The sequence below is a fragment of the Quercus robur genome, chromosome 7, assembly GCF_932294415.1.
Source record: "Quercus robur chromosome 7, dhQueRobu3.1, whole genome shotgun sequence".
Lineage (NCBI taxonomy): Eukaryota > Viridiplantae > Streptophyta > Magnoliopsida > Fagales > Fagaceae > Quercus > Quercus robur.
In genome coordinates, this window is record NC_065540.1 from 21,806,057 (window position 1) to 21,926,373 (window position 120,317).

The following is a 120,317-nucleotide window of genomic DNA, read 5'->3' on the forward strand; positions in this document are numbered from 1 at the left end:
AAGGACAGAGTTAAACGAGCCGTGATAAAAGCTTAGCCTTACCAAAACCCTCCTCTCCAACCAAGAGGTCGGACAGCAGGATTTTGAGGGGCTATTGTGGGGCCTAATAATTTGAGGCCCTGGCCCATTTATTCACTGGGGCCCAAGGCCCGAGCCGAGGAAGGTTATAGCCCAGGCTCGGTAATACGAGTACAAAATAGTCTTGGGACACAGCCGAGGACGATTTAGTCCTCGGCATGTCCGAGGTCTCACTGAAAGGAAAGGCAAAAACGGTATAGGAGCAGCTTGGAAAAAAAATCTAAAAATATCTAGGTCAATAGAGAAGGATACGCTGGAAAGTGTAACGACCAGGGAAAGCTGCCCTTACTGCCATTCAATATTTTGCACTTGGCAGAGCCATACTCTCCAGCTTTTACAACCACCCCCAACCACTCTGGATATGGGCTGATGGGACAAGTATCAGTCTTGGAAAAGTCGATCCTACATGTGGACGAAGGATAAGGAACACATGCTAGTATAAAAGGAAAAGTGGGCAATCCAGAAGGAGGCTGGGAAAAATGGCCAAAAACCAGAGCCTCCTAACCCGCCTCCGGGAGAAAGACTCCTAGGGCGAACACGATTTAATTATGTATGACCACCACGGAAAACCACCGTCCTATGACTGAGGCCTAGCCTTTCAAACCCACGCTCTACAAATGATATTGTTTGGGCCTTTTTACATGCGAATCCAACACTGTCACGGGTCGTTACAAATCGAGTCCTTACAACATCCAACTAGAATAATTTCACAAAAGATGCAGGGTCTATTTGGGATCCGCTTATTTTGCTAAGTGTGTGTTTGGCAAAAATTAAAAAGCCAGTTTATTTTACTATTCAGCTTATTTTTACTACTATTCATGGGCTTCATTGCACTTTTTAGTACTATTCATGAGTTCTACTGTACTATTTCAGCTAACTTCTACATTTTATCTACAATACTTTCAATAACAAGTTTTCAGTTTCAGCAAAATAAGCGGATCCCAAATAGACCCTAAAACTGAAAACTTTTTGCTAAAAGTATTGTAGATAAATGTAAAAGTTAGCTGAAATTGTAGAGTGGGACCCATGAATAGTACCAAAAAGTGTAGTGGGACTCATGAATAGTAGTAAAAATAAACTGTTAGCAAGATTTTGTGAAAATCTGTAGATTCAAGTTTAGAGATATGAGGTGGATTGACAAATACATCCCTCCTCCTCCTCCTTTAAAGGGGAACAAAGTAGAGTACAAAATGAAGATTTTATTGGAGATGACAAAACCCTACCTAAGAGATGAGGATTGACAGACTAATGATCTTTCAACAACTATTTGTATCAATGAACATCAATATATGATCAAACTGACTGCAATATTAGGTAATAAAAATTGTTTGGCTTGAAGTTTATGATCCCTGAAAAATTAAATATCCCCAATTTTATTTTACAACTCACAAAGAACAAATTCTTGCAAATTTTTTTCTCACTCCATTCTTCTTTCACATTTCAGAGCTATATGATAAACTTGTAAAAATGTAAAATGTGATTAATTCATGTATTCATTATATATTCAAAATGCCTATTGAACAAAAAAAATTGATAAAATATTAAGAGTTTGAAGAAGGGAAGCATGGAAGAATATTTTTATTTAATACTATGAATGCCTTATAATTAGAGAAAGTTATACCATTTGATTAAGTTAATTCAGAATTACAATATAACAGTCTCCACTTGAAAAACTAAATTTAGACCCCTACGTGATTAACACTGCAGAATTATCAGATATAAAGGAAAAACACATTGGTTAAACCAACCCACACATTATATTCTCCCACATTTATGATAAACCAAATCAGTTAAAGCACTAAAGAATAACGAAGTAGAAAACCAAATGAGAAAAAGCTGAATTCCAAATTCCACACGTTGACAAAAAAGGAATATTAATCTCTCCAAACAGAACCCACATAAACCCCCATTAGGACATAATTTTGACATCTGTAAACAAGCCAAACAAATTGATTAGGTTTGGGTATAAACTGTTAGAGATATATATTAGACATATTAGCCCAATGTAATAGGCCCAAGCCCAGTCCTACTTGTACTAGTGGTTTAGGGTTTAGTCGCCTATATATACTCATGTTAGGGTTCATTGTAACACAGGTTATTGTACTACACTCTTACACAATAAAAATGTAACGCTTAAGGGATTCCTCCATGGATGTAGGCCAACAAGCCTGAACCACGTAACCCTCGTGTTATTTGTATTCCTATTCTATGCTTCTTCTTCCGCATCCACTCTAGCATATATAACATGGTATAACACATCACGTTGCTAATATTAATAATTTTATTTAACATGGTATCAAAGCCAAACTTCATTCTTGGCATCAAACAAACATCTCTACACAACAAAGAAGATTCTCACGTGCAACCCACCATCTGAAGTCACATAGGTTTTTATGCTAGATCTAGACTCCACAGCATCTCACAGCCACGATGGCTCTGTGCTGTGTCAAAATCCAACAAACCAAGCAAGCCGTGACTTAACTTATCAGATCTACGCAAATCCAAGCTTCACCTGACGAAACCAAAACCACAAACGTGCTCCACGACCTCTCGTGACCAAAACCCAGAAATCCGGTCACTTGAAGCCCTTCCACGCACCCCCACACGCCTCTAGGATTTCTGGCATCTCCTGCACGCGCCGGTGGACTACCTGCACACGCCATCCACGTGTGGAAGAACTACGTCAGCTTAATACGATGTCATCCATGACGTCATTTGATGACGTCATCAAAAAGCCACGCAGCCTTATACACGTCATCAGACACGTCATCTAGCCACGTCAGCACCACGTCACCTAGCTGACCATTGACCCGGCCGACCCAACCCGGACCACCCAAATCTAACTTGTGAGCACTGATTGTTGACTTGACTAGGATCCGTTGACTTTGACTTTTGCGTTAACCTTTGACCAAAAGTTAAAATTTCCGAAAGGGCCTATCTTGCTCAGTTTTTCACGTAGATTCCAATTTTGGACTCCATTTCTTCATTTGAAGCTCCAAAATTGGTCAATTGGCATATTCTTCATTGTGGTTTCTTCAAAAGGCATTATTCATGGCATCTCCAAGTGATTTTCTCATGCTTATCCAACCTCAAACCTTAATTGAGCTTCCACCTTGAGTTTGAGGGAAGGTGTTAGAGATATATATTAGACATATTAGCCCAATGTAATAGGCCCAAACTCAGTCATACTTGTACTAGTAGTCTAGGGTTTAATCGCCTATATATACTCATGTTAGAGTTCATTGTAACACAGGTTATTGTACTACACTCTTACAAAATAAAGATGTAACCCTTAAGGGATTCTTCCGTAGATGTAGGCCGACAAGGCTGAACTACGTAACCCTCGTGTTCTCAATGTTCCTATTCTATGCATCTTCTTCCGCATCCACTCTAGCATATACAACATGGTATATAACACATCACGTTGCTAATATTAATAATTTTATTTAACATAAACAATCCCACAAAGCCAAAGAAGAAACCAAGTATCTAAACTTAATATGAAGAGTTAAAAATGCTCCATCATAACAGAAAACACAATCAATAATATTATATATTAAAAAAAAAAAATCAAATATTGGGGGACCTTGGACTTGGATTGAATTGCTTCTCCAAATACAGTATCAAATTGGCATCTGAAACCACCATTGCCCGTTGCTATTACCAAATTGGCATACTCCACTATAACCACCAAACAATAATTTTGAAACCCATTCCCGCCAACACCAACCCTACATTCTGTTTTCGCAACTCTCTCTCTCTCTCTCGCTCTCTTCTCTGGTGTATTTTAATTGAAGTAAAAATAAATATTTGTATTAAAAAAAAAAAAAAAAAAGTGGCACGTATGAGTAATAAATGTTAAAGTGAGGGTAAAATGGGGAATAAGAAAAAAAAATGTTGTGGTTCGAAATGCCGATTTCAGGGATTGGGTTTTTTGAATTATAAAACCTTCATTCTCAGACTTAGAGAAACACTTGCCATTACAATTTCTTGAATTACTTTCCATTCACCTTTACAACAAGAAAAACCCTCTCTCGTAAAAGATAAAAGAATAAAAAGGTTCTCACGTATGAGAAATAAATATAAACTGACTTAAAAATCTCTCTGTTTATGGGTTGTGAATGATAAATAAAAATCCCTCTGTTTTGTTCACTCCGACTCAGAGTAAGATAGACTTGCATTCAATATTAACAAATGAGATACATTCAAACGTAACAAATTAAAATTGTAAAATTATCATCTTTCATTACTTCATGAACTAATTACAAAGAATTCAAAAAACATATACAAAAAGAATCATCATCAACATGTAGATCATCAATGACGGTGATGGAACTTGGATTTCTTGGAAAGATTAATCTCTGGCTCAGGCTTAGGGATGTCTCTCAAATCCACCAGTTGAATCTTTCTTTTGGCCTTTTGAACTTGTTGGTATCCAAGTTGTAGCTTTCTTTTTGATGCTTCAAGTTTCAACTCCAATGACTTCCTCTTCTCCTCTTCCTCCTTTTGCGCTTTCCTTTTCCGCCATGCAGCCAAATTAATCTTGACCACAATCCTCTCTTTCTTTTCACCATTCTCGGCACTATTACTAGCAGCAGAAGATAACGTTGAGATCGCTTCCTTCTCGTTGCCGGCACTATTACTGGCAGCAGAAGACAACGTTGAGATTGCTTCCTTCTTGTCGCCATCATCTTGCTGCTTTGAAGGAAACCCAGAAGCAGAAACAGAAGAGAGAGTCCTCTTCAAACCCATACGAGGGTTAGCATCTAAACCCATAGCCACACGAGTTCTTGCATCTAAACCCAAAAGCATAGCCATGGCCATGATTACTGAAATCTTCAAGAGAGAGTATTTTTGCGTACTGAAATCTTGAAGAGAAAGTATTTTTGCGTTTAGTTTTTTCTTGCCTAAGTGGGATATATATACACATCACTCTCCGACTCACACACGGAGACGGAGAGACTCTCACTCTCTGTTTTGTGATCACCGACTCATAGGAATACTTTCATCCCACGCAACCCCAACTAGCTGTTATTATTTCAATCTCTTTATTTAGTTTTTATTCTCCAACTACATAGAAAAGGATACTAAAAGAACTGAATTTAATTTCATTCAAGCATAGAAAAGGATTTCTTCTATACCCAGTAAAACTCTAGTAAAATTAAACTCCTTCAATAATTTACGCGGCCTAAGGCATCTATGACTATGATATTGTCACGTATATTAATGCCAAACTGCCACCATATCCTCCACCAGAAAAAGATTAAATTGAGCAATTGATTTCATAATAGGAATGAAAAGGCCTGGAAATATTACGCATTACAAGAATTAATAAAAGTTCTACACTTTTTGAATAACATGATAGTATTGTACGGTGTACCTGCTTGCTGCAAGGGCAATGCAGATTTGAATGAATTCACCAAAAAGAAAAACAGAGAGAAATTTCCAATTGAATAATCATCTTGAAATATTCCCATCTCTCAAATTGTTGGAGAGCTTCACATGGGCCGTGGGATCTTTCTTCTTCTTTTTCTTGAAATGTTTAGAGGCAGCTTTCAACGCCTTAGTCCAAGCCTGTAATGAACAGTGTAAAATATGATAAGAAAAATGCTTTTTTGTATTTTGTTTTTAATCAGATGATGAACCAAAAGTAAATTGCACTCAATAGAGACGAGGTTTTCCTACAATTTTTTCTCTCAAAAGGGCTTATTAATTTCAGGTTAATTATCTCAAAATTTCAGATTAAAAAAATATAGAAATAAAGAAAAGAAAATAATAGAAATTCTCTATAAAGAAATAGGAATAGAAATACCTTTGTATTATTCTTCATGAATTGTCAAAAAATATGTTTTTTTTCTTTAAAAAAATATGTTAATTTCAACTTCCAATCCAAAATTCCACTGCCTCTTTTTTTTTTTTTTTTTCACCACTTACTTTTTATCATCAGATTAAAACATTAATTAATTTTTGGTACAAGCAAAGAACTTTACTAGTTAAGCTAACTGAATCCACTAATACTTACTCTTTTAGTAAAAGAAGAAATTTTTTTTTTTTAATGGTTATTACTTATTTATTTTCCTTTGTACTAAACTAAGTACCCGCGGCCACCCCAACAGTTTAAGTTAAACGTAGATTTTGCGTGTTCTTCTTGTACAGTTGAACTGGTTGTTGTGGCCATGAATGCTAAGAGAGAGTTAAGTTAGATAGACGCTGCAGTGCAGTGGGTGAGTGATTCTAATCCAAGAAATCCTCCATGTTCATGTTTCTTCTCACACCACTTTCCTTCTCGTATTCCTTATTCCATCACTTCCCGCGTGCATTCAAATACCCAACCACTCTCAATCTCAATCTCAAACGCACTTCTTCAAAGTTCAATAAGGTAACACCTTGACTTCACCCCACATATATATATATATATATATATATATTGCTTCTAATCTATTTTATATCTCTCATTCCTGGTTTTGCTTTTTCTTTTTTATATATATACAAATTGTTGCAGTATGTTCGTGGGAATGTCAGTAAAAACAATTTAGCTAGTTTTAGCAGCACTGCCGTATCTCATGCGTTCGACGAATTCCCACAACAACAAACTTATGGGAGCTCGGAGGGAATTGATCTTCTTCATATCATGGAAATGCGTGGAATTCGTGCCAATGTTCAGACCTATCTATGGCTTTTAGATGGCTGTTACAATTCTGGGTCTTTATTAAGTGCTCAGAAGCTTCATGGAAAGATTTTGAAGTCGGGTTTTGATTCGGAAAACGTTTTGTGTGACCGAATTATTGATATTTACATGGGGTGCGGTGATTTAGATGGTGCAGTTAAGGTTTTTGATGAAATGTGTGACAGAAGTGTGTCTTCATGGAATAAAATTATTAATGGGTTTGTCGTGAACAAGTTGAGCGGTCGGGTATTGGGTCTCTTTCAGCGAATGACAGCCGAGAATGTGATTCCGGATGAAATGACATTTGCTGGAGTTTTAAGGGCATGTGGTGGCGGGAATGTTGTTTTCCAGTATGTGCATCAGATTCATGCTAGGATTACTTATCATGGTTTTGGTGCTAGTACGCGTGTATGTAATCCATTGATTGATTTGTATTCAAAAAATGGGTTTATAGATTCTGCTAAAAAGATCTTTGATAGATTATGTTTGAAGGATAGTGTTTCTTGGGTGGCAATAATGTCAGGCTTATCACAGAATGGACATGAGATAGAATGTATTTTCCTATTCTGCCAGATACAGACAACAGGAACTGCCCCTACTCCTTATATCTTTTCAAGTGTTCTAAGTGCCTGCACCAAGATAGAGTTATTTGAGGTGGGCAAGCAGCTTCATGGCCTTGTTTTTAAGGTGGGATTTTCATCAGAAACATATGTGTGCAACGCTCTTGTAACATTGTATTCACGCTCAGGAAACTTTATATCTGCGGAACAGATTTTCAGCACAATGCAAAACAGGGATGAGGTTTCATATAATTCACTCATCTCAGGGCTTGCTCAGCGTGGGTCTAGTGATAGATCTCTGGAATTGTTTAAGAAAATGCAGCTTGATTGCTTGAAACCAGATTGTGTGACGGTTGCAAGTTTGTTGAGTGCATGTGCATCTGTTGGATCTCTTTATATGGGAAGACAGCTCCACTCGTATGCAATTAAAGGTGGAATGTCTTCAGATATTATTCTTGAACGTTCTCTACTGGATCTTTATGTGAAATGCTCAGATATAGATACTGCCAGTGAATTTTTCCTTACAACAGAGACTGAAAATGTGGTCCTATGGAATGTGATGCTAGTCGCTTATGGGCAGTTAAATAATTTGAGTGATTCATTTGAGATATTTGGACAGATGCAGATTGAAGGCATGATACCCAATCAATTCACTTATCCTAGTATACTGAGGACTTGTACTGCTTTGGGAGCTCTTGATCTAGGAAAGCAGATTCATAGTCAAGTTATAAAGACTGGCTTTCAGCTCAATGTGTATGTCTGCAGTGTGCTTATTGATATGTATGCTAAGCATGGAAAACTTGATACTGCCCTGGGAATCCTCAGAAAACTCACTGAGGAAGATGTTGTCTCTTGGACAGCTATGATTGCAGGCTATGTGCAACATGATATGTTTGCCGAAGCTCTTAAACTTTTTGAAGAAATGCAAAATCGAGGGATCCAATCTGATAATATTGGATTTTCAAGTGCAATCAGTGCAAGTGCCGGTATTCAAGCACTCAATCAAGGACGACAGATTCATGCTCAATCTTGCGTCTGTGGTTACTCAGATGATCTTTCAATTGGTAATGCACTTGCTAGTCTTTATGCTAGATGTGGTAGAATAGAAGAAGCATACTTAGCATTCAAGAAAATTGATGATAAAGATAATATATCATGGAATGCATTGATATCAGGGTTTGCACAGAGTGGGTACTGTGAGGAAGCACTGCAGGTGTTTACTCAAATGAAAAAAGCTACAGTAGAATTTGATTTATTCACATTTATCTCTGCAGTTAGTGCAGCTGCCAATATAGCAAATACTAAACAAGGGAAGCAGATCCATGCTATGATTATCAAAACTGGTTATGATTCAGAAATTGAGGTTTCTAATGTTTTAGTCACGTTGTATGCCAAGTGTGGTATCATAGATGATGCCAAAAGAGAGTTTCATGCAATGGCTGAAAAAAATGAGGTTTCTTGGAATGCCATGATTACAGGATATTCTCAACATGGATTTGGTATTGAAGCACTCTATTTTTTCCAGGAGATGAAAAAGCTTGGGGTGATGCCAAACCATGTTACCTTTGTGGGAGTTTTGTCAGCCTGTAGCCATGCAGGTATGGTGAATGAGGGGCTTGGCTACTTTGACTCAATGAGAAAAGAGCATGGCTTAGTGCCTAAACCTGAGCATTATGTATGTGTTGTGGATCTTCTTGGTCGGGCTGGTTTTTTGATTCATGCAAGGAAATTTATAGAGGATATGCCAATTAAACCTGATGCTCTGGTTTGGAGGACCCTCTTAAGTGCTTGTGTCGTTCATAAAAACATGGAAATTGGAGAGTTTGCTGCCTGTCATCTACTAGAATTAGAACCTCAAGACTCAGCCACTTATGTTCTCTTATCAAATATATATGCAGTGACTGGAAAATGGGACTCTAGGGATAGGACAAGGCAAAGGATGAAAAATATGGGCGTGAAGAAAGAGCCTGGCCGTAGCTGGATTGAAATTAAGAACTCAGTTCATGCCTTTTTTGTTGGTGACCGTCTCCACCCACTAGCAGATAAGATATATGAATACTTAGGAGATTTGAATAAACAAGCAGCTAATATTGGTTATGTGCAGGACCGGTATGCCCTTTTGAATGATGTAGAGCAAGGCCATAAGGATCCAACAGTATATATTCATAGTGAGAAGTTAGCAATTACTTTTGGACTCCTTAGTTTGTCTAATTCAATTCCCATACGTGTGATTAAGAATCTTCGTATCTGTAATGATTGCCATAATTGGATTAAGTACGTGTCAAAGATTTCAAATCGAGCTATTGTAGTAAGGGATGCATATCGTTTTCATCATTTTGAAGGTGGTACTTGTTCATGTAGAGATTACTGGTAAGTGTGACATGAGAAAGTATATCAAGGGAAGAGGAGCTTCATTGGAGCCTACAAAATGCATCTATTGTCATTGTAGGATTTGTGCCCTCTACTTAGGTTTCCTTTACCTGAAGATTTTGGTATGACTCCAACCTCAACCTCTTTTACTATTGCTACTTTGTACATCAATACTTCCATAATTTTTCATCTAGACACCATTTGTTCCTTGCCTGTTTGATGCTAAGTTTCTTTTGTCCACTGCAGTCAGCCTTCTTTGGGCTGTCTGTCTTTCTTTTAAGTGTTTCATTGTGACAAATAAGATTTTAAAAATTATCAAATACCTTGAACAATCAAAATACCGGCATTGATTAAAAACTTGGGGTGCTGTGGAAGTTGTCGTGTTTGAGGAATTATAAGTACAGATGTCTAATTCAACTGCCTTGGAACAGAAAACACTGGGAAAGAAAAGAACTGGACTGATAAATTTATGCCACATATCTAGCTTTCATCTACAGGCTTATGTTCAACTACATTTTCCGTCAGCTATTAAACTTTTATGAGCTAAAAGTAGATGAAATGAAACTCCGTGTTTTTTTTTCAGTAGAGATGAATACTGTATACTCATATTTTATTTTTTTTCTAATTGATTGTTGCACATTTAGGGAAGTGAACTCTTCTTCAGGGTTATATGGATGGGTTTTGAAGACATTTATATACTTTATTTGCACAACCTCCATGTCAGAGAAAGATTGGAAGGACTACTTTATTTGCACTGGACCTGATTCAATTCTGGTACCAGTGATTGTGAAACCTGAAGAAGATTGGAGGTGGGCACACAATATTGAGCATGATATTTTGTAACGACTTCTCTCATCAAATTCTGTCTGCGTAGTTATGGGCCTGATTGGGATAGTTCTCAAATAACTGTTTTCCACTTTAAAAAAAGTTAAACCATTACCCAAAAAAAAAAAAAGTGTTTGCCAAGGGGTTTTAACAAAAACTGTTTTTGGAAGACTTACCTCAGAAAGAACTGTGGAAAAAAAGTTTTCAGAACCCCCATAATGGTGTTTTCAGATTGTTTTTGGAATTTATTCTCAAAATCACAGAGATACACCACCTCATTAATGGAAAACTTATAAATAAACGAAGGGAAAAATGTAAATTCAAAACACCTTCTTGTCAATCTAATGATCCGTTCATTTCAGACTAAGAAAGGCATTTGGGCACCCTTGCCTAGCACAGCATCATCCCCTAGCTTAACCAGCTGCATATTTGGTGGAAATATGCTAGAAAAATCAAAATTTAGCGAAGGTAATGACCTCCTAACCCTTTCCACAAGATTGTTTTGGTGCTTTTTTTTTTTTTTTTTTTTTTTTTTTTTTTTTTTTTCCTTCTTCTTCTACTTAATCTTTGGACATTACATGGTGTTGCCTCTGGTCTGAGCTTCTCTTTCCATCACTAGTCTCTCCTTTCCTTTGAGTAATCAATATTGCACTTCAGTTTTCTTTTTCTTTTGTTGTGATTTTTTTCTCTCCATGTTTGGATAATGTGAAAGATCTTTATTTTTAAGGCCATTTTTAAAGCAGGAATGAAGGTCTAATTTTGCCTATCAGTTTTGGTGGATGAAAGAGCATGCAAACCAAAAGGTCAGCTTGCACTTGCTCTCTTTGCTATTCTCAATAAGCAATTTCTAAATTTTCTCCACTATGAAGTTGTTTACACTGAAACTTTTTAGTTTTTGGTACATGTTTTATTTTAGGGTAATTATTACCTCTTGTGGTTTATCTCTATCACTATTCAGCTCACAAATTTACAAATTGAGCATGGTTTTGTTTTGCTTTGTTTTGTTTTTCCGATTAAATTTCTTTGTTTGTTTTGGTCGATTTGTGGCAAATGGGTTTGTTTGTTTTGCTTCATGGGTTGATTTGTTCTTAGATCACCATTTTGGGTTGCCTTACGATGCCGATTCTAGTGATGGGAACATGGTGGAGGTGGAATGATGTGGTGGGTCTATGGGTTTTGTGTTTTGCAGCGCTTTGACTGGTGAATTTTATTTTGTGTTTGGCTGGGAATTGTATTCTATTTGAATCTAAACTTGATCATATTTGCTGACATGACCTGTTATATTGCTCAGTTGTGATACTGATAAATTAAGGCTGGTGACTTGGCAGAGGACATGCTATGTCACTGAATAATTGTCACATGCATACACTGATACATGTGACAATTACCTTCCTCCCCATATTGAGTGAAAAGGGGTAGAGGCTGGCCTAAAATCCATAAATTCCATCGGGCAGTGAGAGAGAGAGAGAGAGAACTTCAATGAATAGCTAAAACCCAAATTCCAGCTGATTATGTTCTCCTTGACAAGTGATTATCAAAAAAAAATGTTCTCCTTGACAAGTGCGTCTATGAGATCAGCTCTCTTTGTCAACAGTAACTTCTTGAACAAAGAAGACTTTACTACTGTGGGAGAAGAGCTGTGCAAGTAATTTCATGGAATAATGATAATTCTTCATGGCAGTTTTTTGGATGCGCAAATTATTGGTTTAAGCACTAATTTTTTTTTTTTTTTAAAGGCTTCAAGATTTTTGTGTGTATGTAGCCACTTTATAAGCATTTCTATATGCCTCCTTTAAGGTAAGGCCTCTAAGGAAAAAAAAAAAAACAAAAAAACAAATGTGAACTACCTCACATCTTAAGTGAAAGTGACTATATTTGTAATGTGAATTTCCAGGTTTTAATATTTAGTTGACGGTGGTTATGACTTATGGTTCTTTATGTAGCACCACCGGGGGTTGGTTGGTCTAGTGGTCATAGGCTCACTCCTATGGGTTTGGGAGGTGGAGGTCCCAAGTTTGAATCCCAGGCTCATGCTTACTAGTGTCCTCGAGGGGGCTGGGTGCACAGCTATAGTTCATCCAGATCCCCTGCTCCTGTAGACCCGGGCATGCAGTAAGGGAAAAGGACTTATGTATCTAACTTAGGACTTTTTAGGATCTGCAGTTAGGGAATGTTTTCCTTGCCTCTGTTAATAGTTAATGGTTGTAAAATTATTATGGGCAGAAAATGAGTAAATGTAATGACAATGCTATGTAAAGACTATAACAAATTATGACAATGTTTGATAATGTTTAATAACTTGTGTGTTTGTTGGATTATGCAAATCATGATTATCATTGAAAATGTGTTACTTTTTGTACCAACAGCAACACCTGCCGTAGGCTTTACTGACTAACAAGTTATTTGATGGCACCTAAGCCTAGGTCCCGGATAGAGAGAGATTTTATTCATCTGCCCTCCACCTAGAGGCAAGTCCAAGATTAGAGAAAAAGAAAACTGTTCTCTTTCGGTCATTGAAAGAAGCACAGAAAATGGTCAACGTGATTACTAGCATCAAGGAGAGCCATCCCTCTCCGGCTCTCCCCATGTCCTTGTAACGCCATCACTTAGGCACGGGAAGAGGTTTGGAGCCCCTTTATCCATTAAAACTATGAACATTGAAGAGACACTTTCATGATGTTATGGTATGTGATTCTTGGATATCTGCAAAGTAGAGGCTTTATAATATACTCAGTTGTGATGAGTATGTGATTAGCCAGATACTGTGTACTATGATTATAATGAGAGGTTTTTGAGCCTCTAGCTTAGTGGACATGTCTGGCTCTCCCAACTGGGAGAGTCCAGGCTCGATCCACATGTATAGTCCTGCTCCTAAAGTAGCCAAAAAAAGAAAAAGAAAAAAGAAAACAAGATTGTAATGAGAGGAGCAGTGAGTAGGTTTAGCTACCATTGTATTTTGAAAAGTGATTCTAGTGAGAATGTCCACTTGTCATGAATTGAAAATTAACCGTTATACACAGAATGGAATGCTTTCATTATATATTTTTTAAAAGTAAAATGAATATTTATCCGAAGGAAGGATTGCTCAAATGCAAGCATCCTTAGGGTTCATTTGGTTGCGTGAGTGGAAAAATAAAAAGATAAAAAAATGTTGAGGGGATGGAAAATTAGGAGAATAGAAGAAATTTTAGTTTTCTCTCGTGGTATTTGGTTGGAGGATGGAAAAATGGAAGGATAAAAACTCTTTTGTTTAGTTGAGAAGAAAATTAAGAGAATGAAAAATGTAGTTTGTATAAATTTACTTTCATGCACTTACTAAATTAAAAAAAGTAATAAATTATAAATTTATTAAAAAATTGTGTATAGATGTGCACTTCATTAAAAAAAAAAAAAGTATAAAAATGCAAAAATAAAAAATAAAAATAAAAAAGAGGGAAAAAGCAGATTAAAGAATAAAAAACAACAAAACAAAACAAATGAGGAAAGAAAAACGGGTGAAAAAAAAATTATATATATATATATATATATATACACACAAAAATCCAAAACAAAAGAGGAAAAAATGGATGAAATAAAAAAGACAAACAAATGAAAGGTAACAAAAAAAAAAAAAAAAATGGAAAGAAGAAACATGTGGTAAAAACAAAAACGACAACAAATGGTTATTTTGGTCTTTTTAAGGCAAGACCGGTTTGTTCCCATTTTCTTGAGTTTTCTCCTTAAATTGGGGGGTAGCATTTTGGTGTGCCGGGGAGAAAATAAAACACTGAAACCCCACTAGCTTTCCTTTCCATTTTCTTCTCTAATTAAACACATCAAAATATTGCTTTCTTTCCACTTTTCTCTCCCCTTCTCCATCTCTCCTAAAATCATCCCAATCAAATGGCCTTTAAAGAATTTCAAATATTCACTACTGTGGTCTAAAAATTCAGCAATTGAATTACATTACAGCCCCCAATTGAAGTACAAAATTCAATAGAGAAATGAAATAACAAATTGATAACAAGTATTGCACCTGTCTACCTCTACCATACTCCTTTAAAAACCTGAAGCTTTGTCAAGTAGCACAGTACAGCTTTGTTGAAGCAATTTCAAAGCAAGTTTTACTTCAGGACATTGTAACAAGATGGTGTAACACAAAAAAGGAGCCAGAAAACAAGCATATCAACCTCAAGAAATAAAAGCTTTAAGCTTTAAGCTCACATGAGTTTGGCCACTAAATCCAAAGCTATACTACTTCTGAGATAAAGAGTAAAGACCTAGAACTGGTTATAACTTACAAGACTCTTTGTATGGAGCATAGCTTACTCCATTTACTCTAAGACAAACAATTATTACAAACATTTACTCAGGTTACTGTGACCCATGTTCAAATGGCATTGCCGATGTAGACATGGATGGCATTGACTAACTCTACTGCCTCTGGACCCAGGGCCGGCCCTAGGCCACTTAGGCAACCGCCTAGGGCCCCTATGCCCCAAATTTTGGGGCAAATTTTTATATATTTTAAAAAAATGGAGATATAGGGAAAAAAAATTAGTTTGATCATTTTTCTCTACTTTGAAGAACTCTCAAAATATTGAGGAATGTTAGAGACAATTCAACTTTAAATATATGGGTCTTACAAATAGAGTAATGCTATAGTTTTACAAACTATTTTACAATATTTTTACAAACGGTTGTTATAACCAACTTTTTACTGGTTCTCATCTGGGCCCACCAATAAAATCATTTTTTTTTTATTTATCTATAATCATTCTTCACATCATTAATTTGTAAAAGTTTTTGTAAAAGAATTTGTATCTCTATCATTTTCCCTTACAAATATATGTGTCACTAATCGCAAGAAATAATTCAGATAGAAAAATGCTAGAAATATTATTAATTTTACTTGAAAATTTTATAAATTGATGTGACAATTAAAATGATATGTGGGCGACAATAACCTATTAAATGCATCTTTGAATTATTTTTTGTGATTAATGATACATCTTTGCAAGCCTCATGTTGTAAAATTTATAATATCCCTAACATCATTCATTTAAATACTTGTTTATTATCTTCTTGAAATATCACTAATCGCATTCATTTCTACATCGTTTGAAAGCTTTTTTTAATAAAATTTGTTATATCTTTAGCATTTTTCCAAAAAAAAAAAAAGCATATTACAAAATAAAAGGATAGATTTTTGTTATAAAAAATTATGATATTAAATACTAGTTAAATATTATTTAAGTGATAACAAAAAGACCCCATTTAAATATATCGCCTTAGGCCTCCAAATTTGTTGAGCCGCCCCTGTCTGGACCAGGTTCTACTCTTGGTTTCAAGAATTCATGATGGTCACACAATGCTTGGAGTGCATCACAGGCTATTTCCTGTATCGCTTTCTGATCAGACAAGTGACATATACGTTCCAAATCAATCTCATGCAAGTCAACACGAGTGTCACAAGCAACAGGTATACCCTGCTGAAGATCAAACTGGCACAATACTAGATCCGGTTGATGGAGCTCCACCATGTGAAAGCATATCAAAGGAGACACCATGTCTTGCCCAGCTAAACAATACTTAGGCAGCCCTGCAATGACATTTTCTGAATATGGCTGCCACTGCCAGACCACCTATGTAAACATGGAACACCATATCAATATCATAATTTCAGAACAAAACTGCTATAATTATATGATACACAAGTATATTAACCTGATCTGGGGTCTGTGTATCAAGTACTATTTATTACTGCACTATTATTGTTCAAATTACTAGTATATTGGAATTTTTGGTACGAGAATTATTATCCTTGATTATTATTACTACTAGAAAGTAAAATCATATGTTGCCTCTCTAAACCTGTGGAGTGATGTGTATCCTGTCTAGTTAACACACTACAATCTGTAGGTCCTGGATCCATAGCTGATAAATCTTGCACCACCCACTTAATCAATATGTCACAACCCTTTTAACTTTTTTTTTTTTTTTATATAATCTTTATCATTATAAAAAATCACATAAACAAAACAGTACCTAAAATGAAAATGCATTAAATAATATTGACGACTGACTCCAAGCACTTGTCATGACAATTTACCAATAAATTTGTTATTATTATTTTTATCAGCATCATCCTCTTTTATGAGAATAATTATCCTCGATTATTAATTGCTATTGGAAAGCAAAATCACAATTTGACCCTCCACATATCTGTGAAGAGATATGTATTCTGTCTAGTTAACACACTGCAATCTACAGGACCTAAATCCATAACGGGTAAATCCTGTACCAACCACCAATCAATATGTCACAACTACAGCAACAAAATCAACAACAAAGCTTAGTCCCAAAATTTTGGGGTCAGCTATGGCTCCTCAATGTATTATATAAAATGTAGGAACCTTTGTTTGTTTTAGAGGTATTGAATGGTGTGCAATACCATAAAGAATTGGGGCCAACAACATGACAACTTGTTCTAGATGAAGGACACATGTATTTTCAATAAATCTAGTAGAAGTTGGAATAAAATAACCCTTCGGGACATGTTCATATTAAACTACACAATTTTTGTGTACTAGTAGGCTCAAAATTTTGAAGGGAGCAGCATTATAATCCTTTGATTTAAATCATTCTTTTCGCTAACAGAGAAATCCAAGACACAAAATCATTATCAAAATCTTAACAACTATAACCATACTATAATAATATTTATCCAATGAAACTTGCTCCCAAACCACGCACTAGCAAAAGATAGATTCATCATTCCATGCCCTACGAACTACCAAGCCAGCATATGCAAGACACTATTTCCACTTGGAAATGGACAAATCTGGTAGTAATGACTTACATATGATATGTGGTTTTACACCAAGTTCAAAACTACTAGGAAGCACGAACACTTCATTGGGGTGCATTGCCGTGTAATTTTTCAAAAATTACTTATGTCACCATGTCGTACCTATACCTATATTAGCGTCCATGCTTCCTAGTTCAAAATAGAAGAATTTCATCATTTTTCTATTGCATCTATAAAAATAAAAATAAAAACACATTGTAGTTTTATTTATTTATTTTAATTGATAAGGTACACCCACACTCCATGGGTCTTGAACCCAATCTTACTGTTCATTCCATTATTGAGGGAAAAGATCTCCACAGATAGAGTTTCGAAAAATTCTTGCAACTTAAAAGTTAAAACTGAAAAAACAAAAGGAGTTAATAGCATCCTAATTAGAATTATAACAAAAAATAATCTAAGATCTTAAATCAAATATTGGGGATTGGGTATAAACAATCCCACAAAGACAAAGAAGAAACCAAGTATCTAAACTTAACATGAAGAGCTAAAAATGCTCCATCACAATAGAAAACACATTCAGCACCAAATTGGCATCTGAACCACCATTGCCCGTTGCTTTTACCAAATTGGCATAGTCCACTATCACCACCAAACAATAATTTTGAAACCCATCATCCCCCATTCCTGCCTACACCAACCCTATATTCTGTTTTCGCAGCTCTCTCTCTCTCTCTCGCTCTCTTCTCTGGTGTATTGAAATTGAAGTAAAAATAAATAAAATAAATATTTGTATTAAAAAAATAAGTGACACGTATGAGTAATAAATGTAAAAGTGAGGGTAAAATGGGGAGAAAGAAAAAAAAATGTTGTGATTCGAAATACCGATTTCAGGGATTGGGGGTTTTTTGAATTATAAAACCTTCATTCTCAGACTTTTCTTGAATTGCTTTCCATTCTCCTTTAGAACAAGAAACCACCTCTCTCATAAAAAATAAAAAAGGGTTCTCAAATAAATAGGTTCAAATAAAAAGGAAAAGGCTTTCAAAAAAAAATAAAAAGGAAAAGGTTCTCACATATGTAAATGATAAATAAAAATCCCTCCGTATTGTTCACTCCGAGTCAGAGTCGGATAGACTTGCATTCAATACTAACAAATGATATACGTTCAAACCGTAACAAATTAAAATTGTAAAACTATCATCTTTCATTACTTCATGAACTAAGTACAAAGAATTCAAAAATCATATACAAAAAGAATCATCATCAAACATGTAGATCATCAATGTCGGTGATGGAACTTGGATTTCTTGGAAAGATTAACCTCTGGCTCAGGCTTAGGGATGTCTCTCAAATCCACCAACTGAATCTTTCTTTTGGCCTTTTGAACTTGTTGGTATCCAAGTTGTAGCTTTCTTTTTGATGCTTCAAGTTTCAACTCCAATGACTTCCTCTTCTCCTCTTCCTCCTTTTGCGCTTTCCTTTTCCGCCATGCAGCCAAATTAATCTTGACCACAATCCTCTCTTTCTTTTCACCATTCTCGGCAATATTACTGGCAGCAGAAGACAACGTTGAGATCGCTTCCTTCTTGTCGCCATCATCTTGCTGCTTTGAAGGAAACCCAGAAGAAGAAGCAGAAGAGAGAGTCCTCTTCAAACCCATTCGAGGGTTAGCATCTAACCCCATAGCCACACGAGTTCTTGCATCTAAACCCAAAAGCATAGCCATAGCCATGACTACTGAAATCTTCAAGAGAGAGTATTATTGCGTACTGAAATATTCAAGGGAAAGTATTTTTGCGTTTAGTTTTTTCTTGCCTAAGTGGGATATATATATACATCAGTACATCACTCTCCGACTCCCATACGGAGACGGAGAGACTCTCACTCTCTGTTTTGTTATCACCGACTCATAGGAATACTTTCATCCCACGCAACCCCAACTAGCCGTTACTATTTCAATCTTTTTATTTAGTTTCCATTCTCCTCTTCATAATAGGAATGAAAGGCCTTGAAATATTATGCATTACAAGAATTAATAAAAGTTTAACACTTTTTGAATAACATGATAGTATTGTACGGTGTACCTGCTTGCTGTAAGGGCAATACAGATTTGAATGAATTGACCAAAAAGAAAAACAGAGAGAAATTTCCATTTGAATAATCATCTTGAAATATTCGCATCTCTCAAATTGTTGGAGAGCTTCACATGGGCCGTGGGATCTTTCTTCTTCTTTTTCTTGAAATGTTTAGAGGCAGCTTTCAACGCCTTAGTCCAAGCCTGTAATGAACAGTGTAAAATATGATAAGAAAAATGCTTTTTTGTATTTTGTTTTTAATCAGATGATGAACCAAAAAGTAAATTGCACTCAATAGAGACAAAGTTTTCCAACAATTTTTTTCTCTAAAAAGGGCTTATTAATTTCAGGTTAATTATCTCAAAATTTCAGATTAAAAAAATATAGAAATAAAGAAAATAGAATAATAGAAATTCTCTAGAAAGAAATAGGAATAGAAATACCTTTGTGGTGTGTGGGAAACAGGTAAAAGTGGGCTTTAGAGGAGTTGGGGAGAACTCAGATGCCTTGGTTTTGTTCTTGTGCATGTGCTTCATCTTCAAAACATTAAGATTAAGATTGATGTTGAGCTTCTTCTTGATGTTGTAAGTGACTTTCCTCAACTTGGTTTCGTTGCTCAACACCATAGCACCACCACCAGATGAGATCTTTCTATTTGTGGGTGTCATGAAATCCAAATCTTCAAAATCAGAATCCAAGTCCATGGTACTGTAAGCCCGAGGGACCAAAGGGGACCATATTGAGCTCTGCGCGTAGTCGAAGTCGGAAGCCGATGACTTGTCAGGGGATTTGCAGAGAAGCTCTTTTGACATCAATGGTTCTAAGTAGTACACCACTTTTGTAGTGCCCATAACAAGCCTCTCTGTCTCTTCTTCTTCTACTTTGGACATAGCCATAACTAAGAGAGATCTTCTTCTGAATCTTCAATATAAGATACTACATAAACTGTTGTGATCTTTTTTGCCTTTTTTTTTTTTTTTTAGCTTTCAGTTTCCTTGGTGGAATTTGGACCGTTTGGGACTTGTGTTTAAAGCAAACGTGGGGAAGAAAGAACAAAGGAAGTTTTGGAAAGTTACCCTTACATTTTCAATTTTAAATGTGATGTGCCTGCTTTGTCCCTTGTTTCTTAACCTTATTCTCGATTTTGCCCTACATTTTTGCTTTTTTCTCATTTTGGTCCATGGAGTGAGTGATATAGGTGTCATGTCGCCATGCCCATCACAGTTTAGAACAATGAATAATCTAACAAAAAGTGACTATAAATAAAATAAAAAATAAAGCATTTACAATGATTTGCTGCTTGTGAATCTATATCAAATAATAACCCTTGAAAGAATAAGTTTTAGTTATAAAATTGATTGCAGTTTAAAATTAAAATTTTATTCAATATTTTTTTTTTATTGAAAGTGAATTTTGACAAATCCACAATTGAATTACATATTTTTCATATATTCTCCATTCTTGCAAATTTCTAGAAAATTAAAAGTTAATAGCTATGTCATCAATAAATTGTTTAAATTGCAAGTTTATATAATTTAAAATTATGCATAAAATATGAGATTATAGATTATATAATAAATTATATCCAAGTGATACAAAATTTGACATATGTATTAAGAGCGTAAAGAACATACAATTCAATGGTTAGATTTTCAAGATATGTAATAATGTTTATTTTATTGAGTAAGGTTGTAGCCTTAGGCAGTTAGGCAACAACTAATTTTGTAGTTAAATTTTGTCCTACTTAAAATATGTGATGAAATCATGAAAGTGTTTGTCTCTTTATATATAAAATAGTACTCGAAATTAAAATAAATAAATAAAAAAACTAGCACTTTCTATCCCAAAAATAAATAAAAAATACTAGTACTCAAAGTAAAGATCTTTTTTTTTTTAGAACTAAAAGTGGAGATTGATCAAGAAAGCTACTTACAGCTTGGAGGCTAGATCAAGTATCCAGATATTCAGATCCAAATTGTCTTATTTTCTTTAGATTTGAATATTGTGGGACTTAACAATCTAGAGCCCTAATTTGGAATTTGGATGAATAGTGAGTCCATGCTTAATGGCTTAGAACATAGTAGACCTACTACCAAGAAGATTGTACCTCAATGACCACCCCTAGCCATGGAGGTCGACTAAGTAAGCCTCTTTTATCGTATGGTTGTAGTAATCGCATTTTGTATTTATTATTTCATTCACCATCAATCTTATTCAATGCTACTTGATATATGATTAGTTCTCCAACCCACAATACAGAAAGGCCGGTAGAGGATGTTGTCCTCCACTCACTCCTATTTGGACTCTCTACGAGGCATAGGGTGACTAACTTGAGCCCCATATTCAAGGGATAGTAAAATTCCAATTTTACCTCAACAGAGGTCTTACAAATATCCAAACACAATTTTAGGTAAGTATATGAAATCATAAGCTTATAGTCAAAGTTTCAATAATTTGTTAAAATTTAAGAGTTTTTAAAATGACATCAGGCCTAAACCAATAAAAATAAGAAGACCATGTGACCACATTACTTGATATATTAATAAGACCATTGATCACATGACCTGATATATCAATAAGGCGACTTGATTTGATATATCAATGTGATGTTGGGTGGAGATACTCACACTAAATGACAAAATTTGAAAAGTTAAATCAATTTCTTTTAATTTATTTACATCATTCACACTAAACAACAAAAGTTTGAAAAGTTGCATTCACATCAAGTGGAAAAAACAATAAAAGTTTTATAATAATAATAAAAAAAATTAAAAAAAAAATAAAAACTTAATAAAAAGAAGACAGAGAAACATAGATGAGATATCAGTTCGATACTGATCTACCAGCTAAAATGGCCTATTTTCACCAGTAAGTTTGATATATAGAATGGTACTATTTGAATGTGTTTTTGTATTGGTGGAATGACTAGTAGGATGATTACTAATTGTATTGGATGATTTCAGTACTTTTATTAACTTCCTTGATTAGACCTTCGTGGCCGAATATAATTTATGAGTTTGATCTATATTATTTGTTTGTTTATGGGTTTGGTAATTGCAAATGGCAATGGTGTTGTCTTTTTGGCCAACAACTCTATTTTTAAGAATCATTTGGTGGTTTCAAGTGACAGTATGAATGGTAGTTTGGGTGGTTTGTGTGACAACGGTGTCTGTCTTTTTGGTTGAAATGAGTAGAGAAATGAAGTAGAGAAAAGAGAGAGAAAAATTATTATTAGAATTTAGTAGAGATAAAGATTAAAGCTAATTTAGGTGTTGTTGAGGACTCTTTTTTCGCCCCACGTGGCACTACTTCATTGGCAACCAATGCCACATCAACAAATTATTGATTTTTTGGATAAATCTATTTAAAGCCCAAAATAAGCTCATATTTCATTCAACTGCATGGATTGGGCTCACATGGCCCGTGAGATCCTTACTTCAAGAGGCGGATTCATGGTCGATATTTTCTTTTCATCAATTGGGATCATAACCTATGATATCATCAACATCAACATATGGATTGAGCTCACACAATGATTCAAAGCTCATGACCCATATTACCCTTCTCATATTCATGGAAAGCAGCTTTTTCAACAAAAGCCCATATTCACACAAAACAATAACAAAACCCAAGGTACGTCATCTTAGCTTTGGCTTATGATGAGGCTCTTCGGGGAAACTTTGGAAGTTGTGGTTTGGAGGGCCAAGAGATATGTTTAGTAAAGTTCTAGTGGTTCAAAGTTGATAAAAGAAACATATTGCCTGGCGTGTCTTCTTCAACACCCTGAACTCTGACGAGTTCGTGTGTAGCGGGTAAAATTTGGTAAGCATCTCTTATCACATAGCATTTAAAATAATAATACTCCCCATCAAGGTTTTGAAATCCGGACTGGACCGTACGGTCCGACCGGAAAAACCTCGAACCTCTCACTATTACGATTCTTTTATCCCTGTAAACCGTTCTAAGTAAGAAAAGTAGAGAACCATTCAAATCGCGATTGAACCGTTCAGGTTTGAGAACCGTGAGCGGTTTTCACGGTTCAAGTCAGAGCTATTTTTATTTAAAAAATAAAAATATTACAGACTCACAGCACCAAATCACCATTGTTGAAGCTTCAACCATAACATTCTGTCAAATGTTGAACTCGCATCAATGTTCTGGATAGTTTCAGGCGAAAATTTCTTTTTGGCAATGAGTGCTTCTGTGAAATTTTTTTTGACAAAAAAAAAAAAAAAAGAAAGAAAAGAAGAAGAAAGGAGCAGCCACTGCACGGTGACAACACAATGCTCTGCAAGAGTTTTTGACCAAAAAATCAAAACCCATGATTGTTTCCGTGAGTGAGACTGAGAAGGAGCAAAGAAAGAGTTTTGAGAGGACTGAGGAGATTTGTGAAGAAGAAAGAGAGAAGAGTGTTCATCAAAAAAGAGAAAGAGTTCCCTGAAGAAACGTGTAGGCAACTAGGCATTGGGAAAGTAAAAGAGGCATTGGGAAGGTAAAATTTTTAAATGGGTGGATGAGAAAAATTTAAGATACTAGTAAAAAAAAAAAAAAAGTGATAAAGATGTAGAATTATAAATGGTGGTGGAGATAAATCAATCAATTAAACAGTGGAGAAAAAATGAAGAAAAAAATAAAAGAAACAAAAAAAGGAAAAACGGAATGTACTTAGGCAATTTAAAAGTGCTACATCCACAATATTTTTACAATATTTTCATAACAAATTACAAGTGGTTAGTTGTTATTGGTTTAAATTTAATTTTAGCACTGAGATTACTTTTTTAACCCAACAATAACAACCAGTAATAACCTACCACTTAGAATTTGTTGTAAAAATGTTGTGGGCATATCATTTCTCTTTGAAAAGTATAAGAAATTTAAAAGAGAAATGAGATATCCACAGTATTTTCATAACTTATTATAACAAATTTTAAGTGGTAAATTGTTACTGATTGTTATTATTAAAGCAAAAAAATAATCTTGATGTTAAGTTCAAATTTGAACCAATATCAATTAATCACTTATAATTAGTAAAACACGCCTTCACTTTCTCGCCCATCGTGTACCACAAACGTCAGATCACATAAGTATTGATATATTTATTTATCCATTTCTTTTTGATGAGATTGATATAGCACTATTACCTATTACCACTGTAGCACTACTACCACAGTAACTTAAGCTTCATCAACTGTCCTCTTTAATATTTTAATAATATTTTATATTAGATTTAAAATTGATAGCAATGGTTTACTATTTGGTTTGGTTAGTGATTTAAATATATCAACTATGTTTTTTATAATCGGCAAATCAACCTTGACATTGTTATGCATTTAATTATATATTTGTTTGTTTATTATGTTTGCTTTGAATTTAATTTTTTTATTTATCTTATGAAAGTTATGATATAAAAAATACATTTGAAATATAGATTTTTATAATTATTTAGGGATTATTTTAGTCAAATTTTGTATTTATATTAATTTAGTATATTTAAAATAATTATTAAATTAATTATGACGTCATCATGATTCGACCCTGGTTTGACCTCAAAAATCTTGAACCTCTCTCTTTTACGGTTCAATGAACGGTCTGGGTTTCAAAACCATGCTCCCCATTGCTTTTTTTTTTCCCTAAAACTTAACATTCATCACATGACAAATACTCAATATCTTCAGCCATCTAAATGCTAAGAAAATAATTGTTCATTCAATCCTCAACTGTTGCTATACAAATTTAGAAACTTCATTATACTATTCTACATAAACTACATTACTACTTTCAGCTAAAATCCAACTCAAACACATGGCCTAATTTGATTGGTTATCTCCAAATATATAAAATATTCATGATATCTCTAATACCCAGCTGTTGCCTGCCACAATTAGACCATATATTTCTCTGCCAGCTGCCAGCTACCAGAGCAGAGCATTAAATGCTCTTCTTGTTCACCAAGATCAAGTTACAACACAATGAGACCTTAACTAGATCTCTAAAGCTTCATTAACTATCAACCAACCATTCTATTACTTACTAAAAACGTGTTGTAATGGAACCTTGGACCAAAAACACAAACACCCAAAAAGGAAACATTTCCAGCAGAACCCCAGCAATGTATTCAGGACTTGACACCTGGCTGGAAGTGATATCATCAGTCATTTAATGCTGAAATCCCAGCAACTAGCTACTATACCCAAAATAGCAAGATACCCTTGAAAGAGATCTTACCATTTTTAGCCAAATCCATGAAATAAATACTGCATGTCCTCTCCAACAGTTTGAAATCACCCAGCTAACCTCATCTACTTCTACCCAAAGTAACAGCTATCTTATGATAGCTGTCTCATGATAGCTGTCACAGCTTTTCCTGACAGTAGGGACAGTTTTTTCAGAACAGATGTAATAGCTGACCCAACAGCCTTAGCATTATTAATTTTCCACATTTGACTAAAACCAAAACCAACTAAAGTAACTATCTTTTTCTTGCCAAAATACCTTCATTTTCTACTGCTCTTTCCCCAGCAGCTCTTACCCAAAACAGCAAGAACACCTTAAACCAAAACGTACCATTTTTGGCCAAATCTTAGGATAGATTTTCTGAAGATTCATTGCTAGTTGAGACAGATTGTGGTTGATATTCTTTGCTAAAAATATCCCATTAAGCTTAGCTATATAAAGAACACCCCATCAACACCTTAAAAGGGGGGGGGGGGGGGGGGGGACACCAATAGAGAAGATCTCTCTCATAAACTTCTCTCTCCCTCTAATTATCTTCTTAAGCTCTTAATGAAGTACTGAGCTTCTGGGTTTTTAGTTCCCAAATTAGAAACTAAACTCTCTAGCCCTTAACCCATAAATGCCCTTTATAAGCCCTTATACATCCTCCAGCAAAAAATCCCAGCAGTTTTGCTAAATACACTACAATACTATTACTCTCTTATACTCATTATCTCACTCTCCATATTCTGAAAATACATATATCTTGCTGCCCATATCTCTAAACATCTCTTTCTTCACTTTTCTTACGCAATCTCATACACACTTACTACACCATTACATATAACACACCACAACCCTTCTAAACTCCACTCTCATACTCTCTCACTCTGAAATTCTACTATTTTGCTGCCCATAAACACATCTCAATACTTTTCTCCACCTATCTTATGAAAGCCCTTCTCATGGAAGGCACGAACTTCTAATATTAAAGCCCTTCTCCTAGAAGACATCAAGATCTCATATCAAAGCCCTTCTCATGGAAGGCACAAATCTATCTTACATAAAGCCCTTCTCTTAGAAGGCACAAATACTTCATATAAAAGTTCTTCTCATGGAAGGAAACACTATTCATAAATTTACAACAACCAAAAGAGCATTGTCAAGGAGGAAACTCATTCAAATGCATGATAAGAGGGGCAAGCTTAACCAGCCCCTACACATAGCTAGACATACTCTCTTTTCCACCAGTTGCACCCATTTTCCCCCTTCAATCTTGAAGTTATCATGGCAAACTGTCCCTCTACCACTGGAGTCATTCTGTTGGGATGCTGTCTACTCACTGATGCTACACCGCTGGGGCTACAAACCATCAGAGATAAGTGACTTTTCTTCCATATCTTTAAATTTACATCATTGAATATACGATTACTTCACCTTTAAATACATATTACTTTATTTCAACTACTATTACAACTATTAATCAAAGCCATTATATCAAACACATATAACATGTTTGTTCAACCATTATCATGATTCTTAGACTTTGGCTTTAATGGTTTTGTAGGCTTAAAAATACGCCGGTAGCCATTGGACCACGTGGCCCAATGTTAAGTTCTGGACACAACTCTCCAAACACAACCCGGGCCTAGCAAAGTCACTAATCCAGTGGATAACTCGTGGCCAAGCAACCGAAAAAGGCCCCCGAACAGGTGTTTATTTGTTAATACATCAAAAGTGGAGTTTTCTATGTTAATTTAGTTAAAATTGTGTGAATGCTTTAAACCAACAAATATGTAATAAATTATAAATCCCTGAATCACTTCCTCCTCTTGTACCTTAATTTCCAAACCATTAAAGCCTCAATTCCTCTCTCTCATCCCTACTATTCCCTTTTCCTACCCTTAATAGAATGTTGGAGTATTTGGCTATCATTTTAGTAAGTCTCACTAACAAAGAGGTGAGTATCAAGCTCAAAATCTTATTAGAATTAGAACAAAGTAAGACGTTTAAGATAATGGGGAAGTTTACTTCAAATAAATAGATGAATAAAAAGAAAGTAAAGGTGATCACACAAAAATATTGAAACCTCACAGCAAAAATGAAGGTCTCAACATTGGGTGGAAATTTATGCCTTCACCTTTGTCATCTCAACAAAGAAACAACTATCATTGCCATTATCTTCGTCTTCATCTTCTATCATGAGCTCATCTACAACTTGATTCGAGCAATCATGGTGGGGAAAAATCAACTATTGAAACCAAGCTTGAACGACTTGATTATGGCAATTGTGAGCTTGTCTCCCCCTAAACCGTATGCTTCTCAATCTATCAAAAACATCCTATCTTGATTTTACCTCCACTCTATCAAAAACCTTCTCAAGTTCATCTCCCCTAAATCAACCTTCTTGGCATATGTTTTTAAGAAATTCAAATTTGTAAGTTGGTTTTAAAGCAATATTAAGGGTAAATTATATACTTGATCCATAAAATTTTGTAAGTTGATTTTGGTCATTTAAATCTAAAAAAGGTTGGATTTGGTCTCTAAAATTTCAAAAAGAGATCAATTTCTTCCCTCCATAAATGGGGTTTCATTCAACTTTGTTTATTAATTAAGTGGTTGGTTCAATTTGGTTCCTAAAAAACGAGGTGCACCTTAACATATTTGCGGGTAATGTAAACTGAATAATTGATTGAGGGACCAAACTTTCCCTTTTGAAATTTTAAGGACTAAAGTTGAACTTAAAAAATTTGTGGTACTAAAATCAAGCATAAAAATATTTTAGGCATGTAAAGTATAATTTATTCTAATAATAACATATAAAAAATTAGAATGTGAAAGAATTATTAGGCCTCTTTAACATGCAAATTTTTTTTCATTCTATATATGGGGGTTAGGAAATTTTCTCAAAAATATTGATCAAACCTTATTTGGCAATTGGCCACACACACTAGGCTGTCAGCCACACGTACTTGATATTATTATGTACAGATTCACTTGAATATTATACATCCTGATTGTGCAAGCATTGGTTTTGGAAGAGCTTCATTAAAACTTTACCAAGAATAGTTTGCTGAATATTATTGGAAGAGCTTCATTAAAACTCCGCAATAAAAAGTTTGAATAAATATTAGTCTACCAATTAGAAATCTAGTGGACCCGAGAACTAAAGCATACAATTTCACTCATAGGCCTGTTTAACCCCCACTCATAGGCCTGTTTAAAAACCCATTAAATTGAACTTTATTAGAATAATAGATAGCCTTAGGCCTGTTCAGGTACTCTTGTAATACATAATGTGGGCTTCTATTATATGCCTGGTTTATTTTTGTAATACATAATGTGGGTTTCTATTCATCTATAATTGACGTGGTTCTACTATATGCCTAGTTTATATTCTCTTTCTTTCTTTGTTGAGCTTTATCTTTTATTTCAGATTTGAGTGGCATTATTAGTTTTAGAATAGGAATTATTGAGTTTTCTGTAATGGGTTTTTCTTCATTGTCTTTTTTTTTTCCCCCAGCTTCTTGAGATTAAACCAGAAACAATCATGGCATGTTTGTTTGTTTGTGTTGTGACTTCATGTACGTTCTATATTACCCTTTGTGTGATACAACCGTGAGGTTACTGATATTATGTGTGTAGAGTCCATATTTTTAGGTTGACAAACTGCGATTAAATATAATCCATTTATAGTGTTTTTGGTGAGTCTTGAGTATGTTAAAGGTGTATTTTATAGTCCAAAACAAAGACTCAAGTTCCGATCAAGAAAGAATCAAGTTCAGAGCAAGAAAACAAAGTTTTTGTCACTTCGATTGTTGGCTCAACACTTGGCTTGACCGATCAAGATTTTTTTATTGCAATATCAACACTTAGTTCGATTGATCAAGATTGCAATATCAGCAAAAATCTGAAACACGAAAAAGCCCATAACTTGCTCGTTTCCCAATTCATGGTCCTTTTTTTGTGGTATTTAAAGGATATCATAAGCTACTAAAGAGGTTTTTCAGAGAGAGAAATCATTGTTTGTGTAGCTAGGGTTTGTATAACCAAGTTTCTCTCAATCTCACTATAATAGAAACTTTCAAAGTATATTTGAGACTCCATCTATTCAACCCGTGAGAGTTCAATAGCACATATAGAAAGATCAACACCGTGTTGTTGCTGCCATACTATAGATCTGTATGAAGCCATAGATCAATCCAGTCTATAGCAGTTGCTAGTCAAAACCTTTAAGTGTATTTCCTAGAGTCACAAATAGAGAAGTTTGTGTGAAATTAGTTAACCACAATTGCTGATCTAAAAACCTTTGAGTGGAAATCTCAAAGTCACAAATAGGCAACAATCCAAGGTAGAAGAGTTCGTGGATTCGGAGTTATGTGTCATCATGCTAGTAAGTACTACATGAGAGTAGCAGTAGATTCAGGGTTAAGTCTATTGCATAAACTTCAATTCTATTTAATGGATATGTTTCCTTTAGGGCTAAGTCTGTTGATTTAATTGATGTCTGTGAAACTCTCTGTGGGGAATTATCTAATTCTTTGAAAATTGTTAAGAAATTCCAAGAAAAGCAAAACATGGTTAAACTTGAAAAAGAGGCATTGAGTTTATGTTTGAATAAATCAAATTAATTGAATGTGATAAAAAAAAAAAAAAAAAAAAAAAAAAAAAAAAACACACACACACACACACAAACACACACACACACACACGCACATTATGCCTTTGAAGTTGAAAAGAACAAAAGCTTGGAACAAGAATTAGATTAGTCTAAAGCTAAACTAGAAAAATTGTCTAGTGCCAAACTTGTTGTTGTGACTGAGTTAGTTTTCAAACCCCTAAAGTCTAAATATGACAAAGTTTATATTTGTACTCCCTTCCACAAGTCTTGAAAAATTGCTTGGTCTGATTTTGAAAAATTTAAGCTTGTTAATTGACATGTGATAGAAAATTCAAAAAATGATCTCCCATTGAAAAGGATTTTATTTCCCCCCAAAAAACACTCTATTTTTCATGTTTTTCACCTACAAAGCTAAAGACTTTTTGTAGTGTGGGTGATAAAAGATTTTCTGAAGTGAGTGTTTTTTGAACTGTCCCTAATTTAATTCTTTCAATTATTTAAGGACACTTTTTTTTTCTATTTTTAGTTTGTTTTGATTATTCAAAAAAAATCCAAAAACATTGAAAATTTGCAAAAAGACAAAAATATTTTATTTTTTCTTGTTTTATTTTTTCTTAAGGTGTATTACATGAATTTTAATATCTCTCTCTTCACTTAAAACATGCTTAATATTGTGGAGAAACTTGAAAGTATGTGTAGCATAACTTAATGCATGACTATTTTGAGATAAATGCAAATTGTGGTGTCAAATTGTCAATTGTATAAAAGTCATTGTGGGGCCAGAGAATTTGTGGCCCCGGCCCACTTTACATTAGTGCCCAAAGCCTGAGCCGAGGAGAACTATTGCTGAGGACGCATAATGAAAGTCCGAAAAAGGGCTAAGGATATGGCCGAGGACGATCTTATGCTTGACATCCCATAAAACCCCTAAAGGAAAGGACGAGCCCAGTGCAGGAACATGCCAAGTGAAAAAGCTACCAATACTGCAATAAAGAACTCTGCATCTGACAGGTCCATGCTCTTCACCATACTATTCAACTTTTACAACCACCCCTAACCACTCTAAGTACGGACTGATAGGACAAGTCTCAATCCCAGAAAGTGGAGCTTACACGTGGACACTAGAGGGAGGGTAAATGTTAGTATAAAAGGGAAAAAGAACCAATGGAAAAGGGGTCGTCTCCCAGACCATGAAGTCTTTAAGAAGGAGAATAATAAGAGCACTAAGCTCCTCGGACGGGGTCTAAAGACCGGAACCACTCATGTCGCATCAGAAGAAGGTCTTGTTAGACACATCAAGAAGGTCTTGTTAGACATGTCAGGTTCATCTTCATGTAAATTTCCATAGAAACCACGACTAACCGCTGTTCGGTGATCCAGGCCTAGCCTTTCAAGCCCACACTCTACAAATTATATTGTCTGGGCCCTTAAACGTACGAACCCAATATCATTTTGGGGTCGCTACTAATTATGTCCTTACAGTCATATATGCACTTTATTTTCTGCTTTAGCACATGCACACTTGTCGCTCGTTATTAAACTCTCTTTTAGGTAAATTTTATGAAATGAATATTCATTGAGAACCTTGAGTTTTTAAGTCAAGTATTGATATGTGTCATGAAAAATTGTGGTGTCAAATTGTCAATTGTATAAAAGTCATATATGCACTTTATTTTCTGCTTTAGCATATGCACACTTGTCACTCGTTATTAAACTCTCTTTCAGGTAAATTTTATGAAATAAATATTCATGGAGAACCTTGAGTTTTTAAGTCAAGTATTGATATGTGTCTTGAAAAATTCTGTAATTTTCACACTAGTTAAAAAAATAGTGGAAAGGGCTAAGCTATGTAGTTTTTTAGGAAAAAATTAGTAAATTGTACACTTTTTTCTATTATATACTCGTTAATGTTAGTGCTCTAATGTGTAGCAAACTTGTAAATTTAAATAATTAAACACTCACTAATGTGAGTTATTTTTAGGCAAAAATAGATAAATAATTTACACATTTTTTATTATACACTCATTGATTTGAGTGCTTTATAGTACTCGTAAAAAAATAGAATTCATGTTTGTGATTTCAACCAATTTGATGTAGATATGAGAATAAGGAAAAAGTATACCACTAATGCTTGGGAAGCCTAAGTATACCACTGATAATTGTCAATTATCATTGTTGCATATGTTATGTGTTGATCTAAAGTATTGAATCTATATAGACCATATGAGTTTCTAAGTTTCATTTTTTTTTCTTTGGTTGAGACTTGAGATAATGAGTTCCTTTCTAAAGTATTATTGTTAATTGTGAATTGAAAATTTTCATAATTGTTCTTCTTTTCCTTCTTTTTATTATTATTATTATTTTACTATAAACAAATGCAAGTATATTTTCAGTTATTGAATAATTAATGTTCTGTTGTAAGTTATTGAACTATTTCTACCTCATATTTTCAATGTAAGTTGTTTTCAAATCTTTAACAAACAACAATCTTCTCAGGATTTGCATCCCTTAGTGATGATAGGGCAAGTTGCTGATTGTGATTTAATTTGTATCCCTTAGGATTTCCTACAAATAACCATTTGAAAAGCTATTTTTCTACATTGTCATTCTAATCTATATTTTAAAATTTTACTTTTTAAAGTTACATATAGTCAATTAGGAAAAGGACCTATATCTTCAATCTCTTTTTACCATTCTATGGTCCTTATGGAACCAATGAAATCAAGTGCTTCATGATGGGGAGACCCCAAATCCAATAAATGTTGTTCTCGCTCACTGCCAAATCTCTTGTATGCAGGTACCAGGAGGCCTTTAGAAATGGACAATCCTAATCTCTAGATCACAGCATACCAACTCATAAACATGTCTCCAATAGGGATTGGCAACTCATTATCAAAGTAGTTTGTTGCAGGAAAAGAAATTTCAAACAAAGTGGCTATGCATATGAAGCAAAGGACTTGAAGGGAGATCTAATATTAGTGGGGGAGCCTAGCAGTGTGTCAACATCTTACCCAGCAACATTTCAGGATGCAATCGTGGAGGTTGCAATAAAAGCTAGAGACCTTAGATTTAGACAAATTTCGTTTGTCAATGAGTGCAAAAGGATTGAACAGGTTTGCAATGGAAGAAGTTAACCAAGATTGCAGGAACAACCTATGATGATAGACTTGCATTTTCTAACTTAACAAGGTTTAACTTTTCGCACCATTTTTGTACCAAAAACTATCACATGTAATGTGTTAGAAATAGCTTCTCTAGCTGTTCATTATTCGACCCATTAATGTTGGATCTCTCCAAATCAAATGTAATATAACTTTTGTCTTGTAACTGTTTTTTATGGTATCAAAAAAGAAAAGAAAAGTTGCATATAGTATTCGTATGGATACATGTCCATGTCCCAGCATTTGGCGTTTTGGCTTTTTTTTTTTTTTTTTTTTTTTGAGAAGTCAGTTTTCACGTGATTATGTATTGTTTAGTGGGTCTCGTGCAAGGTTCACGGGACTCACAAACCTCTTTTTTAACAAAATTTTCATTAAAAATGGGTCTCACGATACCATTCACACATTTAAAAATTATTTTGCTACAGTGTTTTCAATTTTCAACAAAATAAACGATATTCAAACAAACACATGGTCTTCAACTATGCTAATTAGAACTATTTAGAATTCAAAATAAAGTGATCCAACACTGAACAAATTAGGATTGAGTTTCTATAAATAAATTCTAACTAAATTAGGTAAGCTATTTTTTTTGCAAATAGTCCAATTTCATTTTTTTTATTTTAACATACTTTTTAACCATCAATTGTCTATAAATATATATGAGAAATGATGTTTACAACATTTTTACAACAAATCTTAAGTGGCAAGTTGTTATTAGTTGTTATTGTTGAGGCAAAAAAGTAATTTTAGCGTTAGTTTGAAATTTGAACCAATAACAACTAACCACCTGTGATTTGTTGTAAAAATATTATAGACATAGCATTTCTCTATATATATTTTCACAACTAGCATGTGCATTGCACGAGTTAACGACTAGTGTATAATAATGTACAATAGTGAATTGGCATTTGCTATTTAACCAATTTAAGAAAGGTAACACTTCAATTTGTGTTGGCAGATATCATATTCACTTCACCGATCACCATTATCCTGACAAATTAATTTTATTCCAAAAAAATACATTCAGTATGGCAAATTTTCCGGCCTTGGATAGAGAATAAATGTTTAACATGCCAAATTTACATTACGAATTAGGGTAACGAGATTTGATTTCAATTCAATTTATAATCCTTGTCCCACCTACCGAGCAAAGTTATGTGCCTCGCTTTTTTGTTTCCAAATAAAGACTGAAATCTCAGTTTCCTTGCCTTTTTTTTCCTTGATTAAAAGAAAATTGACACTTGGCACTTGGCCATTACAATTTTATTTTTCTCAGCTCATAATGCATGACCAATTGAACATGCAATCGGAAAGAGCATAAACCTTCCTTTTTCGATATTACCTACCAAAAAAAAAAAAAAAAGGATTAAAAAAATTATAAATAAGTAGCCGGATTAAGGAAACTTTATTTTGATACGTTGAATCTCCCATTTCCCATTTGTTCTCACAATTGAACTTAAAAAAAAAAAAAAAAAAAAAGGTTTAGGGGCCAATCATATTGCCTTTTCTCCATCCTAATTGTGATTCCAAATTTCCAATTAGATAACATATAACATAGAACAGTACTATAGGTTGTTTACTAAAAGTGACCAAGGCTTGTAGTTTTAGTTGCTACGATAGGCCATATTTATACCTCCTTAAAATGTGTCACGATTATTTAAGGTATTTCATAATCACTTATAGTTATTCCCAAATTCATCAATCAAATTACAAAGACTTCTCAATCTCAAAATTATTTAGAGTCCAAATAGACCTAGTATGTCTCAACATGGTATTCAATAATATATACATACTCACACAATAGATATTCATACAATCCAAATCTAATCCATGTAATATGGGGCATTACAATTGGTGTGACTTATCGGAAAAGAACAATATAATAGTTTTTTTTTTCATATCAAATTGTGACTCCGTTCCTATTGCATACAAGAAACTCTAAAAAGTTCTATTGGTTGTCTAATATTTTTGCTTGTTTTTACCTTCAATGTAAGTCATGCTCTAAAAAAGTTCTCTTTGTTGTCTAACATTTTTGCTTTTTATTACCTTCAAATCTTCAATGAAAGTCATGGCTGTTTATCACCCTCGGCGAAATTATGTCATATTGCTTAGAGAAATTTGTGAAAGCTTTAGCAATACAAATTTACTTAGAAATTGTTTTTGTATTAATACAGAAATTTGTTCTGTTCATCCATATTATTAATAACTGCAGATTCTGTATGTGAATTCCACTCAGTAAAATGGTTCCCAATCCTTTACTGTATTCTGAAGAAAATGTCTTCCTATGGAGGAAACTTTAGTTGTGGCTCCAGCTGCAAGTGCGGCAGTGGCTATAGCCAAGCGATACTTCTCATAAAAAAAACCAATAAATTTGTGAAACTTTAGTAATAAAAATTTGCTATAGAAAATTGATACTTCTATTTAAAAGAGGGAGGTCTCAGGTGAACCAGTGGAAGGGAGGTTTTAGGGATTGGAGCAGGGCTAACCCTCAAAAGTATGGTTCACTATTGCTTGAGAAAGAACAAAAACGCAGATTTTAATGACAAGGATGGCTGAGATGGAAAAGAGTTAGTTGTGGTTATGGTAGGTCTTAGGTTCATTTCTTACTATCAGAAAACGGGTGTGTTTGAGTCTGTCCACACACATGCATGCGATGATGATGATGATGATCATGAACAGCAACAGAATTGAAATTCAAATTTTGTAGTGATGACAACAATTGGTTCCAACAATATAAGAGCAACAAAAGTGGCACCTAAAGCAAACAAGTAATTAAGCTTACCACAAAAATAGAATCTCCATTCAGACAGAATTTTGACATCTGCGAGATCTCTAAACTGATTGAGTACAATCCCCCCAAAGAAGAATCCAAGTATCTGCAAATGATTGGCACTAAAAATTGTCAATATAGAAATGATATAACAAGCTGATAAGAACTGCACTCCTGTCTACTTCTACCACATTCAATTAAAACCTGAAGCTTTGTCAAGTAACACAGCTTTGTCATAGGAAGTATGCATGCACATGTACGAGCTAATGGTCTTGTATTTTATATTAATACATTCTAATATCCTCACAATATTGACTGGCTAAGTTAAAAAACTTAAGAGTAAATTCACAGAATTATTAGATTTTCAACACAATAATAAGCACAAAAATAGCTACCATTGTAGATTATAATAAAGTAAAATCATTTTAGATATCTTGCTGATCATTACAAATAAAATCATTAACAAACAGAAATAAGATTCATATGGACAATATCAATCATAAAGAAATACATCCCCCCCCCCCCCCCCCCTCCTCCTTTAAAGGGGTATAAAATGAAGATTTTATTGGAGATGACAAAGCCCTACCTAAGAAATCAGGATTGACAGACTAATTATTGTCCAACAGTTGTCCATATCAATGGACTTCGACATATGATCAAACTGATTGGAATATCAGTTAATAAAAGTTGTTTGGCTTGAAAAAAATACGGGTAATTTTTTCGTATTGCAGATGGTCACAAAAAGCTCTATCCATCAGAAGGAGAATCTCACCATAACCATATCTAAGAATAAATATAATAGGGGTAATTTTTGTAGGCAGCCCCTATTTGAAATGCATTACAACAAAGCTAAGTCAAGGGTTAATCTAAAACAATTAATTACTAAATAAACTTCTAAAAATATATCTATATGATATTATTTTAAACTCAATTAAGTCATCTATGATGGGAATTTGATTCTCAATGTCAAAGGAAAAGAAAATAAATGAATTGATTAAGTTTCCATAAAAAGTAAACAGGAAGCTGAAAAGTTCCATGCATACAAACACAGTAGACTTGAAATTTAGACAAAAAGGAACATTTGTCTCTCCAAAGTCCAAACAGAACCCACTTAAACCCCTATTGGGATAGAATTTTGACATCTGTAAGATCTGTAAACAAGCAAAACAAACTGATTGGGTATAAACAATCCCACAAAGCCAAAGAAGAAACCAAGTATCTGCAAATGATTGGCACTAAAATGAAAAATTGTCAATAGAGAAATGAAATAACAAATTGATAACAAGTATTGCACCTGTCTACTTCTACCATACTCCATTAAAACCTGGAGCTTTGTCAAGTAGCACAGTACAGATTTGTTGAAGCAATTTCAAAGCAAGTTTTACTTTAGGACATTGTAACAAGATGGTGTAACACAAAAAAGGAACCAGAAAACAAGCATATCAGCCTCAAGAAATAAAAGCTTTAACCTTTAAGCTCACATGAGTTTGGCCACTAAATCCAAAGCTACACTAATCTGAGATAAAGAGTAAAGACCCAGAACTGGTTATAACTTATAAGACTCTTTGTATGGAGCATAGCTTACTCCATTTACTCTAAGACAAACAATTATAACAAACATTTACTCAGGTTACTGTGACCCATGTTCGAATGGTATTGCCGATGTAGACATGGATGGCATTGACTAACTCTACTGCCTCTGGACCAGGTTCTACTCTTGGTTTCAAGAATTCATGATGGTCACACAATGCTTGGAGTGCATCACAGGCTATTTCCTGTATCTCTTTCTGATCAGACAAGTGACATATACGTTCCAAATCAATCTCATGCAAGTCAACACGAGTGTCACAAGCAACAGGTATACCCTGCTGAAGATCAAACTGGCATAATACCAGATCCAGTTGATGGAGCTCCACCATGTGAAAGCATATCAAAGGAGACACCATGTCTTGCCCAGCTAAACAATACTTAGGCAGCCCTGCAATGACATTTTCTGAATATGGCTGCCACTGCCAGACCACCTATGTATACATGGAACGACATATTAATATCACAATTTCAGAACAAAACTGCTATATGATACACTAGTATATTAACCTGATCTGGGGTCTGTGTATCAAGTACTATTTATTACTGCACTATTATTGTTCAAATTACTAGTATATTGGAATTTTTGGTACGAGAATTATTATCCTTGATTATTATTGCTACTAGAAAGTAAAATCATATGTTGCCTCTCTAAACCTGTGGAGTGATGTGTATCCTATCTAGTTAACACACTACAATCCGTAGGTCTTGGATCCATAGCTGATAAATCCTGCACCACCCACTTAATCAATATGTCACAACCCTTTTAACTTTTTTATTTTTTTATTTTTATCATTATAAAAAATCACATAAACAAAACAGTACCTAAAATGAAAATGCATTAAATAATATTGACAACTGACGCCAAGCACTTGTCATGGCAATTTACCAATAAATTTGTTATTATTATTTTTATCAACATCATCCTCTTTTATGAGAATAATTATCCTCGATTATTAATTGCTATTGGAAAGCAAAATCACAATTTGACCCTCCACATATCTGTGGAGAGATCTGTATTCTGTCTAGTTAACACACTGCAATCTACAGGACCTAAATCCATAACTGGTAAATCCTGTACCAACCACCAATCAATATGTCACAACAACTACAGCAACAAAAACAACAACAAAGCTTAGTCCCAAAATTTTGGGGTCAGCTATGGCTCCTCAATGTATTATATAAAATGTAGGAACCTGTGTCTGTTATAGAGGTATTGAATGGTGTGCAATACCATAAAGAATTGGGGCCAAAAACATGACAACTTGTTCTAGATGAAGGACACATGTATTTTCAATAAATCTAGTAGAAGTTGGAATAAAATAACCCTTCAGGACATGTTCATATTAAACGACACAATTTTAGTGTACTAGTAGACTCAAAATTTTGAAGGGAGCAGCATTATAATCCTTTGATTTAAATCATTCTTTTTGCCAACAGAAAAATCCAAGACACAAAATCATAATCAAAATCTTAACAACTATAACCATACTATAATAACATTTATCCAATGAAACTTGCTCCCAAACCACGCACTAGCAAAAGATAGATTCATCATTCCATGCCCTACGACCTTCCAAGCCAGCATATGCAAGACACTATTTCCACATTGAAATAGACAAATCTGGTAGTAATGAAGATTTGTCAAATACATCCCTCCTCCTCCTCCTCCTTTAAAGGGGAACAAAATAGATTACAAAATGAAGATTTTATTGGAGATGACAAAACCCTACCTAAGAGATCAGGATTGACAGACTAATGATCTTTCAACAGCTGTTCATATCAATGAACATCGATATATGATCAAACTGATTGGAATATCAGTTAATAAAAATTGTTTGGCTTGAAGTTTATGATCCCTGAAAAATAAAATATCCCCAATTTTATTTTGCAACTCACAAAGAACAGAGTCCTGCAAATTTTTTTCAGTCCATTCTTCTTTCACATTTCAGAGCTATATGATAAACTTAAAAATGTAAAATGTGATTAATTCATGTATTCATTATAGATTCTAAGTGCCTATTGAACAAAAAAATTGATAAAATATTAAGAGTTTGAAGAAGGGAAGCATGGAAGAATATGTTTGTTTAATACTATGAATGCCTTATAATTGGAGAAAGTTATACCATTTGATTAAGTTAATTCAGAATTACAATATAACAGTATCCACTTGAAAAATTAAATTTAGACCCCTACGTGATTAACACTGCAGAATTATCAGATATAAAGGACAAACACATCGGTTAAACCAACCCACACATTATATTCTACCACAGTTATGATAAACCAAATCAGTTAAAGCACTAAAGAATAACGAAGTAGAAAACCAAAGGAGAAAAAGCTGAGTTCCAAATTCCACACCTTGACAAAAAAGGATATTAATCTCTCCAAACAGAACCCACATAAACCCCCATTAGGACATAATTTTGACATCTGTAAACAAGCCAAACAAACTGATTTAATATTACATATTTAAAAATAAAAAATCAAATAATATTACATATTTAAAAATAAAAATCAAATATTTGGGAACCTTGGACTTGGATTGAATTGCTCCTCCACATACAGTACCAAATTGGCATCTGAAACCACCATTGCCCGTTGCTATTACCAAATTTGCACACTCCACTATCACCACCTAACAATAATTTTGAAACCCATCATCCCCCATTCCCGCCAACACCAACCCTATATTCTGTTTTCGCAACTCTCTCTCTCTCTATCTCGCTCTGGTGTATTGTAATTGAAGTAAAAATAAATCAAATAAATATTTGTATTTAAAAAAAGAAAAAAAGAAAAAAAAGTGGCACGTATGAGTAATAAATGTAAAAGTGAGGGTAAAATGGGGAATAAGAATAAAAAAATGTTGTGGTTCGAAATACCGATTTCAGGGATTGGGTTTTTTGAATTATAAAACCTTCATTCTCAGACTTAGAGAAAGACTTTTCTTGAATTGCTTTCCATTCTCAGACTTAGAGAAACCACCTCTCTCATAAAAGATGAAAAAATAATAATTTCTCACCTATGAGAAATAAATAGGTTCAAATAAAAAGGAAAAGGGTTGTCTATGTGAATGATAAATAAAAATCGCTCTGTTTTGTTCACTCCGACTCAGAGTCGGATAGACTTGCATTCAATACTAATAAATGATATACATTCAAACGTAACAAATTAAAATTGTAAAATTATCATCTTTCATTACTTCATGAACTAAGTACAAAGAATTCAAAAATCATATACAAAAAGAATCATCATCAAACATGTAGATCATCAATGACGGTGATGGAACTTGGATTTCTTGGAAAGATTAATCTCTGGCTCAGGCTTAGGGATGTCTCTCAAATCCACCAATTGAATCTTTCTTTTGGCCTTTTGAACTTGTTGGTATCCAAGTTGTATCTTTCTTTTTGACGCTTCAAGTTTCAACTCCAATGACTTCCTCTTCTCCTCTTCCTCCTTTTGCGCTTTCCTTTTCCGCCATGCAGCCAAATTAATCTTGACCACAATCCTCTCTTTCTTTTCACCATTCTCGGCAATATTACTAGCAGCAGAAGACAACGTTGAGATCGCTTCCTTCTCGTTGCCGGCACTATTACTGGCAGCAGAAGACAACGTTGAGATTGCTTCCTTCTTGTCGCCATCATCTTGCTGCTTTGAAGGAAACCCAGAAGCAGAAGCAGAAGAGAGAGTCCTCTTCAAACCCATACGAGGGTTAGCATCTAAACCCATAGCCACACGAGTTCTTGCATCTAAACCCAAAAGCATAGCCATGGCCATGACTACTGAAATCTTCAAGAGAGTATTTTTGCGTACTGAAATCTTGAAGAGAAAGTATTTTTTAGTTTTTTCTTGCCTAAGTGGGATATATATATATACACATCACTCTCCGACTCACACACGGAGACGGAGAGACTCTCACTCTCTGTTTTGTGATCACCGACTCATAGGAATACTTTCATCCCACGCAACCCCAACTAGCCGTTATTAATTCAATCTCTTTATTTAGTTTTTATTCTCCTCTCCAACTCTCCAACTACAAGAACTGAATTTAATTTCATTCAAGCATAGAAAAGGATTTCTTCTATACCCAGTAAAATTAAACTCCTTCAATAATTTACACGGCCAAAGGCATCTGTGACATTGTCACGTATATTAATGCCAAACTGCCACCCTATCCTCCACCATAAAAAGATTAACTTGAGCAATTGATTTCATAATAGGAATGAAAAGGCCTTGAAATATCATGCATTACAAGAATTAATAAAAGTTTTACACTTTTTGAATAACATGATAGTATTGTACGGTGTACCTGCTTGCTGCAAGGGCAACACAGATTTGAATGAATTGACCAAAAAGAAAAACAGAGAGAAATTTCCAATTGAATAATCATCTTGAAATATTCCCATCTCTCAAATTGTTGAAATGGGCCGTGGGATCTGTCTTCTTCTTTTTCTTGAAATGTTTAGAGGCAGCTTTCAACGCCTTAGTCCAAGCCTGTAATGAAACAGTGTAAAATATAATAAGAAAAATGCTTTTTTGTTTTTTTTTTTTTTTTGTTTTTAATCAGATGATGAACCAAAAGTAAATTGCACTCAATAGAGACAAAGTTTTCCTACAATTTTTTTTTTCTCTCAAAAGGGCTTATTAATTTCAGGTTGATTTATCTCAAATTTTCAGATTAAAAAAATATAGAAATAAAGAAAATAAAATAATAGAAATTCTCTAGAAAGAAATAGGAATAGAAATACCCTTGTGGTGTGTGGGAAACAAGTAAAAGTGGGCTTTAGAGGAGTTGGGGAGAACTCAGATGCCTTGGTTTTGTTCTTGTGCATGTGCTTCATCTTCAAAACATTGAGATTAAGATTGATGTTGAGCTTCTTCTTGATGTTGTAAGTGACTTTCTTCAAATTGGTTTTGTTGCTCAACACCATAGCACCACCACCACCACCAAATGAGATCTTTCTATTTGTGGGTGTCATGAAATCCAAATCTTCAAAATCAGAATCCAAGTCCATGGCACTGTAAGCCCGAGGGACCAAAGGGGACCATATTGAGCTCTGCGTGTAGTCAAAGTCGAAAGCCAATGACTTGTCAGGGAATTTGCAGAGAAGCTCTTTTGACATCAATGGTTCTAAGTAGTACACCACTTTTGTAGTGCCCATAACAAGCCTCTCTGTCTCTTCTTCTTCTTTTTCTACTTTGGACATAGCCATATCTAAGAGAGATCTTGTTCTGAATCTTCTATATAAGATACTCTCTACATAAACTGTTGTGATCTTTTTTGCTTTCTGTTTCCTTATTTGGACCGTTTGGGACTTGTGTTTAAAGCAAACGTGGGGGAAGAAAGAACAAAAGGATGTTTTGGAAAGTTACCGTTACATTTTCAATTTTAAATGTGATGTGCCTCTAAATTTTATAAATTTTACCAAAATTTAACTTGGCATTCAGTAAATTCAGTTCTATAAGTTTAAAAATGTTCAATCAAGTCCTTCCGTTAGCTGTTCCGTTAGCTTCTCCGTTAAAAAAATCCATAAGAAATCCTATCAACTCAGTTCTCTTCTTCTCCTCTCTCTCTCTCACTAGGCCAGACCCAAGGAGCTCCTTTTCAAGCTTCATTCATGGCCAACCACCAAGGTCAGCCGCTCTCCGCTCCTCACCGGTCACTGTCCGGTTCCTTGGCGGTGGTTGTCTTTCTCTTAACTCTATTCGACTTCAAACCTTCATTGGAGTTCTAACCCATGGCTGGGCTGCTGTGTTTTGGTTGGTTTCAAAGTTTTTTGGATTTGGTGAACAACCTGGTTAAGCTCTCTCTCTGATCTGGTCTGGGTTGTTGGATTATTTCTCTCTAATCTAATATGGGTCTCCTCGGATTCTTTCTCTGTTTGATCTGATTTTGGTTTTCAAGTTCAATTTTTAGTCAAATCTTTTCTTATTTCTGATTTTGTTTGTAAAAACCAAATAAATCACAAAAAAAAAAAAAAACCCAAAAACATTGTTTCATTGTTGAATAAATAATCATTGTTGTGGGTAGCAATTTCGTAAATTGTATGTGATACTGATGGTTGACGTTAGATCCTATTGTTCAAGTTTGCTGTGCTTTGATCTGAATTTGTGTATTAAAATTTTGGGACCGTTTGGATGCCATTTTTGGTTGTGATGAACGTAAAGAAATTTTTTTGTTGTTTGTGTGCTGGGTTCGTTGTGTGTTCTGGGATTTCTTAATTTTTTTTTTTTAATTTAAATTAATTTTCTGCCTTTTTTTTAATATAAAAAGTTGAAGAAAAAAAATGCACTCAACAGTAGAGAATTAACAGAAGAAGCTAGTGGAAGGCTTCTTTATTTATTTATTTATTTTTAATTTATGGGAGTTAGGGGAAGGCTTGAGTTGAACTTTTTTTTTATTTTTTTATTTTATTAGAGGACTGAGTCGACTAAAACCAAAGTTAAAGGACTGAAATTAATTTTTGTGAAATTTAGAATTGTTAATAATGTAATGCTATGGACACAATAAAAATTAAAATTCTAAAAAAATGTTTTAATAGAGTAATGCTATGCATACAACATTTAAAATCCTTAATTTAAAAGATATTCAATTTAAAAATTAGAAAAAAAAAATGTGGTTTCAGAATGAAGAAGATATTTGATTTAAAAATTAGATCGACAAAAAAAAAACAAAAATGCTAACCTAACCTTTTAATTTGATTTAGTAATGCTTCTTCCAGAGAACCCAACAATAAAACTTTTGGTAGAGAACCATGCAAGTCTTCATCATGTTCCGCTTGTACAATAGGCAAGGAAAAAGAGAGTGAAGTTCAGAAAGAGGAGATATCGTAACTACCCAAGATATTAGGAAAACCTAGCAGTGTACATTATATAGGGAACAAAACCAAATGGCGTGAGCAAATGGAAATGGGTTGGGCAGGGATAAGTATTTGTGGTTTCAAATGTTGGCTTAAATTCCACTTCAGATAAGTATTTGTGGTTTCAAAATGTTGGTTTAAATTCCATTTCAGATCAATGTAATGGGACACACTTTTGTAGGGTTCTCAGGATTTTTTTTCAAAATAACACCTATTTTCAAACAATTTTGTTAGTTAGCACGTTTTCAAAACTATTTATGAAACTAACATATCTAGTGCAACAGACTTGATTTTAGTGTGTTAAATCAAGAATAATGCACACAATTTCAACATCCAATGAAACTCGAGACCGTTAGACTCGAGTTCTATTATATAAAACTCGAGTCTGTAGGACTCGATTTTGTTTAACGATAACCCAAAAAACAAACCCACTCAGCTCTTATCTTGTCTCAACAACAAAATCAAAAAACTACAACAAAACAAGAACCAAACCCCAATCCTAATCCCAATTCCACACTCTCATCTTCTCTCAAGCAATCACTTTCAAAGCAATCAGCGGCGGCGGCGGCGGCGTCGACAGCGACAACGAGAAGGGAAAACGGAGAGTGGATCGGATGTCATTCTCTCCCACTTCCAGCTCCAAATACCCAAGAATAAAACTAAACACCCACTTCCAGCCCCAAAAACCCAAGAACAAAACCAAACACAAAACCCAAAACAAATACCTGTATCAATCTTGGTAATTTGGCGGAGGAGAGGAAGTATCTCCACTAACCATAGCAGCATTGATTTTGTAGGTCTTCTCACTAGTTTTTTTTCCCCCTTACTTTTCCTTCTTCCTTGTTCAATCTAGGCTAACATTTTTTTTTTGCCTCTTATATTTCCTTGTTCCTAGTTTAATCTGGGTTTGTTCCTTGTTTGATTGAAAAATTATTTGCGTGTGCATTTGGGCATTGAAGGAACTCAAGACCCATAGAGAGGAGAGGAAGAAGAAGAGGAGAAGTGGTTCAGAGAAGATGAAGGCCTGCAAGGCTAATTTAAAAGAATCGAGTCCTATGGACTTGAGTTTTATATGACAGAACTCGAGTACATTACACTCAAATTTCATGTTGAAATCGTCTTCATTATACTCGATTTAGCACACAAAAATCAGGTCTATTGCACTCGAGATGTTAGTTTTTTAAATAGTTTTGAAAACGTGCTACTTAACGAAATTGTTTGAAAACTAGTTTTATTTTGAAAAAAAATCCAGTAAGTGTTGTGTTGAGATTGAAGCTTGGTGCACCAAAATTAAGAAAGTTAAATTAGCCACATGACGCAAAATTAGACTTTAATTTATAATTTAATTGGATTTTCTTTGAACTTTACCTATTAATATATATATACCCATATACATGAATTGGGTTCAAGTCACACCTAATGTAATTTTAAGCAATGTTATATCACCTAATAACTTATTATTGAATTCATATTTTAAAAAACCAACTATTGGATTACATATTTTATATGTTTTCAACATGCATGCCAATTTTCATGCCAAACGAATATAATTTACCATTCGATCCGTAAACTCCTCTTTTATACATAATTTTAAACTACAAAAACTTGAGTTTAAATAATTGATTGATAACATGGCTATTGACCTCTGATCATTTTGAAATATGAATTCAATAATAACTTATTGGATGGTGCAATATTACTTAGAGTTATACCAGGTGTAACTTGAACTCAACCTTATAACAATAATAATAATAACCAGAATTATCCCGGCAAACCACCCCGATACCAGCCAATCCTGAATCCTCACAGAACGCAGCTTCAAAGTTTGAAGCAGTCCTCTGGCGGAGGAGACCAGCGCACCCTGTCAGTTTCAATAATTTTTATGTGACTACACAATGGAGAAATATAATAAACAAAAAAAATATGTCTACACAACATAAAAATATTAGAGAAATATGAGTTACCTTTTAAATGTTAAAATTCAAAATATTAAAATTTATAAAAGGTTAAAAAAATTTGAAGATTTAATTAAAAGATTCAGGCCAGCAATTAAATAAAAAAAAAAAACAACAATTGACAAACTTATAAGAAAAAGAAACAAATCTATAATTTTTATTGAACAAATCAAATAACCCTAACCTTGATGCATTGACCGAAGAAGGAGAGGAGTTCAATACATAAGTGGAATATGTGAATTGTGAAGCATGAGCCGCCCTCAAAAAAAATCTTGAAGGAAAATAAGTTTTAAGGATAAAATTGTGTTGCGGCAAAAGAAGATAATAGCAGATCTAATCATAAAATCTAAAATAAAAAGAATTTAAAATAAAAATAATAAAAAAATAGTGGTGACCAACGACCATACATATAAATATAAGATATTGACCAACCTTTATAAAAAAATGTCAGTTTCAATATTCACTTTGTGGTGAGGGTTCTCAAACATCATCTTCTCCGCGAATAGTTTTTGGGGCTTAGGTTTTCTACACAAGCAATTCTTAAATAGGAGAGAGTAGAGGCGGTGGGAGAGTGTCCTTATTTGGCTAGAAGTCTAATTTGCATTGGAAAAAGAAAACAGTGATGAGGTGGAAAATTTAATTTAATTTAAATTTAATTTAAATATTGTGCTGACATGGAAAATTGTGGGAGATTCAAAAACTTCGGTTTTATATATATATATATATATATATATAGATAATAATAATAATTGAAATATGTGATGAAATCATGAAAGTGTTCGTTCCTCTATATATTAACTAGTACTCAAAAAAATAATAAATAAAAATAAAAACTAGCACTTTCCATAAAAATAAATAAATTAAAAAAAAAAAAAAAAAAAAAAAAAAAAAAAAAAAACAACAACAACAACAACAAAAACAACAACAACAACAGCAGCAACAACAACAACTAGTGCTCAAAGTAAAAATCTTATTTTAGAAGAACTAAAAGTGGAGATTGATCAAGAAAGCTACTTACAGTTTGGAGACTAAATCAAGCATCCTGATATTCATATCAATAATTTTGAAACCCATTCCCGCCAACACCAACCCTATATTCTGTTTTCGCAGCTCTCTCGCTCTCTCTCTCTTCTCTGATGTAGTGTAATTGAAGTAAAAATAAATAAAATAAATATTTGTATTAAGAAAAAAGTGGCACGTATGAGTAATAAATGTAATAGTGAGGGTAAAATGGGGAGTAAGAAAAAAAAATGTTGTGGTTCGAAATACCGATTTTAGGGATTGGGGGTTTTTTGAATTATAAAACCTTCATTCTCAGACTTAGAGAAAGACTTTTCTTGAATTGCTTTCCATTCTCCTTTACAACAAGAAACCACCTCTCTCATAAAAGATAAAAATAAGAATAAAAAAGGATTCTCACCAATGAGAAATAAATAGGTTCAAATAAAAAGGAAAAGGATTGTCTATGTGAATGATAAATAAAAATCCCTCTGTTTTGTTCACTCCGACTCAGAGTCGGATAGACTTGCATTCAATACTAACAAATGATATACATTCAAACGTAACAAATTAAAATTGTAAAATTATCATCTTCATTACTTCATGAACTAAGTACAAAGAATTCAAAAATCATATACAAAAAGAATCATCATCAACATGTAGATCATCAATGACGGTGATAGCACTTGGATTTCTTGGAAAGATTAATCTCTGGCTCAGGCTTAGGGATGTCTCTCAAATCCACCAATTGAATCTTTCTTTTGGCCTTTTGAACTTGTTGGTATCCAAGTTGTAGCTTTCTTTTTGATGCTTCAAGTTTCAACTCCAATGACTTCCTCTTCTCCTCTTCCTCCTTTTGCGCTTTCCTTTTCCGCCATGCAGCCAAATTAATCTTGACCACAATCCTCTCTTTCTTTTCACCATTCTCGGCACTATTACTAGCAGCAGAAGACAACGTTGAGATTGCTTCCTTCTTGTTGCCATCATCTTGCTGCTTTGAAGGAAACCCAGAAGCAGAAACAGAAGAGAGAGTCCTCTTCAAACCCATACGAGGGTTAGCATCTAAACCCATAGCCACACGAGTTCTTGCATCTAAACCCAAAAGCATAGCCATGGCCATGACTACTGAAATCTTCAAGAGAGAGTATTTTTGCGTACTGAAATCTTGAAGAGAAAGTATTTTTGCGTTTAGTTTTTTCTTGCCTAAGTGGGATATATATATACATCACTCTCCGACTCCCATACGGAGACGGAAAGACTCGCACTCTCTGTTTTGTGATCACCGACTCAGAGGAATAATTTCATCCCACGCAACCCCAACTAGCCGTTACTATTTCAATCTCTTTATTTAGTTTCCATTCTCCTCTCCAACTCTCCAACTACAAGAACTGAATTTAATTTCATTCAAGCATAGAAAAGAATTTCTTCTATACCCGGTAAAACTCTAGTAAAATTTGTGGTTTCAGAATGTTGGCTTAAATTCCACTTCAGATAAGTATTTGTGGTTTCAAATTGTTGGTTTAAATTCTAGTAAAATTAAACTCTAGTAAAATTTGTGGTTTCAGAATGTTGGCTTAAATTCCACTTCAGATAAGTATTTGTGGTTTCAAATTGTTGGTTTAAATTCCATTTCAGATCAATGTAATGGGACACTTTTGTAGGGTTCTCATGATTTTTTTTCAAAATAACACCTATTTTCAAACAATTTCATTAGTTAGCACGTTTTCAAAATTATTTACGAAACTAACATCTCGAGTGCAATAGACTTGATTTTAGTGTGCTAAATCGAGTATAATGCGCACGATTTCAACATCCAATGAAACTCGAGACCGTTAGACTTGAGTTCTATTATATAAAACTCAAGTCTGTAGAACTCGATTTTGTTTAACAATAGCCTAGAAAACAAACCCTCCCAACTCTTATCTTCTCTCAACAACAAACTCAGAAAACAACAACAAAACAAGAACCAAACCCCAGTCCTAATCCCAATCCCAAGCTCTCATCTTCTCTAAGGCAATCACTTTCAAAGCAATCGGCGGCGACAACGAGAAAGGAGAACAGAGAGTGGATCGGATGTCATTCTCTCCCACTTCCAGCTCCAAATACCCAAGAACAAAACTAAACACCCACTTCTAGCCCCAAAAACCCAAGAACAAAACCAAACACAAAACAAATACCTGAATCAATCTTGGTAATTTGGCGGAGGAGAGGAAGTATCTCCACTAACCACAATGGCACTAATTTTGTAGGTCCTTTCACTACCCTTTTTTTTTCTTTTCTTTTTTCCCCTTGTTCCTTATTCAAGTTGGGCTAACGTTTTTTTTTTTTTTTTTCCTCTTATTTTTCCTTGTTCCTGATTCAATCTAGGTTTGTTCCTTGTTTGATTGAACAATTATTTATGTGTACATTTAGGCATTGAAGGAACTCCAGACCCACAGAGAGGAGAAGTGGTTTGGAGAAGATGAGGACCTGTAAGGCTAATTTAAAAGAAATCAAGTCCTATGGACTCGAGTTTTATATGACAGAACTAGAGTCCATTACACTCGAGTTTCATGTTGAAATCGTCTTCATTATACTCGATTTAGCACACCAAAATCGAGTCTATTGCACTCGAGATGTTAGTTTTCTAAATAATTTTGAAAACATGCTAACTAATGAAATTGTTTGAAAACTAGTTTTATTTTGAAAAAAAAAATCCAATAAGTGTTGTGTTGAGATTGAAGCTAGGTGCACCAAAATTAAGAAAGTTAAATTGGCCACATGGCTCAAAATTAGGGTCTAATTTATAATTTAATTGGATTTTCTCTGAAATTTAGCTATTTATATATATATATATATATATATATATATATATTGTAGGGTCACGTTCCGCGACGAACCGCAGTAGTGTTGGGTTCGCACGTGAATGGGCCCAAACAATATCATTTGTAGAGAGTGGATTCGAAAGGCTAGGCTTCAGCTACCCAGCGATGGGTTTCTGTGGTGCTCACGTGTGATTAAGGTGTCTTCACCCTTGGAGTCTTTCTCCTGGAGGTGGACTGGGAGGCCCTTCCTTCTTGGCCAGTCTTCCCAGCCCCCTTTCTAGATTACTTATTTTTTCTTTTATACTAGCCTGCATTCACTTTCCTTCGTCCACGTGTAGGGTCAAACTTTCCAACACTGATACTTGTCCCGTCAGTCCAAGAAAAAAGTCGTAGGGAGTGGTTGATAAAGCTAAAGCATACGGCTCTGCTAGGTGCAGAGCTAGGTATGGGGAAGGTAGTAAGGGCAGCCTTTCCTAGATATTTTAGATTTTCTTTCAAGTTTGTCCCTATACCGTTTTTGCCCTTCTTCTTGGTGGAGCTTTGTGTCAGCCGAGGACTGTACTGTCCTCGGCTGCTTCTCCGGGCCAATTTGTGCTTCACGTTATTGAGTTTGGATTGTAACCCTCTTCGGCTTGGGCCTTAGGGCTCCCCATGAATAAATGGGCTCGGCCCATAAATCGTTGGGCCCCACAATAGCCTCTCAAAACCCTGCTGTCCGACTTCCTGGTTGGAGATGGGGGTTTTGATAATACCGAGCCTTTATTATAGCTCATTTAATTCAGCCCTTGACTGACGCTGGCGACTCTTCACCTGCCCAGGGAATGTACCGGTTTACAAGATATTCCCCTTGATTTGCGCACGATGCGTTTATGCCGTTTGGTTATCTGAAGCGCGTCTTTAATATCTTCCCTTTACGAAACCTCCCAGGTTTAGCGGTTTTTGATGGCGTGGGGGAATGAAACGGGCGTATTCATGTTTGCAGATTTCCTTGGAGATCTGAACTCATTAAGTACTCTTTTCTTCGTCCCCTATATAAAGAGAAGAAACAAGAATTGTTTCTCCCACAGATGAATTCCTTTAATCCCACCAAAATTTGAAACCCTCAGATTCCTTCCGGAGTTTATTTTTACTCTCTGGTTATTCCCTAACCTGAAATGTACTCACCATAGTAATAAGCAATGAAAAAACTATTCCCCTCCCAGAAACATCACGTTCTAACGAAGCTCGAAATGGCTCGGTCAGGGCAAGGATGGCGGAGACTCAAGATTTGTCTCGCCTTTCTTTCAGCCAAAATCCGAAGCAGGGACTCGTCACGTCACATTTTTGGCGTGACTGAGCTGAGGACACACATCATCAGTACTACCCACTCTCTCATGAGCATATCTAATATGGCACCAGTGTGTTAGGAGTCAGGACTGGGGCAGGGACTAAGTGCCCCTGCTTCTTCCTCTCTTCGTTCACTGGCGCCTCCTTCCGCCTCTCTTTCTTCCTTCTCATCTTTTCCCTCTTCTTCTCCTCCTTCTTTTACTCATGTCCTCCATCTTCTTCATTCATCTCCTCCATCTTCCTCATTCATCTCCTCCATCTTCCTCATTCATCTCCTCCATCCTCTTCTTCCTTGTCCTTCATTTTCTTCTTCCTTCTCCTTCAACTTTTCTAAAGAAAGTTCTTCTCTCAATATGAGCAATACTGAGGCAGAGATTGGAGAGACTTTGAAGACGAGTTTAAAAGACACCTGACTGTTTACTTATCTGTATTACGAATATTATTGTTGCTTCGGCAGTTTACCTTTTGTATAGACTTGTTTAAGCCCCTCTTTGTACGTTGTAATAATTTTTCATATTAATAAAAATTGTTGTTATTTTACTCCGCATGTTCTGTTTCTATGTTTTTGCAAGTTTACAAGCGCTGCTCGGTACAATAATATAGCATTTGAACCAATGACAACTAAGGCCAAAATACTTGCTAATAAAAAGATGTCACCATAACTTTAATAGAATTATTTGACACAGCAATGCCTATCTGTGAATAACGATACTTACCCAAAACAATGCCGAGATTAGAATTGGATGCTTTATGCGGTGTAGGAGATAATCATCCGAAGACATATCCCTCGCAAGAATGAACAGCCCCCATAGGCTACCAAATAGTGGGGCGTCTCGCCATCATCCTAACACTTTTATCGGCCTTAACATTTTACAATATTTGAGCCGAGGGCTTTCCCCGTCCGAGTAGTGGGCGTCCCAATAGGTTTGAGTCCGAGGACTTTGCAACGCCTTGGTTCTATCCAAATCCTAGTTTTATCATCTAGGTAGTTGGTTTCCCCATAGGCTTGAGTCCGAAGACTGTAGTTCAGTTTCTCCTTTTCCTCAGGTATTTCGCGAGGTGCCGAGCAGGAGGTTGTCCTCGGCAACGGCTATTCCTCGGCGTGGGCCATTGTCCCTGGGCCCCCATGCAGAACGGGCCTGGGCTGCGAATTCACTAGGCCCACAATTTAAAGGGTATTTCTGTAGTCTTTGGTCATGCGGTACTTTTTGGCGTCCCAGTGTTCGAGGTGCACCTTCCCGAGACTCCTATAATCCCATGGTTGCAGGTGGCGTTAGAGATTGAGCCAGAGCCATCTTGTCTGTAGCGTTCCTTGGGACGCTGCGTGAATTAAATGCCACCACCTTATCTCTTTAAATAAATAGGAGAGAAAGTTGCTTCACCTACGCACCAATTCTTCAGTTTCCTCTCAAATCACAACTCCCATATCCAGTGCTATCCCCCCTTAGCATAACATGTTTGAGGCGAGGGTTGGGGAGAAGAAACTCTCTCCGCCACAGAGGCGCCGTGTCCTCCTGAGACTCAGAATAGTGAGGTACGGGCAAAGGAAGCATAAATTCAAGAGAATACTCCGCTTCGACAGAGGGGAAAGGGTGTTTCTCCCTCTTCTAGTCAAAATCCGAAGCAGGTTCTGTTCATGCCAGAATTTTGGTGTGTCAGAAGAAAGATTCTCCGCCATCATCGTCTCTGCCCTGTCGCAGGCAAATTTTTGGTGAAGGCTTCTCAACTTCCGGCTCCCTGCACCTTTCCTTCAGCGGTGTGAGGCTCAAGTTGGGTTTCTTTTGCTGCCTGAGTTATGGGCATGTAAAAGCATTGAGGAAGAACAAGGTCTTGGAGCAGTAGCCAACCTCTCCTCTGATCCACTTCCTCGGCTTTATCTTATTCTCTTGTATCTTCCTTTTCAATTATACAGTGAGCTTTAACATAAGCTGATTCCAGCTTTTCATTGTACGCTGTACTATTTCTTTGTTTTAGTAAAAATGGAAATTTATTTACTTGTTTTGAATACTGTTCTTTTGGCAACACCACTTTGTAAATGGGTGTGCCCCAGGTGTGTGTTTCTCCTCAGTGATATTTAGAGCAAGAACCCTTGAAACACAATCCAACTAATTCTTATTTACCGACACTACCAGGTATAATAATAACAATTCATAGTAAGTTGAACTTAGGAAACTAACCAAGATAACGGTTGAACGTTATGTAATAAGTGCGAGAATACTGTCTGAGAACGACAAATTCTAAATAATTCATCCGAGGGGATGACCGAGCATTGGATGACTTCGATTATGCTTTTGGAAACATGTTGCTCCATTCCGTACTGGTCCCTTTGGTGTTGAGGATCCGAGGGCAAACTAGAGAATCCATGTAGTTCAGGAATTAACCCAACTGTTAATGGAGAGTTTTCCTCGGGGAGATTCTAAGGTCCACGTAACGTAGTTTTTCCTTTTAAGTAGTTGGTTTCCCCAGAGGCTTGGGTCCGAGGACCATACAAGGCCTTGGTTCTGTCCAAAACTCGTGTTGTCTTTGTAAGTAGTTGGTTTCCCCAGAGGCTTGGGTCCGAGGATCATACAAGGTCTTGGTTCTGTCCAAAACTTGTATTCTCTTTGTAAGTAGTTGGTTTCCCCAGAGGCTTGGGTCCGAGGACCATACAAGGCCTTGGTTCTGTCCAAAACTTGTATTCTCTTTGGAAGTAGTTGGTTTCCCCAGAGGCTTGGGTCCGAGGACCATACAAGGCCTTGGTTCTGTCCAAAACTCATGTTGTCTTTGCAAGTAGTTGGTTTCCCCAAAGGCTTGGGTCCGAGGACCATACAAGGCCTTGGTTCTGTCCAAAACTTGTATTCTTTTTGTAAGTAGTTGGTTTCCTCAGAGGCTTGGGTCCGAGGACCATACAAGGCTTTGGTTCTGTCCAAAACTTGTATTCTCTTTTTAAGTAGTTGGTTTCCCCAGAGGCTTGGGTCGAAGGACCATACAAGGCCTTGGTTCTGTCCAAAACTTGTATTCTCTTTGTAAGTAGTTGGTTTCCCCAGAGGCTTGGGTCCGAGGACCATTCAAGGCCTTGGTTCTGTCCAAAACTTGTATTCTCTTTGTAAGTAGTTGGTCTCCCTAGAGGCTTGGGTCCGAAGACCATACAAGACCTTGGTTCTGTCCAAAACTCGTGTTGTCTTTACAAGTAGTTGGTTTCCCCAGAGGCTTGGGTCCGAGGACCATACAAGGCCTTGGTTTTGTCCAAAACTTGTATTCTCTTTGTAAGTAGTTGGTTTCCCCAGAGGCTTGGGTTCGAGGACCATACAAGGCCTTGGTTCTGTCCAAAACTTGTATCCTCTTTGTAAGTAGTTGGTTTCCCCAGAGGCTTGGGTCCGAGGACCATACAAGGCCTTGGTTCTGTCCAAAACTTGTATTCTCTTTGTAAGTAGTTGGTTTCCCCAGAGGCTTGGGTCGAAGGACCATACAAGGCCTTGGTTCTGTCCAAAACTTGTATTCTGTTTCTTAATTTATCTACTTCCTGAAGGTTAGCTCCTCGAATAAGGTGGGGGAAACTAGCTTGATGTTTAAAGCCCCTAGACTTGCCATACCACTGGCATTACGAGGCGTAGCCCCTAGTAGGAAATTGTGTCAGAATAACAACAATGTGTCGCCGGTCGTAAAGGCATCGTCGTAGACCCTTGTTCGACAGAAACTCAACTCCACCGCCGCTCGAGCTAAGGCGCAAGCCTTTCCCACAGAAGGCGCCAATTGTAGGGTCACGTTCCGCGACGAACCGCAGTAGTGTTGGGTTCGCACGTGAATGGGCCCAAACAATATCATTTGTAGAGAGTAGATTCGAAAGGCTAGGCTTCAGCTACCCAGCGGTGGGTTTCTGTGGTGCTCACGTGTGATTGAGGTGTCTTCACCCTTGGAGTCTTTCTCCTGGAGGTGGACTGGGAAGCCCTTCCTTCTTGACCAGTCTTCCCAGCCCCCTTTCTAGATTACTTATTTTTTCTTTTATACTAGCCTGCATTCACTTTCCTTCGTCCACGTGTAGGGTCAAACTTTCCAACACTGATACTTGTCCCGTCAGTCCAAGAAAAAAGTCGTAGGGAGTGGTTGATAAAGCTAAAGCATACGGCTCTGCTAGGTGCAGAGCTAGGTATGGGGAAGGTAGTAAGGGCAGCCTTTCCTAGATATTTTGAGATTTTCTTTCAAGTTTGTCCCTATACCGTTTTTGCCCTTCTTCTTGGTGGAGCTTTGTGTCAGCCGAGGACTGTACTGTCCTCGGCTGCTTCTCCGGGCCAATTTGTGCTTCACGTTATTGAGTTTGGATTGTAACCCTCTTCGGCTTGGGCCTTAGGGCTCCCCATGAATAAATGGGCTCGGCCCATAAATCGTTGGGCCCCACATATATATATATATATATATATATATGGATTGGGTTTAAGTTACACCTGGTGTAACTCTAAGCAATGTTACACCATCCATTGACTTATTATTGAATTCATATTTTAAAAAACCAACCGTTGGATTATATATTCTATATGTAATACTTGAAATATGTGATGAAATCATGAAAGTGTTTGTCTCTCTATATATTAACTACTACTCAAAAAAAAAAAAAAAAATAGCACTTTCGATAAAAAAAAAAAAATATATATATATATATATATATATATATATATATATATATACACACTAGTGCTCAAAGTAAAAATCGTTTTTTATAAGAACTAAAAGTGGAGATTGATCAAGAAAGCTACTTACAACTTGGAGGCTAAATCAAGCATCCTGATATTCAGATCCAAATTGTCTTATTTTCTTTAGATTTGAATATTGTAGGACTTAAAAATCTAGAGCCCTAATTTGGAATTTGGATGAATGGTGAGTCCAAGCTTAATGGCTTCGAACATAGTAGACCTACTACCAAGAAGATCGTGCCTCAATGACCACCCCTAGCCACGGAGGTTGACTAAGTAAGCCTCTTTTATCGTATGGTTGTAGTCATCGCATTTTTGTATTTATTATTTCATTCACCATCAATCTTACATGTGCTTAGTTCTCTAACCCATAATGCAGAAAGACCGATAGAGGATACTGTCCTTCACTCACTCCTATTTGGACTCTTTAAAAGGCAGAGGGTGACTAACTTAAGCCCTATATTCAAGGATAGTAAAATTCCAATTTTACCTCAACAGAGGTCTTACAAATATCCAAACAAAATTTTAGGTAAATATATGAAATCATATGCTTATAGTAAGAAGGCCATGCGACCATGTGACTTGATATATTAATAAAACCATTGATCACATGACCTGATATATCAATAAGGCAACTTGATTTGATATATCAATGTGATGTTAGGTGGAGATACTCACTAAATGACAAAATTTGAAAAGTTAAATCGATTTCTTCTAATTTATTTACATCATTCACACTAAACAACAAGTTTCCAAAAAAAAATTGTTGAAAACAAGTTTCTCTCACTGCTAGGGTTTTCCTGCTAGGGTTTTTCTCTTGCTAGGGTTCCCTTGTGCCGTGTAGAATTTCTGTCCCTAACATTGTTTAGGTCTCAGTTCCCTTCAGTTTTCCTAACGCTGATAGGACGGTGGTGTGGATTCTTTGCAATCCTTTTTTCTTCTAGACGTTGGGCTTTGTTTTCTTGTTGGTTCGCAATGGCAGGGCTAGATGATATGTGGTCCCGTTTCTCCTTGACCGAAGAAGAGGAGTTGGGCGCTGATGTACCAAGACAGGGCAGCAATGTCATTCATCGTCTCGCAGGAAAATATTTCACTAAACGGGTTGTGAATGCAGAGGCAGTGGCATGTAATTTCAAAATCAGGGATATGCGAGGGAATATCTTACTCTTTGAATTTGAGGATGTGCTGGACTTAGAAAGGGTTTTAGAGTTCGAACTTGGTCTTACGATAAACATTTGGTGGCTTTTGAACGGGCAGTGGATGTGAAATCAGCACCTTCCTTACCTTTCACCAAAATGGTGTTTTGGGTGCAACTCCATAATATCCCTGAACGATGTTTAACTCAAGAAACAGCAGAGGTAGTGGGTAACATGCTAGGTACCACAAACCAAGTGGTTGACCCTGAGGACGATGGATTAGGTAGTGAGTTTCTTCGGGTGCGAGTGGCTCTTGATATCTCTAAACCTCTCCCACGGTGCTGCAAACTACGGTCTGAAGGTGAACATATTGGCTGGGTGCTTCTAAAATTTGAGCATTTACCGAATTTCTGCTACTAGTGTGGTAGAGTTATTCATAATGAGAGGGAATGTGAGCTTTGGCTTCGGGGTAAAGGAAATTTGAAGAAAGAAGATCAACAGTACGGTGACTGGCTTCGTGCCGATACAGTGAGATCTCTCTGAAAATTAGTAGTGGCTATGGCTGGCTGTGCTAAAGGGAAAACACCATGGAAAAAAGGTCCTGCAATGCCCAAGAAACCTTGTTCCCAATCTACAACAGTGGTCCACAAGGATGCTAGCCAATGTTCACTTTCAGTTCCTATATCAGAGCAAGTCATGGTGGATGTTGAGAGTATGGATCACGGTAATAAGGTTGTGGGATTCTCTCCATTGCTCGGTAATGTTCCTGCCTCTAATACCAACTTGTGTTTGAATATTGACATGGTTCATAGCTCTTTGGATTGTCTTAGAAATGGTACGCAAGTTTTTCCTGAGTTAAGAGAACAAAATGCTACTGCTATTCCTAATCATAACAGCCCTAACTCTAGCATGAACGATGTCTTTGCATTTAATGCTACCAAGGGTCAATTATGTGATATTTCAAACAAGTTGAGTACAGACTATGCCACGGTTTTTGCAAGGAAGTGGAAAAAGATAGAGAGGAGTGGGAACAGTGACAGTGAGGGTGTTGACATGATTGAAGTAGAAGACCGTCGACCAAGTTTGGATGCAGTAGATATGAAACAGTCAAAAAGAAAATGTGTGGGAAAAAAGTGTGAAGAGGACAAAGAAAATGAACTGGTAGTTGTTGAGTACCAGTACCACCGGTATCAATGAGTTGTTTAAGCTGGAACTGTCGTGGGCTTGGGAACCCACAGACAAAAGATGAACTTGTTGCCTTAATTGGTAACAAATATCCCAAAATGGTTTTCTTAATGGAAACCAAAGTTGACAGTGATGTTATTGAAAAGATTAGGAGGAAGATTCAGTTTGCAGATTGCCATGTTGTGCCACACCAAAATAGGGGAGGGGGGTTTGGCTTTCCTATGGACAAATACGATTACAGTTGATGTGCTCTCTTCATCTGAGCGCCATATTGATGTAGTAATTGACCAAGGGATGGATGACGCTTGGGGGTTCACAGGTTTCTATGGAAATCCTGATACTTCCAACCGGGAAGATTCCTGGTCATTACTAAAAACTTTGAGTCGACGATTAACATTTCCATGGGTTGTTTTGGGTGATTTCAATGAAATTCTAAGGGTGGAAGAGAAGCAAGGCTGGCTGGACAGACCGGAAAGACAAATGCAGGGGTTTAGGGATGCATTGGATGTGTGTGGTCTTAAATATTTAGGTTTCAATGGCTTCCCTTTCACTTGGTGCAATCGAAGACCGGGCACTCAAAATACTTGGATTCGGCTTGACAGAGGAGTAGCCACCATTGATTGGATTCTAAGGTTCCCTACCTCTAGAATTCACCACTTGGATGCCTTCCACTCGAATCACAAGCCCATTCTTTTGATTTTGGATTCTGAAGCACAAAGGTTTTACCGGAAGGGACGACCCTTTCGCTTCGAAGCCATGTGGTTGAAGGACAAAACTTGTGAAGGGGTGATTAAGGAGTCATGGAGTGGCTATCCGGGGTTGTCTCCATTGAGAATGGTACCTATAAAACTAACCACTTGCCAGGACAATTTGCAAAGGTGGAACCGTGAGGTTTTTGGCCATTTTAGACTCACTTTGGCAAAAAGAAACTCAAGGAGTTAACCAAGGCAGAGGAAGCAAATTTGTACAGGTCCAATCCAGCCCATATTTATCAACTTCGAGATGAAATACAAATGCTGAAAAACAAAGAAGAAGCCATGTGGCAGCAATGGTCCCACACAAATTGGCTGAAAGGGGGAGATCAGAACAGTAGGTACTTCCATTGCAAGGCTAATCAGAGAAATAAGCGCAATTTTATCTTGGGTTTTAAAGATGACAATGGGGTGTGGATTGAGGATGAAGGCCGAATGGGTGAGCTTGTTAAGGAATACTTCTCCAACCTTTTAGAGGGTATTTCTCCAACTATCACGGAAGACATGAACACTAGCCTTAACTGTGAATATACTGCAGCTGAGGTTATTCAAGCTCTCCACCAAATGGCACCACTCACTGCACCTGGCCCTGACGATATGTCCCCTATTTTTTACAAATCATTTCGGCATATTGTGGGTGATGATATCACAAATGCTGTTTTGGCAGCCTTGAATTTGGGTATTATTCCTAACTCTATTAACACCACTTTCATATCCCTTATCCCAAAAATTCAAAACCCTAATAAAGTTTCAGATTTTAGGCCTATTAGCCTGTGCAACATGTTTTATAAACTTATATCAAAAGTTTTGGTTAACCGCTTGAAATTGGTTTTGCCTTATGTAGTCTCTGATTCTCAAAGTGCTTTCCTTTCGGGGCGCCTTATCACTGATAATGTTTTAGTGGCTTTTGAGACTCTCCACTATCTTAAGCGAAAAAGACAAGGAAAATTGGGTTTCATGGCTCTTAAGCTTGATATGAGCAAGGCTTATAACAAGGTGGGATGGATTTTTCTTGAGAAAGTCATGTGGCATTTGGGGTTTGGAGGCAAAATGGTAACAACCATCATGTCATGTATCAGGTCTGTTTCTTATTTAGTGCTTCTCAATGGGGCACCCATTGGCAATATTAAATCCTCTAGAGGCCTCTGCCAAGGTGATCCTTTGTCCCTATATTTGTTCTTGCTTTGTGCTATTGGGTTACAGGGCCTACTTCACACAGCTGAAGCTGAAGGTCGCATTCGAGGTGTTTCTATATGTCGTAATGGACCTCGGGTTTCACACCTATTTTTTGCTGATGATAGTGTTCTTTTCTGTCATGCTAAAGAATCTGAATGCTAGGTTATCTTTGATATTTTGGCCACTTATGAAAAGGGCTCTGGTCAGAAGATAAATAAAGATAAAACCAATTTGTTTTTCAACTCAAATACTGATCCTAGCCTCCAAATCCGTATACAACAGATCTTGGGTGTCCCCTCCATCAGGAATTATGAGAAATACTTGGGTCTTCCTGCCCTTGTTGGCAGAGCAAAAAAACAGAGTTTCATTTATATTAAGGAGAGAATTTGGAAGAAGCTTCAAGGTTGGAAGAAAAAGCTCCTATCACAGGCTGGTAGAGAAGTGCTCAACAAATCCGTGATCCAAGCCATTCCCACCTACTCCATGAGTTGCTTTAAGCTTCCAAGAGGGTTGATCCAAGAAATTGAGACCTTGATTCGTAAGTTTTGGTGGGGCTATAGTAGGGATAATAGGAAAATCCATTGGGTTAGGTGGGAGCGTCTTTGTGAAGCCAAGGAGGTTGGAGGTATGGGTTTTAAGGAAATAGAGAAGTTTAATGATGCTCTATTGGCCAAGCAGGTCTGGCATATGATGAACAACATGACTCTCTATGTTATAGGGTCTTTAAAGCCAGATTCTTCCCCAATGGCTCCATCTTCGATGCTAAGGAGTCTAGCCTTGGGTCATATGCGTGGAAAAGCATTTTAAGTGCGAGAGATTTAATCAAAAAAGGGGCAGTATGGCGCATTGGTGATGGTCAATCAATCCGCATTAGAGAGGATAAGTGGCTTCCAGATGAGGTCTACAAAAAGGTTAGCTCGCCAATTCCTTCCATACCCCCTGATGCCAAAGTGAGCAGCCTTATCGATGCCAACACAGGAACATGGAACACAAATCTAATCAACCAAAGTTTCTTGCCCCATGAAGCCGAATTGATCCTACGCATTCCTTTAAGCATCAGACTCCCATAAGACCGCCTAATCTGGTCCCCCTTTTCTTTGGGTCGTTTCAGCACTCACAGCGCATATAAGTTGCTGGTCTTTACTGCTTCAGCCAGCAATGCAAGTAGCTTAGATCCTAACCCCCCAAAAAGCTTTTGGAGAGGCATATGGAAGCTATGTGTCCCTAGTAAAGTGAAGCACTTTGTATGGAGAGTAAGTAACAATGCTCTCCCAACCATGGATAACCTCCTTCGCCGTAAGGTAGTTCTCTCTGCCACTTGCAATATTTGCAGAACCCATGTTGAAGACACCACACATGCAATTTGGGGCTGGGAAGGAGTGAAGGAAGCGTGTCATTCCCTTAGCTGGGCCAATCTCACAAACTCCTCCCCTTCCCCGGATTTTACTGACCTTATCTCTAAGTTTTTGCAGGTACACGATGATTACAAAGCTGAAATTTTCGCTCTTATAGCATGGCTACAGTGGAACAGACGCAACTTGCTGCACCTGAGCAAACCAGTTCACCCGCTGCAAATGCTACCTCCTTGGCTGGTGGCATGCTTCAGGACTTCATCAATGCGCAAGAACTGGTCCCAAGACCTATAGTGACAACCTCCACAAATTGCTGGTGTCTACCTGATCAACAGTACTACAAAGCCAATTACGACGGTGCCGTTTTCAAGTCAAGCAACACTGCTGGTCTAGGAGTGGTTATCAGAGATAGTCGAGGTGATATCTTGGGAGCAATGGCTGTTCATATCTCGCTTCCTCATTCTGTACCAGAGGTGGAGGCCCTTGCTTGTCATCATGACGTATCTTTTGCTGTCGACCTTGGTCTCCATGAGGTTATATTTGAAGGTGACTCGGCAATTATCAATCAGGCCATCAACAACGGTCTGTCAAGTTCAGCACCTTATGGTCACATTGTGGACGACATCCTTCACTTAACATCGGAGCTGCAGTCTCACAAGTTCTGTCAGGTGTCAAGAAGCTGTAATAAGGTTGTGGATGCTTTCACCAAGAAAGCTCGAGATGGGTTAGATTTTAAGATTTTGATAGATGACGTTCCTGGGGACATTATTCCCCTTGTATTGTTTGATGTTCACTAGTTCCTTTGTTTTTCATTCGGTTTAATAAAAGTCCCAGTCCCATAGTTTCTAGAAAAAAAAAAAAAACAAACAAACAAACATACAAACAAGGGATTTACTAACATGTGCCCTTAGGACATATATTAGTAAACCATTTTAGGAAACTTTTTTATGGAAAAGCAAAAAAGTAATTAATTATTTTGACAGTTTTTTCAATTCCCCATAAAAACTTTTCCAAAATGGATGGTTAATGTGTCCCCTAAGGGCACTCATTAACTGGACCCAAACAACAAAAGTTTGAAAAATTAAATTCAACATTTAGTTTCAATCTCATTTATTTAATAGCATTCACACTGAACGGACAAAACAACAAAAGTTTTATTAAAAAAAAAAAAAAAAACTTAATAAAAAGAAGACAGAGAAACATAGATGAGATATCGGTTCGGTACTAATCTACCAACTAGAATGGCCTTATTTCACTAGTAAGTATGATATATAGAATGGTACTATTTGAATGTGTTTTTGTATTGGTGGACTGACTAGTAGGATAATTACTAATTGTATTGGATGATTCAGTACTTTTATTAACTTCCTTGATCAGACCTTCATGGCCGAATATAATTTATGGGTTTGATCTATGATATTTGTTTGTTTATGAGTTTGGTAATTGCAAATGGCAGTGGCTTTGTCTTTTTGGCCAACGACTCTATTTTTAAGAATCATCTGGTGGTTTCAAGCGACAGTACGAATGGTAGTTTGGGTGGTTTGTGTGACGACGGTGTCTGTGTCTTTTTGGCTAAAATGGGTAGAGAAAGGAGTAGAGAAAAGAGAGAGAAATTATTATTAGAATTTAGTAGAGATAAAGATTAAAGCTAATTTAGGTGTTTATTTGTTAATATAAAAAAAGTGGAGTTTTCTATGTTAATTTAGTTAAAATTGTGTGAATGCTTTAAACCAACAAATATGTAATAAATCCCTTAATCACCTTCCTCCTCTTGTACCTTAATTTCCAAACCATTAAAGCCTCAATTCCTCTCTCCCATCCCTACTATTCCCTTTTCCTACCCTTAATGTAATGTTGGAGTATTTGGCTATCATTTTAGTAAGTCTCACTAACAAAGAGGTGAGTATCAAGCTCAAAATCTTATTAGAAGTAGAATAAAGTTAGAGGTTTAAGATAATGGGGATGGTTGCTTCAAATAAATAGATGAATAAAAAGAAAGTAAAGGTGATCACACAAAAATATTGAAACCTCACAGCAAAAACAAGCTTGAACGACTTGATTATGGCAATCATGAGCTCGTCTCCCCCTAAACCTTATGCATCTCAATCTATCAAAAACATCCTATCTTGATTTTACCTCCACTCTATCAAAAACCTTCTCTAGTTCATCTCCCCTAAATCAACCTTCTTGATGCATATTTTTTTAAGAAATTCAAATTTGTGAGTTGGTTTTAAAGCAATATTAAGGGTAAATTATATACTTGATCCATAAAATTTTTAAGTTGATTTTGGTCCTTTAAATCTAAAAAAGGTTGGATTTGGTCTCTGAATTTTCAAAAAGAGATTAATTTCACCCCTCCATAAATGGGGTTCATTCAACTTTGTTCATTAAATAAGTGGTTAGTTCAATTTGGTTCCTAAAAAATGAGGTGAGCCTTAACATAATGCAGATAATGTAAACTGAATAATTGATTAAGGGACCAAACTTTTCCTTTTGAAATTTTAAACACTAAAGTTGAAATTAAAAAAATTTGTGGGACTAAAATCAAACATAAAAAAATGTTAGGCATGTAAAGTATAATTTATCCTAATAATAACATAAAAAAAATTTTGAATTTTTGAAAGAATTATTAGGCTTCTTTGACATGCAAGTTTTTTTCATTCTATGGGGATTAGGAAATTTTCTCAAAAATATTGACCAAACCTTATTGTTGCCTTGGGTTTGATTGGGGATAATGCATAATTAGCACATAACATAATGGTGGTAAAAAAAGTAAGACTTTTGTTTTTTTTCTCATTTTGGTGTACTTACAAATTTATTTAGTGTGGGCTTCTCCAATTTTTCAAGGGCACATCATCATAAGTTGTTGAAAACAAAGCTATTTACAGCTTGGAGGCTAGATCAAGCATCCTCACTACAACAAAGCTGACTTTTTTCAAGGGTCAAAATCCTTGAAAAATGTAGTAAAAAACCTTGAGAAAAATTATTTTAAGAGTCTAATCGACACTTAATAACCTTCAAAACTTATACTATCGAAAAGGAAATTTTGAAGGCCTTTGTGGCCCTCAAAATAAGTGCTCTACCTTCTTTTGAGCGTCAAGAGGCCCTTAAATAATCTTATTTACCAAGGGTTAAAAGATTTACAAGTACAACCCTTGATAAATAAGGTTATTTAAGGGTCTCTTGACCCTCAAAATAAGATTTTCTTTATTAAAAAAAATAATTTAAAAAAAAAACCACAATTATGCACAAAAACCACATAAAACAACTAAATACATCAAAAGTCCAATGTATAAAACCAAATACATTAAAAGTCCAATGTACTATAACCAAATACAAATATAGAAGATAAATCCATTTAGCTGAAGAACTGAATTAACAGTTTTTTAAGCCACAATTCACCATCCTTATTATAAACACAAGATATTGCCCAAAGTGCTTTGGTTCGAACGGTCACATCAGGGTCTAAAGTAAAATTAGAAAGGAGAGGTTCTAAACCATTTGCTTCCATGACTAGTTGTTGACTATAGGGATTATTCTGGACAATAATTGTTACAACTTCTACTGCCTTTGCACGAATATTTGAGTGAGAGTTTTTAAAGTAACCAAGGAGAGGAACCAAACCACCAATTGAGTGAAGATCTATAGCATATGCATTAACAGCCAAAACATGAGGCATACTCTTGACACAACTAAAAACAAAGGATAGGAAAAGTGGGCACAACAAGTATATACAAATAACTAGCTACACAAAAAACCAACCCTTCAAATTCTCTTTAACTCAACTAAATCAGTAGTAAGACTGTGAGACAAAGGAAAGAAAAAGCGTGCAAAACAAGAATATATGAATGGCTAACGAAATTTAAAAAAAAAAAAAAAATTGACACCTTAAATCATTAGTACTGATGACTTAAATCTGTGACCTCACCAATAACCATTCTTATGCAGATTCGAAGTGCCATTTTACCCAAAGGTCATTGGCATAATTACTTTTGAACTTTTTATAAATGATCTTTAATACACTCTGTTTGTTTCGCTAGAAAACCTTTTATAAAGATAGTTTTCCACATTTTCCAGTATTTGGTAGCACACAAAAAACCTGGTCAATGGAAAACTATCTTTGGTCAACAGAAAACTCTAATAAAAATAAGGCTTATTTTCTATAGGTTGTTTTCCAAAAAAAATTTTTGGAAAACAATCTCTCTCTCACGCATTGCATCTCCTATAAATATTATCTTCGTCTATAGCTGTGGGAAACATAATTTTTTGGCGCCTTCTCTCTCTCATGGTAAGTTTTCTCACTTTTTCTCTCTTCCCTTTGCTTTTTCTCTCTTCACACCCTCACAGTCACTAACTCTGGTCTCTCATCTTCCCATAGATCTCTCTCTTTGTCTCTCTTCTCTCTTTTCTCCATGTTTCTCTTCCCCTCTATAACGCAATTCTCTGATTAGATTTTTTTTTCCTTCACTGATCGGTCAATAGCTCCAACTTGCAAAGGAGAACAAATTTGCAGTGGTAATTATTTCATTCCTCTCTACCAAAATCCCAATTCTTTGCTTTGAATTTCAAGCTCGATTTTCTTTTTTCTCTAAGAAATTTTCGGTTTGATGGATTCCAGGAAAAAGTTAATTCTTTTTCGTACATAAAGTGCAAAAAAATAAAAAAAAAATAAAATAAAAAGAAGAAGAAGAAAGAAAGAAAGAATGAAGTAAAAGATGAAAATTTTAAACATAGTACCTATATTGCTATAAATTGCTTTTACATGGGACAATCTTTACTGTAGACTAATAATATTGTTATATAATAAATGATAATTGTTTAGGAGAATTGTATTTGTTGGCAAATACTTTTTTTGTTGGCAGATATTATGCAGTGATGATATATTATACAATACATTATGTAAATACATAATTTATAATAATATTGGAGACTTGTGGTTGACCATAGTAGACAATTAGTATACCAACAAAAAGAGTAGACAATTAAAAGTTATTGTTATTTATACTTATTGAAAATGTATTCCCCTGTCAAATTTATATATATATATATATAGACAAATGGTTGATATATGTGTGTGTGTGTGTGTGTGTGTGTACGTACGTTACTGTCTATATATATGAGCAAGATGAGTGGTAGAAATCATGAAAATTTGACAATTAATTAATTTTTATTGTATCTATTGTCAAAATTTTAATATGAAAACTAAATTCATTCTTAGTTTTTTATTTATGATGATTACATTAGTTAGTTTACATAATATACATGTTTTAAATTATAAAAGAAATAATTTTTGAAAAATTGCATACCAAACACTAAAAAACATTCTCAAGCTCATTTTCAAGGTTGTTACCAAACACTGGAAAATGAGACAGTTTTCTAGAAAATGCTCTTTGGAAAATGAGTAATTTTCTATAAAACGTTAATGCTGAAACAAACAGAGCGTAAAATTTCTGCACTAGAATCTTGCTGGATACAGTGATCTTTCAAAGGAAATTATCCTCATTAACAAATATGAAACCATAACATTAACATAAACTAAAAACAATTCGAAAGCAAGTGATGGAAAATAACATTGAAAACTGCAATGATTATAATGCAATGTACTTGCTCCATGTAGAATATCATATTTACAATACACTGACATGTAAGGGCACTAATTAGAGAATTGAGTAGTCAAGAGCGTTGTCAGTTAAAACCACAGCTACTAAGTAAATTTTATTAAAAAGTGTCCATCTAGTCATCCCAAATATCAGATATGATGCATCCTTGTGTCTCTGGAATTCGTTGTCTTTTTCTAATTGTTTTGGTTCATGTACACTAAGGCATGAAAGAATTGATTAAGCCACAGACAAACTCCAATTCATCATATGAACTAAACAGAACTGCTCCTCAGAAAATAGCAAGATAAGAATGAACATCGTAATTGGAATGTGCTTTAATGTTGCTTTCTGAATCTCAACTAGCTGTGAATTCTCAGTGTTGAAAGGACAGAGTACCCAGGCCTAGAATTTATGTTTAATAGTTATAAGCTAACCTGCACCTATTCTTTTGTTAAATACACTACAATTCCACAGTAATATGCTTGTAGTGTATTTGGAATGCAGAATTGTTCAGCCAAGGATTAAGTAGAAAGACATATTAGACAAAGAACAAGAGACAGCATGCAGTAATCTGAAATGTCTGAGGTGTTTATGTCACATAGAATCTCTCATCACATACAGCCATGTTTTGAGTAACTAAAATTAGTAGAACTTTCACCCAAAGAATAATTTCCGAGTCTACATAACCCAATCAGGTTCATTGCTCATGCTTGATAGATTACACCTAAGGGACTAACAAAACATCAAAAACACACAAACATTCACAGATTAATCCAATTCAAACACACCCCACAAGTGACTAGCTTGAGTTGATCTTCATATCTTAGTGATAACTACTAGATTGAGCTGATTGTGAGATGATATAACTCAACATTTGCATCATCATATTGTCATAATGTGTTTGTTCTGCCATTTGACTAGCTTGTTGTTCCTCGAAATGTCTTCTTTGTTCTGCCATTTGAATAGCTTGTTGTTTGAGCATGCTTTTGAGGTGTTTTACTTCTTCTTTCAACTCTGTATCAGCCTTTAAAGGTTATTCTTTTAGGTTTCCTCTTACTTCTAATCAAATCAGCAAACCTAGACAGGACATTAACCCCATGAGCATGCTTTTATGAGCACAATTGTTGCAATGTCACTGGGAGCTAGGATCACATAATTGAACCATCTAAGAAAAAAAATATTTTTTATTTTATATTTATGTGATACATATTATAAATGTTTTCAATGGCCTTGGATCAGATGCATGTCACACAGATGTGTGAGTTGTGTACCACACACACACATATATGTTAAACTAAAATTTACTCATATATTGATGTGCTAACAAAAGATAATTTAAAAAAAAAAAAAAAAAAGCAAAAAAGATTCAACAGTGCTTAGAACTAGAATAAGCTACAAATCTTTCATAGTTTGAAGAATAGAGGGACAGCACCTTGGATTTGTGCTTTTTTTCTCAGTTATAGCAATCTAGCATCAGTTACACCCAAAACCCATACAAAGAAGCTGACTGCTTTAAAATGTAGAGCCAGCAAGGGATTGCAGCAATAGTAATTGCATCCCCAGCATCTTTCGTCATAACTAAAGCAAAACCTACAGGAAATTACATTACTTTAAACACCTAAAAACAGTGACAAAGTCAAATTCCTCACATGCAACTTTACACAAATCACACACACATCCTAGTACCATAAAAATTCCATTAAAACAAGTTTGATTAGAATTTGATTCTCTGGGAAATGCAGAAGACTATGATCAGAATCAATGCATGAAGTTTATCCACTATGAAACCTTTAACTTAAATAAAGAGTTTTAAAAGTAATTTTTACTAAATTTTAATTACAAATGTTTTATTATTTAAACCCAAAAAAATTTAAAACTGAAATACTTGTGCAAGACAGAGCAAATAAAAAAAAAAATACAGCTGTGAATGCATGTATGCAAGCATGCTCGTGAATTTACTGCTGACACACCAGAATATTTTTTTCAAAAAAATTATATACCTAGTCCTCAGAGTTTTAGACAAAAAAATTGCACTTAATACATTAGCAGAGCCCTGTTCTGTTATGACAGGTACTTCGCAACAGTATATACCTAGTCCAACAAGTCAATCTTATTGCTCTTCATCCAGAAGAAATAGTTAACCACATAATGCAATTGAGAGTACAGGCACGCAAGGTTAAGGTAGATCTGCCCTTGATAAATGGCATGTACGAGATAGTAGGAGAGAAAAACTCTATTTGGCATGGCATTATGAATAACCTGCATGTTTCTTTTTCTGTTTTTTCCTTCATTGCCAACCAATGTATTTAATGATTCATGAATCATTCTCCTTCGTGCATGGTTAGAATTGGCAATGGTTATGCATCAACAAAAATATTTAACAAAAAAAAAGAAAAGAAAAGATAGTAACTCATCATTCATCAATGAAACCAATGACTTGGCAGTGCTGTTCAAGCGAGGGTAATCAACATAGATGACGAACAAGCAACCAAGAAAGCCAGCTACCTAGCATTTCTTATCCTCATCATGGTACACAAAAACCCCTAAAGACAAAACAAAGTATCTAATGATAAAGACCTGATAAAGTTAAACAAGTAGTCTCTAATGATAAATATTGCAATACAAAATCTTGAAAAATCAAACAAGAACTCAATTGAGTTCATAAATGAAAAGCACGAACTCTTTGTGAGTTCATACAACAAAAAAACAGGACAAATTCTTGATATAGAAATTAATATGATACTTAGGAAAATTATTTTATGGTGTGACTGTCCTTACCTTCATTTCTTTAAATTCTTTTGGGCAGGGGTAGATCCTCAAAAATCATTATAATAATAAAGTTTCAAGTAAACAAAAAAAATAAAAATAAATTAAGGGTGCACGTGCTGGTACAGTAAACTAGCTTAAATAAACAAAATTATAGGTTGAATATGTTGACCTTAGATTGTATTTTTTTTTTCTTTACTAATTAAAGTCTTCTTAACAACCAACAAAGAATAGACAAAGAGTGAAAGGAGGTTTGGCAAGGCAATGAAATAGAAATAAGAAAGAGCTTAGGTTTTCCCACTTTTGAAATATAATCCAAGTGGTGAGTCTCTGATGACAACCAATGGTTATCTGGCCTCAGCTCTCCTCTTAACCCCCTGACATTACTACAGTTGCTTCTTCCAAATGGGACTGAAATGCAGCATTGTATTCTTTTTGGTTCATGTTTGCATTTCATTAAAATCAAGAACTTCCTAAACAACAAAATATGCTTATTCCTTTAGTCTGGCTTGTTATACCAAACCCTAAAAATGAATAGTTAATTTTTTTATTTTATCAAAAGTATGTTGACTAGGCCAACAAGAGGAATGTACGTAATAGCTACTAACATATATAGTTGCCTTTCACTATGTTGAACATTCGTATATACTTTATAATAAATTTCCCAAGAGATATAGCATTGACTTGACTTATCTTGGCTAAGTGAAAATTTTCTTTATGCATGCAACTTTATGATTGAAAATCTGTTCATCTTCGACTTCAAAAGGTAGTTTAACTTTAACCTTAAATATTGGGCAAACATAATTTCTTTCTTAAGAAAGAAAATTTTACCACATAGTTATAGCAGAAATTGTTCAATCTCTTACTCTTAGTCATGTTATCTAGGAAAGTGTTCATAATTTTAAGTTAATGGTTTACCTACATATATAGCAAGAAGATAAAGATATGCCACAATGCCCCAGAATTCAACATATATTGTGCTAGACGTTGGACTTCAATTTGAAAATTTAGTCTACATACTGTCCATATGAGTTGGGGAAGCTTTGGGAAAATCAAAAAATTGGACTAGTCAGTCATAATAGATAGAAATTTTTGGTTTGGTCCAGTCTTCCAAGTGGTTCGATCAACACTACTAGTGTGTGTGTGTGTGTTTGTGTATATATTAAAGATATTTGTTATGGTTAGAATCCATTAATATGACCTTGTATATACACACACCCAAAACTACCCATCCCTAACCTAAATGGGATCCACACTCTTGCTATACATATACACAAGAATTAAATTTAGAGCTGCTGTATTTGGCGACCAAATCTGATAGTTTAGCATGTCAACAACAGAGAAAATTGCATATGATATATACAATTATACGCACTATAATTGACCTGTGTCTTTCTCAGAAAATTGCCAAATTCTACTACTACTACTACGGCTATGAAAAAATTGTTACTTGTAATTGTTGTAACAATGTAAGTTGGAAAATGCAAAGAAACTGAAGAGTAGCAAAGGATTTTAAAATGCTTTCCAGATTCTGATTTACATGTTTATAAGGATGAGCCATTGCTTACCTATTCAAATCAGATTCTGATTTACCATTTGAATCTTTCTTCACCACAGGTTTTGGAGTCTCTGTCACAGAAAATAATTCAAATAGATTTACAACAGATTCACATTCTGAAAAGCAAGATTTAGTAACAAGTACTTATGCACAACTAATTTCATATAAAAGCACGGATAAGAAAGTTACTGCTCCTTATACCTCTTCTGTGCTGCCTCTAAGCTCTGAATCTCCTTGTAAAACTTACAGATGCGGTACACAGACCTGCACCCACATTCAAAGACATAAGAACCACAGATGACAAGGAATTGCAGACTCCTAATAAAGGATCTGATGACAAGGATATCATTGGTTGACAATTACCAATATAGAAGAATTGTTGCCGCACACAAAATGATATTCCTTTGAGCTTTGTATAGCTGCATAAGACAACTCCAAAATATGCATTATAACCACAGTTGATCCAAAAGGCAAGATGGCATTAAGTAAGAGTGCAAGTAATGACACCCAAGTCATTACTTGAATATTGAATAAATAGGTGTATCTGCTAATGGATAGTGTCTAGTGATTAACTGCACAATTCTGTTGGAAAGGATGAAGAAAAAATAGTTATAAATGGAATGTGGATTCTTTTTCATTACTTAAACTGGTGGTGAAGGCATGATTTAAGATAATTTAAAAAGAAGAAGAAGAAGATCAAAGCAAGACATAAATCAGAGAAAATTACTAGAATATAATATGTGATTTGTGTTAAATACAGTGAAAATGTGTAGCAAGAGTCCTGGAGTTATTTGCAAATTAGAGATTGAAAGGAGATTTGATCATGTTAACTGGGAGACCCTCCTCTATCCGCTAGAGATATGGCTTTGGGGAAAAATGGACAGGCTCATGTATATCCTCAGTCATACTTTCTGCTCTTACCAATGGAAGCCCTGTTGGGTTCTTTAACGTTATCTCTAATTTTGTTTATTCTTGTAATGGAGGTGCTTAGTAAGATGATTGACATAGACTAAGAAGAGGTTGGCTATCGGGTGTTGCGGTGGTGGGGGAAAACAGTGAGTAATGGCAACTATAGAATCTACAGTCTTAGGATCTGTCCTATAGTTTCTGATAAGGCAAAAAAAGCTACGTTAGATGGTACTTAATTGTTTGACAGCTACTCTTCAAAGGGAAGCAAATACTCCAAATACCCCAGTCAACACAAACAGTGAAGTACTGGCCTACAGCTTTGTGCTCTTTCATAACAATCACATTCACACCAGCATATCTTCCAAATTCCTGCATACCTCTAGAGCCACTGATTGCAAACTACATACTATCCAAAAAAAAATCATTAGCCATAAGAGTCCCCTTCTCCAATACATTGCATCTGGGCATAAAATGTTTCTATATTCCAAATGGGGGCAATTAAATTTTCATGGGCAACTAAGCTTTTGCACTCAAGGTTTCAACCTCAAATTAAAATGCTATATATAAACATGTAGGAGAGAGAGTTCAAATTATAAAAATTTCTAATACCCATTCAATTTCAAAGCCCTTATGTTCTAAATCAAAGATTATACTACAGAAAATGATAATAAAAAAGTGGAAATACAATAACCAAGGTTTCATATATATACTTCATGAAAAGATTGGATATTATGTTACTTATTAAAATATCAGGAACAGAGAAACATAAAAATTGAAAAGCAAAATCACATAGACATTATGACGAACATGTGGGAGGGTGCGCTAGAAATGTCAGTGTTTAACCCAAAAAGAACGAGAGAAAGTTGGTTAAAGATGAAGAAGCATCCTAGTCCTTGAGGATTGGTTCTATCATCTATCAAAAGAAAGAAAGAAAGGTGCATACATGGAAGTAACTAATCAAACTTACCTTACCTGAAGACTTTGGGCCTTCTTAGAAATAGAATAGCTTGAGAAAATATAAATAGAAAGAAATGTGTTACTAGTTGATGACAAGCAAGAGACATGGTTCGGGCTCAGTTGGGTTTTTAATAAGAAGCTATGAAAGAAGTAGGACTGTTGCTCGCTATAGCTATAGAAATGTGTTACACATACCTTCTTATACACACTGTTATACACTTTTTTTTTTAAATGCAGTAAAAGATACATTTAGATGCTTATAGAGTTCCATTCCCATAAATACCATAGAAACCTGCATACTATCACCCCCATCATACTCCAACAAGACCAAGGTGGGACAAAAATCCACAATAAAACTATCTAGACCTAGCATATTTACCCATTCATACGTTTCAAAGCACCTCAGCACACTTCCCCAACACCCCTATATCAATAGTCCATGGGAGAACTATGTCCTCTAGAGGTCTCCTCCCAAATATTTCAAAATATAAATTCTTAATAAGGAATAATGCCATTCATTCTTAATGTTAGCATCATTAAAGAAAAAAAAAATACTAGTATAAACACAGCAAAATCAAATCATATAAACAAACACAGCAAAATCTCCCAAAAATCAGATGAGTATTTAAACAAAACTTGAAGGAGCAAATTAAATCACACACCAAAAGCCCATATTCACCAAAATTGAACCCTAAATCACACACCAAAACTGAACCCTAATTGCCACATTCAATCAATAAAACCAAATACAGCAATAAAAGCAATGCACAATATTCAATCAGAGATTAGAAAATGAAAAATTAGTGCATCGAAAGTTACAGAACTTGATTGAGATTGGCAAAGATGCGTGTGGAAGCAGATCTTCGTTGGTGCTGCTGACCTAGCTCGCCGGAATATTCCTTACTCCGATCAGAGATTCCTGCAAACCAAAATTTTTGCAGAGAAAATGACAGAGAGAGCAATCGAATGAAAAAGAAATCAAAGAAAATAAGAGCCTAAATACTCTAAGACTGTAGAACTTTGAACAGAGAGGAAGAGCGTAAATTCAGAGAGGGCTTTTGTTTCCAATGAGTTAGGCTCTTCGAATCAGTTTGAATGGATGAATTTGAAAAATCTTTATAAATTTTAGAGCGTAAACCCACGGGCCCTATTTCCAGCAATTATTTAGCTTATTTCAAAGGTACTCAATAAATCTAGTAATAGTGTCACATTAGTGTTTGTTTGTCGAAAAAGGTCAAGTTTCTCGTAAATCAAAACCTCTAGCACTCCAAGGTACCTCCCTCTAAGTTTGGAACAGTGAACTTCACTGGAAAGCTAGCTCTGTGGTTTCAATCTTTCAAACACTCTTTTCGAATCAAAAGATGATTGGGCAAATAAAATATATTTTTCTATGAAGGACAAGGCACGGATTCTTGATGATCTTGATTACAACATGGGGATGGCAAAAGCAAGGGAAAAGATCCTGAACAAAATAAATCAAAAGAGAGAGGACATATCATTTTTGGCTCAAGTGGGCTCTTTTAAATAAATACATGGCAAATAAACTTCAATAAACAATCCCACAAAGCCAAAGAAAAAACCAAGTATCTAAACTTAACATGAAGAGCTAAAAATGCTCCATCACAACAGAAAACACAATCAATAATATTATATCTTAAAAAAAAAAAAAAAAAAAAATCAAATATTGGGGAACCTTGGACTTGGATTGAATTGCTCCTCCACATACAGTACCAAATTGGCATCTGAAACCACCATTGCCCGCTGCTATTACCAAATTGGCATACTTCACTATGACCACCAAACAATAATTTTGAAACCCATCACCCCCCATTCCCGCCAACACCAACCCTACATTCTGTTTTCGCAGCACTCTCTCTCTCTTCTCTGGTGTATTGTAATTGAAGTAAAAATAAATAAAATAAATATTTGTATTAAAAAAAAAGTGGCACGTATGAGTAATAAATGTAAAAGTGAGGGTAAAATGGGGAGAAAGTAAAAAAAAATGTTGTGGTTCGAAATACCGATTTCAGGGATTGGGTTTTTTGAATTATAAGACCTTCATTCTCAGACTTAGAGAAAGACTTTTCTTGAATTGCTTTCCATTCTCCTTTACAACAAGAAACCACCTCTCTCATAAAAAATTAAAAAAAAAAAGGTTCTCACCTATGACAAATAAATAGATTCAAATAAAAAGGAAAAGACTTGCATTCAATACTAACAAATGATATACATTCAATCGTAACAAATTAAAATTGTAAAATTATCATCTTTCATTACTTCATGAACTAAGTACAAAGAATTCAAAAATCATATACAAAAAGAATCATCATCAACATGTAGATCATCATCATCAATGACGGTGATGGAACTTGGATTTCTTGGAAAGATTAATCTCTGGCTCAGGCTTAGGGATGTCTCTCAAATCCACCAGTTGAATCTTTCTTTTGGCCTTTTGAACTTGTTGGTATCCAAGTTGTAGCTTTCTTTTTGATGCTTCAAGTTTCAACTCCAATGACTTCCTCTTCTCCTCTTCCTCCTTTTGCGCTTTCCTTTTCCGCCATGCAGCCAAATTAATCTTGACCACAATCCTCTCTTTCTTTTCACCATTCTCGGCACTATTACTGGCAGCAGAAGACAACGTTGAGATCGCTTCCTTCTTGTCGCCATCATCTTGCTGCTTTGAAGGAAACCCAGAAGAAGAAGCAGAAGAGAGAGTCCTCTTCAAACCCATTCGAGGGTTAGCATCTAACCCCATAGCCACACGAGTTCTTGCATCTAAACCCAAAAGCATAGCCATGGCCATGACTACTGAAATCTTCAAGAGAGAGTATTTTTGCGTACTGAAATCTTGAAGAGAAAGTATTTCTGCGTTTAGTTTTTTCTTGCCTAAGTGGGATATATATATACATCACTCTCCGACTCCCATACGGAGACGGAGAGACTCGCACTCTCTGTTTTGTGATCACCGACTCAGAGGAATACTTTCATCCCAAGCAACCCCAACTAGCCGTTACTATTTAAATCTCTTTATTTAGTTTTTATTCTCCTCTCCAACTACAAGAACTGAATTTAATTTCATTCAAGCATAGAAAAGGATTTCTTCTATACCCAGAAAAGCTCTAGTAAAATTAAACTCCTTCAATAATTTACACGGCGAAAGGCACCTATGACATTGTCACGTATATTAATGCAAAACTGCCACCCTATCCTCCACCATGAAAAGATTAAATTGAGCAATTGATTTCATAATAGGAATGAAAAGGCCTTGAAATATTATGCATTACAAGAATTAATAAAAGTTTTACACTTTTTGAATAACATGATAGTATTGTACGGTGTACCTGCTTGCTGTAAGGGCAATACAGATTTGAATGAATTGACCAAAAAGAAAAACAGAGAGAAATTTCCAATTGAATTATCATCTTGAAATATTCCCATCTCTCAAATTGTTGGGGAGCTTCACATGGGCCGTGGGATCTTTCTTCTTCTTTTTCTTGAAATGTTTAGAGGCAGCTTTCAACGCCTTAGTCCAAGCCTGTAATGAACAGTGTAAAATATGATAAGAAAAATGCTTTTTTGTATTTTGTTTTTAATCAAATGATGAACCAAAAGTAAATTGCACTCAATAGAGACGAAGTTTTCCTACAATTTTTTTCTCTCAAAAGGACTTATGTATTTCCGGTTAATTATCTCAAAATTTCAGATTAAAAAAATATAGAAATAAAGAAAATAAAATAATAGAAATTCTCTAGAAAGAAATAGGAATAGAAATACCTTTGTGGTGTGTCGGAAACAAGTAAAAGTGGGCTTTAGAGGAGTTGGGGAGAACTCAGATGCCTTGGTTTTGTTCTTGTGCATGTGCTTCATCTTCAAAACATTAAGATTAAGATTGATGTTGAGCTTCTTCTTGATGTTGTGAGTGACTTTCTTCAACTTGGTTTTATTGCTCAACACCATAGCACCACCACCAAATGAGATCTTTCTATTTGTGGGTGTCATGAAATCCAAATCTTCAAAATCAGAATCCAAGTCCATGGCACTGCAAGCCCGAGGGACCAAAGGGGACCATATTGAGCTCTGCGTGTAGTCAAAGCCAAAAGCCGATGACTTGTCAGGGGATTTGCAGGGAAGCTCTTTTGACATCAATGGTTCTAAGTAGTACACCACTTTTGTAGTGCCCATAACAAGCCTCTCTGTCTCTTCTTCTTCTACTTTGGACATAGCCATAACTAAGAGAGATCTTCTTCTGAATCTTCTATATAAGATACTACATAAACTGTTGTGATCTTTTTTGCCTTTTTTTTTTTTTTTTTTTGCTTTCAGTTTCCTTGGTGGGATTTGGCCCGTTTGGGGACTTGTGTTTAAAGCAAACGTGGGGAAGAAAGAACAAAAGGAAGTTTTGGAAAGTTACCGTTACATTTTCAATTTTAAATGTGATGGGCCAGCTTTACCCCTTGTTTCTTAACCTTTTTCTCGATTTTGCCCTACATTTTTGCTTTTTTCTCATTTAGGTTCATGGAGTGAGTGATATAGGTGCCATGTCACGTGTGCCATAGTTTAGAACAGTGAATAATCTAACAAAAATGTGACCATAAATAAAATAAAATATAAAGCATTTACAATGATTTGCTGCTTGTGAATTTATATTAAACAATAATACTTAAAATGATAAAGTTTAGTTACAAAATTGATTGTAAACTAAATCTAAGACTTTATTCAATATTTTTTTTTATTGAAGGTGAATTTTGACAAATCTACAATTGGATCACATATTCTTCATATATTCTCCATTCTTGCAAAATTTTTAGAAAATTAAAAATTAATAGCTATGTCATCAATAAATTGTTTAAATTGCAAGTTTTTGTAATTTAAAATTATGCATAAAATATGAGCTTATAGATTATATAATAAATAATATCCAATTAATACAAAATTTGAAATGTGTATTAAGAGGGTGAAGAACATGAAATTCAACAGTTAGATTTCCAAAAAAATATAGTAATGTTTATTTTATTGAGTAAAATTGTAACCTTAGGCAATTAGGCTACAACTAATTTTATAGTTAAATTTTGTCCTACTTGAAATATGTGATGAAATCATGAAAGTGTTTGTCTATTTATATATTAAATAGTACTAAAAAAAAAAAACTAGCACTTTCTATCCCCCAAAAAAAAAAATACTAGTACTCAAAGTAATTTTTTTTTTTTTTTAGAAGAACTAAAAGTGGAGATTGATCAAGAAAGCTACTTACAGCTTGGAGGCTAGACCAAGTATCCAGATATTCAAATCCAAATTGTCTTATTTTCTTTAGATTTGAATATTGTGGGACTTAACAATCTAGAGCCCTAATTTTGGAAGTCCAAGTGGAAAGAAGAAGCCCAACAACGTGGACAGAAAAAAATTGGTAAATGGATAGAAAATCCATTAAGCCCAAGCGGCAAGAATAATGGATCACAGGCCCATGAGATAAACAAATAGGCCTTGAGGGGGTAAATGGGCTTAAAGGAGCCCGAAAAGAGAGAAATAAGCAAACCATGGGCAATATATGATGTGAAAAAGTGAGAATGGGCCATAGTAAGCCCAAAGTAATGAAAGCAAAGAAAGTAAGGGGTTGATGGCAAGCCCATGAGCCCCAAGGATGAGGGATAATGTAATTGGGGCAGGGAAGCCCAAAGAACTCAGTAAAAACCCATGAGAATGCAAAGTTAAGAAAAGAGCCAAAAAAGCCCAAGGAAAGCAAATGGGCCAAGGACACCCAAGAGAAAACAAATGGGACACAGGAGCCCGCCAGTGATGTAATAAAAGAACCAATGGCCGTACTGGGCCATTGGGAGAAGAATAAACGTCAGGCCCAAAAAGGCCCAGTAGGATTGAGGCAACAATTTCGCAGCAGGAATAATAGAGTGGTATGGCAGGAGATGGTAGCAGGAAAAAGGGTGAGTCGAAAAAAGGTAAAGCCCATCATCAAGTAAGGCCCAGCCCTTAAGTGAGGCAAGCCATAAAAGAAAGGGAAATCAGAAAATATTTAAAAACGGACAGCAGACTGTGCAGGCCAACCACAGCAAACACATGAGCAGCAGGCAGATCTTGGACATACATGGAAGAAAGGCACGTGCAAGGCCCAGACGTCACCAGCCTGTACCCAACCAATACAGGACACGGTGAGGTTATGGGTCAGAGGTAAGAGGGCATGGTTTAGCCGTAGGGAGAGGGGAAAACCTATTTTGAGGTTCCTACTCGGACTCTTTTGGGAGAAGTGTCCTGCTGGGATGACATACCATCCAAAAGAAGCAAAGTTGAGTTGGAACCACTAGGTGCATGCCGTGAAGGATAGGGAGAGAAAAGGCACCCACACCATAGCAGGTAAGGGTGCCATGACAGACAAACAAACAAAATAGTTTTCTTTTGTCTGGTGATGGGGAGTGGCACACAGACGGACCAGTGGTGGTCGGCAAGTACACCCAGACCAGACAAAGGTGGTTAAGGGCTAAAATAGTAAAACCCGGTCACGGTAAGCACTATAAAAAGAGGCCATTGCCGTGTATAGGGGACGAAACAAGCACCACGGTGTAGGAATTTGAAAACTAGGAAATAGAAAACAAGTATTAAGAAAAAGAGGAAGAAAGAAAAAAAAGATAAGAAAGAGGAATATTAGAAGAGAAGGAAAGAAAAAGATAGAGAGTTAAAGCGGCAGGCATGCACTAATAGGTTGATTCCTTCTCTCTCTCTCAATGTCCTACTTTCTGCCAGAAACAAAGAGTTCTCTTGTGCACCAAACATTCAGGTCCGTTTCTCTCAAAGTGATTAATTTCCATGATAGGATTTCCTTGGGAGATTATTCACTTTGAGAAGAGGCATTCTTCCCTCTCTGGTTTTGGTCTTGCGGATCAGATTTAATCTGATTTCTTCCTTCTTTTAATTAATCATATACTACCCACTTATTCCCCTTACTTTCTTTATAAAAGTAATTGTTGTTAAACTGTGATTATCTTTTCTTGATTAGAGATTATCTATTCACTTTAATTAAGAAGTCAAAGAACTTTCTTTTGTCTTATTATTATCATATCTGCCTGCCACAACTCATCTAAAATAGCTCTGCCCGCCGTAGGCGCACTCTTGGTGAACGAGGCATAGTTTGTGTACAAGCTGGACCAAACTGAGTTGCAGTTGGACCGGTCTCAACTCCCTTACTCAGAATATTTGGGTCCAGTACCGCAGGAGACAGCCTAGCCCGATATAACCAAAAAGACCCACTACAGTCCTCCACTCACTCCTATTTGGACTCTCTAAGAGGCATAGGGTGACTAACTTGAGCCCCATATTCAAGGGATAATAAAATTCCAATTTTACCTCAACAGAGGTCTTACAAATATCCAAACACAATTTTAGGTAAATGTATGAAATCATAAGCTTATAGTCAAAGTTTCATTAATTTGTTAAAATTTAAGAGTTTTTAAAATGACATCAAACCTAACCAATAATAATAAGAAGGCTATGTGACCACCTGACTTGATATATTAATAAGACAATTGATCACATGACCTGATATATCAATAAGGCAACTTGATTTGATATATCAATGTGATGTTAGGTGGAGATACTCACACTAAATGACAAAATTTGAAAAGTTAAATCAATTTCTTTTAATTTATTTACATCATTCACACTAAACAACAAAAGCTTGAAAAGTTGAATTCAACATTTAATTTCCTTCTCATTTACTTGATAGCATTCACATCAAGTGGAAAAAACAATAAAAGTTTTATAATAATAATAAATAAATAAATAACTTAATAAAAAGAAGACAGATAAACATAGATGAGATATCGGTTCGGTACTGATCTATTAGCTAGAATGACCTATTTTCATCAGTAAGTCTGATATATAGAATGGTACTATTTGAATGTGTTTTTGTATTAGTGGATTGATTGGTAGGATAATTATTAATTGTATTTGATGATTTCAGTACTTTTATTAACTTCCTTGATCAGACCTTCGTGGCCAAATATAATTTATGAGTTTGATCTATGTTATTTGTTTGTTTATGGGTTTGGTAATTGCAAATGGCAATGGTGTTGTCTTTTTGGCCAACGACTCTATTTTTAAGAATCGTTTGGTGGTTTCAAGTGACAGTACGAATGGTAGTTTGGGTGGTTTGTGTGATGACGATGTTTGTCTTTTCGGCTAAAATCAGTAGAGAAATGAAGTAGAGAAAAGAGAGAGAAATTTTATTATTAGAATTTAGTAGAGGTAAATATTAAAGCTAATTTAGGTGTTTATTTGTTAATATATCAAAAGTGGAGAGTTAAAATTGTGTGAATGCTTTAAACCAACAAATATGTAATAAATTATAAATCCCTTAATCACTTCCTCCTCTTGTACCTTAATTTCCAAACCATTAAAGCCTCAATTCCGCTCTCCCATCCCTACTATTCCCTTTTCCTACCCTTAATAGAATGTTGGAGTATTTGGCTATCATTTTAGTAAGTCTCACTAACAAAGAGGTGAGTATCAAGCTCAAAATCTTAACAGAAGTAGAACAAAGTAAGAGGTTTAAGATAATGGGGAAGGTTACTTCAAATAAATAGATGAATAAAAAGAAAGTGAAGGTGATCACACAAAAATATTGAAACCTCACAGCAAAAACGAAGGTCTCAACCTTGGGTTGAAATTTATGCCTTCACCTTTGTCATCTCAACAAAGAAAAAACTATTATTGCCGTTGTCTTCGTCTTCATCTTCTCTCATGAGCTCATCTACAACTTGATTCGAGCAATCATGGTGGGGAAAAATCAACAATTGAAACCAAGCTTGAACAACTTGATTATGGCAATCGTGAGCTCGTCTCTCTCTAAACTGTATGCTTCTCAATCTATCAAAAACATCCTATCTTGATTTTACCTCCACTCTATCAAAAATCTTCTCAAGTTCATCTCCCCTAAATCAACCTTCTTGGCATATTTTTTTAAGAAATTCAAATTTGTAAGTTGGTTTTAAAGCAATATTAAGGGTAAATTATATACTTGATCCATAAAATTTTGTAAGTTGATTTTGGTCCTTCAAATCTAAAAAAGGTTGAACTTGGTCTCTGAAATTTCAAAAAAAGATCAATTTCTTCCCTCCATAAATGGGGTTTCATTCAACTTTGTTTATTAATTAAGTGGTTAGTTCAATTTGGTTCCTAAAAATCAAGGTGCATCTTAACATATTGCGGGTAATGTAAATTGAATAATTGATTAAGGGACCAAACTTTCTATTTTGAAATTTTAAAGACTAAAGTTGAACTTAAAAAATTTGCAGTACTAAAATCAAGCATAAAAAATTTGTAGGCATGTAAAGTATAATTTATTCTAATAATAACATTAAAAAAAAATTACAATTTGGAAGAATTATTAGGCCTCTTTAACATGCAAAAAAATTTTCATTCTATATATGGGGGTTAGGAAATTTTCTCAAAAATATTGATCAAACCTTATTTGGCAATTGGCCATACACACTAAGCTGTCAGCCACGCGTACTTGATATTATTGTGTACAGATTCACTTGAATATTATACACCCTGATTGTGCAAGCATTGGTTTTGGAAGAGCTTCATTAAAACTTTACCAAGAATAGTTTGCTGAATATTATTGGAAGTGCTTCATTAAAACTCCGCAATAAAAAGTTTGAATAAATATTATTGTCTGCCAATTAGAAATCTAGTGGACCCGAGAACTAAAGCATACAATTGCACTATAGACCTGTTTAACCCCCACTCATAGGCCTGTTTAAAAACCCATTAAATTGAACTTTATTAGAATGATAGATAGCCTTAGGCCTGTTCAGGTACTTTTGTAATACATGATGTGGGCTTCTATTATATGCCTGGTTTATTTTTGTAATACATGATGTGGGTTTCTATTCATCTATAATTGACGCGGTTCTATTATATGCCTGGTTTATATTCTCTTTCTTTCTTTGTCAAGCTTTATTTTTTCAGATTTGAGTGGCATTATTAGTTTTAGAGTACGAATTATTGAGTTTTCTGTAATGGGTTTTTCTTCATTGTCTTTTTTTTTTCCCCAGCTTCTTGAGATTAAACCAGAAACAATCATGGCATGTTTGTCTGTTTGTGTTGTGACTCCATGTATGTTCTATATTACCCTTTGTGTGATACAACTATGAGGTTACTAATATTATGTGTGTATAGTCCATATTTTTAAGTTGACAAACTGTGATTAAATATAATCCATTTATAGTGTTTTTGATGAGTCTTGAGTACGTTAAAGGTGTATTTTATAATCCAAAACAAAGACCCAAGTTCCGATCAAGAAAGAATCAAGTTTAGAGCAAGAAAACAAAGTTTCTGTCACTTCGATCATTGGCTCGACACTTTGCTTGACCGATCAAGATTTATTATTGCAACATCAACACTTAGTTTGATTGATCGAGATTGCAATATCAGCAAAAATTTGAAACGTGAAAAAGCCTATAACTTGCTCGTTTCCCAATTCGTGATCCTTTTTTTGTGCTATTTAAAGGATATCATAAGCTATACCTAAAGAGGTTTTTTAGAGAGAGAAATCATTGTTTGTGCAGCTAGGGTTTGTATAACCAAGTTTCTCTCAATCTCACTATACTAGAAACTTTCAAAGTATATCTGAGACTCCATCTATTCAACCCGTGAGAGTTCAAGAGCACATAGAGAAAGATCAACACCGTGTTGTTGCTGCCATACTATAGATCTGTATGAAGCCATAGATCAATCCAGTCTATAGCAATTGCTTGTCAAATCCTTTAAGTGGATTTCCTAGAGTCACAAATAGAGAAGTTTGTGTGAAATTAGTTAACCACAATTGATGATCTAAAACCTTTAAGTGGAAATCTCAAAGTGACAAACAGACAACAATCCAAAGTAGAAGAGTTCATGGATTCAGAGATGTGTGATCATGCTAGTAAGTACTACATGAGAGTAGCAATAGATTTAGGATTAAGTCTATTGCATAAACTTCGATTCTATTTAATGGATATGTTTCCTTTAGGGTTAAGTCTGTTGATTTAATTGATGTCTGTAAAACTCTTTGTGGGAAATTATCTAATTCTTTGAAAATTGCTAAGAAATTCCAAGAAGAGTAAAACATGGTTAAACTTGAAAAAGAGGCATTGAGTGTATGTTTGAATAAATCAAATTAATTGAATGTGATTAAAAAAAAAAAAAAAATTATGCCTGTGAAGTTGAAAAGAACAAAAGTTTGGAACAAAAATTAGATTAGTCTAAAGCTAAACTAGAAAAATTGTCTAGTACCAAACCTTTTGTTGTGACTAAGTCAGTTTTCAAACCCCTAAAGTCTAAATATGGCAAAGTTTATATTTGTACTCCCTTCCACAAGTCTTGCAAAATTGCTTGGTCTGCTTTTGAAAAATTTAAGCTTGTTAATTGACATGTGATAGAAAATTCAAAAAATGGTCTCCCATTGAAAAGGATTTTATTTTCCCCAAAAAAACACTCTGTTTTTCATGTTTTCACCTACAAAGCTAAAGACTTTTGCTGTGTGGGTGATAAAAGATTTTCTGAAGTTAGTGTTTTTTGAACTGTTCCTAATTTAATTCTTTAAATTATTTAAGGACTTTTTTTCTTTCTATTTTAGTTTGTTTTGATTATTCAAAAAAATTCAAAAACATTGAAAATTTGCAAAAGGACAAAAATATTTTATTTTGTCTTGTTTTATTTTTTCTTAAGGTGTATTACATGAATTTTAATATCTCTCTCTTCACTTAGAACATTCTTAATATTGTGGAGAAACTTGAAAGTATGTATAGCATAACTTAGTGCATGACTATTTTGAGATAAATGCAAATTGTGATGTCAAATTGTCAATTGTATAAAAGTCATATATATATATATATATATATATATGTACTTTATTTTCTGCTTTAGCACATGCACACTTGTTGCTCGTTATTAAACTCTTTTTTAGGTAAATTTTATAAAATGAATATTCATTAAGAACCTTGAGTTTTTAAGTCAAGTATTTAAGTCAAGTATTGATATGTGTCTTGAAAAATTCTGTAGTTTTCACACTAGTTAAAAAAATAGTGGAAAGAGCTAATCTAGGTAGTTTTTTAGGAAAAAATGGGTAAATTGTACACTTTTTTCCTATTATATACTCATTAATGTTAGTGGTCTAATGTGTAGCAAATTTGTAAATTTAAATAATTAAACACTCACTAACGTGGGTTATTTTTATACTAAAATAGATAAATAATTTATTCTATTATACGCCCATTGGTTTGAGTGATTTATAGTACTCGTAAAAAAAATTATTTTAAAATAAAATCTTTAACTTGCAAGGCACGCCGTGTACACGCTGCAAACAATTGAAGAAACTGGAAACTGAAGCCTAAGGTGAAATATAATAAGTCCTTTACCAATATATAAAAGTCGGTAAAACCTACTTAGTTTCCTCTCTTACAATATCACAAAGGGCATTCCTTTTTTCTTTAGGTTTCCTTGTACGTGGGGTTTCTCTGTTTCTCTCTCGAAAAAGTATGGCTGAAAACAATGAAAGTAAGCGGCCATCTGGGCGGAAGAAGATCGAGCTGAAGAGAATAGAGAAGCATTCGAGGCGAATAGTGACGTTCTCGAAGCGGCGCAAGGGTCTTTTCAAGAAAGCCGCCGAGCTTTCCGCCATGTGCGGTGCCCATGTCGCTGTCTTCGTTCTCTCTCCGAAAGACAGACTCTACACCTTCACTCACCCAACTGCTGACTCTGTTATCGACCGCTTCTTAAGCCAACGCAACAACAACAACCTAGAGGGATCATCATCATCAGCTTGTGATCAGATTCTTCAGTCTGAGTGGGAAAAGTCCATAGACAACATGGAGTTGGAGGAGCTTGAGGGTTACATGGCGGCCATGTTAGAGTTCAAGAAAGAGGCATACATGGAGCAGGTTGACGAGACCGATATCCGGACAATGGTTACTAGAGAGTTTTTCCCTTTGCGTCCGATCGAGAAGCCTGATGTTAATAACGATTATGAAAGATGATAAAACTTGGAGTTTTGGTTCCACTTTGATTTGCTGCTCCTGCTTTTGGCTTTCTTTCATGGGTGAAGATAGAAGGAGGGGTTTCCTTAATTTTCTTTGTTCTTTTCTTTCTTTCTTTTTCTTTGTCCTCTCGAATTGGTGAGGCAATAATGCAGTTGGGTTTGAGTTTTCTTTAACATTCTTTGTTTTAATTTTTGAACTATCATTTTTCATGGATGCTAAACAAGCATAGACAGCAGTAGCTGCTTAAATAATATGTGGTTCTTAAGTAGCTCCTATTTTGGCTTTCTTTCGTGGGTGAAGTATATATAGAAGTAGGGTTTTGCATAATTTTCCCTTTTTTTTTTCTTTTTTCTCTCGGATTAGTGATACAATGCTTAGTAGGGTTTGAGATTTTTTTTTTTTTTTTTTTTTCTTGGTGTTCTTTAATATTCTTTGATTTGGTTTAATGACTTATAATTTTTCTTGAATTAGTGATGCAATGCTTAGCAGGGTTGACGGATAATTTTTCTTTAATACTCTTTGTTTTCTTTAATTTTTAGGCAATGGCCCAGAAATAGAATATCTTATATTTCTTTGTCTAGTATTGCAAAAAATGTTTCAAAGAAAAAAAAGTATTGCAAAGAATAATAATAAAAATGAAAAAGGCCTCTAACCTAGCGATATACCTCTTCGATCTATTGGTTAATAGATTGTTTTGTTATTAAGGCCCAAAAATTTAATGAATAAAAATTATTTTAAAAATATATTATGCTCTTTTTGAATGGTGTGCATTCTATTAATATGTTTTACTATATGGATCAATATATATATATATATATATATATATATATATGTTTTACTATATGTATGCATAGTTTAAAAGTGTAAAATTTTTTCAATCTTCCAAAAATTTTACCTCTCCTTTTTCTTTATCAAAATTAAAATTAGAATTAATAGTATTCCAACTCTAAACTCAACATCTGGTGTGTAAATTAAACCTCTGCATAGGGAATCAAGTTGAAACTTGGACCTAAACCAGTTAGAGACTCTCAACCTCTCCATCTTCAACCCACTAGATTGAGTTGTACTCCTTAGCTTGAACAACAATTCCACGTTAGGACATTGAGTCCACGATATATTAGACTTATTAATTTATAAAAATATTTGTATCATAAATCAAACATGTCTTAGTTCTAAAGCATTTATATTTGTATGCAACATTGCAAGTACATGAATATGAAAAGATTTATAAATTGTAATTCTTATTTCGAATGGGATAAAAATTCATGCACTCTATTTTCTTGGTGATTAATTCTTGGCGCATGGCTTTGAGCATCCATCAACACAATCAGCTACTTTCTTTCCATCTGTCCCCCCCCAAAAAAAAAGATAAAAAAAATTAGTTTTTGTAGACTTCATTAACAGCTTAGCTCATAGAGAAACGTATAATAAGTTCTATCACACACAAGATGAAAAAAATTAAAGAGAAGTTAATAGTGTTTACCAGGGTTTCCTATGGTGCTAATATTAGTGCATGAATAGGTTGCACAACCAAGCTCACAAAAGTATTGGGAGTTTATGCCAGTGGAGGGAGGTGTTATGCAATCTTTAGTGCATTTAAAACCACATAGGAGGATATTTCTTGTTTGGATGAAACAAAGAATAAAGCAACCTGTATAGCAATCCTGGAAAGAAGCAGTGGATTGCCCTACAAGCATCCCCAAGAGCAAACAAAGCATCACAAGTGACCCAACTCTTTTCTCCATCTTTCTTTCACTTGTGAGAATGACAAACGTTGATACTAAAGTAGAGTCAAGAGTGTGAGTGCCTCCTTCATCCAGCAAGGACTTAATATAGATTTCTGATAAGTTTTTACATGAATAAACGTTACAAATGGAAATTGAGTAATGAAATTTACAAAATTAAATGCAAGAATCTACATAGATTTAGATTGATGGATATGGTGCATCTCACTTTAAAAGGGATGTCCATTATGATGGACATCTCCCATAATCTTTGCAAATTTGGGCACTAATTAATTAGCATTTCTTTTCTCTACAAAGATTTTCTATGGCCACAAAAAAATTTTACAACTTTTTCATAATAAAGTGAGCTAACAACTTATCATATGTCAAAATAAAATAAAATAAGGTCACATCCGGATCCACCACTACTCAAAATGACCTAGCCGATCAAAGTAATCTAATTGGACCAAGTGGCTTCTTTGTTGCCTATTCAAATTAAATATTTAATGTGGGTTACAATTAGTTTAATTGGTAAAATATTTTGTCATCAAAATAGAAGATTAGGAGTTTTGAACATGCCTACCCCAAAAACCAATTGATGTCTTAGCATGATAATAATGAAAAATCATTATGAAGCGGACACCACGGGTTAATATTCAATTGTATCTATAAATATAAAAATAAAATAAAATAAAAGGAAGGTAATTACACTCTTCTCCCTTAAAATTTAGGAGAGTAACAACCCACCCCAAACCTAAAGGGAAAAAATACTTCTCTACCTTGAGAGTTGAGATTTGAAGAAAACCACATCTCTCCTTCCCCCGTTCATCAATATTAGTAATAGAATATTTCAAATTTTAAAAAGATTCTCTTTAGCAAAGTTTAACCATAATCAATAATAAAAAAAAGTCAACTTTTATACTTAATATTCTCAATTCTATTTGGTATGTAAGCAAGTCAACTTTTATTTATTTATTTTTGAAAAAAGTTCACTTAGAGTCCGTTTGGATACCGCTTATTTTGCTAAAAACTAAAAACACTGTAGCAAAATAATTCTTAAATGTGTGAATAGTACCGTGGGACCCATTTTTAATGAAAGTTTTGTTGAAAAAAGAGGTTTGTAGGTCTCGTGAACAGTGCACAGGGCCCACTAGAACTCAATTAACGCTCTTCTCAAAAAAAAAAAAAAAATATATATATATATATATATATATATATATATATATATGAAACGCTGGATGCAGACGTGAAACTCCAATATCCAAACGGATACTTAAATTAAAATCTAAGCTACATATTCAACTGATATTATTCAAGTTTGAATTGCCAAACATAAATGCTTACCATCTCAATATGCTAAGGTTTGGTTCCTTATTAATCTTACTTAGTAAAACTATAAGTCAACATATATATAGATATATATATATATATATATATATATATATATATGTATAACTGAGTTATGTATTCAACTAATATTATTCAAGTTTCAATTGCCAAACATATATAGATACTTACTATCTCAATATGCTAAAGTTTGGTTGCTTATTAAGCTTACTTACATATTTATATAATTTTTTACATCTTTTTTCTTCAATTAGTTTGGTGTTTCATCTTTGGACAATGGAAAAATGCTACAGCCAGGGAAGAGCACGAACTCCAGAAATACAACATTTTCCGTAATTCATTTGTGACTTTTACTATAATTGCAACTCTTGAATTCTATAAAATTATTTATTATACAGCAAAGTCGTACAAATTACAAATGCTTTAAAATTTTAAATGATTTCAATTTCAAAATTTTTTAATTCAATGCATTTTTTCTATTTCAATTTGCATTGATTCTACCAAAAAAAAAATCAATATTTGCATTGATCGAATTTCTAAAAAGTATGCCAACTATATGGTTTAGGATTTCTATAGTTCCTACAGGAACTTCGCTTATGGTCCTTAAAATCTTAACTATCCTTTGTTTAATAAATGGTTCAAATTTTGCTACGTCCTCAATAGTGCTAGACAATAATGTTGGTTTCAAAATTGATAACAAGGAAAAATATGAACCATTCTTATAACCATGGACCGTAAGGATTTTCAATCCTTAACTTTTTTACATCCTTTTTCTTCAATTATTTTGATTTATTTCCTTAATAAGGGGAAGCCAAATAGTTCTTATAACTCCCATAAAATAAAAATAAAAAATAAAAAATAAATAAAAGTTCTTATTACTCACCAAATATATCCTAGTTATTTCAACATTGGCTTCAAATGCCTAGAGTATAGTTGTAACTCAATTCATATTTTTTGGTTTTTTTAATAGAAACATTCAAAATTCAAATTTCCCACTCGAAACTATTAAATTATCAAATAAATAAATAAAAATAAAAGCTTTGGCTTCAAACATGGTTCGCGAGTCCATTATAAATTTATATTAAAATATGTTAAAGAATTATTTTTATAATTCATGTATAATACTCATTATATTTAAGAATTAGTTATATTACATGCCATAAAAAAAAGGGGGAAATGTGAAAATTTATGTTTGATAATTCTGTATACGAATATATAGATTGTTTGAATATGCTCACGAATATATATTTTTTTTAATTGTGTGTATCATTAAACTTACTTTTGTGTTTTTTTGTTTTTGTTTCAACCTTTCCTAAAGAAACTAACTATAAATTACCAAGTCCCTTGTGTTTTAATGGCATTACTCGGAAGAAATTAGATTTAAATCCTCCTTCCCAACTGATTGTGAGCAGGAAAAAAAAGGATCCATATAAATTCTCTTTTTATTAATAATTAGTGCCTCACATATTCAACAAAAGATATTAATAAACCTATATAAAATTGAAACTTAGAAATGAATAGATGTACCTCATTAAACTCATGACAATAAATTCATATTTTGTCATTAAAAAACACTATACTTTTTCTTAAATAGAAAAAAAAAACAATAAAAATAACTAAACAAATAATTAAAAGTTTTGCTGAGGTGAAAAGCTAAATGAGAAATGTTTTTATTTTCTTTTTAAGAATGCGCCACATGACAAAACTATAGACAATCGTAGCTTGGAATAAAACATGTGGAACAAAATTATTAGTTGGGAACTTGGAATAAGATAGATAGATATATATATATATATATATGTATATATATATATTTATTGGACACATTTTATTTTGAAGGACCAAATTGAACCAACTACATATTTAAGAGACCAAAATCGAATCATAAATTTAAAAGATAAAATCAAAACCAATCCTACATTTAAGGGTCCAAAATTGAAATGACCCCAAGGATAAAATTGTTTCCCTTTTAAAAATTTTGGGACCAAATCCAAACCATTTACGGGCTCTACTTTGTAGGAAACAACAAATATGTTTCATGCAATTCAAAAAAAAGAAATTTCTTTCGAGAAAGATGCAACTCAAATTTTTAACATGTAATTTTGAAAATTTGAATATAAAACTTTCTCATGCATGGCACGGGTTAACAAGTGGTAAATATAAAATTTGGAAGACCCAAAAAATAAATGTCTATTAGGAATAGTCAATCACATTCTTACAACCATACCACGTTTTTATTGATTTTAATCTCTATTTTCTAATGTATCCTTTTACTTCCCCGTCCTACCCAATGAATGGTTTTTTTTTTTTTTTTCCTCTTGGTATATCCCCTTTTTAAGATTAAAAAAAAAAATTTTGTTTATTCATACTCTAGAGTTTGTCCCGAACCCATATATACCTGATATAACCTTCTTTTTCTTCCATTTCCCCACAACCCCCTTTTCTTTGTAGTTTGTCCTAAAACCCATAGCCTCTTTCTTTCTTTCTTTCTTTCTTTCTTTCTTTATCTTGATCTTTGTAATTTCTCCCGAAATTCATAACTTCTTTTCTTTTCTTTATTTAGCTCACTTTCTTTAAGAAAATACAAAAAAGTTCACTTATGAAAAATATAATATTAGTAGTATGTATTATATAATGGTTAAAAATAGTACAATTGTGTACATTTATAAAGCACAAAAAATTTATATAAAATGCTATTTCATATGATTAGTTGATCACTAGATTGTCATATTATCCATTAATATTATCTATTAATAATTGCTATCAAATTTACTACATTAAATGTTACAAAAAGAAAAGGAAAAAAAAAATGTCATTTGCTTCAGTCTAAATCGCTTGTGCTTTGCACCAAGACTCCAAAAAGCCTTTGTGTGCGCATACTCATGCGAAAATCTGTACCTCTGTCTCTGTGCCAGAAAAGAGAGATTGGGGATGCTTGGTGCCCAAAATTAGCATGACCCAGAAAATCTGACCATGAGTTTGTAATACATACTTTCCACCCCTACATGGGGAAGGGGGAAAGAATCAAAGAAAAAATCGGCCACTAAGGACGGAGCTTCCTCATTAACCACTTCTTTCGCAGAGGGGCATCCAATGCTAAAAACATCCTGGCTCTTTTCTCATCCTCCAAGAAGTCACAGGCATCCAGTAACAGATCATCATCCATGTCTGGTATAGCCTGGAGAACATCAATCACGTCCTCTGTCGATATAGAGTTCTCTTGCTTTTGTTTCTTTGTTAATGACGTAACTGCAACTGCCATTTCCCTTAGAACATCAGCCATACCATCTTGAATTCTTCTTGCCTTTTTAGACAGTGGAAAAGTTTGAGGCATGTCAGGCTGAAGCCTCTTCTGTTGTTCACTAACATTCCTATCACCTCCTGAATGTAATGCTGCTTCGTTTTTTCTGGATGAATGATGCTTCTTCTTACCAACACCAGAATCTAATGCTTCCTCAACTTTTCTAATTGAATGATGATGCTTCTTATTAACGCCTGCTTCTAATGCTTCCTCGTCTTTTCTGGATGGATGGTGCTTCTTATCACCACTTGAATGCAATGCCTCTTTATGAGCATTGTCTGTGACATCTTTGTTATCAATAAGCACAGCTTTTCCGTTGATATTCTTCTTCCCTGGGGCTTCCTCCACAAGATGTGACTTGCAAGATGGTGTATTGTTTTTCGTAGTCGTAGCTTCATTACCACATATAATGGACATCTCAGAATAGTATGGCATTACTTTATTTCTGAACATCCGAAAGTTGTGATGTGCCTGCATTTACAAAATGTAAGCTACTTGATGCAGAATTTGTTGAAATAACAAATTAGATAATGACAAAACCTTTGTACCTTGAGATACTTGTTCCAGACCCGATCATCACCTACCACTTTTTGTTGTGTTTCATCCCAACTGAATCCCTTTTGAGTAAGTAGCATCTTTATGCTACTGTAATGCCTCCTCAAGATATTATAACGATTTTTCAAGACCACCTTACCATACTGGAAGCCAAATTTAGTATTAAATGAAATAATCATGTGTGCCCACGCTTTCTTCTTAAACATACGGCCAATTTTGTTCCCTTTATGCACCTGGTCCAACATTAGTTCTACAAAAAATTGGTCCATGGTCTGTGACCAGTCGATTTTTGAATGATCATCACTAGAGGAGGTTTTGGGAGTTTTAGGAGTTTTAACATCTGTTGGTTTTGCTGCAAATTTTGAGAACATGTAACAACAAATAAATTTGCAGGCTGTTTGCAGACATAAATTAAGTAGGTAGGAAACAAGTACTATTAAATATCGCAAAACTTGAAATTGATGAATAATCTGTATTCAATACCTTCATCGTTTTTTTCAAAGTCTACGTCAAAACATGAAAGACTGTATCTTCCATCAGCAACTGCATGCCCACATATTATGCACAACTCATTATAGTGTGGCAGAACTCTAGTTTTGTATGTTACCATATCCGGGTGGGCCTGCATGTAGCATGTGCAAGCTAATTGCATTTTGAAATTTCAAATACGTAGTTATGAATGGTTTAGGAAGAATTGTGTACCTTGATGAACTCAGCCCATACATTATCATCAGCTATTACCATATGCAGTGTTTCATCCCACTTGAACCCACTTTGATCAACAAGCATCTTTATCTCATTGTATTGCTTCCTAAATCGTTTGTATCTGTTTTTCAGAACATCTGTATCATACTTAAATCCAAACTTTGTATTAAACTGTGAAATCATCTCAGCCCATGCTTGTTTGCTAAATACATGTCCAGTTTTATTCCCTCTGCGTACTTGGTCTAGCATTTGGTCAATAAAATATTGGTCTTGGGATGGAGTCCAATTAGCCCTCAAACTATCATTGATTATAAAGGAATCATCATCCATTTCCTCACCTGCAATTCAAGGAGATCTGCAAATTAAGCACATGCTTCCAAAATACAATATGCTTAGAGATATATTAGAGTCATGATAGTCATACAGGCCATATGAACAACACTGTAATTGTAATACAAATTCAGCACCTGATTCATTGTCTAATTAGCAATTCAATATTATTATTCCCTGGTCCACGTGAAACAATAAATATTTTTAAGTCATGCTTATTCCTCTTGCTTCTACTATTTAAAAAAAAAAAAAAAAAGGCAGAAAAAGCAAGTTTCTCCCATTCTTGCAATTTTTTTTCTTGTTGAAAGTACTCCAGAATCATATTATGATGGTCAACATGTTATTTAATAGACTATAGTTCCAGATATCACAAAAGGTAGTTCCCCAACTGGCACCAAACCTACTAGTGCATCTCATCTCACTTTTATGATCACTTATTGATTATTCCACTCAGTAAGCGAGAAAGTGAGAGACCATGGATAAAAATAGTAACATGCACCAACCCAAAAGGTGGTAACTGCATGAGATAAGTTTAATAAGTAGAGACTTGGTCAAAAACAAAAAACAAAGGCATACTTCATATATTCTTGGATCAATATGAGATTCTTTTGAAAAGGAACCCAATACAGGGGAACTATAAAAGGCTTTTTGGGAACTTGACATAACTTTACTAATTAATGTATATTTGATATCAACCCATCAAAGATATAAATGGTGTGTGTAACTATGTATCTAATAGAAACATGGGATATACATTCAAGCATTAATATGTAGATGATGACATCAATTTCTGTCAAATGTAGAAATGTAGATATCAAGTAAAACAAATGTAGATACTGGATAACCTAATAGGACAACATAATCTGAAATAGGGGACAGACTTTATCCTATATTCCTACATAATCAAATTTACAGGAATTTTTTTTTTCATCACTCTTCTATGTCCTGATGCTACTGCATACAAAATGCTTTTTCTTTTCTTTTTTTTCTGATTAGCCATACAAAACACATCCCAAAGTATACACTACATCTCTTGTGTAATAATGTAAAATCTTTTATATTTTTCTCAGAAACTTTTGCTACTCACCTATCGATATATAAATTAGTACCACTTTCCCTAAAACAAGTTATTTATGGTACCCACTTGCATGGTGCAAAAACATCACATTCACTCATTGTCCAAGAAACTTCTTGGGAAAAGACTGGATAATGTTTCGATGTTTGGAATTGAGTTTCTGTTAATGTAAATATTTCTATGTGATTGGTAACATTAGGAGGCACATTTTTCAGAAAATCCTTTTAAGCTATTGCAATTTTGTTTATTCCTGGTAGCACACAATTGTGTCAAATCGTATAACCATTGACTAGAGAGCAAATCACACAGTTGGAATAATGAGAACTATAGAATTTAAAAAATATATAAAAATTTCTTGGCCAGACAGCCTCTCAGCTAAATCATTCAACTTTTCAAATTTCTACCAACATTGAGGATTTCAAACTCGGACTTGCAAATTTGCTAACTAAACCACACAAGGGCATTTTGATCTTGCATTTTCAAGAAATGAAGGGAGCAGAGTAAACCCAAAACTTATCTGAATTTATACGTTGTTTAGTCTAACTTAATTAATATCCAACTATTATACAATTTTAAGCTCTAACTCAAGACTCTGAGCTTGGCTTTAAAACAATTTCGATTTTTTTCCCCCAAAATTATATTAACATGAATGAATAATTGCCCAGAATGAGAAACCAAACATTTAGCCCCTATGTTCAATTCAATTTAATTCTCATTGAATAAAAGTGACCCCTTTTGCACGAACCCTCCAAACAGACAAAATTACCAAACACTAACCACACCATTTAGTGGGTGAAAACTATCTGTTCGGTTTCTGAGAAAAAAAAAGGGAGAAACTTTTGTCATTCTACACTTTCTTTAATATTTCCCTCAATTTCTCAGCAGCCAAACAGGACACACAAGGCAAATATAAATTAAGAAATTAATAAACAGTTTCACAAGTCCAGCCAATCATGTCAACAATATAGGAATTTCTTATTAGTTTACAAAACTGAGAGTATGATTAAACAGCAATGCTCGTGTTTGGATGCCAAAAAAAGTGTTGGAATTTACAAGCAATCAAAAAACAGATAAAGCAAATGAATAGAAAAGAGAAAAGCAGTTAAAAATTTAAAGAAAGAAGAAGAAGTACCTCAAATTCTTTGGCACAGAGGAAGAAGGAGGACCGGTAAAGGTAAAAGCTTGTGGGTGGCAAAAAGATAAGGAATAGGATTATCCCAGAATAGGAAAAGAGTTTGGTATTGTTTGGTTGTTTGGTTGAGATTGGTTTACCTACTACCTAATAAATCCCTACGATACAGTACACTCGTGAGTCGTGACTCATCGCCATCGGGTAACTTTTGCCTTTTTCTGGTACAAATGACATGACATGGAGTCATGGATGATGGATGTAACGAATGGGATCCTTGGTTTTTTTGGTTGCTTGTCGTTTAATATTACCATGAGTTGAAATTTAGGCTGTGTTTGATTTAAGGGTCATCAAATAGCCCATGACCCATGGGCTGGCCCAGTAGCCCGCTAGCCCACCAGGTTAATGGGCAGCCCAGCCCGGTAATATTGAAACTCGTGGGCAGCCCAGTAACCCAATGGGACAGGCTATGGGTTGGTTTCTTTACCCATGGACACCCAGTGGGCCGGCCCGTTAGCCTAGCCCAGTAGCCCAACCCCTTAGCCTGACTCATTGCCCAAAATTTATAACAAAATAATTTGGGGGTTGGGTGGGTGAGGGATTGAACTTTAGACATTACAAAAACTTTAAGACCACACACCTAACCACTAAATACTTGGAATGATTGTGATACAATATGCATAATAAATATATATTTTGGTATTAGTCTAGTAGCTTTGATTTTTAAAACAAAGTTACTAAGATGACTGTTACCCTACCTTTGTGCCTCTGGAAAGAAAGTCATTCTTTCCTTTGATAAATTCCAATTCTTTCCTTACAAGTTACAATTATAAAAGAAATTCCTTAAAAAAAAAAAAAAAAAAAAAAAAAAAAAAAAAGCTTACCGTTGGTTGAAAGAAATTCTTTCCTTAATGAGTTGATATTTGATTCTTCATATATTTCCTTTAAGAGTTTATATTTAATTCAATGTATTTATTTATTCTTATCAATAAAAGTTAATTAATCTTATTTTAGTACCTTTTTAAGAGGTATGTCTTAGTTTTTTTTTTTTTTTTTTTTTTTTTTTTTTTTTTTTTTTTATAGAATCTTTTTAGTAGATTTAATTGTTCAATTTGATAGTTTGTAATAATATATAATTATAATTTTTTTGGTTAAATTTTTATAACCCCATTGAAGACTTGTTAAAAATGCCCATGGGTAGCCCATTAAACCCACCTCACTAGCCCAGCCCACTAAAGCCCAAATGGGCATTGCCCATGGGTAGGGCCATGGGCTAGGGTTTTTCCATCCAGCCCGGCCCGACCCAGCCCATTGACTAGTCAACAGCTCATTAAGCCCAACCCATTAGACCCATGGGCCAAGTAAAAATGGGTCGGCCCGGCCCGGCCCATTGACGAGGCCTAGTTTGATTTATGTAAAATATTTTTTGGAAAATAAATATTTTTTCGAAATTTTATTTTCAGGAAATGAAAATATTTTCAAGTGTTTGATTGTATTATAAAATTTTTTCTAAAAAATATTTTCATGTGTTTGATAACATTCTGAAAATGCTATTTTCCTCCACCACCACCCACACAAAACCCACCACCACACAACAGGAAAACCACCAAAACACCACCACCCACACCACCACAACAACAACAAAAAAATCAGAGATCAAAGAGAGAAAGTAAAAAATCAAAATCACAAACAAATTTTATTACAAAAATTTCAATATATACACTTTAAAGAAACAAAAATATGCTCAAAACAATTCATTGAACTTCATACAAATTTTGTCAAACTGAGAGAGGGAGAAAGAGAGAGTGATCGAAAACTTCAGGGAAAGAGAGACGACGAGGAGATCGAGACGACGAGATCATTGGTGCGATGAGATCGAGACGAGATCGAGACGACAAGATCATTGATGCGATGAGATCGAGACGACGAGATCGGCGGCGCCGATGAGCTTTGGGTCGAGAACGAGAACGAGATCGGTAACAAAGGCGCCAATGAGCAACGAGAGCGAGATCGATAACGACAGTGCCAATGAGCAACGAGAATGAGATCGGTAACAACGGCACCGATGAGCTTTGGGTCGAGAACGAGAATGAGAACGAGAACGACGACGTCGATGATCTCGATGGGACGATCTCAGTGGCATGAACTCGACGACACGATCTCACCGGCGCGTCTGGGGTGGGGCGCGATCTGGGCTCTGGGTTCACCGGCAAAGTCCAAGGCTCTTCTTTCTCTCTCTCTCTCTCTCTCTCTCTCTCTCTCTCTCTGCGTGTCTGTGAGCCCGAAAATGATTTGAAGGTAAAATAGAACCTGCATTCATTTTCCGGGTCAAAGGCCTTAATTTTACGGTCAACTGAAAATATTTTCCAGAAAATTTATTTTCCATGCACAACCAAACACCCGCATTTACAGAAAAGCATTTCCGGAAGTGATTTGAAGCCAAAACAAACATAGCCTTAATGTATGGAAAAGGTTTGGTTCCAAATTTGGGTTCAGATAGGAAAATTACATGTGTCCCCATGAAATGTTTGAGTCGTTTGATTGGTTGGGTTGGGTTTAAGTGAGTCATGTAAATTTTATATAACAATGACAAATATCTTAGTAGTTGAAGCCATGTTTTGTCCTTATTTTATTTCTTTTATAAAATTATTAAGAAATTTTTTTTACTCCAAATATGTTTGAAACTCTCTTGCTCAAATCTATAATGTGACGATTGAGAAGACTATTCATGTTTAATTTTAATCACATGACTTTTTTAATAAGTTATATAGCTAGTTTAAACCATACATATGAATGATATTATAAATTGTCACATAATGAGTTGGAAAAAATAGTTCAAAACATGTTTAGAAGTAAACTTTGTCTACTTATTGATACAATTAATTAAAAATTAATGTTGCACAGGATCAGTAGGTTGAATGCTTCGACTTCAATGGACTTATGGTTGTAGCGAAGGCCTGCAAGGATGAACGCACTTATCAAAAAGGCAACCGGTGTGAACCGACCAAATCCTCTCTGATGAATAAGTCAGTTTCTCTCTCAAAAACCAAGTTCCAACTTTTGGGGAGTAATGTTAGAAAAACTTGCCTTGATTTGATACCGACTAGTCTTTATATAGAGAACCTTGGAGCGGTTATTGATTTAGTAACTTCCCCAGGATTTATGGAAATCAATGAATTCTGACATAACTTCCTCAACAGCTATAGAAGTTACAACTACTAAGGGAAGTTAAGCATTTGTGAGGAATTTGTGGCGATGAATACGGGTTTGGTTCCCACTCCAGAATTCCATGAGAATTTCCCAAGTGTCATGTGGTCGTCCATGCGCTTTGCCTTCTAACGACTCCTTCATCCATAGACAACCTTCCTGAATGTTTGGCCTTTGGCTCACGGAAAACCCTTATGGACGAACCAGAGATGAACAATTTTTGCTATCCCATCGGTTGCCCCCTTGTCCAGGGGTCATTCAAGGATTTTGTTTGGGATTTAATGCACACATTTATGGTCCTGACCTAACTCTTTTTTTTTTTTTTTAAGGCCACGTGTCATGATTTTCTTGGTTGACCTGTTGTGTCGTTTGTGTTTTTCAAAGGGACTACCATTTGTCGCCTTCTTAATGGTTGGCGTCGCTTCGCTGACCCCGCTTCTGGGTCCTATAAATATGTACATTCTCTTTCTTGCCCTTCACCTTTCTCATAATCTCCGCTCTACCATCTTGTCCAAGGGCCTCGTCTAGCTCTCGTCTTAGTTCTGTCAGGTATTTCCTCTTCCTCTTTAGGTTTTCGTCTTAATCTTTCTTTATTTTAGTCATGTCTTCGTCTAGTAGTAGTTTAAAGAGAGAGATAGAGAGTACCAGGACGTTTCTTCTAGGAGTTATGAGAGTGGTGAGGGTAGCACGAGCTACGGTAGTAGTTCCTCAGACGAGGACTATTCATCTGGGGGGTGGTATTCCTTTAGAGGAATTCCAGAAAATGCAACGCAGGATGGCCTCTGGAGCTGGGACTAGCTTGTCCAGAGGACCACCTAGCCCTCAAGACGAGGAGGGAGAAGATGTGATCTATAGCTGTGTCCCTAAGGTAGCGTTCACCTTAGACGCCCTCAAATTGAAAACCTTTGTAAATAGATACCAAATCCCTAGGGAGTTCAACCCTTGTCTACCCATGGAAGGAGAATGGTGTTGTTCTCCTTCTTCTGGTTTGGGAGTATATACGTCTTACCTTTTAGCTGGCCTTAGATTTCCCCAAAATTCTTTTTGTAGAGTTCTTCTCCATAGGTTGGGTATTGGACCTAACTAGCTCAACCCCAATGGATGGAGGACGATAGTTGCCATGCAAGTACTATGGCGTGAGGCATTGGAGGGGGACCGTCCTATTACAGTGGACAAATTCCTCTACTGTTATAAGCCTTCAGAGATAAAGAAGTCTGCTGGTTTTTACCAGTTCTCGTCCAGAGGCCCTCACTATAGTTTGATAAAGGGTCGTAGTTCGTCTAACAAGCTCTGGAAAAGAGAATTTTTTATTATTTCCAGAAATTGGGCTGGTGACCCAGTTGACGTGGGTAATGCCCCCTTCCCACCTTTTACCAGCCCTCTAGGTCGCTTTCATCCTGAGGGTATGTCTTCTTTCCATTTTATTTCCTTTTTTTGTATATATTTCTTAACTTTCAATCGTCTAACCCTTTTTTCTTTGGTGATGCAATTGTTGTTCATCCACGCTTGGACAAACTTTACTTGGATCGAATTGACGAAGTTCGTGCCTTCCCTGGGAGAACTTTTCACGATCTAGTGACTCTCAGTCGTCTAGCTACTTTGGGGCTTGGCCCAGTACCTACTGTTAAGAATCTCGATCACAAGGAAACCACTCGTCGAAGTAAGTATCATACATTCTACTTTTCTTACTTCTCTTCTTTTTCTTTTTTTTTTCTTTTTTTCTTTTTAAATTTGATTTTCCTCATCGTAAGAATAACTACAATGAGGGAAAACAAGGAAAAAACCATAACCAGTGGGGACGAGGATGCCACCGCACCACCAGTCGTTTAGACAACTTCTGTCCAGATAGGGAAGAGAAAATCTAAGTATATATCCAGTGCTGTGGATCTGGACGACCTTCCAAGTCGTCGAGGTCCTAAGAAACAAAAACCTGGCAAGGCTTCTTTTCCCAAGTTTCCCAAGTTTACACCCCCGACGGTAAACCTGGACGACCCTCCAGTTGATGTGGAGCTTGTCCAAACAATTCATCCCATCCAAAATGATCCTACTCCCCCCCCCCCCCCCAAGCAAGACTCCTCGCAAGCCTCATCCGTCAGAGCCATCTAAGAGTCCTTCTAACCTAGTGCTGGATGAGAGCTACGCATGGAGGACGTTCAAAGGAATAATCACTGATAATGAAGTCAATGAATGCTACAATATGTCAGTGAAAGAGTTTGAACGCTCTGGTATCCATGACCTCTTTAAAGTAGAGTTTCACTCGTCCTCGTGTGTTTTTAGTAAGTTTTCAAGATAAAATGTCTAACTTTCCTTCGTCCATATATAGGCTATGTCAAAGTTTTATATAGCGACGTGCTAGGCCAAGGAACTTTATGCGGAGGCCAAGAAGGATAAGGAGAAGGCTAAAGAGCTGAATAATGAAATTTTATTTAAAAAGGGGGAGGTGATTAGGTTGACTGATGATTTCAATCATCTGCAAGGAAGTGAGACGAAGTTGAAGAACGAGGTGGAGGAGCTCAAAACAGATGCCATCGAGAAAGAAACTCGCATTACTTACTTGGAGGGACAAGTTTCAGGGTTTGCCTCGTCTTTGGAGAAAGCATGTGTGGAAGCCATATCAGCCTTCAAGAAGTTTGAAGAGTACAAGAATCATCTAGACAGTCACTATGCTGCTGGCTATGAGGACTTCCGTGCTGATGCTAAGGAAGCATTTCCTGACCTGAACTTTGACTCTTTCAAGCTTCCTCTCGCTACAGAAAGCTCCTTGCTACAGATGAGTTCTAAGGATGTCAACGTAGTGGACGACGCCAGCAATGAAGTTCCCAAGGACAATCCAAAGTCTTGAGGCACTCCCACTGATTCAGCCAAGTGATTTTTACTCTTTTTATCATTTAGCTTTGTTGGAAATGCCCGTTGTTTTGGGCTTTACTTTTTCTTTTTCTTTTTTTTTTTAAATTTATCTAAGTACAATTCTCTCGTCCAAGTTTATGGATGAGTTTTATTCACAATCACTTATTGGCTTTAGATTACTTCTAAGGGTTTTTGGACAGTGGTCGTCTACCCTTCTTTAATTTGAATGAATGAATGTTTTTCATTTTCATCCTTCATTGTGTTTGAACATGTTAAGCTTTAATGAATTTTATCTTATATCGTCCACACTATTTCTGTGGTTTGTGGGATTCGTCCACTAAGGCATTTCACCTTGTCTTGAGCATGTGGACGAATCTTTACTTCATAGAATAAGCCCTTTTATGTTTTAGCCTTTTGCCATTCACATGTATGATTCGTCCATGAACGGTCTTTCTCATCCTTAGCAATGGATACTCCAGCAATTTCTCGTCCAAGTTTGGGATTGTTTGGCTGGCTAGATTCACCCATGGGTTTGAGATATTTTCGCATGCACTTTTTTCCTCGTCCATTGATTGGACAAATGTACTTTAGGTTTATCTCGTCTTGAGCTTAGACGAACATACCTTAGGTTCATTTTTCCTTGCTTTATCCTTTTCTTAAGGAAAGCTTATAGATGATACATCCCTGCATCTAGGGATTTTATTCGTCTTTAACTTTTTGCCTTCTAGTGGATTATCTTGAGTGAAATCACAAAAAATGTGGGATTCTCATATCATCACATGCATTTGAAAACACATTGTTATATATATATATGGAAATCCAAACTACATAAACATTCGTCCATAGGCTTGGCACATGCTTAAAAGCTAGCGCCTTAGGAAATTAAAAATACTTACACACAAACTCGTCCATGAATAGCACAAAAGTCAAACACTAATGTACTTTTTAGGGGATTATTAAAATACTTAAAACACACAGTAGTAGTAAACAAACAAACAAACACGAGAAAACAATACATTACTCCACTCGTCCATGAATCTTGTCTGTGGCCACTTTCGTCCAGGGTCAGCATTTATTAATAGTAATTCCTTAGGTGCTCAACATTCCAAGGGTGTTCTAGCCTCCGTCCATCCAAAGCTTCCAAATAGTAAGATCCTTGCCTCTTGCAATTGATAACCCTATAAGGTCCTTCCCAATTTGGCCCCAATTTCCCATAGGTCGGGTTTCTTGTTGCCAAGGTAACCCTCTTTAGGATGAGATCCCCAATGTTGAAGTGCCTGGGTTTCACCATGGCATCATACTGCCTTGTCATAAGATTTTTGTACCTTGCTGTTCTCTGTTCCACGTCCATCCTCACCTCGTCTATAAGGTCGAGGCTAAGACGGAGCTGTTCTTCGTTTTCTTTAGCTTGATACTTCTTCACCTTGTGGCTAGCCATGTGCACTTCTGCCGATATGACTGCCTCACTTCCATAGACTAGTTTAAAAGGAGTTTCCCCCATGGGGGTTCTCACTGTCTTTCTGTAAGCCCACAAAACACCTGGTAACTCATCCGGCCATACTCCCTTTGCCCCTTCAAGCCGAGTCTTGATGATCTTCAACAGGGATTGGTTTGTTACTTCTGCTTGGCCGTTGGCCTATGGATGGGAGGGTGAGGAGTAATGATTTTTGATTCCTAGTTGCTCATAAAAGTCCTTGAAAGATGTGTTGTCGAATTATCGTCTATTGTCAGATATTAGCACCCGAGGTACCCCAAACCTGTATACTATGCTTTTCCAAACAAAGTTTTTGACATTTTGTTGTGTAATTTTTACCAAGGGTTCAGCTTCCACCCATTTAGTGAAATAATCTATTCCTACCACCATAAACTTCATTTGTCTGGTTCCAGTTGGAAAGGGGCCTAAAATATCCAATCCCCATTGTGCAAAAGGCCATGGGGCCATCATTGGGGTAAAATACTCTGACGGCTGCCTAGGGACATTACTGAATCGTTGACACTGACTGTAGACCTTAACATATGCTTTGGCATCAGCTTGGATAGTTGGCCAGTAATATCTTGCACGGACAATCTTGTGGACGAGTGATCTGGCTCCTGAGTGGTTGCCACATGCTCCTTCATGAACTTCCCTTAATACATAATGCGTTTCATCCAGAGCTAAACATCTTAGATAAGGCTAAGAAAAACCTCTTTTGTATAGTACTTCGTCCATGAGGACGTATCTAGCTGATCTGACTTTAAGTTTCGTGGCCTCGTCTGTCCCTTCTAAAAGCCTTCCATGCTTCAGGTATGATATTATTAGAGTCATCCATTTTTCTTCACTTTCCACTTGTATTACTTCTGGAAGATCAATGCTGGGCATATACTGAATTTCATAAGGCTTGTCTGTTGCTTCATTCGCTGAGGCTTCCTTTGCCAAGGTATCTGCTTCCATGTTCTCTTCCCTTGGGATTTGAACAAAATTGGCTTCCTCAAACTTCTTCACAAGGCGTAGCACCTTATTTAGGTATTTATTCATTCGTTCTTCCTTGGCTTTACATGTTCCATTTACTTGGCCTATGATCAACTAAGAGTCTCCCAAAACGAGTATTGACTCTACCCCCACTGACTTAACCAACTCCAGCCCTTTAAGAAGGGCTTCATACTCAACTTCGTTATTGGTTGTTTGATATTGTAAACGAACTTTATGCTTCAATTTATCTCCTTCTAGGGATTGTAAAACAACTCCTATTCCTCTTGCCTATTGTGTAAACGACCCATCAACATGGACAACCCATTTTTTACTGCGCACCTTGTCTGAGCTATAATAACTTGGGGTAAATTTTGCAATGAAATCTGCTAGAGCTTAAGCCTTTATCGCATTCCTTGGTTGGTACCTGACGTCAAATTCACTAAGCTTGATGGCCCATTAAGTCAATCGTCCCGCGGCTTCCAACTTGTTCATTGCCTTCTTCAGTGGGTGATCCGTCATGACATTGATGACATGGGCTTGGAAGTTATGCCTCAACTTTCTAGAAGCTATTATTAGCGCAAAGGCCAACTTCTCCATCAACGGATATTGTCCTTCTGCTCCCCTAAGTGCTCGACTTGTATAATACACAGGCTTCTGCACCTTTCCTTCTTCCCTGATCAATGCTGAACTCACAATGTAAGGGGATACTGCCAAGTAAAAATACAATTCCTCTCATTGCACGGAAGGGCTTAGCAATGAAGCCGTGGTAAGATAGTCTTTAAGATCCTAGAAGGCCTTCCGACACTCGTTCGTCCATTCGAACGCCTTCTTGAGAATTTTGAAGAAGGGTAAACACTTATTTGTGGCTTTTGAGACAAACCTGTTTAGAGTTGCAACTCTTCCAGTGAGGGACTGAACTTCTTTGATGTTCTTCGGTGGTTCCATGTTCAATATGTCTTGGATCTTATCCAGGTTCACTTCAATCCCCCTTTGTAAAACCATGAATCCTAGAAACTTTCCCGACAACACCCTGAACGCACATTTACTTGGATTCAGTTTCATTTTGTATCGTCTGAGCGTCTCAAAGGTCTGTTGGAGATCTTCCAGGTGCCTTTCTTCATCCAAGCTCTTTACAAGCATATCATCCACATACACCTCCACATTCCGCCCTATCTATGGGCGAAACATATGATTAACCAATCTTTGATAAGTTGCCCCTGCGTTCTTCAGACCAAAGGGCATCACCTTATAGTAAAATAAACCCTGACTGGTAACGAAGGATGTCTTTTTTTGGTCTATCTCATCCATCTTTATCTGGTTATATCCTAAAAAGGCGTCCATGAAACTTAGCATCTGATGACCGGCTGTGGAATCTACCAACTGGTCAATGCATGGCAAAGGATAACTATCCTTAGGGCAAGCTTTGTTTAAGTCAGTGAAGTCTACACACATCCTCCACTTGCCATTGGCCTTCTTAACCATCACCACATTGGCTAACCACTCCGGGTAATAGACTTCCCGAATGAATTGTGCTGTGGTCAACTTCTGAACTTCTTTCTTGATAGCATTATCACGCTCTAGAGCAAACACCCTCTTCTTCTGACGAACAGGTTTGGAAAAAGGGTATACATTCAGTCGATGAATAATTAAACTTGGGTCAATTCCTAGCATGTCTTCATGACTTTATGCAAAAACATTGATATTCTTCCTCAAAAACTGGACGAGGTCTTCCTTCGTTTTCTCCTTCATGCTTGTTCTAATTCTGGTAAATTTTTCAGGATCATCTTGTTGTAAAAGAACATCTTCTAGTACTTTCGGGGGCTCAGCAACAACTCTTCTTTCTTCAATATTCATTGTCTGCAAGTGCTCATCTAAAGCCAACATGGCCAAGTAACATTCCCTAACTGCCAACTGATCTCCTTGCGCTTGTCCTATCCCGTACTCCGTAGGGAATTTGACTGAAAGATGGTAGGTAGATGTTACTGCTTTCCAACTGTTTAGGGTTAGCCTTCCAATGATGGCATCATATGAGGACGAATAATCCACCACAAGGAAATTCACTTCATTGGTTATCTGCTGCGGGTATGATCCCACCACTATAGGTAATGTAATGGTGCCTATAGGCTGCGCCTTCATTCCCCCAAATCCTATCAATGGTGAACACATTGGACGAAATTGATCTCGTCCCAGCCTCATCTGCTGAAAGGCGGGGTAATACAATATATATGCTGAACTTCCATTATCCACCAACACTCTTCTAGTTGTGTAATCTGTGATAAGTAAAGTAAGGACAATTGCATCGTCATGTGGGTGATGGATTCTTTTGGCTTCCTCATCCGTGAAAGAAATAGCTGGCTCGTCTATACCCCTCGTCCTTGGTGATTGTCCAGAGAGTTGGACGTTCTAAACCACTTTGAGATACTTCTTCTTTGACTTAGAAGACTGTCCTGCTGAAGTTCCTCCAATGATAACCCTTATCTCTCCTAATGGGGACCGTGATGATTCCTCCACCTTTCCCTTCAATTTCTCATTTTTATGATCCCTTCTTATGAAATGCCTTAACTTTCCTTGTCTAATAAGATTCTCTATCTGTTGCTTCAAGTCATAAAACTCATCCGTGTCATGTCCATGATCTCTATGGAAGCGGCAATATTTGTTCTTATTTCGCTTGTTAGGGTCTCCCTTCATCTTCTCTGGCCACTTTAAGGAATGGTCATCTTTGATTTGCATGAGCACCTGATCAAGCGGAGCATTTAAGGGCATGTAGTTTTGACTTCTTCCTGAGGACAAGCTCGTCTTCCTATTATCTCAGTCCTTCTTATCTTCCGTTCGTCCTTTCTTTGGACGAGGACCTTACTCCGAGTGGCGTGTGGGGTGTGCTTCCATTCTTTTAGCTCTCTTCCTCTTCTTGGTTATGATTGCGTCCTCTGCATTCATAAAGTTTTGGGCCAAATGAACAAGTTCAACCATGAATTGAGGCTCCTTCTCATATAGCTTGTGGATGAATAAATCAGAATTAACCCCATTATGGAAGGCCGCTAAGAGTAGCTTGTCATCCACCTCGTCCACGGTTAGGGCTTCCTTGTTAAAACGAGTGATGAAAGAGCACAAGCTTTCATTCTCTCCTTGTTCTATGGTTAACAGACTGGACGAAAAACATTTGTGCCTTTACCCTCTAATGAAATTATTGACAAATAACTTACTCAATTCTTCAAAAGAACTCACTGTATTCGAGGGTATTTTGCTGAACCACACTCGCACTAGTCCTTTGAGAGTGGTAGGGAAGGCTTTACACATAATCTCATCCGGAACTCCTTGAAGGTGCATGGTAGTCTTGAAAGTGGCTATATGATCAAATGGGTCATGTGCTCCATCGTACGAATCCAATGAAGGCATCTTGAACTTCGAAGGCAAGGGGTGACCGTTGATGGAAGCCATGAAAGGTGAATCTGTTCGATGGACTAGATCCTCCACTAGATTTGCCCTTCTCATGTTCTTCCTCATCTCCGCCATAACCTTCCTCATTTGGTCCATTTCCTTCTCCAATTGTGGCACCCTTCTAGACATGATACCCCTTGATTGACTTTCAGGTTCAGCATTTTCCCTATCTTCCTGATTTTGGGCTTGACCTTCAGTGTACCCCTCATAGCGTTGCTTCTTCAAATTAATCTCCCTGGTCAATTCTTGATTCTGACGGGTTAACTCCGCCATAGCGACTGCCATAGATTGCATGTGTTGAACAAAGGATTGTGGCATCACTGGGGCTGATTGACGATCGTGATGGGGATTGCTTAAAGCATCCCTACTCTCCTGATGGCCCGGGCTGGTAGCTCTCGATCTAGTTCGAACCATTCAACCTTTTGTCATAGAAAGACAAATTGCAAAGCAATCGAACTGCTTCCCACAGACGGCGCCAACTGATGTTGCACAGGATCAGTAGGTTGAATGCTTCGACTTCAATGGGCTTATGGTTGTAGCGAAGGCCTGCAAGGATGAACACACTTATCAAAAAGGTGACCAGGGTGAACCGGCCAAATCCTCTCCGATGAATAAGTCAATTTCTCTCTTAAAAACCAAGTTTCAACTTTTGGGGAGTAATGTTAGAAAAACTTGCCTTGATTTGATATCGGCTGGTCTTTATATTGAGAACCTTGGAGCGATTATTGATTTAGTAACTTCCCCAGGATTTGTGGAAATCATTGAATTCTGACAGAACTTCCTCAACGGCTATAGAAGTTACAACTGCTGAGGGAAGTTAAGCATTTGTGAGGAATTTGTGGCGATGAATACGGGTTTGGTTCCCACTCCAGAATTCTGTGAGAATTTCCCAAGTGTCATGTGGTCATCCATGCACTTTGCCTCTGGACGACTCCTTCGTCCATAGACAACCTTCCTGAATGTTTGGCCTTTGGCTCACGGACAACCCTTATGGACGAACCAGAGATGAACAATTTTTGCTATCCCATCAAAAATCATGGGTAAGATACATAAATGATTTTTTTTAGAATCATTATAGTGAAATGGATTCCAGAATAGGAATTACTTGTTTCTTTTTCTTTTATTAATGGCAGAAATATATTTTTGGTCCCTACATTTTGGCCTTATTTCTAATTTGGTCCCTACTTTTTAATTTTACCGCATTTAGCCCTTAAAGTCAAAAAGCAATCTCATTTTAGTCTCTATCATCATCTCATTAATGGAAATTGTCTACTTGGCAAACGGAGTGCAATGTTGGCACAATATATGCTAACGTAGCCATTAAAATAATATTTCAAAAATTTTATTTGGCATTTTAACAAATGCCACATCAGTAATTTAATTAAAAAAGAAAAGATTTAAAAAAAAATTAAATTGCTGACGTCGCATTTTTAAAACTGGGCTTTTTGATATTGTCAATAAGAATTGGATTTTTAATGTTGCCAATGAAAATTGAGCTTTTAATATTGTCAATGAGAATTGAGTTTTTTGATATTGCCATCGAGAACTGGGCTTTTAATGTTGCTAACGAGAATTGGGTTTTTTGATATTGCCATCGAGAACTGGGTTTTTAATGTTGCTAATGAGAATTGAGCTTTTTGATATTGATAGTGAGAACTGGGTTTTTAATATTGCTAATGAGAATTAAGCTTTTTGATAGATAATTTGTCATGGGATTTGAACCCCTTCAATAAAATAATTTGGGCATAAGTTTGAACTATAAGCCTCACAAAATATTGGATTTTATAATAATTTATATTTGTGGCCCAATTTTGTGGTGGCACGCAGAATAACTATGGGTTAGCATGATAATAGGGTAAAATATATTTAGAGTGGCCCAATAATTTATTGGTGATGTTTAAGCATAGATAGGTGGTATTTAAATAAAATAGGTGTAAAAGCATGTACCCTAACATTCAACCCCCAAGTCACATGTGATCAATTTTTTTTTTTTTTTTTTTTTTGAAATTTGGATAACACATGCGAGTTTTTTTTTTTTTTGGAAATATTGTGGCAATTTGTTCTACTATGCGTGAACCCTTGTAAAACTTCATATCAAACACTAGGGTGGTTATTTTATGTACCCCATAATAATCTTGCTCTTTCCTCATTGTTTATTGTGAAGGCCAAAAAGAGAGAGAGAGAAAGAAAGAAAAAGAGAGAGAAACTCACCTCCTTCCTCCTTCCTTCTTGTTCTCAGCAACACAGAGATAGAGAAAGATAAACTCACCACTTTTCTTTTTCTCTTCTTATTTTCGACAACAGAGAAGGAGAAAGAAGGAGTTTTTTTCTTTTGTTTTCATTCTACACCTTTGGCCGCTGTGAGAAGATTGGAAAGTTCTTTGCTCTTCCTTTGCTACTTCTCTCTCTCTCTCTCTTTTTTTTTTTTTTTTTTTTTAGGGGGGTGTCAGTATTTGAGAAGGTTCCTTATATTGTGTTTGATAAACCTCAAGTTTCTTTCAAAATATCCATAAAAAAATTGTTAGGTCCCTCTCAGTCTTCTACTATAAAGGAGTATGTCCAAGCCTCTAAGTTTGACCAGTATAATATTCCAGCAAGTGAAACAGAAAATTTCATTACCCTTGCCCTTCCTAGAGAATTTGTAATCCCATGGCAGAAACAGGGATACACACACCTTCACTTTGGAGCAGTAAGGTTGGCGCTAACATTCCATGGAAGAAAGGGACTCCCTGTAGTCTCTAGAATTTCACTTCTTGATTCCAGATTTTTGGAATATCAAAATGCTGTCATAGGAACGATCCAGACCACTTTAAATGCGGGAACAATTTTTGTTAACCTTTTTCCTAACTTCAATATGTCCCTTAAGGACCCTCATCTTTATGATGCTCTTAAAGTACAAGTCCAAATTACAGGAGCTTCTCAAGTGCAGGATACATTTGCTGCCAAACTTCACTACCAGCTGGCTTATAAACTTCAGAATCATGCTTTTGACATGGCGGTTCTAGACATAGCCCAATCCAATGATGCCTTGCTGATTCAAGTTGATCCGGGAATGACACCCATGTGTACTTTTGTCCCAAGACAACTCAGCAAAGATCATATGACTTCTCTTTTTCCAGAATCATGGATTACGAAATATGAGATGCTTCATCAAGCAACCAAACCAATTTAGTCAAAAGATCCTCTCTTTATCAGAAAAGCAAATGGTGAAGTAGAGACAAAATTCTTGACATAACCACCAGAGAAGAAGGATGTAACAGTCTTTCCAACTCAAATTGCTATGCTTCAACCAATATCCTATGTTGGAGAAAATGGTCTTCAAATCAAAGCATTCCAAGAAGACGGAAAGCCTTGTTATGAAGGGAAATCACCCTCTGGTCATATATGGTGGGACCTTTCTGATTGTGTTGACTGCCAAGAGGAAGAAGTTTTTGAAGAGGATTATTCCAGGAGAAATAAAAGATCTTCCCAACAAAAGCTCAAAGAAAGATATGAAGCAAGAGATCTAGAAGTTGACCTTTTGGGAGAACCCTCTGGAAAGTTTGATTATTATGTTCTTTATCCCATAACCAAAAAGCAAACCTCTCCCTCTCCCCTTTCATGTAAAGAAAATCATGACCAAAACCAGAAATCTCCGTTAATCCCATACTACTAGAAAGTTCTTCCCCAAAACTCAAAATACCAACCCCTTCCTACTGGACAAACTCAAAACCAAGAACCTTCCCTTTGTTACATGTTTGACCAAGCCTCGCCATCCTATTCTCAGAACTTTCCTCCATTAGAAAGCTTTGACCACCCCCAAACCAATACCAAACATGTCTGGAAAATAAAAAATCCTGTTGGAACTAATTCAGATGGAACCAAGAAACAAGTCTCTTCGGCAGAAGCAGCTTTAAACTGGCAAGCGGAAAATGTTGTAGCACAAAACAAAGCCCTTTCAAAAATCTTGGATAACCAGCAAAGGATGGCTGAAGCAGTTACTCATACCTTTTCATCCTTCAATTCTCTTATTGAAGATTTGAAGAAGAAAATTAAGGCAATTGAACAGGAATTGGCGATCATTGCTTCTACAGTCAAGGACTTGTCTGTCTCCTTTCCCCTTATTGGACAAAAAGAAAAAGAGAAAAAGCAGTTGATGCTACAACTTCAATGTATGGAAGGTTCACAAAAAGAAGCTACTCAGATTCTCCCAATGCATGTTCATACGCCCTACCAACCTCGGCAATTATTATACAAAGACCTAGCCATGCCTCTGACCTCACCATTCTTACCAGCTTCTCCCTTTCAAAACCTACAACCATTAGTCATGACACATCCTAATCATAATCCTTTTAGACCAAGTGGAATTTTCTCCAGTATTACAAATCCAGTTCCACCCCAACCAGAACCATAAGCTAGCCCTCAAAATGACAATTTTCCCATGAAAAAAGATAAAGAACAAGTATACCAATCCCCAGATCCAACTGTTGGTGCTTCTTCAAGACCCCTAGATATGAACATGTTGGCTGTGGACCCTGACCCCCCAAATCCAATTCCATCATTCCTAAGAGCCCTCACTCTTAATGACTCAAGAGAACCTTTAGTGCTTCCAATAATTGAGGATACTGACCTAGATTTATCTAACCTTGGCCTGGAAGAGGTGCTTATGGCGAATGATGAACCAAAAGTAGAAGAAGATGATGTTCTTCGTCCTAAAAAGCCGCCATCCCTTCCACCAATTTTTCCTCCACCACCTTTTATCCCAGAGTACCAAACAAGGTTGGCTTACTCGTCAACTACAAATTCAAAACATTTGTTCACCCTAGATAATGCTCCTCCTTCCAGATAGCATGATGAGATCTTTAGCATGTATTCTTGGTGTATTGCTGAACTTTAAGCCTCGAATGCCACTGTTGCCCAGATTATTGCTAAATTTGTGGCAAGGATTACAGGAAGACTAAGAGAATGGTGGATCAATCTAGGAGAATACAGACAAAGACAGGCAGCCTAATGCAACACGTTGGAAGATTTTTTCACAATTGTCCATAATGAATTTCTTGGCTCAGTGACTCATTACACAGAAGTAGCCCGGGAAGAATTCCTCTTGATGAAATGTTGTTCATTTGAAAGAAAAGATTTGGAGAAACATTTTGACAGAATGTCAAGGAGATACTCCTCTTTTAATGGTATGGATGATGTTAACGCCAAGCATACTTTTCTCAACTCCCCTCCTGAACCATTAGAAGATGAAACTCTCCGAATGATGAATCTCCCAAAAATAACTCTGCAACAAGCTTCCTTGGGAGAAATTTACCAGCATGTGCTCATTGCTTTAGAAAAGCTCTGTAATCAGAGGAAGTTTCTTTCCGAAATTGACAAGGTCCAAAGCAGACTTAAAGACAATTGTAGGAGAAAAGACTTGCAGATAAAGTGCTATGAGAAAAATTGTGCCTGTCCACAAAAAAAAAGAGATCATTTCAAAAAATATTTTGGAAAGAAGAGACATTATGCAGGAAAAAAGAAAAAAACTTTCAGGAAGAAAAAGTGGAAGTTTCTTAGAAAGAAGCAGTTTAAAGGAAAATTTTCGAAAGTCTGCTTTGTATGCAAAAGACCAGGTCATTTTGCGAAAAATTGCCCGAAAAAGGAAAAAGCAGCAAAGCTTCTTGAACAAGCCCAGATCCATGCAGATGATATTCCTTTCTCGGATGTGGAGTCACTCTTTTCCCTGGATGATGATTACTCCCCTCAAGCTTTGGCCGTCATGGCTTATTCTACCTCGGAAGAAGACTCAGATCCAAACAGTGAATATGATTCAGACCCAGAAATCCAAGCCATTTACACATCCCAACCAATTATAGCTCCCCTGACCAATCCAACCCATCAAGTGTTGCTCTTCATAGGGCTAGTGTTCAAGATTTCATAGAGATGTTCAATCAAGAGGGGGAGAATGACAAATCTGCTAAGGACTTCTATATCCTCTCTAGGGCCACAATGAAATTCCAGAGGTTCGATGTTTCTATGGAAGGTCTGCCTCTGCTGGAGAAGATATTGTTAAAGCATCCAGATTTTATGTCTAGATGCACATATGGTAATGTCGTGAAGAAGGTGATGTTCCAATCTTTGGTTGCAGTATTGCTAGACATGAAGCGTACGCCCTTTAAGAGTTTCAACTTGCACAAATTACTTGAGTGGAAGAATGTACTTAATGAATTGTAGTCCATGAAGTTTAATGTCAAGTTTATTCTTGACTGGCTTTGAGCTATTGCTAAATCATGCATTACTCATGATGGTGAGATAAAGTTGGCCGAGCTTGCGGTGAAAATTGCAGACTTAGAGAAAGAAATAGCAGCAAAGTCTGCTGAAATCTCTTCTTTGACAAGTCAGAAGTACTCCATCATGCGGTCTTTATCCACCAGCAATGGCTCTTCCTTAGCGGAAACCTTTGGCGAAGGCTTGTTGGATTAAGCTACTTATGTCTTAGTCTATCTTGCTAGTATTTTGTAAGCAACTTTTTTAGAATGTAATGTGTACTTAATGTGTTATTACATGTTTTGTAATGTAATGTGTACTGCTGTCATTGTTTATATAAGAAAACTTATTCAGCTACAAGTGCTGTCATTTCTTATGTAAAAACTTGTTCCGCTGTAGGTGCCGCTACTACATGTGTAAAAAAAATAAATTATTCAGCTATAGATGTTATTAAAATTTTTTTGTTTAGACTAAAAAAAAAAAAGAAATTCTGTATAAAAAAAGAATGCTTATTGTTGTGAAATTTTAAAGTACTCGCAAGTGTACGAACCGTACCGAAGTATAGTTGGACAAGAACGAGGTCGAACCCACAAGGACTTGTATGAACGTAGGAAAATTAATTAAACCTTAACCAATTTAATCCTAATCTAGTTTAATAAAAATTGGTTGTTTGCAATTAAATATACTAAACAAATAATAAAACTAAGCAAATAGTTAAACTAAGCAAAAGATATAAAGCAATAAAAAGATGTAAACAATCAAGAGAAAGGAATTAAGTTTTGGAATCCGCCTTGTAAATTATATCAGCATATATTTATGATCATTAATTTTTTCCAACCACTACATGATAATCTAGAAATCAATCTTATTATCATGGAAAATATCATCATTAAAATCCTTATTTTAAAAATCAAAAGCATGTTCTTCTTCGCTTCTTAAGTATAAAACCAAATCATCAATTGTATCTGTAGCCAAACAAATCACAAGATATATCTAATTCTAAAAATCAAATCATAAATTGTATCCATTGACAGACAAATCACAAGCGATATCCAATTTTATGATCAAGAATTAATAAACCAAGCATTCAATTAATTAAGATAAATCCTAAATCGTGAGAAAAACATTATTGAACTCATATCTAGAATCTCATCTTAGTCAATTGATATGAAGCAAGAACAATTTAAATCATTAAAGAACAATCACATAAATATTACTAATAATCCTTAACAAGGTTTCATCCTCAACCCTAATTATAAATTTAGCTACTCATAGTAATTGAAAGAAAACACAAAAATAAAATACTAAACATTAAACTAGACAAATAAAATAGAACTAAGTGTCATGGAAGAGGTAGTCACAGCTCTCTATAAATTCAGCCCTCAGCCCTAGCACTAGCCTCAGCCCCCTCTGAATTTTGCCCTAAAGAGCCTTTAAATAGGTCAAGGAATCCTATTACAAGTTGAATTCCCGTTTGGAGAAAATCCCAGATTTTTAGGCTTCATTTAACCGACTATTTTGGCCCACTTAACTTCAGAATTCGGACTTTTGCTAAACTAAAAAGTTGTAGCCCTTTAAGTTAACGTTCCAGCCCAACTTGAATCATCTCAATTGGACATCTGAGCCGAAAGTTATGTCAAAAATACTAACTGATATGCAGTCTGGAATCCTAATCCGAATTGGACTTGGATTTGGTGCAAATTTCCTTTGATTCCTTACTCCAATTGAACTTAGATTTAATTGAGTTGGTCTTTTCTTGAATTCCTGCCTGGCTGGATGTAAGTTGGCTTGATTCAATTGGCCTAGCCCCACTTTGCATGTAAAGCCCTTGTTACCTACAACATAAAGATATTATATAATCAGTCACAAAATAACATAAAAGTAAGGCTAAATATGTAGATATGCAAGTACTTTATTGTATATATTTTGTGCACATCACTTATTATTATTTTTTATTTTTTATTGTTCATGACAAATGAAACCTCTTGTTTAAAAAAAAAAAAAAAAAAAAAAAAAATTATTTAGCTATAGATGTTGTTATTAAAAATTTTTAGTTTAGACTAAAAAAAATTTTGTATAAAAAAGGAATGGCTATTATTATTTTTTATTTTTACTTTTCATGACAGAGGAAACCTCCAGCTATAAATGCTACATTCCTTTCTTCTTCTTCTTTTTTTTTTTTTTTTTTAAAGCGACGTTTTTGGCTAAAAAAAATGTTTTGTGGTTTTAAAAGAAAAAAGGAAGAGTGTTTATTTCTTCCTTCCTTGTTCATTAAAAAAAATGGCTATGGCTTAAAAAGAAAAATTTAATACTATTGAAGGCATAAATAATTGAGGCAAAGGCAATGCTTACTTATTTATTTAGTAGTAGGTTGTGATCTTACAAAAGGTGGCAAAAGACAACATAGTACAAGCATAGTAGACTAAGCATGATACAACTTAAGCTACTTGTCGTTAATAGACTCCACGAGGATTTCATCATCCACTGTAGCTAGATGATAGTAACCATTGTCGTTGGCTTCCCTTATAAGATATGACCCTTCCCAACTTGAGGCAAATTTGAAAGGGGCAGAGAGAATCCTTCTCACATGGTCTGCAGCTTTCAGAACTATTTGTCCATTGACAAAAGTTCTAGCCCTCATGACTTTGTTATAGGCATTGGAAATTTGCTGCTGATTCCGCTAGATACGGTTAAGGGCTAGATTTCTTGCTTCCTCTAAAGTTTCAAGATCAGAAAACTTAACTTCTGCACAAGTGGCTGCAACCATTTTGATTTCTTGGCCATGAATCACCTTAATATTAGGAACTAATAGCTCAACTGATGATATAACCTCAGTACCATACATAAGAGAGAATGGTGAAAAGCCGATAGTGGTTTTAGCCAAACTTCGGTAGGTCAACAAGGTTTCCAAAAGATGTTCACTCCATCCACCCTCATATTCATGTACCATCTTGCTAAGAATTCTCAATTACACTTGATTAGTTGCTTCTGCTTGAAGGGGGCCGTATATGCACGTAGTCACGTGTCTTCTGCTGGAGAGGTAACTTTGCTAGACTCGAATTTGTTTTGGGGTGTTTAATCTGGAACTCGACATTAGGCTGCATAAACCAGTGGCTTCCGGTGTATTTTTAAGCCTATAAAATAGATAAAGCCCAAAGTCTAAGAATCATGATAATGGTTAAAATAAATAATATGTTTAGCATAATAGCTTTGATTAAATGACAAGTTGAAAATTATTATTATGTGTGTCAAGTGATGTCCAATATTAGAGTGTAATTAATTAAGTGTCATGGATGAATCCAAAATAGTCCATATCCTGTTGTGTTATAGTTCATGTAATATATGTCTAGCGTGGTTCATGTCCAAATAATATGTCCAACAGTGGTTCATGTCTAAATAATATGGACAGTGGTGGTTTATGTCCAAATAATATCCATGTCCAGCGGTGGTTTATGTCCAGCGGTGGTTCATGTCCAGATAATATATGTCCAACGGCGGTGAGATGGATTCGATTTATTATTATATATGTTCATTAGTGAAATATTAGTGAATCCATGTTTATTAAATAGTAAGATATTAATGGAGTAATTTGCATTTTGCGGTATAGTGATAACAAAACAATATGTAATTAGTAATGTAAGTTTATAGATTGAGACATAATAATTTATCTTGATATGGTTTGTGGTTCCAACTATATCATCACTTTATGTGGCTTTTGGCTCCAATTGTATAGCATCAATGGTCTGATAACATTCCAATGGCATAATAACATGAGTCCAGCGATACAATGATAATGAATTAAAATATACTCAATAAGTATAATTTTGGAGAAAAAAATATAATGACTTATCTTTATAGTTTGTGGTTTGTGACTCCAGTCGTATAACATCAGTGGACATAACATTTCAGTAGCATAATAAAATGATTCCAACGGTATAGTATGATACCATGAGTCCTTTCATGGTGACTTCATAATTAAAGGGGAAAAATGGGTGCAACTGGAGGGAGAGAGACTATGTCCAGCCATGTACATAGGTTGGCTAAGTTTATCCATTTTATCATGCACTTAAATTATTTTTCCCATGCAATGATCTTTTAGTTTTTAGTCAAATATGAGTGATATTGCATTCCATGAGAAGGGCTTTTAGTATTATAAATCTGTACATTTCATAAGAAGGATTTTCAGCATTATAATATATTGCCTTCCATGAGAAGGGCTTTTGATAAAATATCCTTGGAAGAGTGTTTGATATGTTTTAAGATGTATGGAGATGGTAAAAATATATATGTTTTGTGAGTTATGATGTTTGTAATATATATTAGAAATATATGTGGGAAATATGTATGGATAGTTTGTGAGGATTGTATTTGTAAAATATATGGAAGTATGAGAGATATGGAGGTTAAATATAGTATATACTTGAGCTTATAGTTGCTACTGGAGTGGTTTTTCATGTTATATCATGAGTTATGTTACTTTCTAAGAAGAGATATTTTGTGAGAGAAATGGAGAAAGATATAGAGATATGTTTATGAGTAGCAAAATGATGAAGTTTCAAAATAAGAGATTGAGAGAGTGATGGATAGTGGTGGGGTAATGGTGTGTTCTAATGGTGTTGTTATTTAAGAAGAGAAATTTTATAAGAGAGATGGAGAAGTATGGAAATGTGTATATGGCAGCAACATGATGAAATTTCATAATAATAGAGTGCGAGAGAGATTGGTAGTGGTGTTTGTTGTAATGGTGTGGTAGTGTGTTTGGTTTGGTCCTCTTTATATAGGGCCAAGTATGTAACTAAATAGGATTTGGTTGAATGAATAATCAGCAAATAAGGAAAGATATTTGGCAAAGTAAGTGATTTCCTTAGTTGGTTCTTGGGTTTTAGCTTAAACAGGAAATTTTGAGATTTAAGTCTGCTACTACATCTGTATAGTAGCTGACACAACAATAGCTGCTGCAACTGATAGCTGTATAGCAGTAGCCATCCTGACACAGTTGGATGATGTTAGCTAGGTGATGTATTCTAGTGGAGAAAATGGTAGGATTTCTTTATGGGATTCTTACTTTTTTTGGTATAGCAAGTAGCTGCTAGGATTGACCATTAATGGGCTAGAGACGTCATTTTGGACACGTGTAATTTAATGGAGCTTCTGTTGGAGCTGCTGGAGCTCCTGTAACTTCTGCTAGAGCTATTGCAGCTTCTGCTAGAGTTGTTGCTAGTACTTTTTGGC

The 120,317-nt window shown here is 35.6% G+C and overlaps 7 protein-coding genes across 23 annotated transcripts; 2 read left to right on the forward strand and 5 right to left on the reverse strand.

Moving 5' to 3' along the window:
* Window positions 1-5,439: 5,439 nt before the first annotated feature.
* On the reverse strand, window positions 5,440-78,060 carry LOC126692749 (uncharacterized). 8 transcript variants are annotated; one of them, XM_050388487.1, is made up of 2 exons: window positions 77,497-78,060; window positions 5,440-5,652 (listed from the first exon to the last, which is right to left on the reverse strand). In XM_050388487.1, the coding sequence occupies exons 1-2, from the start codon at window positions 77,947-77,949 to the stop codon at window positions 5,536-5,538; spliced, it is 570 nt and encodes a 189-aa protein (XP_050244444.1). In that variant the 5' UTR covers window positions 77,950-78,060; the 3' UTR covers window positions 5,440-5,535. The 8 variants fall into 8 exon arrangements, with proteins under 8 accessions (XP_050244444.1, XP_050244438.1, XP_050244443.1 ...); XM_050388481.1 differs by lacking the exon at window positions 77,497-78,060 and adding an exon at window positions 42,469-43,300; XM_050388486.1 differs by lacking the exon at window positions 77,497-78,060 and adding an exon at window positions 19,812-20,371.
* Window positions 6,174-37,911, forward strand: LOC126692748 (pentatricopeptide repeat-containing protein At4g13650-like). 6 transcript variants are annotated; one of them, XM_050388479.1, is made up of 6 exons: window positions 6,174-6,457; window positions 6,581-9,797; window positions 10,320-10,484; window positions 10,863-10,968; window positions 11,244-11,303; window positions 37,842-37,911. In XM_050388479.1, the coding sequence occupies exons 1-2, from the start codon at window positions 6,332-6,334 to the stop codon at window positions 9,677-9,679; spliced, it is 3,225 nt and encodes a 1,074-aa protein (XP_050244436.1). In that variant the 5' UTR covers window positions 6,174-6,331; the 3' UTR covers window positions 9,680-9,797; window positions 10,320-10,484; window positions 10,863-10,968; window positions 11,244-11,303; window positions 37,842-37,911. The 6 variants fall into 6 exon arrangements, with proteins under 6 accessions (XP_050244436.1, XP_050244434.1, XP_050244431.1 ...); XM_050388477.1 differs by lacking the exon at window positions 37,842-37,911 and adding an exon at window positions 15,812-16,287; XM_050388474.1 differs by lacking the exon at window positions 37,842-37,911 and adding an exon at window positions 12,867-13,410.
* Window positions 34,433-40,445, reverse strand: LOC126692751 (uncharacterized). Of its 4 annotated transcripts, XR_007645073.1 has the most exons (4): window positions 40,254-40,445; window positions 40,082-40,153; window positions 36,146-36,239; window positions 35,111-35,709 (listed from the first exon to the last, which is right to left on the reverse strand). XR_007645073.1 is itself a non-coding variant. In XM_050388492.1 (3 exons), the coding sequence occupies exons 1-3, from the start codon at window positions 40,313-40,315 to the stop codon at window positions 34,619-34,621; spliced, it is 243 nt and encodes an 80-aa protein (XP_050244449.1). In that variant the 5' UTR covers window positions 40,316-40,445; the 3' UTR covers window positions 34,433-34,618. The 4 variants fall into 4 exon arrangements, 3 of the variants coding, with proteins under 3 accessions (XP_050244449.1, XP_050244447.1, XP_050244446.1); XM_050388492.1 differs by lacking the exons at window positions 35,111-35,709; window positions 40,082-40,153 and adding an exon at window positions 34,433-34,705; XM_050388490.1 differs by lacking the exon at window positions 40,082-40,153.
* LOC126692752 (uncharacterized) lies at window positions 68,025-75,604 on the reverse strand. 2 transcript variants are annotated; one of them, XR_007645074.1, is made up of 7 exons: window positions 75,416-75,604; window positions 74,547-74,641; window positions 72,220-72,275; window positions 72,058-72,120; window positions 71,867-71,927; window positions 68,965-69,122; window positions 68,025-68,609 (listed from the first exon to the last, which is right to left on the reverse strand). XR_007645074.1 is itself a non-coding variant. In XM_050388493.1 (6 exons), exons 1-5 carry the CDS (start codon window positions 75,462-75,464, stop codon window positions 71,888-71,890), a joined length of 303 nt encoding a protein of 100 aa, XP_050244450.1. In that variant the 5' UTR covers window positions 75,465-75,604; the 3' UTR covers window positions 68,033-68,609; window positions 71,867-71,887. The 2 variants fall into 2 exon arrangements, 1 of the variants encoding a protein (XP_050244450.1); XM_050388493.1 differs by lacking the exon at window positions 68,965-69,122 and having other exon boundaries at window positions 68,033-68,609.
* Window positions 78,061-86,212: 8,152 nt separating the features above from the next.
* LOC126690867 (agamous-like MADS-box protein AGL61) lies at window positions 86,213-86,978 on the forward strand. The gene has a single exon (XM_050385986.1). It carries the CDS (start codon window positions 86,250-86,252, stop codon window positions 86,745-86,747), a length of 498 nt encoding a protein of 165 aa, XP_050241943.1. The 5' UTR covers window positions 86,213-86,249; the 3' UTR covers window positions 86,748-86,978.
* A 5,565-nt stretch (window positions 86,979-92,543) lies between these two features.
* Window positions 92,544-97,171, reverse strand: LOC126692753 (L10-interacting MYB domain-containing protein-like). Its single transcript, XM_050388494.1, has 5 exons — window positions 96,920-97,171; window positions 94,380-94,720; window positions 94,161-94,299; window positions 93,671-94,029; window positions 92,544-93,593 (listed from the first exon to the last, which is right to left on the reverse strand). Exons 2-5 carry the CDS (start codon window positions 94,710-94,712, stop codon window positions 92,865-92,867), a joined length of 1,560 nt encoding a protein of 519 aa, XP_050244451.1. The 5' UTR covers window positions 94,713-94,720; window positions 96,920-97,171; the 3' UTR covers window positions 92,544-92,864.
* Window positions 97,172-108,272: 11,101 nt separating this feature from the next.
* LOC126691165 (uncharacterized) lies at window positions 108,273-109,130 on the reverse strand. The gene is made up of 2 exons (XM_050386231.1): window positions 108,623-109,130; window positions 108,273-108,550 (listed from the first exon to the last, which is right to left on the reverse strand). Exons 1-2 carry the CDS (start codon window positions 109,128-109,130, stop codon window positions 108,273-108,275), a joined length of 786 nt encoding a protein of 261 aa, XP_050242188.1.
* Window positions 109,131-120,317: the final 11,187 nt, after the last annotated feature.

Bases quoted from the DNA above. Each gene is read 5' to 3' on its own strand.
- LOC126692748 (XM_050388479.1), top strand. From the start codon at position 6,332: ATGTTCATGTTTCTTCTCACACCACTTTCCTTCTCGTATTCCTTATTC. The intron at 6,458-6,580 runs GTAACACCTTGA...AAATTGTTGCAG, and splicing joins CTTCTTCAAAGTTCAATAAG to TATGTTCGTGGGAATGTCAG.
- LOC126692751 (XM_050388489.1), bottom strand. From the start codon at position 40,153: ATGTCAAAATTATGTCCTAATGGGGGTTTATGTGGGTTCTGTTTGGAG. The intron at 38,155-40,081 runs GTGTGGAATTTG...ATGTATACATAG, and splicing joins TAATATCCTTTTTTGTCAAG to GTGGTCTGGCAGTGGCAGCC.
- LOC126692749 (XM_050388481.1), bottom strand. From the start codon at position 42,933: ATGGCTATGTCCAAAGTAGAAAAAGAAGAAGAAGAGACAGAGAGGCTT. The intron at 5,653-42,468 runs GTATTTCTATTC...TGTTCATTACAG, and splicing joins GTTTCCCACACACCACAAGG to GCTTGGACTAAGGCGTTGAA.
- LOC126692752 (XM_050388493.1), bottom strand. From the start codon at position 75,464: ATGCCAATTTGGTACTGTATGTGGAGGAGCAATTCAATCCAAGTCCAA. The intron at 74,642-75,415 runs GTTCCCCAATAT...TTTGGTTTGCAG, and splicing joins CAATTCAATCCAAGTCCAAG to GAATCTCTGATCGGAGTAAG. The intron at 71,928-72,057 runs GTATAAGGAGCA...TTTCTGTGACAG, and splicing joins TTAGAGGCAGCACAGAAGAG to AGACTCCAAAACCTGTGGTG.
- LOC126690867 (XM_050385986.1), top strand. From the start codon at position 86,250: ATGGCTGAAAACAATGAAAGTAAGCGGCCATCTGGGCGGAAGAAGATC.
- LOC126692753 (XM_050388494.1), bottom strand. From the start codon at position 94,712: ATGGATGATGATTCCTTTATAATCAATGATAGTTTGAGGGCTAATTGG. The intron at 94,300-94,379 runs GTACACAATTCT...TGCTACATGCAG, and splicing joins TATGGGCTGAGTTCATCAAG to GCCCACCCGGATATGGTAAC. The intron at 93,594-93,670 runs GTACAAAGGTTT...TTGTAAATGCAG, and splicing joins TCTGGAACAAGTATCTCAAG to GCACATCACAACTTTCGGAT.
- LOC126691165 (XM_050386231.1), bottom strand. From the start codon at position 109,130: ATGGCGGAGTTAACCCGTCAGAATCAAGAATTGACCAGGGAGATTAAT. The intron at 108,551-108,622 runs GTAAGTTATTTG...TGTTAACCATAG, and splicing joins GAGTTCTTTTGAAGAATTGA to AACAAGGAGAGAATGAAAGC.